This window comes from Rhinoderma darwinii, chromosome 1, assembly GCF_050947455.1.
Source record: "Rhinoderma darwinii isolate aRhiDar2 chromosome 1, aRhiDar2.hap1, whole genome shotgun sequence".
NCBI classification, from domain to species: domain Eukaryota; kingdom Metazoa; phylum Chordata; class Amphibia; order Anura; family Rhinodermatidae; genus Rhinoderma; species Rhinoderma darwinii.
In genome coordinates, this window is record NC_134687.1 from 108,425,560 (window position 1) to 108,569,738 (window position 144,179).

Genomic DNA, 144,179 nt, shown 5'->3' on the forward strand with positions numbered 1-144,179 from the left:
CTATCATAGTTACTCTCCGTGGGCGAAAACTTCCTAGAGAAGTAAGCACAGGGGCGGAGATGGGTGAGGGAGCTGGTACCCTGGGACAAGACGGCCCCCACTCCCACCTCGGATGCGTCAACCTCCACAATAAATGGCTCTCTTTGGTTGGGCTGAACCAGCACGGGGGCCGAGATAAAGCACTTCTTGAGGGTCTCAAAAGCCTGGACGGCCTCAGGGGGCCAATGGAGGGCATCAGCACCCTTGCGAGTGAGGTCCGTAAGAGGCTTAGCGACGACCGAGAAGTTGGCAATAAATCTCCTGTAATAGTTAGCGAACCCCAAAAAACACTGTAGCGCCTTCAGGGAGGCAGGTTGGACCCATTCCGCCACAGCCTGAACCTTGGCAGGGTCCATGCGGAATTCATGAGGAGTGAGGATTTGACCTCAAAATGGTATCTCCTGTACCCCAAACACACATTTTTCGGTCTTCGCAAACAGATTATTTTCCCGGAGGACCTGGAGGACCTTCCTGACATGCTCCACGTGGGAGGACCAGTCCTTGGAAAACACCAGTATGTCATCAAGGTACACTACAAAAAAATTACCCAGGTAATATCTCAGAATTTCATTAATAAAATTCTGGAAGACGGCAGGGGCATTACACAACCCAAAGGGCATGACCAGGTATTCGAAATGACCTTCGGGTGTGTTGAACGCAGTTTTCCACTCATCCCCCTCTTTGATGCGGATAAGGTTATATGCCCCCCGTAGATCGAACTTAGAAAACCATTGGGCCCCCTGAACCTGATTAAAAAGATCCGGAATTAAAGGAAGGGGATACTGGTTCCTTACGGTGACCTTATTCAGGTTCCGATAATCAATGCACGGCCTAAGACCATCATCCTTCTTCCCCACGAAGAAGAAGCCAGCACCTATAGGAGAAGTCGAGGGGCGAATGAAACCCTTGTCCAGGCATTCTTGGATATACTCCCTCATAGCTTCACGTTCAGGACATGAAAGATTAAATATCCTACCCTTAGGAAGCTTGGCACCAGGCACCAAATCGATGGCGCAATTGTATTCAATATGAGGGGGCAACACCTCGGAGGCCTCCTTAGAAAACACATCAGCGAAGTCCTGAACAAACTCAGGAAGCGTGTTTACCTCCTCCCGGGGAGAAATAGAGTTAACCGAAAGACATGACATCAGGCATTCACTACCCCATTTGGTGAGATCCCCAGTATTGCAATCAAACGTGGGATTATGCAGCTGCAACCAGGGAAGACCTAATACCAGATCGGATGATAATCCCTGCATCACCAGTACAGAGCACTGCTCCAAATGCATGGAGCCAACAAGGAGTTCAAAAACAGGAGTATGCTGAGTAAAATAACCATTAGCAAGAGGAGTGGAGTCGATACCCACTACCGGGATAGGATAAGGCAAATCAATAAAAGGCATTTTTAGAGACATAGCAAATTCCACAGACATGATATTAGCAGATGAGCCAGAATCCACGAAGGCACTGCCAGTGGCAGACCGGCCAGCAAACAAGACCTGAAAGGGAAGCAAAATTTTATTGCGTTTCATATTAACGGGAAATACCTGTGCGCCCAAGTGACCTCCCCGATGATCACTTAGGCGCGGAAGTTTTCCGGCTGTTTATTCTTGCGCCTGGGACAGGTGTTCAGTAGATGCTTGTCGTCCCCACAATAGAAGCAGAGACCATTCTTCCTGCGAAACTCTCTACGTTGTCGAGGGGACATGGAGGCCCCCGAGTTGCATAGGTACCTCCGAGTCCTCCGTGGAAGAGCGAGGAGACGGGACCTCGGGGGGAATCGCAGGGAAGTCAGAGGGGAACACATTGAAACGTTCAAGCTGACGTTCCCTGAGACGTCGGTCAAGTCGTACTGCTAGGGCCATAACCTGGTCTAGGGAGTCAGAAGAGGGGTAGCTAACCAGCAGATCCTTCAGCACGTCAGATAATCCTAACCTAAACTGGCACCTTAGGGCCGGGTCGTTCCACCGAGAAGCTACGCACCACTTTCTAAAATCAGAACAGTATTCCTCAACAGGTCTCCTACCCTGACGTAAGGTCACCAGCTGACTCTCGGCTAAGGCAGTCCTGTCAGTCTCGTCGTAAATGAGTCCGAGGGCAGAGAAAAAACGATCAACGGAGGAAAGTTCAGGGGCGTCAGGAGCCAAGGAGAAGGCCCACTCTTGGGGCCCTTCCTGGAGTCGGGATATAATGATACCCACCCGCTGGTTCTCGGAACCTGAGGAGTGAGGTTTTAGGCGGAAATAAAGTCTGCAACTCTCCCGGAAGGAGAGAAAAGTCTTACGGTCCCCTGAGAACCGGTCAGGTAACTTGAGGTCGGGTTCTAGAGGTGAGGTGAGTGGTACTACTAAGGCAGCGTCACCCTGGTTGACCCTCTGAGCCAGGGCCTGGACCTGTAGGGAGAGGCCCTGCATCTGCTGGGTCAGGGTCTCAAGGGGGTCCATGATAGCGTCAGCGTAGGAGAAATGGTAGACTAGGTATGGGCTTGTTATTATGTAATGGCAGGAAGGAGGTGAAGGGAACAAGTGAGCCCAAATCTACCCACCGCCCTGTCCCTGCCTAATTGCAACGACCCGCCCTAGGCGACGGGGTACAACTTGGCGGCGGTCCCTACGCTGTCTAAGTGCAAGGGAGAACAAACAGGGAACACGCAAGGGAAGGGGCAGTAGCCCACGGAACGCCGCGAGGAAACGGAGCGGTGAATGAGTCAGTCAGGATCAGGATGTAGTGGAGTATACCAACGAGAGCACGGAGCAGAAAGCAAGCCAGGGGCAAAGCGAAGCCGGATAAGCGGGACTGAAGCAAGGCAGAAGCACGGCAGAAGCAGGCTGGAGCAAGGCAGCAGTGGGGCCAGGAATCCAAGAAGAATAACAAGCACTGAGGAAGAGAACACGGCAGGTATAAATGGACAGGGGGCGGAGCTAACTCCGACTGACCAGGCCGCGATAGGCTCTCCCACTCCTGAGCCTGCCACCCTGGTTGGTGGGAGCCGGTGTCAGTCTAAGAGGTCTGGCCTCAGGTGTCGACTGATTAATCCCGGGAGTATACACAGACGTAATACCTGGCAGATCCTTTACAGACATGCTTCTTCTTCTGTAGTTTGCTCTGTACTGTGCATAAATTGATTCTCCTCAGCTTCATGTCCACAATTGGGAAAGCCCCTGGAGTCGCTAGGAAACCTATCGGCAATTGTGGATACACACGGATGGCAACCTTCAATATGCTGTCCGCAATTTCCATGGTCCCATAGACTTCAATTGGCGAGTCTGTGCCGCAATTGTCGACCATATAATGACGTGTCCTGAGTTTTTGCGGTCCGTACTCGCGGGCCAGCCCGAGTCAGTAAAAAGCATGGCCGTGTGGATGGGGCCATTGAAATGAATGGTATCCGCAAAAATTAAAATAAATTGCGGCCACAAAAACACGGTTGTGTGCATAGGGCCTGAGGTAGACACTTGTATATAGAGAGGAAAGAAAAATGGCTGGTAATACTGTTTTACATGCTACAAGTAATAACATAAAGCACACCATCAAGTCAATCCTAGTGGGTGAACTTATTAGGACCAAAATAGCATGTAATGAGGAGTTCATTGTTCAAACGAATGGGGTAAAACAGGGATTGAGAAATAGAGGATATCTTAATTGGAAATCGTAACGTGCCCAAAAAATCGTTTTTAACAAACCCAGAGAATCATTACTCATTGATCACAAGAAAAAGACCCTGTTCAAAACCGCACAAGTCCCAGCTGAAGTCCACAATGATGTTTTCAACAGATTACAGTAATGAATATAAAAAAAAATAGATTTTTTTTTTACTAAAATAATGATCTTGCTGATATCTTGGATCATGGTTTCCTTTGTGGCTCTAGGAAAGGCCATTCCTCTAGGTTTTTTTCATGACCAAAAATGATCTCCTGGCTGAAATATAAGTGTTTCTGCTGGTGCGGCCAGCCTTGATGTCAGGTCTTTCGCTCTGTAAAAATAATTCACATATTTACATATTCATGCCCTCTGATAAGACTTAATTTTATAAAAAAATATATAAGCTATAGTAATTGTGAAAACAGCATGTGGACTACATCATAGAATGCACTTCTTGCTATATAAAATACGTGGGATGCACAATCAGAAAACTTAAGGTTCAGAATATTGGAACACTAGATGACTGTACAAATCCCACATGCCATAATCCCTAAGGTGCAGCCAAGCATTCCACCAAGAAACATCAAGGCAACTTAAACATGTTTATTTTCTATGGCATTGAGAGGGATACAAGCTGAAAAGGGATTGAGATTTGCAGGCGATATTCATTACGAAGAGATGCTTTCTGGATTTTTTCATTAAATACTAAATATCCAGCTGGTTTAAATTATAAAAACTGATATATTATCCCACTACTAGGTGTTATAACATATATTGGTATAAATAGGATCCTCTAAATATGATCACACGTCTGTGTACCTTTGTACCTAATTATGCACATAGGTGTCATGTGACCCATATTGATACATTATTAAGTTATTTTCTGTCTTTAAATCATTATGTAACTTTCACTGCTATCACTAAGAGCCAGAGCGGCTCAAAATGTGTAAGTGTTACTAGTGTGTTTGATGCTATTTTAATATGAACAAATAAAATAATAAGTTTTATCTCAAAGGAAGTGTTGGATCTCACCTTGTGTCATTTGAATAGCCCAGTACATGTAGGTAGACACAGGTAAACAGCAGTACAGTACAGTACAGTACAGTACATTACAGTACATAGCGTACAAGTAGTAAGCAGTACAGTACAATACATGTAAGACAGGTATAAAATAGTTCAGTACATTTAATACAGGTAGAGAGCAGTACAGTATATGTAGCACAGGTAGAGAGCAGTACAGTACATGTAGTACAGGTAGGGAGCAGTACAGAACATGTAGTACAGGTAGAGAGCAGTCCAGTACATGTAGCACAGGTAGAGAGCAGTAGAGTACATGTAGTACAGGTAGAGAGCAGTGCAGTATATGTATTAGAGGTAGAGAGCAATAAAGTACATATAACACAAGTAGATAGTAGTACAGTACAGTAAATATAGTGCAGGTAGAAAGCAGTACAGATCATATAGTACAGGTAGACAGTAGTACAGTACAAGTATTACAGGTAGAGAGCAGTACAGTACATGTAGTAGAGGTAGAAAACAGTTCAGTACATGTAGTACAGGTAGAGAGCAATACCTGTATTACAGGTAGAGAGAAGTAGAGTACATGTAGTACAGTTAGAGAGCAGTACAGTACATGTAGTACAGGTAGGGAGCAGTAAAGAACATGTAGTACAGGTAGAGAGCAGTCCAGTACATGCAGCACAGGTAGAGAGCAGTAGAGTACATGTAGTACAGGTAGAGAGCAATACAGTATGTGTATTAGAGGTAGAGAGCAATACAGTACATATAACATAAGTAGATAGTAGTACAGTACAGTAAATATAGTACAGGTAGAAAGCAGTACAGAACATATAGTACAGGTAGACAGCAGTACAGTACAAGTAGTACAGGTAGAGAAAGAAGTACAGTACACGTAGTACAGGTAGAAAACAGTTCAGTACATGTAGTACAGGTAGAGAGCAACACATGTATTACAGGTAGAGAGAAGTATAGTACTTGTAGTACAGGTAGAGAGAAGTAGAGTACTTGTAGTACAGGTAAAGAGCAGTACAATACATGTAGTACAGGTAGAGAGCAGCACATGTAGTACAGGTAGAGGACAATACATGAAATACAGGTAAAGAGAAGTACAGTACATGTAGTTCAGCTAAAGAGCAGTACATGTAGTATAGGTAATACAGGTAGAGAGCAATACATGTAGTACAGGTAGAGAGAAGTAGAGTATTTGTAGTACAGGTAGAGAGCAGTAGAGTACATGTAGCACAGGTAAAGAGCAATATAGTACATGTAGTACAGGTAGAGAGCAGTAAATGTAGTACAGGTAAAAAGCAATACATGTAGTACAGGTAGAGAACAGTACAGTACAGGTAGTACAGGTAGAGAGCAGTATAGTACACGTAGTACAGGTAGAATACAGTTCAGTACAGGTAGAAAGAAATACATGTATTACAAGTAGAGAGCAGTAGAGTACTTGTAGTACTGGTAGAGAGCAGTACAGTACATGTAGTACAGGTAGAGAGCAGTACAGTACATGTAGAACAGGTAGAGAGCAGTACAGTATATGTATTAGAGGTAGACAGCAATACACTACATATAACACAAGTAGATAGTAATACAATACAGTAAATACAGTAGAGGTAGAAAGCAGTACAGAACATATAGTACAGGTACACAGCAGTACAGTACAAGTAGTACAGGTAGAGAGCATTAGAGTACATGTTATACAGGTAGAGAGCAGTACAGTATATGTATTAGAGGTAGAAAGTAATACAGTACATATAACACAAGTAGATAGTAGTACAGTACAGTAAATATAGTACAGGTAGAAAGCAGTACAGAACATATAGTACAGGTGGACAGTAGTACAGTACATGTAGTACAGATAGAGAGCAGTACAGTACATGTAGTACAGGTAGAATACAGTTCAGTACATGTAGTACATGTAGAAACAAATACATGTATTACAAGTAGAGAGCAGTAGAGTACTTTTAGTACTGATAGAGAGCAGTACAGTACATGTAGTACAGGTAGAAAACTGTTCAATACATATAGTACGGGTAGAGAGCAAAACGTGTAGTACAGGTAAAGAGCAATACATAGAGTACAGGTAAAGAGAATTACAGTACATGTAGTTCAGCTAGAGAGCAGTAAATGTAGTACAGGTAGAGAGCAATACATGTAGTACAGGTAGAGAGCAGTAAAGTATTTGTAGTACAGGTAGAAAGCAGTAGAGTACATGTAGTACAGGTACTGTAGAAGGTAGTACAGTACATGAAGTACAAGTAAAGAGCAATATAGTACATGTAGTACAAGTAGAGAGCTGTACATGTAGAACTGGTACAAAGCAATACATGTAGTACAGGTAGAGAGCAGTACAGTATATGTGGAACAGGTAGAGAGCAGTATAGTACATGTAGAACAGGCAGGGAGCAGTACAGTATATGTATTAGAGGTAGAGAGCAATACAGTACATATAACACAAGTAGATAGTAATACAGTACAGTAAATATAGTACATGTAGAAAGCAGTACAGAACATATAGTACAGGCCGGACCCGGCAGAATACCCTAGGGGGAGGCCACCATGATCAGGGATGTAGGCAGGGAAGGAGTTAGGAGGGGTGGTTAGGTGGTAGTGGGGGGGGGGGCGGAGGTTAGTGGGGCGAGGCTAGGATACTTAAAGAGGCTCTGTCACCAGATTATAAGTGCTCTATCTCCTACATAATCTGATCTGCGCTGTAATGTAGATAACAGCAGTGGTTTTTATTTTGAAAAACGATAATTTTTGAGCAAGTTATGAGCTAGTTTAGATTTATGCTAATGAGTTTCTCAATGGACAACTGGGCGTGTTTTTACTTTTTACCAACTGGGTGTTGTACAGAGGAGTGTATGATGCTGACCAATCAGTGACTAATCAGTGTCCTACACTTCTCATTGTTCCAGCCCAGCATGATCCACAGCACAGTGTGATTGTGCAGTGAAAGAAGTAAACACGCCCAGTTGCTAAAAACACAATACACTGGGCGTGTAAAATAAGATCGTTTTTTTAAAAAAAACAAAAAACGTTACTGTTATCTACATTGCAGCGCCGATCACATGCAATAGGAGATAGGGATTTGATAATCTGGTGACAGAGCCTCTATAAGGGAGGCAGAGAGGAAGGACAAGGCCATTACACCTAGCAGCACAGGAAAGCTTGTCCTGTACTGCTTTACAACATGGATGCACTACTCACTCAGCTCCGGGCGGCAGTGGCAGAACGAGGCATGGCTTGGCTTGCGGAGGGGCTGGGGCTTTCCGGCCCGCTGTCGGCGGCTTCGAGCTCGGCGGTGGGCGGACGAGGCAAGGAGCGTGTGGAGCCCTCTGCTCCGGCGGCAGGAGCAGAGGAATTGTCGGTGCTTGCAAGAGGCCTCCGGAGAGGTTGAGCCCGGACGTCATGCCGCGAGCCAGGCGCAGGGTAAGGAGCCCCACGAGGAACCCTCCAGGCTGGGCCCCTCACTCGGCTGCCGGGACCAAGACGGCCCGGTCTGAGAGGAATCCTGGCGGAGGTGGGGGAGGCAGGCGCCCTTGCAGCTGGGACCGCCCTCTGCCTCCAGACGACGCGATCCAGGATTTGCGGCAGGCCGTGCTGGCGATGATCCAGTCGGGCGGCCCGCCTGTCCCCAAGATGATGTCACGGGTTCCAGGCATGTACCACAGTCGGTGGTGACACGGCGGGCAGGTGGGCGGCTTCCTGCGGGCCGCGGGGTGGACGAGGCCCCTCACAGACGGGCGGAGAGGCCCAGTTCATCTGTGCTAGTCCGGAGCGCTTCCTTTTAGAGTCGTGGATGTCAGTTGTGTGGCGCTAGTCCTGGGCCGGCTGGTCAGGATGAAGTTGACGACTGGGAGTTCGGTGAACAAGAAGGACGTCTGGATGTCTCCTTCGCCTCGGCTGGTGGACACACAGCACCTGCGCAGCCCGGTGAGTTGATGTCTCCTACTTTTTCATCGCCTGCTATATTTCGGTCCCCGGGGATGGGGGTTCACTACAGGGTTGCCGGGGTGTAGCGGGGGTAGTCCTGGGAGTGCGGTTGGTAAGGGGGGGATTCGTGAATTGTTGGGTTGTGTGCGTGAGCTTTTGGCGCGATGCGGGGGGGGGGGCCATTGGGTTCACCGTCCCCGGTTTAAGCGTGGGTGGGGCCGTCGGTGGGGCCTGCAGTGATGGATAGTACGCCATGTGGGGTTGGGGAGGTGTCTAAGGTTAGTTGTTTTGTGGTAGCCCTGGATTTTGGTTTTAAGCTCCGAGGCTACAGGGATGTTACAAAATGTTTTTTGGTCAGCCAGATCTTGAAGGGTTATAGGAAGGGGAGAATGTTGCCGCATCGTCGGTGCCCAGTGTCTTTTATGTTGTTGGAACAGTTGTGGGGGGTGTTGGGTGAAATTTGTTTTTCTAGTTTCGAGGTGACTCTATATAGATTAGCGTTCTCGTGGGCATTTTTTGGGGCCCTGACGGTCGGGGAGCTGGTGGCGCCCAGTGCTAGGAGGCCGGGGGAGTTGAGGATGGAAGATCAGGAGTGTGGAATTCTGGATTCGGCGTTCTAAGAAGGATCAGGGGGGTCGGGGTAAGAGTGTGGTGTTGGGGGTGGCCAGGGGGGCCAGGATGCGCCCGGTCGCATGCTCTGCGGGGTACAGAGAGGTTTGGCCGGTCGTGAGGGGACAGTTGTTGTGTCACGAGGACGGGTACTTTCTGTCCCAGTACCAGTTTACGTGGGTTTTTCGTAGGTACCTGTGGCAATTGGGATTAGAGATGTCTTTGTTTTCCCCTCATTCATTTCGTATTGGGGCGGCGATGGAGGCGGTGTCATGGGGGTTGGGGGCAGAGGTGGTGAACCGGATAGGCCAATGGGATTCCCGCCGTTTCCAGTTGTACGTGCGCCCTCAGTTTTTGTGATAATTTTGTGTGACGTCTTAATTCCTCCTCCCTCTCTCCCTCTCTTTTTCTCTCCTCCTTATTTTTCGCTCACATCTGTGCATAGCTTTGGTTTTAATCTGTTTGGTTTTATTTTTCCAGGTCCCTCTGCCCGATTGGTGTGGATCGTCGGGCATTCGTACGTTCATTGGGGGTCGGAGCGGGCTGATGTTCGTCCGGATGGGCGGCAGTTGGGTTTTTGGCGGGAGGATGTAGTTGTGCGGTGGCTGGGGAGTAGAGGGATAGTGTGGAGTCGGGTGTTGCCTGATGTGCACAGGTTTGCGCAAATGGATAGAGCTCCTGATGTCCTGGTTTTGCACGTCGGGGGTAATGATTTGGGAAGTCGTCCTTTCCGCGAATTGATTAGGGATATTAAATACGATTTACCCAGGTTGTGGTCCAGTTTCCCGGGGGTTAAGGTGGTATGGTCAGAGATTGTCCCGCGTAAGATTTGGCGGCATGCCAGGTCAGTGGCGCATTTAAATAAAGCCCGGGTGAAGGTTAATCGGGCAGTTTCGGGTTTCGTGGTAAGGGGGTCTTTGTGAGTCGAGGATGGCCTGGGTAATTATTGGCTAGGTGATGGTGTGCACCTGACGGCCGTGGGGATTGACCTATGGACTCTGCGCTTGCAGGAAGGGATCGAAAGGGCCCTCTTGTTGGGTGGGGGCTCGCGTACTTAAAGGTGTCTAAGTATGTTCGTGTGGCGGATTGGGGGTCCTTGGACTTGGTGGTAAATTACTGTGTGGGGGGGGGGATTCATCGGGGGTATGGTCCCTCCCTAATTTATTATGTCTGGCAGTCTGGTCAATTTGGGCTCCTGCTGGGTGGTGTCCCGGGGAGTGGTTGCGGTTTAGGTCAGCCAACTGCAGGTATGACGGTGCCCCTGAGCCAGTAGGGTGATGGCTGGGAGTAAATTACGATGCAGGTGGGTTGTTTGGTGACAGACTTTTGTAGCTCCAAGGTCTCCCCTTCCATTGTTATTATTATTTGTAAATTGTTGTTCATTATGTTTGTTTGTAAATAAAATGGCTGCTGTGGCCGAATTTATCCAACCCAAGTGTCCGAGTTTTATTATAGGGACGGGGGTTTGGTAAGGGGTATGGCCACTAATGGGGGTAGGGGAGTGGGTGAAGTAACATGACACCGATAGGAGTGTATGCACTCTACAGTCCCCTGATCAAGTACAGGTAGACTGCAGTACAGTACAAGTAGTACAAGTGAAATACATATATACAAGGTAGAGAGCAGCACATGTCGAACAGGTAGAAAACTGTTCAATACATGTAGTACAGGTAGAGAGCAACACATGTAGTACAGGTAGAGAGCCATACATGAAGTACAGGTAAAGAGCAATACAGTACATGTAGTACAGGTAGTACAGGTAGACAGCAATACATGTATTACAGGTATTGAGCAGTAGAGTATTTGTAGTACAGGTAGAGAGCAGTAGAGTACATGTAGTACAGGTAGAGAACAGTAGAGTACATGTAGTACAGGTAGAGAGCAGAACAGTACCTGTAGTACAGGTACTGTAGAAGGCAGTACAGTACATGTAGTACAGGTAAAGAGCAATATAGTACATGTAGTACAGGTAGAGAGCAGTACATGTAGTACAGGTAAAAAGCAATACATTTAGTACAGATAGAGAGGAGTACAGTACATGTTGTACAGGTAGAGGGCAGTATAGTACACATAGTACAGGTATAGGGCAATACACTACATGTAGTACAGGTAGAGAGCAGTACAGTACATGTATAACAAGTAGAGAGCAGTACAGTATATGTATTACAGTTATAGAGCAATACAGTCAGGGGCGGATTATAATGAGGGCAATCTGGGCAAGTGCCCGGGGCCCGAGGCTGGAAGGGGGCCCAGTTCTCCCTTACCGGCTGTTAAAATTACAGCCGGTTCAGAGAACCGGAGTGAAGCGGGACCGCTCACCCAACCAGTAGCGTAGCTATAGGGGCCGCACTACATCAATAAAAAGTTACTATAGTAACGGGAGCCGCGGACCCGTTACTATAGTAACAACAGTACTTACCTTCCTGTTTCCGGTGCGCAGCGCATGACGTCACTACCATCCTGTAGTTCAGAGTCAGGACATCCGCCGCGGCTGAAGTGGAGGGTAAGTTTAATATCCCTGTCTGCTTGAGGCTGATTGGCGGGGTCCGACTCCCAGGACTCCCGCCAATCACCTGTTTTGAAGAGGCCGCAGCGCTCGTACGAGAGCTGGTGCTTCCCCTTCATTCCGGTCACTTCATTCCGGTCACTTGCTCACATTGTGAATCCGTGTCGGCGATTCACAGTGTGAGCGAGTAAGTGAAATGAAGGGGAAGCAGCTGTCGTACCAGCGCTGCGGCCCCTTCGAAACAGGTGATTGGCGGGTCCCGAGAGATGGACCCTCACCCATCAGCTATTGATGGCCTATCCTGAGGATAGGCCATCAATGTTTATGGACTGGACAATCCCTATAGGCCTACGATGTTGCAGGCTTAGAGGGCCCATGAGACAGGATCACAGATTGTGTGATGCTGTCTGCTGGGCCCTGTATCTAAGCCAATCACATAGTTGGCTTAGATACAAGGACCATGTGTGATCCTGTCTGCTGGGCCCTGTATCTAAGCATCTTACATAAGCACATGGTAGGCTTAGATACATGGCCCATGTGTGATCCTGTTTGCTGGGCCCTGTATCAAAGCATCTTACATAAGCACATGGTAGGCTTAGATACATGGTCCATGTGTGATCCTGTCTGCTGGGCCCTGTATCTAAGCATCTTACATAAGCACATGGTAGGCTTAGATACATGGCCCATGTGTGATCCCGTCTGCTGGGCCCTGTATCAAAGCATCTTACATAAGCACATGGTAGGCTTAGATACATGGCCCATGTGTGATCCTGTCTGATGGGCCCTGTATATAAGCCTACCACATGCACTGTATAAGATTACTGTCTGTTGGACCCTGTATCTAAGCCTGCCTTGACAGACAGTATCACACATGGGCCCTGCAACTAAGCATACCACATGTGTTACTAATCGTTTTTGTTGTGTTTGTGCTTTTTTACAAGTTCGGTCGTTGGACTATATCAGATTCGAGGACTACTTCGATGACGGCATTTTTATCATCAATAAAATGGTTAATGAGGGTTGTCTCGGTGGTTTTTATTTCAATAAAATATTTTTTCTATGTCTTTGTTTGTTTTTTAAACTTTATTACTACCGCCTTAGTAATGGCCGCCGGCTGATTGACAGCATCCATTACTAAGGCGAGGCTTAGTGTTAGCCGGTACAGAGGTTATCACTAACCCCCATTATTACCCTGGTACTCACCGCCACCAGGGGTGTCGGGAAAAGCCGGGTACGATCCAGTACCTGACCATCTGTAGTGATTGTGGGGCAATGGGGAGGCCGCAGGCTGGTATTATTATGCTGGGAAAGGCCAAAAACTGTGGCCCTTCCCCCCTGGTTATGTTAACCTGCTGCTGCTTTCTTGTATCTGGCTGGTTAGGAAAAATGGGGGGGACCCCACCAGATACAACAGCAGCAGCCTAGCATTACCTGGGGGGGGGGGAGGGTCACTGTTTTTGGCCTTTCCCAGGCTGATATTACCAGCTTGTGGCTGACCCAGTACCCGACCATCACTACAGATGGTCGGGTACTGGTTCGTAGCCGGCTCTTCCCAGTACCACTGGTGGCGGTGGGTACCGGGGTAATGGGGGTTAGTGTTAGCCTCAGAAATGGATGTTGTCAATCAGCCAGCAGCTATTAATAAGGCGGTAATAATAAAGTTTAAAAAAATACAAGGACATAGAAAAAATATTTTATTGAAATAAAAAAACCAACACAACCCTCATTAACCATTTTATTGAGAATAAAAAAAAACGCTGTCATTGAAGTAGTCCTTGAATCCGACGTAGTCCAACAACCGAACCTGTAAAATAACACAAACACACAAAAATAATTAGAAACATAAAAAAACAAAACAATTCTTATACTTACCTTTTCTGGGTCCAGGGCTGGAACCGCAATGTCAGCGAGCTGGTCCCTATATCTAATCCTATCATGTGTGATACTGTCTGCTGAGCCACTGTATCTAATCCTATCATGTGTGATACTGTCTGTTGAGCTACTGTATCTAATCCTATAATGTGTGATACTGTCTGTTGAGCTACTGTATCTAATCCTATCATGTGTGATACTGTGCTGAGCCACTGTATCTAATCCTATCCATAGTTTATAGGGTCTTAGTGCTATAGATATGCTGTCTCCTATACACACATACACACACACACACACACACACACACACATACACACACACACACACACACACACACATATTCAGGGGCACAGTGTATAGTACTATTATATTCAGGAGTACAGTGTTTAGTACTATTATATTCAAGAGCGCAGTGTATAGTACTATTATATTCAGGAGTACAGTGTTTAGTACTATTATATTCAAGAGCGCAGTGTATAGTACTATTATATTCAGGAGTACATTGTATAGTACTATTATATTCAGGAGTACAGTGTATAGTACTATTATATTCAGGAGCACAGTGTATAGTAATATTATATTCAGGAGTACAGTGTATAGTATTATTATATTCAGGAGTGCAGTGTATAGTACTATTATATTCAGGGGCGCAGTGTATAATACTATTATATTCAGGAGCACAGTGTATAGTAATATTATATTCAGGAGTACAGTGTATAATATTATTATATTCAGGAGTGCAGTGTATAGTACTATTATATTCAGGGGCGCAGTGTATAATACTATTATATTCAGGAGTACAGTGTATAGTACTACGGTATTATATTCATTGTATGATACTATTATATTTAGAAGCAGAGAGTGTGGCATCATGAGAATTTTATCTTCGTTTACAGGTGCGGAAATGTTGGAAAAGTGAGGAGCCGAAGACATCTGAGCTGAGAACTGCATAAATGGGCCATGCCCGAGAGAAGTCATCATAGAGGTCTGGACCGGATGGAGAAGAAAAGAGAAAAAGAACGAAAAAGAATCTGAGACATCACCTGTGAGTCACTCAATGTAAATGTTTATTCTCCCTGTGACTGATCAGTACTGTAGTCACTGTATGATCTGCAGCGAGATGACGGATGGTAGCATTCTTTTCTTGTTAAACAGCCACTCCCAGCATATTCTAACCATTGTTCAGGCTATACTGGGAGTTGTCGTTTTATGTAGTACAAATTTATACAGCAGGGGTTAAACTGAATTTGCAAATTATCTCTGTACTGAACTGTATTTGTTCTGGTGCTGTATATATGTACTGAGCTTCGTTCTGGTGCTGTATGTATATACTGAGCTTGGTTCTGGAGTTGTATATATGTACTGAGCTTGGTTCTGGCGTTGTATATATGTACTGAGCTTGGTTCTGGGGATGTATATACAGTATGTACTGAGCTTCGTTCTGGAGTTGTATATATGTACTGAGCTTAGTTATGGCGTTGTATATATGTACTGAGCTTGGTTCTGGCGTTGTATATATGTACTGAGCTTGGTTCTGGGGATGCATATGTGTACTGAGCTTGGTTCTGGGGATGTATATATGTACTGAGCTTGGTCCTGGGGATGTATATATGTACGGAGCTTTGTTCTGGTGCTGTATTTATGTACCGAGCTTTTTTCTGGGGCTGTATTTATGTACTGAGCTTTGTTCTAGTGCTGTATATATGTACTGAGCTTGGTTCTGGTGTATATATGTACAGAGCTTGGTTCTGGGGCTGTATATATGTGCTGAGCTTGGTTCTGGGTCTGTATATATTTACCTTGTCTTAAGGTAAAAGTATATGTCAAATCTACTTTTACCTTAAGAGAAGGTAAATATATACAGTAAAAACTAAACCCAAAAAACCATGCAGGAATCTCACGTTTTTCCAATTCACCCATTATATGGTACTTTACATGGTGCCAATAAAAACGATAACTCCTCCCGCAAAAAAAGAATCCTTCACACACCACTCCATTGACGTAAAAATAAAAAAGTTATAAATCTCCTAACCACTTCAGTGTCTCAAAGTATTCTGCTTTCTCTCTTCCGTATGGCTCATTCTGCTTTTACAGCTAAATTAAAACCGTGCCAGATCTGTGGCCGCCTAAACAGCAATCTTCAAGTATATACGGTACAGCGTCTTCGGAGTTCGTGGGGGGGGGCAAAGACCTGAAAAAGTGCCCGGGGCCCATGGTACCCTTAATCCGTCCCTGAATACAGTACATATAACACAGGTAGATAGTAGTACGGTACAGTAAATATATTACAGATAGAAAGCAGTACAGAACATGTATTGCACTTATCTATTTGCATTGCTGCTAAGTGTGTGTGCGCGGTGATTCACGACGCAAGTGCATAGTAAAGATAGGTTTTCTTTTTTTTTTACACACTTTAAAATAACTAATAATTCAATTAGTTCAGCAAATACACAAATGTTCTCAGTAAAGCTGGGTTTAGAAGTTAGAGAGCATGCAGTATATATACAAAAATCAACCTTATACGTCAGCCATGCAATACCTGCTCAATTTGTAAGCTTTGCTATTCTTTTTTTTCTCTAACATTGGGAATCTTCCCCCATTTGTCAGTTCTTACTCATTTGCACCAGTCTGCTCCTCAGAATACTCTTCGACACATACACTGCACACATGTCACGCCACCTTCAAAATCCACATTACTTACTGCAATGTACCTAGTTGTATTAGTCTTCATCATCACTGGCACAGTCACTCTTTCTGTCAAAATATATGCTTGTATACATATACCACTCATACCAACTTACTTGCCCCATAATTTATCACTTACTCTGCCGGTTTAAGCCATGTACTTTTATTTTCCTGTCAACTCATGATCATTCACCATCCCTTGTTCATTTTTATGAAATCTTTTCACTTTTCCTCATCCAAACAACCATCTTTCAACATGCCTGCCTTTTTAAACATTTTTTCACAGTTGGTCATAGAGTCCTTGCCCGCCCTGTTTGTCACAATTTCTTTGGCTGTATACCATAGGTTCCCCCTGTCACTCGGATTTCTGAGTTCCCCATTATCAGGACTTAACTGCAGAACTCCTTGTGGTACTACTGGTACTATTGCCTACGGATATCCAACCTTTCTGTCACCTATGGACAGTCTGTCACCTACGGACAGTTGTGTCACCTACGGACACCTGTATCAACCAACCGCCACTTGTAGTACCGCTGCTAGGTCAGTGGCCTGTGACTCTCAGCGCTGCTCGGTCAGTGGTCTGTGACTCTCAGCTCTATCACCTAGGGACAGTTGTGTCACCCACGAATACCTGTGTCACCTACGGACACTTGTAGTAACTCTGAGTCAGTGGTCTGCGACACTTGCAGAGTCAGGCGTTTCTGACACTCAGCCGCTGAGTCGGACTTGACATACCTGGCACTCAGCTCTTACTCAACTCAAACATTCCTTTGATCCTTAACAATTTGACACAACAAACAAATAATAAACAAATAATAAATGAAATTACCAACAACAGACCTATGTCAATACAACACAAATCCAGCAGCCACCATTTCATTGCAGGTTTATTTTACAAAGCCTTGATCTTCATTACCCTCCCACATAGCATAAGGCACCACACTCAATGGACACACTACCGGACCTTTGAAATTAGGTTTCTTCATCAGTACAAGTTTTTTTCAACTGCCTAAGTTGTAATCCCTGAATAACATCAAAAACATTTACAAGTAAATTACAACTCCTCTCAACCCTCCGCTCAGTCACTGCAACCTAGTCATACTTCTTACTACTCCTACCATTTACACTTTTGACAATATCTTTTCATGCCTTCATACCATGAACTAATTTACACTACATCTTCAATAATCCATCACAAAAATAGTTTTCAACATACATCTAGACAAGTGACTGCATTCGGGAGATTGTTTCATCACAACAGCTAATTCAAGGTCTCAACAATACATGAGTGAAATGGTTTTGTAAGAATAAATTTCTTACTTGCCAGCCGGTTTTATTGTTCCACTGATGCATCGATGCCTGACAGCTATCAGACGATTAATCTCCCGGGTTTCAGCACCAAAAACTGTTGATGCAAACATATATTAGACTGAAGGTTTGATGGGAGTGTCAATGGACACCCGTCAGTACACTTGCCCAGATCCAAATCCATTAGTTGTATTGCTATAACAAAGAGAAGTAAGACACAAAGAAACACGCTTTGTATACCCAAAAATCCTTCTCTGGTTTATTGATAGAATGCAATTACAATAGTATCAAAGGGGAGTAGGCTTGAGCGCAGCCAATCACTTTCAAATGGGACGTTGGCTCTAGCTCAGTCAACCACGTACAAATGGGACGTTGGCTCTAGCTCAGCCTATCACGTACAAATGGGACGTTGGCTCTGTCTCAGCCAATGATGGGCAAGTAAGGCATCTTATGGAACTTACTTGCAAATCGAGAGCTTCTCACAAAAATAATGAGAAAGATAAGATTTCCACATAACAACCTTCAGCAGCAAGGCCAACACGTACATTCTCCTAGAAGACCCAGATAAAAAAGATAAACATAGCTTAGAATGTTTAACCTTATGAGTGTCCAGACAATCCCAGGATAAATTTAATTTTACAAAGAAGCAGATGATTCTTCAAAACATAAAATGGATTCTTCATACAAGATGGAGCCATATAACCACACTTACAAAATGGAGTCACATAAGCATATTTTTCTCACTTTCACACACAGATCCAGAGTAGTACAGTACATATAGCAAAGGTAAATATCCACACTGTACATGTAGTACAGGTAGATAGCAATACAGTACATGTAATACAGTTAGAGAACAGTGCAGTACATGTAGTACAGGTAGATAGCAGTACAGTACATGTAACACAGACACAGAGTAGTACACCACATGTAGCACAGTACATAGCAGTACAGTACATGTAGTACAGGTAGATAGTAATACAGTGCATGTAGTACATGTAGAGAGCAGTACAGTATATGTAGTACAGGTACAAAGCAATGCACTACATATAACACAGGAAGAAAGCAGTACAGAACATAGTACAGGTAGACAGCAGTACAGAACAAGAAGTACAGTTAGGGGGAAGTACAATACATGTAGTACAGGGAGAAAACGCTTCAGTAAATGTAGTACAGGTAGTGAGCAATACATTTAGTACAGGTAAAGAGCAGTACAATACATGTAGTGCAGGTAGAGAGCAGTGCATATAGCACAGGTAGAGAGCAATACATGTTACACAGGTAGAGAGCAGAACAGTACCTGTAGTACAGGTACTGTAGAAGGCAGTACAGTACATGTAGTACAGGTAAAAATCCATATAGTACATGTAGTACAGGTAGACAGCAGTACATTTAGTACATGTAGAAAGCAATACACGTAGTACAGGTAGGGAGCAGTACAGTACATGTAGTACAGGTAAAAAGCAGTTTAGTACAATAATACTGGTATAGGGCAATACACTACATGTAGTACAAGTATAGAGCAGTATAGTACATGTAGTAACGGCAAAGAACAGCACATGTACTACAAGTAGAAAGCAGTACAGTACATGGAGTACAGATACAGAGTAGTATAGTACATATAGTACCGGTAGAGAATTTCTACAGTACATGTTATGCAGGTATAAGTAGCAGTACAGTACATGTAGTACAGGTAGAGAGCAGTACATTACATGTAGTACAGACAGAGAGCAGAACAGTACATGTAGCATAGCACAGGTAGATAGCAGTACAGTACATGTAGTAGAGGTAGAGAGCAGTCCAGTCTATGTATCACAAATAGATAGCAGTATACTAAATGTAGCATAGGTAGATAGCAGTACATTACATGTAGTATAGTAAGATAGCAATACAGAACATGTAGTACTGTTAGAGAGCAGTACAGTACATGTAGTACAGCTAAATAGCGGTACAGTACATGCAGCACAGATACAGAGTAGTACAGTACATGTAGCACAGGTACATAGCAGTACAGTACATGTATTACAGGTAGATAACAAAACTGTATATGTAGTAAAGGTAGAGAGCAGTACAGAATATGTAGCACAGGTAGTTAGCAGTGCAATACACGTAGCACAGGTATATAGCAATACAGTACATGTAGTACAAATAGAGAGCAGTACAATACATGTAGTACAGGTAGATAGCAGTACAGTACATGTAATACAGGTAGATAGCAGTACAATACATGTAATACAGATAGATAGCAGTACAGTACATGTAGTACAGGCAGATATAAGTACAGTATATGTAGTACAGGTTGATAGCAGTGCAGTACATGTAGTACAGATAGAGAGCAGTACAATACATGTAATACAGGTAGAGAGCAGTACAGTACATGTAGTACAGGCAGAGAGCAGTACAGTACATGTAATGCAGGTAGATAGCAGTACAGTACATATTGCACAAATAGAGAGCAGTATAGTACATGTAGTACAGGTAGATAGAAGTACAGTACATGTAGTACAGGTAGATAGCAGTACAGTACATGTAGTACAGGTAGAGTGCAGTACAGTACATGTAGTACAGGTAGATAGCAGTACAATACATGTAATACAGGTAGGGTGCAGTACAGTACATATAGTACAGATAGAGAGCAGTACAATATATGTAATACAGGTAGATAGCAGTACAGTATGTGTAGCACAAATAGAGTGCAGTACAGTACATGTAGTACAGGTAGGGAGCAGTACAATACATGTAGTACAGGTAGATAGCCGTACAATACATGTAATACAGGTAGAGTGCAGTACTGTACATAAATTCCCTCTTTTAATGGCTTCCTACGAATCACATGCCCTGCAGATCAACACTGTCTGTGGCCCAGGTAAGTTTAAAATATTCTAACTAAAGTTATTGTAACCTGAGGGACTACTTCAGTTTAAATGATAGAGTAGTACGGAGTAATTGTCAGAAAGTGAAAATAGCATGCAGCATTTTAACCCCTTCCCGCTCCAGGACGTACTATTAGGTGATGCTGAGCGCATCGTTCGCGCTCAGTTATCTAATAGTACACCCTGGGAATAACCGCTATTCCGCTCACCCCTCCGGTCACATTTATGAGCTGTGACAACTGCTGTCACGTACAGCAGTTGTCACAGCTCCTACCCCAGGGACCGTTCGCAGTGGTGCCCGCCGATTAACCCCTTAGAAGCCGCGATTAATAGCGATTAATACAAATTTTAACATTATAAAAGTAAAAATACACCTTTTTCCCTTATCAGTCCTTTATTATGAAAAAAATAATTTGTTGGTCAGGCCGCATCCGTAACGGTCTTACCAACAAAAGTACTTTTATTATCCCGCGTGGTGAACGCCGTAAAAGAAAATAATAATAAACTGTACCAAAATCACAATATTCTGGTCACTTCACCTCTCATAAAAAGGAATTGAAAGAGATCAAAAAGTCGCATGTTCCCAATGGTACTGATCAAAACTACAGTTCGTTGCGCAAAAAAACAAGCCCTCACATGGCTTTCTTGATGGAAAAATAAAAACGTTATGACACTAAGAATAAGGCTACACAATAAGTAAATGATTTTTACAAAAAAGTATTTTATTGTGCAAACAGACATAAAAAACCTATAAACATATGGTATCGCCGTAATCATTTTGCCACGCAGAATAAAGTAAATATGTCATTTATAGTGCATGGTGAACGCTGTAAAAAAATTGAATAAAAAACAATAGTACAATTGCTGTTTTTTAGTCACCACGCCTCTTAAAAAATAGAATAAAAACTGATCAAAAAGTCGCATGCCCCCCATGAAAACTACAATGAATTCCTCAAGGGGTGTAGTTTCCAAAATGGGGTCACTTTTAAGGGGTTTCCCCTGTACTGGTACCTCAGAAGCTTTGCAAAGGTGACATGGCGCCCAGAAACCAATCCAACAAATACATGCTACATGCTAATAGCGCTCCTGCCTTCCGGCCGTTTGTCCAACCAGCAGTTTATGACCACATATGGGGTATTGCCGTAATCGGGAAAAATTGCTTTTCAAATGTTGGGGCACTTTTTCTCCTTTATTCCTTGTAAAAAATAAAAATGTGCACGTTTTATCATAAAAATATGTGATGCTCAATTTCACAACCTAATTCCACAAAATGCAGCAATAATACCTCTGGGGCCTAAATGCTCACTATACCCCTCGATAATTTCCTTGAAGGGTGTAGTTTACTAAATGGAGTAACTTTTGAGGGGTTTCCACTGTTTTGGCACCAAAAGATAAAATATATTCTAATAAAAAGGAGTCCCCAAAATCCACTAGATGCTCCTTTGCTTCTGTATCCTGTGCTTCAGTCCATTACCACACTAGGGCTACATGTAGGATACCACCCCCGCCGTTCCCTTCAGTCTCTCGCGTCTGCACACTTCTCCATTTTCTCCTCTCTCTTCTATAGCATGAGTGCGCATTACCGATGCGTGCGCACTTTCTTGAGGGCACCATAGCAGCCGGTATGGCTGATACAGTGCTAGTTACACCGCTGGGTAAGGGGTAATGACGGCAACAAAACTTACCATCATTGAAGCGCTCGGTGGGGATTCTGCAAGAGAGTGATGCTGCTAAGAATGCTGTATAATAGCAGTCTCGGGAGCACGCACATATACCAAGCAGCATTGTAATTTTATTACAACGCCGCTTGCTGGTGAAGAGTGATAGAAACACACATATTTAGTTTTAAAAAAAAGAACATTTTAGATTGAAATTGATGAAATCAAAAATTATATTTGACTGACCAAAATTTTTTTTAGGGGAAAATTATTATTTATTAACCCTTTTAGGACACAGCCTGTTTTGGCCTTGTAGACACAGACGATTTTTTTCAAATCTGACATGTGTCACTTTATGTGGTAATAACTTGGGAATACTTTTACATATCCAAGCGATTCTGAGATCATTTTCTTGTGACCTATTGTACTTTAATTTTTTTTATCAAATTTGGTCGATAAATTCAATATATATTTGTGAAAAACATCACAATTTAGAGAAATGTTTTAAAAATTAGCATTTTTCTAAATTTTTATGTATCTACTAGTAAAACAGATAGTAATACCACACAAAATAGTTACCAGTTAACAGTTCCCATATGTCTACTTTATGTTTGCATAGTTTTTTGAACATCCTTTTATTTTTCCAGGACGTTACAAGGCTTAGAACTTTAGCAGTAATTTCTCACATTTTCAAGAAAATGTCAAAAGGCTATTTTTTCAGTGACCAGTTTAGTTCTGAAGTGGTTTTGAGGGCCTTATATATTAGAAAGTGCCCATAATCACCCCATTTTGAAACCTGCACCCCTCAAAGTATTCTAAACAGCATTCAGAAAGTATCTTAACCCTTTAAGCGTTTCACAGGAATTAAAGCAATGTGGAGGGGAAATTTACAAATTTCATTTTTTTTGCCAAAATTAATATTTGTAATCCATTTTTTTCTGTAACACAGAAGGTTTTACCAGAGAAACGGAACTCAATATTTATTGCCCAGATTCTTCTGTTTTTAGAAATATCCCACATGTGGTCCTAGTGTGCTAATGGACTGAAGCACAGGCCTCAGAAGCAAAGGAGCACCTAGAGGATTTCAGGGCCTCCTTTTTTTTAGATTATATTTTATTCACCATGTCAGGTTTGAAGAGGTCTTGTGGTGCCTAAACAGGGGAAACCCCCAAAAAGTGACACCATTTTGGAAACTACACCCCTCAAGGAATTGTTCTAGGGTTATAGTTAGCATTTTGTCCCCACAGTTTTTTTTGCAGAATTTAGTGGAATTAGTCTGTGAAGATGAAAATCAACTTTTTTTTTCCCGGAAAAACACACAGATTGTTTTCATTTCTACAAGCAACAAAGGAGAAAAAGCACCTCAACATTTGTAAAGCAATTTCTCCCGATTACGACAATACCTCATATGTGGTCATAAACTGATGTGTGGACCCACAGCAGGGCTCAGAAGCAAAGGAGCGCCTTTTGGATTTTGAAGCGCACATTTTGCTGGAATAGTTTTTGGTGCCATGTTTGCAATGCACTGAAGGGACCAAAACAGTGAAAACCCCCCAAAAGTGACCCCATTTTGGAAACTACACTCCTCGAGGAATTTTTTAAGGGGTATTGTTAGCATTTTGTCCCCAGAGGTTTTTTTTTGCAGAATTTAGTGGAATTAGTCTGTGAAGATGAAAATCTACCTTGTTTTGAAAAAAACATAGAATTTTTTCATTTTTACAAGGAATAAAGGAGAAAAAGCACCGCAACATTTGTAAAGCAATTTCTCCTGATTATGGCAAAACTCCATCTGTGGCAATAAACTGCTGTTTGGACCCACGGCAGGGCTCAGAAGGGAAGAAGTACCATTTGGAGCACAGATTTTGCTGGGAAGGCTTTCGGATGTCATGTCGCGTTTGCAGAGCTCCTAAGGTACCAGTATAGTGGAAACCCCTGAAAAGTTACCCCATTTTGGAAATTACATCACTCAAGGAATTTTTCTAGGGGTATAGTTAGCATTTTGACTCCCACAGGTTTTTTTTCTGAATTTATTGGAATTAGTCTGAAAATGAACATCTACATTTTCTCAGCAACAAACGTAGAAATTTTACTTTTTACAAGGAACAAAGGAGAAAAAACACCCAAACATTTGTAAAGCAATTTCTCCCGATAACGGAAATACCCTATATGTGTCAATAAACTGCTGTTTGAACCCATTGCAGGGCTCAGAAGGGAAGGAGAACCATTTAAAGCACAGATTTTGCTGGGAAGGTTTTCGGGTGCCATGTTGCGCTTTCAGAGCTCCTTAGGTACCAGTACAGTGGAAATACCCAAGATGTGACCCCATTTTGGAAACTGCACCCCTCAAAGAATTTATCTAGGGGTGTGATCACTTTTATGACCCCATATTTTTGGTATTGAATTTAGTAGAAAACTGGCATGAAAAATAAAATGTTACATTTTTCACAAATGCTCCATTTATAGGACAGATTTTTTCAGACACAGCATGTAAGTGAAGGAAGGCACCTCAATATTTATTGAGATTTTTCTTCTGAGTTTAGAAATACCCACAAAGTGGTCTAAATATGTTGTCTGGACACCTAGCAGTGCCTGGAAATGAGGGATCACCACATGGATTTTGAGGCCTTATTTTTATTTGGATGATTTTCAGCCACAAGCATAGGCCTAAAAAAATTGTGCAGATCATACACATTTGTTAGAGTATTAGGTATTCATCTCAGGGTATAATGATTTTTTTTAGAGTGTCCAATTTTAAAAATGGCTAAAAGACCAGAATGATAAAGGGAAGGGTGGGCGTTTTAAAAGTATAACATTTTTAATACAGGGAGGTGTGGTAGATGCGGAAGCAGTCCTTCATTCACAGTCCGGGTTTAGATGGGCAAGTATCACACTGATATGTGGATACCCCTTTTTGTGCAGACACGTCACCTTTTTTGTGTCCTGCTGCCCAGGAACAATTCGGCAAACATTACTTGGAGCAGTAGACGTTTCCCCCACCTCGTCTCCAAGTAAAATAAATGTTCATTTTCACTGGGTACTCCAAGTATGTACTCGGATGTCCAGCTTTCCTGGGTGCAGGAGGTCCCACACTGTCTTCCCTGTTGTGGACAGGATGGGGGGGGGGCAATTTGGGAGCTGTATTATCCTGCCCTTCCCCTCATAAATCCGGAAAGCGTGTGTGTATCCGGTCTCCGATTCACACAGCTTGTACATTTTTATCCCATACCTGGCGCGCTTATTTGGTAAATATTGGCAAAACTTCAGCCTGCCCTTGGAGTGCACTAGGGATTCATCTATGGAAATGTATTTTTGAGAGGTGTAGACTGATGAAAATTTTTGGGATAAAATGTTAATGAGGGGCCTAATTCTAAAACATCTATTGAAATTGAGATCATCCTGGGGGGGCATTGGGAGTTGTCACTAAAGTGCTGAAATTTATGGAGGGCCTCAAAGCGGGGTCTGGTCATAGTATTGCGGTATAGCGGACATTGATAGTGAATGTCCGTGGACCAGTAGGATGTCACTTCGTGCTTTAAAGTGAGACCCATGTTGAGGACTAACCCTCAATAATTGTGCATTTCTTCACAATTAGTCAGTTACCGCCGATTGGGCTGGGCATGAAAGGCGTTGGGGTGTTCCGAAATAAACTGCTGGGCTTAAATGTTGGTTCGATCAACCATGAGCTAGATCAAATTAACGGTCAAGAATAATTTGACAAATCCAATAATAAGCCACCCTTCTGTCTGTACGTGAATTCCTGCCGCAGCAGTAAATTCTGGGATTTGGTGGTTGTAATTGGTTGGGGTTGAACAATCACTGCTGGCTGTACCAGGGTCAGGCAGAATGGAAGTTTCAGGGTCAGGCAGAACCTGGGCACTAATCCTCCTGCGACTACGAGGTGGTTCCTCACTGTCACTGGAGGAGGAGGATGAGAGAAAGAACTGTGGTTCCTCACCGCTTGCTGAGTCTGTATCGGACGCGATCATGGCATACGCCTCTTCAGCGGTGTAAAGTCTCTGCCATTTTATGTGTGTGTGTGTATATATATATATATATATATATATATATATATATTCGTAGTATTTTAGTATTTACACACACGTACCTCAGAGAATGGTAACCAAGTATAACAAAGATTTTTTGTATTTTTTTTTTCGTTTTATCACATAAAACACTAACTAACGCTAACACTGAAACACTACGTTTTTGTTTTTTTTTTACATTTTTGTCAGGTAAAACACTAAATACTAACACTGACAAACAATTTTTTTGTGTTTTTTTTAATTTTTTATAACACTTAGTAAAACTTACTACACTTACTAACTGACACTGAGGCTGACTGACACGCTATTGACGCTGACTGACACGGACGCTACAGATTGACACTGACAACGGATTGATGCTGACTAACTGACGCTGACTGACACGACTGACTGACACGTGATGCGACTGACAGTAACAGATTTACGCTGACTGACACGGACGCTATGGAGTGACACTGACAACGAATTGACGCTGACTGACAACTGACGCTGACTGACTGACGCGACAAATTGACGTAGACGAGCTAGACATCTACCTAAAAATTAAATCAAATTATTATTTTTAGTGATCAAAAAAAAAAAAAACAGGAAAAAAAATCTCCCTTATACACAGTCCGGGTTTAGATGGGCAAGTATCACACTGATATGTGGATACCCCTTTTTGTGCAGACACGTCACCTTTTTTGTGTCCTGCTGCCCAGGAACAATTCGGCAAACATTACTTGGAGCAGTAGACGTTTCCCCCACCTCGTCTCCAAGTAAAATAAATGTTCATTTTCACTGGGTACTCCAAGTATGTACTCGGATGGCCAGCTTTCCTGGGTGCAGGAGGTCCCACACTGTCTTCCCTGTTGTGGACAGGATGGGGGGGGGCAATTTGGGAGCTGTATTATCCTGTCCTTCCCCTCATAAATACGGAAAGCGTGTGTGTATCCGGTCTCCGATTCACACAGCTTGTACATTTTTATCCCGTACCTGGCGCGCTTATTTGGTAAATATTTGCAAAACTTCAGCCTGCCCTTGGAGTGCACTAGAGTTTCACCTATGGAAATTTATTTTTGAGAGGTGTAGACTGATGAAAATTTTTTGGATAAAATGTTAATGAGGGGCCTAATTCTAAAACGTCTATTGAAATTGAGATCATCCTGGGGGGGTATTGGGAGTTGTCACTAAAGTGCTGAAATTTATGGAGGGCCTCAAAGCGGGGTCTGGTCATAGTATTGCGGTATAGCGGACATTGATAGTGAATGTCCGTGGACCAGTAGGATGTCACTTCGGACTTTAAAGTGAGACCCATGTTGAGGACTAACCCCCAATAATTGTGCATTTCTTCACAATTAGTCAGTTGCCACCGATTGGGCTGGGCATGAATGGAAGTTTCAGGGTCAGGCAGAACCTGGGCACTAATCCTCCTGCGACTACGAGGTGGTTCCTCACTGTCACTGGAGGAGGAGGATGAGAGAAAGAACTGTGGTTCCTCACCGCTTACTGAGTCTGTATCGGACGCGATCATGGCATACGCCATGATCAGGGGGACTTTTGTAACCATTCCCGGACTTAGCTACAAGTCCCGGGAATGGTTTTTAAAACTTTTACAGTAAAAACCATGTGATCGGTAGATCTGTACAGATCCACCGATCATATCGATCACCGGCATCGTAACCCATAAATCGGGGTCCATTGCCCGTGTTAGGGACAGCTTCTTTCCCGGTTCCCGGTAAACACAGTCACCGGCTGTGTACACCGGGAACAACTCAGTAACTATACGTCCTCGTGCGGGTAGGGTTTAATATGTAAAATATGAAATAATAAAAAAAATTTGGGTCAACTTGGGAATAACCCTTTAAGGCCCAAACTTAAAGAGGCTCTGTCACCACATTATAAGTGCCCTATCTCCTATATAAGGAGATGGGCGCTATAATGTAGGTGACAGTAATGCTTTTTATTTAAAAAAAACGATCTATTTTTACCACTTTATTAGCGATTTTAGATTTATGCTAATGAGTTGCTTAATGCCCAAGTGGGCGTATTTTTACTTTAGACCAAGTGGCCATTGTACAGAGGAGTGTATGACGCTGACCAATCAGCCTTATGCACTCCTTTCAATTTATTTTCACAGCAGAATCGCGTTCTTACTAGAACACGATGTGCTGCCACATACACAGACACTAACGTTAATCAAGTGTCCTGATAATGAATATACATGACCTCCAGCCTGGACGTCATGTGTATACAGAATGCTGACCCTTCTGAATCTTTTCTGTGAGATTTCCAGCAAGGGAAACAAAATCTCGTTTAGATCGTACTCTCGCGAGATTACGCGTGGCTTGCTGGAATCTCACAGAAAAGATTCAGAAGTGTCAGGTTTCTGAATACACATCACGTCCAGGCTGGAGGTCATGTATATTTATTATCAGGACACTTAAATAACGTTAATGTCTGTGTATGTGGCAGCACATCGTGTTCTATCTAGTAAGAACGCGATGCTGCTGTGTAAATGAATGGAGAGGAGTGTATGACGCTGACTAGTCACTGATTGGTCAGCATCATACACTCCTCTGTACAACGCCCACTTGGTCGTAAGTAAAAACACGCCCACTTGGGCATTAAGAAACTCATTAGCATAAAGCTAAAAATCGCTAATAAAGTGGTTTAAAATAGATTGTTTTTCTAAATAAAAAGCATTACTGTCACCTACATTATAGCGCCAATCTCCTTATGTAGGAGATAGAGCACTTATAATGTGGTGACAGAGCCTCTTTAAGGGGTTAATATCCAAAACTATGTGGCTGAAACTTTTTTTCTAGTATTATAGCCTCTGTCAGTGGCGTAGCAATAGGGGTCGCAGCGCTTCGCACCTGCGACCGGGCCCCCGTTGCCACACACCGCGCTAATACTAATTCTTTATGTGCTATGATGCCGGCACTTCCTGGTTACGGGCATGGCTCCTTTAGACGTCACAGTCACATGGTACACTCAGTTCCAGTCATTGTGGAAGAGCCGGTGCGGAAGAGCATTGAAGACTCCAGTTGAGCTACAGGGGGGGGGGGGTGCCTGTAATGTATGTCTGTGTATTGTACTGTCTGTGTTTGCAGTGGAGAGAGGAGAGGGGGGGCTTTAAATTACAGGTCCCCCTCTCCTCTCTCTACTGCAGACACAAACTGCACTATACAATACATTACAAACTGTGGGTCACGACCCCCTGGGGTGGTCGTGTGAAGAACTCCGGGGGTAGCGAACCACTCACCGTGGTCCCGGTTCCAACTGTATTTGCGTCCCCACGACGCAGATCCAGTTAAATTTAATGCTGGAGCAAGGAGCTGATGGCTCCTTCCTCCAGGATTCACTGTGCCGTGAGCCATTGGCGGCTCGGTGCAGACAGGCGCGATTAAGTGACGTCAGCGCGCCTGTCTGCGCTGAGTCACTCATAACACAGGGCAAAGGAGGAGAAGAATCTCCTCATCCACCCGTCGTGGGAACGGGGATAGGTAAGTAATTGTATTATTTTTCTATTATTATTATTCATATGGGGCATTATACTGTATAGGGGGTGCTGATATGGTGGAAACTATGAGGGGCATTATACTGTATGGGGTCTGCTATGGGGGCATTATACTGTATGGGGGGCTGATATGGCGGTCACTATGGGGGCATTACACTGTGGGGTGACAGGTATGGGGGCATTATACTGTATGGGGCTGATATGGGGGCAGCTATGGGGGCATTACACTGTGGGAAGACAGCTATGGGGCATTATACTGTGTGGGGCAGCTATGGTGGGCATTATACTGTGTGGGGGCAGCTATGAGGGACATTATACTGTATGGAGTTGTAATGGGAGCATTATATTGTATGTGGGCATGTATGGGGGCATTATACTGTTTTGGGCAGCTATGAGGAGCATTATACTGTATGGGGTCTGCTATGTGGGCATTATACTGTGTGAGGCAGCTATGGGGGCATTGTACTGTGTGTGGGGCAGCTATGGGGGGCATTATACTGTATGGGGAAGCTATGGGGGGGCATTATACTGTGTGGGGGCATTATGCAGTATGGGGAGCATTATACTGTGTGGGGGCAGCCATGGGAGCATTATACTGTATGGGGGCAGCTACGGGGAGCATAATACTGTGTAGGGGCGGCTATGGGGGCATTATATTATGTGGGCATCCATAGGGGCGGTTAAGCAAGGCGGCTGGGCATAGGCGCGGCAGGGGTCTTGTGGTGTTGGGGAGGGGTAGGGGGGCCCATGCTGAATTCTTGCACCAGGGCCCATGAGCTTTTAGCTACACCCCTGGCCTCTGTTAACAAGCCAAAAGATTAGGAAATTAATATAAGTATCATTTTGCCCTATTTATTAGTCAGGGAACATGACTGCTATGGAGCCAGTGATAGAAGTGTAATGCTGTCATAATGGCTACCTGCAGCTGCCACTTGGGGGAGTTCACTTCATGTTTATACAACTCTCATTGAGTTCAATACTAGCTATATAAATGAATATGCAATTTTTTTTGGCCTTAATGGTAAATTCAGGGAGCCAGAATGATGAAAACCAGAGCGTCTGTATACAGCTATATAATGAAAATAATTGCCACTGAATTTTGATTCTACAAAAAAAAGGGGGTCTCTTCAATAAAGTTGGATTATATTTGATTTCCTATGGAACTCTATGGTTACTTCGTACACCCGTTTGCATGGGACTGAAAGATGTACACAAGAAAACATTGCATATTAGGTACATTTAAAACAATATACACCACCAAGGAAAAACTGACTGCTGAAGATCTTTAAGAATAACGAGCACCTTTTACCTCTCATTTATTTTCTACTTTTCTAAAGGAAATTACTTTATAAAATGCGGTTTGTATTTTTTGCTGAAAACTTTAATTACAAAGGATCATTAAACTTTAATTTGACATAACTATTAACATTGACGTAGGAACAAAAAACTGTTATTCTGCACGCTATTAAATTGTCCTGAAGATTTATCACAATTTGTAAAATTACTGTACTATACTGCAGACTGGAATTGTTTCCACACAAATGTGGTTTAATGACATGAAAAAAAAACAACCATAATTTGGCACAGAAAACAAATTTTTATTACTATTAATTTAACTAACAGTGTAAAGTAAAGATAACAGACCAGGCAGTAAAAGAAGAACTAGCTCCAAGCTAGAAGCAATTTCCAATCTTGATGTACAGGGTGGGCCATTTATTTGGATACACCTAAATAAAATGGGAATGGTTGGTGATATTAACTTCCTGTTTATGGCACATTAATATATGGGAGGGGGGAAACTTTTCAAGCTGGGTGTTGACCATGGCGGCCATTTTGAAGTCGGCCATTTTGTATCCAACTTTAGTTTTTTCAATGGGAAGAGGGTCATGTGACACGTCAAACTTATCAAGAATTTCACAGGAAAAACAATGGTGTGCTTGGTTTTAACGTTACTTTATTTTTTCATGAGTTATTTACAAGTTTCTGACCACTTATAAAATGTGTTCAAAGTGCTGCCCATTGTGTTGGATTGTCAATGGAACCCTCTTCTCCCACTCTTCACACACTGATAGCAACACCGCAGAAGAAATGCCTCCAGATCTGACCCCCTTAGATTTTTATCTTTGGGGTCATCTGAAGGCAATTGTCTATGCTGTGAAGATACGAGATGTGCAGCAACAGAAACTACGGATACTGGAAGCCTGTGCTAGCATTTCTTCTGCGGTGTTGCTATCAGTGTGTGAAGAGTGGGAGAATAGGGTTGCATTGACAATCCAACACAATGGGCAGCACTTTGAACACATTTTATAAGTGGTCAGAAACTTGTAAATAACTCATGAAAGAATAAAGTAACGTTAAAACCAAGCACACATTGTTTTTCTTGTGAAATTCTCGATCAGTTTGATGTGTCACATGACCCTCTTCCCATTGAAAAAACTAAAGTTGGATACAAAATGGCCAACTTCAAAATGGCCACCATGGTCAACACCCAGCTTGAAAAGTTTCCCCCCTCCTATATACTAATGTGCCACAAACAGGAAGTTAATATCACCAACCATTCCCATTTTATTTAGGTGTATCCATATAAATGGCCCACCCTGTACTTAATCAGTCAAAAATAAAACAGGAAAACATCTTTTAGAGTACTTAATTTTTAGATGTATTAATAGAAATTGTAAATTGCAGAATTTGATCAATTCATATTTATTGAGAAATTGTTTAAAAAAATATATAAGCAGTATTTTATCAAAAGGTTAGATTGCTATGAAGTTGCAGGGCAGCAAAGCCTGGCAGAGTGCCTCAGGATTTTATATGATTTTATATGTCAAAACTCAAGCATGTATATAATAGTGGTGTTATTTTGTGAAATAGGCCATTGTCAATGGTAGCGAGGGTACCTGACTAAACTCCATGTTGTATATTAATGACCCAATAAAGAGAAGAAAAGGACTCATAGATAGCGGATTCTTATATAGGTATGGGTTTTAAAAAAATATATATATATACTCATCCTGGAAATGTCTAGGGCCACACCCTATTGGCAAGAGGAATTGTAACACCCAGTCAACAATGAATAGCGGCATCTGAGATCTTGAAAACCGTGAGGAATTTATATAGAAAGTATATTGGAAAATTGTATAACTTTACATTATACAAAAATTAAGGGAATAACCCTTTAAGGTGCATAAAACTGCATAAAAAAGTAAAAACCAATGTTAGGCTATGTTCACACGGGGTCTTTTGCCGAGTTTTTTGACGCGGAAACCGTGTCGCAAAACTCGGCAGAAACGGCCCGAGAACGCCTCCCATTGATTTCAATGGGAGGCGTCGGCGTCTTTTTCCCGCGAGCAGTAAAACTGCCTCGCGGGGAAAAGAAGCGACATGCCCTATCTTCGGGCGCTTCCGCCTCCGACCTCCCATTGACTTCAATGGGAGGCAGGAGAAAGCGTGTTTTCTGCCCGCGGCGCTCAATGGCCGCGGGCGAAAAACGGCGCGATAATTGCTATTCACACGGAGTATTTTGGGGGAGGAATATCTGCCTCAAAATTCCGTTTGGAGCTTTGAGGCAGATATTCCTCCCCCAAAATACTCCGTGTGAACATAGCCTAAAAATAGTTATTTTTTGCAAGTTTCTGCTATTGAGAGCAAGCAAAATGTTTGTATCTCAAAATGCTTCCTAAAAAGTAAAAGCTATTCTGAAAAATAAGGTATTTGAAAAGTACATAAGCTGGAGGGCTCAGAAAGACCAAAATTAGCTTGGAAAATAATAGGTTTATATATTAGAGTGGATTTACATACTGAAGATATTGTTGCAGAAATCTCTGCGTCTGAAATGACTTCCTTTCATCTGAATGGGGTTGATTCGGCAGCAGGTGCATGGATTTCTGCAAGTCCCAATCCGATAAATAGAACTGATATTCAGAAGCAGAAATGTCTGCAACAAATCTGCCGCATGTGAATTCACCCTTAGGGTATGTTCACACGGCAGCGTCCGTAACGGCTGAAATTACGGTACTGTTTTCAGGAGAAAACAGCCCCGTAATTTCAGCCGTAATGGCATGTTGAGGCGCTATTTCGCTGCGTCCATTACGGACGTAAATGGAGCTTTTTTTCCATGGAGTCAATGGAAAACGGCTCCATTTATGTCTGAAGAATTGACAGGCACTTCTTTGACGCGGGCGTCTTTTTTACGCCCCGCCTTTTGACAGCGGGGCGTAAAAAAAATTACCGTGTGCACAGAACATCGTAAGACCCATTCTAATGAATGGGCAGATGTTTGCCAACGCTATCGAGGTGCATTTTTGCACGTAAATCGAGGCGTAAAACGCCCGAATTACGTCCGTAAATAAGCCGTGTGAACATATCCTTACAATGTTTTGTTTAATTAAACCATAAAATGTGAGAACCAATATATGTTTAGCCTTTTGTCTATGGACCTGCTATTTTTGCGTTTTTTCCTATTTACAGTTCTACAAAAGCTAACAATATATTTTTTTGCAACTTTTTCTTTTTTTGCTTTTAATAAAGAGATACGGAAAAAATGCGGCTGTCATATAGTTTTTTTCATGAACCCAACTTTGTTTAATATCATTTTCCCAAGCTACCGTATAAAACTGGAGGCATTTGTGCACATTTTGGACATACTTTTTCTATATGAGGCTACAGTGAGGAAAGAAAACACTAAAATATTTACTTGAATAGCTCTACATTTCATGTTCCATTATACATAGAAGTCGCCCTTCTCTGTGAATGGCTATTTAAGAATAGAGATGAGCGAACCGGGACAACCGAACCCGGTTTCGGTCCGAACTTCCGGAAAAGTTCGGTTCGCAGCGAATCCGAACTTCACCGGGTTCGGCCGAACCCGTTTTGACCGAACCCGGTCAAAAACATTATACAAATCGGCAGCCACTTATCTCTATCAATCACTGATAGAGAAAAGAGGCTGCTGATTAAAAATAAAATAAAAAGCATTTCATACGTACCCGGTCGTTGTCTGTGTGACGAGTCCCTCTTCTTCCTCCAGTCCGACCTTTTCTGACGCGGCAGCCTGTGATTGGCTGCAGAGGCCTCTGCAGCCTGTGATTGGCTGCAGAGGCAGCGGCAGCCTGTGATTGGCTGCAGCGCTCACATGGGCTGCATCGTCATCAAGGAATGTCGGGCCGGATGTCGAGAGGGACGCGTCACCATGGCAACGGCCAGGAGACCGGACTGGAGGAAGCAGGGAGTTCCCGGTAAGTATGAACGTCTTTTTTTTTACAGGTACTGTGATCGGTAGTCACTGTCCAGGGTACTGAAACAGTTACTGCCGATCAGTTAACTCTTTCAGCACCCTGGACAGTGACTATTTAGGGTATGTGCACACACACTAATTACGTCCGTAATTGACGGACGTATTTCGGCCGCAAGTACCGGACCGAACACAGTGCAGGGAGCCGGGCTCCTAGCATCATAGTTATGTACGATGCTAGGAGTCCCTGCCTCTCTGCAGGACAACTGTCCCGTACTGTAATCATGTTTTCAGTACGGGACAGTAGTTCCACGGAGAGGCAGGGACTCCTAGCATCGTACATAAATATGATGCTAGGAGCCCGGCTCCCTGCACTGTGTTCGGTCCGGTACTTGCGGCCGAAATACGTCCGTCAATTACGGACGTAATTAGTGTGTGTGCACATACACTTACTGACGTCGCCTAGCAACACTGCCGTAATGACGGGTGCACACATGTAGCCACCCGTCATTACGGGGCCTCATGCACACGACCATTAAAACACCCGTTATCACGGGTCGTAATTACGACCCGAAATAGTGGGCCCATAGACTTCTGTTAGCCACGGGTACCTTCCCGTTTTCTCACGGGAAGGTGCCCGTGCCGTTAAAAAGATAGAACATGTTCTATTTTTTTATTTTACGGGCCGTGCTCGTAATTACGAGCACGGCCGGCCGGCCACGGGCAGCAGGCCGCTTTTGCGAACCGTGCTGTCATTATAATTATAGCAGCACGGCCCGTAAAATAGAAAAATAGAACATGTTCTATTTTTTTAACGGCACGGGCACCTTCCCGTGAGAAAACGGAAAGGTACCCGTGGGTAACAGAAGTCTATGAGCCCGTTATTGCGGGTCGTAATTACGACCCGCAATAACGGGTGTTTTTACGGTCGTGTGCATAATGGGAGCACGGCTCGGAAAAACGAACGGCTGCCCGTGCTCATCTCCTGAAATACTCTGTGCTGCCTTAAACTCTGGACAGGTCAGGATCCTGTTTCTTTTAAATGCTGCTAGGGAACCCGCTCGATCCACTATATAAGGCTATGCTACAGTGCAGCATTTAAAAGAAACAGGATCCTGACCTGTCCACAGAGTTTAAGGCAGCACAGAGTATTTCAGGAGATGAGCGTGCAGATTCAGTGCTGCTGTGAACTCTGCTCTTACCATTACGTAGCTCTCAGTCTGTTACCTCTCCTCCACTCCTGTCCTCAAGAACACCTTCACATGATTGGCAAGTCACCACGTAATGGTAAGAGCAGAGTTCACAGCAGCACAGAGTATTTCAGGAGATGAGCGTGCGGATCTTGTGCGTGGTGGTGACTTGCCAATCATGTGAACGTGTTATAGAGGACAGAAGGGGAGGAGATGTAACAGACTGAGCTACGTAATGGTAAGAACAGAGTTCACAGCAGCACAGAGTATTTCAGGAGAGGAGCGTGCAGATTCAGTGCTGCTGTGAACTCTGCTCTTACCATTACGTAGCTCAGTCTGTTACCTCTCCTCCACTCCTGTCCTCAATAACACCTTCACATGATTGGCAAGTCACCACCCCGCACAAGATCCGCACGCTCATCTCCTGAAATACTCTGTGCTGCTGCGAACTCTGCTCTTACCATTACGTGGTGACTTGCCATCATGTGAAGGTGTTCTGGAGGACAGGAGTGGAGGAGAGGTAACAGACTGAGAGCTACGTAATGGTAAGAGCAGAGTTCACAGCAGCACTGAATCTGCACGCTCATCTCCTGAAATACTCTGTGCTGCCTTAAACTCTATGGACAGGTCAGGATCCTGTTTCTTTTAAATGCTGCACTGTAGCGCAGCCTTATATAGTGGATCGAGCGGGTTCCCCAGCAGCATTTAAAAGAAACCGTGTTTGTGTATGTGTGTGTTTGTGTATATATGTGTGTTTGGGTATGTGACTTTGTCTGTTTTTGTTTTTATATGTGTGTTTGTGTATATGTGTGTGTGTGTATATATGGGTGTGTTTGTGTATATGTGTTTGTGTATATGTTTGTGTATATATGGGTGTATTTGTGTATATGTTTGTGTGTAGATGTTTGTGTGTGTTTTTGTATATGTGTGTGTTTGTGTATATGGGTGTGTGTTTGTGTGTGTATGTGTGTTTTTGTTTGTATATGTGTTTGTGTATATGTGTTCGTGTATGTGTGTGTATAACTGTGTGTGTGTGTGTGTGTGTTTGGATATGTGTGTTTTTGTTTGTATATGTGTGAGTTCGTGTATATGTGTGTGTGTGTGTGTTTGTCTGTTTGTGTGTGTGTGTGTATATCTTGTTGTGTTTGTGTATATGTGTGTGTTTGTGTATGGTTGTTTGTTTGTGTGTGCGTGTATATATGTGTGTAGGCGAGTAGAAGTATTGGTATTGTTCACATTGATAACTGTTTTTTTTATGTTGTTGCAGATTTTGATGTACCGATTGGACTACATCTTCGATTCGTTGGACTACTGCGTAGATCTACGTTTTTTCAAATTTTAATAAAATGGTTAACGAGGGTTTTGTTGGGGATTTCTTATTTCAATAAAAAAGAATTGTCTTTGTGTTTTTTTTTTAAACTTTATTAGTGCCTAGATAATGGCAGTTGGCTGATTGACAGCATCCATTATTAAGGCGGTACTTAGTGTTAGCCGGTGCAGAGGCTAGCACTAACCACCCATTATTACCCCGGTACCCACCACCACCAGGGGTGCCGTGAAGAGCTTGGTACGATCCAGTACTCGACCATCTGTTGTGATGGTCGGGTACTGGGGCGGCCGTAGGCTGGTATTATGAGGCTGGGAAGGGCCAAAATCAGTGGACCTTCCCACCCTTGTAATGCTAGGCTGCTGCTGCTGTGTTGTATCGGGCTGGTTATAAAAATGGGGGGGACCCCCACGTCGTTTTTTTTTTGAATTTAACAAATTTAGCAATAGACGGGTCCCCCACATTTTTAATAACCAGCCATATACAAGGCCGCAGCAGTCTGGCATTACATGGGTGGGAAGGGCCACTGGTTTTGTCCATTCCCAGGCTAATAAAACTGTGTTGTATGTGGCTGGTTATGATAAATTGGGTGGAACCCCATGTCTTTTTTAAAAAAAAAATGTAAATAAATAAATAATTAAAAAAAAATGACGTGGGGTCCCCCCCACTTTTATAACCAGCCAGATACAACACAGCAGCAGCAGCCTAGCATTACAAGGGTGGGAAGGTCCACTGTTTTTGGCCCTTCCCAGCCTCATAATACCAGCCTGCGGCCGCCCCAGAGCCCGACCATCACAACAGATGGTCGGGTACTGGATCGTACCTGGCTCTTCCCGGCACCCCTGGTGGTGGTGGGTACCGGGGTAATAATGGTGGTTAGTGTTAGCCTCTGCACCGGCTAACACTAAGCCTCGCCTTAGTAATGGATGTTGTCACTCAGACAGCGGCCATTACTAAAGTGGTAGTAATAAAATTTGAAAAGAAAAAGACAAAGATATAGATAAAATATTTTATTGAAATAAAGCACCCCCAACACAACCCTCATTAACCATTTTATTGTAGAAAAAAAAAACGTCATCTAAGTAGTCCTCGAAACCGACGTAGTCCAAACACCAAACCTGTAAAAAAAAAAAAAAAATGAAATAAAACATGTCGTAGGCTTAGATTCAGTTTAATGTGTGATACTGACTGTTATACCATATATAGAAGCCTGCCGTGAAGTTGACTTAGATACAGGGCGCCAGCAGACAGTATCATACATGGCCATACATACATATATACAAACATACATACAAGCATGCACATATATACATGCAAATATACATACATGCAAACATACACACATATATACATGCAAACTATCATACATACGTACATACATGCATACACACACACATGAAAACATACATACATACAAACAAACATGCAAAGATACATACATACATATATACAAGCATGCACAAATATACATGCAAACATAAATACATGCAAACATAATTACATACATGCACATATATATAAACATACATGCAAACATACATGCAAAAATAAAAACATGCAAACATACATACATACATGCACATATATACATACATACATGACAACATACATACATACATACATACAAACATACATGACAACATACATACATGCAAACATACATACATACATGCAAACATACATACACACATGCAAACATATATACATGCAAATATACATACAAACATGCACATGTATACATACATGCCAACATACATGCAAACATACATGCACATATATACATACATACATACATGACAACATACATTCTTGCAAATATATACATGCAAATATACATACATACACACATGCACATATATACATACATGCCAACATACATGCACATATATACATACATGACAACATACATACATACATATATATATATATACACACACATGCAAATATACATACAAACATGCATACATACATACAAACATACATTCATGCAAACACACATTCATGCAAACATACATACATACAAATATACATACACACATGCACATATATACATACATACATGACAACATACATACATACATACATGACAACATACATGCAAAAATACATACATGCAAACATACACACATGCAAACATACATACATACATGCAAATATATACATGCAAATATACATACAAACATGCACATATATACATACATGCCAACATACATGCACAGATATACATACATACATACATGACAACATACATACATGCCAACATACATACATGCCAAAAAAAAATAATAATACGTTCATACTTACTTTCCTCCTGTCCGGCCTCCAGCGATGACGTTTCATCCATGTCGCCGCTGCAGCCTGTGATTGGCTGCAGAGGCGGTCACGTGGGATGAAGCGTCATCCTGACGTGCGTGACCGCCACTACAGCCTGTGATTGGCTGCAGCGGCGAAAGGGATGAAACGTCATCGCTGGAGGCCGGACAGGAGGAAAGTAAGTACGAACGTATAATTTTTATTTTTTTATTACATTTAAATTGTATTTTCCGCGCGCCGAGCATGTACTGTGAAGGTTGCTGAAAGAGTTAGTGCAGCCCATTAACTCTATCAGCACCCCGGACAGTAGCATGCTCGGCGCACGGAAGTGACAGGTTCGGTCCGAACTAGTTCGGTCCGAACCGAACTTTTTTGTGAAATTCGGCGAACTAGCCGAACCGAACTTTTGATAAGTTCGCTCATCTCTATTTAAGAACATGCTAATATAAGTGAACTCAATAATTTATACTACAGATCTGCAATTATGATAACGTTGTTTTTTCTCTTAAGAATAATTTCAAATGTAAAAAGCACCAATTATATCATGCATGAGCAAATTTATAAAATAAAGACACAATATCATCTTCAGTACTTTAAAATAGTAATAAGAGCAAAGAAGGCTTAAAGAGGCTCTGTCACCAGATTTTGCAACCCCTATCTGCTATTGCAGCAGATCGGCGCTGCAATGTAGATTACAGTAACGTTTTTATTTTTAAAAAACTAGCATTTTTGGCCAAGTTATGACCATTTTCGTATTTATGCAAATGAGGCTTGCAAAAGTACAACTGGGCGTGTTGAAAAGTAAAAGTACAACTGGGCGTGTATTATGTGCGTACATCGGGGCGTGTTTACTACTTTTACTAGCTGGGCGTTGTGTATAGAAGTATCATCCACTTCTCTTCAGAACGCCCAGCTTCTGGCAGTGCAGACACAGCCGTGTTCTCCAGAGATCACGCTGTGACGTCACTCACAGGTCCTGCATCGTGTCAGACGAGCGAGGACACATCGGCACCAGAGGCTTCAATGATTCTGCAGCAGCATCGGCGTTTGCAGGTAAGTCGATGTAGCTACTTACCTGCAAATGTTGATGCTGCTGCAGAATCAACTGTAGCCTCTGGTGCCGATGTGGCCGACACGATGCAGGACCTGTGAGTGACGTCACAGATCTGCACTGCCAGAAGCTGGGCGTTCTGAAGAGAAGTGGATGATACTTCTCATCAGAACTCCCAGCTAGTAAAAGTAGTAAACACGCCCCGATGTACACACATAATACACGCCCAGTTGTAATTTTACTTTTCAACACGCCCAGTTGTACTTTTGCAAGCCTCATTTGCATAAATACGAAAATGGTCATAACTTGGCCAAAAATGCTAGTTTTTTAAAAATAAAAACGTTACTGTAATCTACATTGCAGCGCCGATCTGCTGCAATAGCAGATAGGGGTTGCAAAATCTGGTGACAGAGCCTCTTTAATTTACTGCTTTTTACAGACTGTCCATACTATGCTTTATTCCATAGAGTTAAAGTACATAATTTTATAACAGTTCAAATTAATAATTTCTGCCTGTAAATAACTTTCTCTCCGGGGATGAACCAGAACCTTCGCCTGCAAATCAAAAATATAACAAAATATTGTATCATGAATAATTGATAATAAACTAATTTAAATGAGATTAAACTTTTGTTCACCAATCTGTGAAATAGAATAAAACTGACTAGTGTAAAATAATGTTTTTAATTAATATTGTATATTGAGTTCATCTAACCAAACATTATTTATGGTGAGCAAATGTGTTCTCTGCATGCATTTTTAGAAAATTTGAAAAATATATCTCCTAGTGTCTATAAAAATGCCTTAGGCATTGTTAAAATAACAATTCAGTTATTTTATTCAGGGTGCTATCCGTTTTTTTAACGGATAGCACACTGACATTCATTTCTATGGGGCCATGCACACTACCGTTGTTTTAACAGAACCGTGTGGCCGTTCCGACAAAATAAAACAGGTCCTACTCCTGTCCGTTTTTGACGGATCAGTCTCGGCCATTACTTTCATTTAGTCCGTTGAAACAACGGATTGCACATGGAAACCATCCGTGTGCGGTCTGTGTTTCACGCATCCGTTAATAGCGGCCGTACGACGGGCAACGGATGTGTTCATGAGGCCTTAATAATATGTTATTAATAATATGGCATAAATTAATTATAAAAAGGAACTGAAAAAACACAAGCACAATTCTCACAGGAGGACAATTTAAGCAAAAAAGTCTTAATATATATAAAAAATATTTTTCACTTTAAAAGGTGACAGGAGTAATGTACGCAAATCCAGTTTCATGGGTGCCTTGACTATAATAAGACTCTTGTCCTACTTCCTGGGAACCTCGGTGTACAGTACACCAGTCATCAGTAAAGACTTTAATTGTCTCAAAGGTGCCTATGCTTCCACTGGTGACACAACTTTCACACTTGCAATAAAGACTGAATTTCCTTTCTATGCAAATGTAGTACAGTTGAGTTTGTAATTTGGCACAGCTCACAATATGACAAAATAATCTTCGTTTCCATAAGACTGTAGTTAATTTAATTTTTAATTTGCTCTATATAGACTAGAAAGGTCCTCCTAGCAAAATGGACCCCTATTTTGCTGCTGGTTTTCAACACACAGGACACACAGGACAGAAGGCTATGATTTTTTTTTTTAATATATATATATAAGCTCAGTTATTGCAAATCAAATTCGATATATCCATTCCTCCCCCCTCACGTTCCCAGGTCCCTTTTCCTCCGCCAAATAGGTGTATGTTGGTGCACATAACATCCAAACGCTGGCTAGCATCAGGACTTAGTGCTGCAGTCGCGTCTGGAGGAGGAAGAACCCGGGAGCAGTTAGTAAATGCGTTGGTCTTGTCTGAGTGTAAACATTTTTTGCTCTGGTTTGATTTATTTAAGCGTTTGGTGTAGGGTCTGGTCTAGGGTCTTATTTATGTAAGGGCTCTAGTCTGGGGTTTGATTTATTTAAAATGTCTGGTCTGGGGTCTCGGGTCTGTATTTAGGGGGTCTGGTCTGGGGTCTGAAAGTCTGGTCCGAGGTCTGATTTTTTGGGGGGTCTGGTCTGGGATCTGATTTATTTAGGGCTCTCGTCTGGGGACTGATTTGGTTAAGGGGTCTGGTCTGGGCTCTGTATTTAGGCTTCTTGTCTATGGTCTTATTTATTTAGGGGCCTGGGGTCTAATTTGTTTAGTGGTCTGGTCTGTGGTTTAATTTATTTAGGGGTCTGGCCTAGCGTCTGATTTATTTAGGGGTTTTGTCTTGGGTCTGAATTAGTTAGGGGGTCTGGTCTGGGGTCTGATTTAGTTAGGGGGTCTGGTCTAAGTTATAATTTATTTAGGGGGTGTAGTCTGGGAACTGATTTATTTAGGGGTCTGGTATGGGGACTGATTTGTTTAGGGGGTCTGGGTTCTGTATTTAGGGTTCTTGTAGGGGGTTCTTATTTGGGTACTGGTCTGGGGACTAATTTGTTTAGCCTGGGGTTTAATTTATTTGGTGGTCTGACCTGGCGTCTGATTTATTTAAGTAATCTGGTCTGGGGTCTGAAAAAAAATTTGGGGTGTAGTCTGGGGGGTCTGTATTAATTTTGGGGTCTGATAAGAAGTCTGAATTAATTTTGAGGCTTGGGGTCTGTATTAGTTTATGGGTCTGGTCTGAGGTTTGAATTTATTTAGGGGTCTGGTCAGAGGTCTGAATTCATATTGGGGGTCTGATCTGGGGTTTGATGCCTCCCCTGACCCATCCTACATATTCTACTTATGCTGCTGTTAGTGTGTAGGTGGTACCAGTGTTTGTGTTTTTTTTCACCCCCCCCAGACTATATTCCACAGAGCAGACAGTCACAGCAGGGAGGCAGCCAGTTAGCAGAATCTGAGGAGGAGAATAGCCAGCCAGTGTGGACTGCAGTACAGAAAGAGAAAGAGCCTGACAAGAGAATACGGGGATATATATATATATATATATATATATATATAGGAATTTTTGCCCATTCGTCCAGTAGAATATTTATGAGGTCAGACACTGATGTTGGACAAGAGGGCCTGGATTGCAATCTCCGTTCTAGTTCATCCCAAATGTGTTCAATGGGGTTGAGGTCAGAGCTCTCTGTGTGCCTGTCACGATCCAGGGGTATGGGGAACCACTAGGCCGCTCCGCCGTAGCGGAGAGGCAGCTGACCAACTCACAGTCTATGTACAAGGTCTAGGGTAGGAGTGTAGCACATGGGTACCTGGGATTGTCCGGATAGCAGCAAGGGCTCTGGCACAGATGCGGCTGAAGGTGGTGGGTTGCGCCAGACGTGGCGGATGGTATCCAGAAGGACAGGCGACAGCCAACGTGGAGAATTCCAGCAGGCACGGCAAGGTATAACTCAGGTACTACACAGGCTTGGAACAAGGAACACCACGGGATACAGGATACAGGTAGCATGAACGGGAACACTGGGAACTGGAAAACACTAAGGGACCGTTTTCAATACAGACATGAAAAAACTACAACAACGCACAGGCAGGGAATGAAAGGGCAGAGCCTTTTTTATAGTCCAGGATGGGCAGGGGTTGATTAGGAAACTTTAAACATGTGTGTGCGCTGGCCCTTTAAGGCCGGGACTGCGCGCACACCTTATCAGTGGAAGCAGGGCCAGCCGTCCGAGAGTGCTGGCGTCTCCTAGGAGGGAGGCCCTGGCGAGAGGACAACGGACGACCCATTTTATCACAAATGTTTGTAAAGGCAGACTGCATGGCTAGATACTTGATTTTATACACCAGTGGCAATGGGACTGAATAAAACACTTGAATTCAATGATTAAGAGATGTGTCTACTACTTTTGTTCACATAGTGTACCTTACTTTTTTACTGTGTAGAAAAGAGTAATCTGCTACGCTTTCCTTTTTTTAACATGTTGCATATGGATGACGAATGCCACTGAATGGCATACAGTGGCATACATTGGGGCTTTTTGTTCGGTGCACATGTCAGGACATAAAAGAAAAATGCAAAGTAAACAGAACCCTAGTCATTTATTGGCATTGATAGCAGAAAGAAAAACATTAATGCCGAAGTGAAAACACATTTCTACAATGTGTTCTACATTCATTATATAATTGTTAAAAACATATACTTCATCATCACATTATATGTGCCCTATCTCCTACATAAGGAGATGGGCGCTGTAATGTAGGTGACAGCAGTGCTTTTTTATTTAGAAAGACAATCTATTTATACCACGTTAGGAGCGATTTTAGCTTTATGCTAATTAGTTTCTTAATGCCCAAGTGGGCGTGTTTTTACTTTAGACCAAGCGGGCATTGTACAGAGGAGTGTATGACGCTGACCAATCAGAGTCATACACTTCTCTCCATTCATTTAGTCAGCGCATAGTGACACATTAACATTACTGAAGTGTTTAGACAGTGACTAGACATTCCTTCCAGCCAGGATGTCTATTCAAAATCCCTGCACTTCGATAACGTTTGTTTGGCACTTACAGCAGAGCAAATGTAATCTCGGTGTAACCTGTCATTTACAGCGAGATCTCGCAAGATTACGCTTGCTCTGCTGTAAGTACCACAGAAACGTTAACGAAGTGCAGGGATTATGAATAGACATCCCGTCCTGCCTGGAAGGAATGTCTATTCACTGTCTAAACACTTCAGTAACGTTAATATGTCAGTATAAGACAGCACATGGCGAACAACGCAGTGTCACTATGCGCTGACTAAATGAATGGGGAGAAGTGCATGACACTGATTGGTCAGCGTCATACACTCCTCTGTACAACGTCCACTTGGTCTAAAGTAAAAACACGCCCACTTGGGCATTAAGAAAACAATTAGCATAAATCTAAAATCGCTCCTAACGTGGTAAAAATAGATTGTTTTTCTAAATAAAAAGCACTGCTGTCACCTACATTATAGCGCCCATCTCCTTATGTAGAAGATAGGCCACTTATAATGTGGTGACAGAGGTTCTTTACATGCTCGTTTGCCCAATAATTTGCCTGTGTAAAAGGAACTTTACATGGTTACTGTGAGTGAATATATGTATTATGTGAAATTGCAATGATGCTGAGCATCTGTACAATGTAGTGAACAAGAAGCTTTGTTTAATGTCCGATTCCTCCTCATTCCAGGGGATAAATTTCTTCCGGTATCATTGATCCTTGTATCTATAACATGTAATAGTTACACAATATCTGTGGTCACTGGAAGTCGGAGTCAGAGTATTTCCTACACAAAAACACAAAAAAAACACAGATAACTGTACACTTCCCTGGCTATACAATGTCAAGAAAATCTCATTGTGGTTCTCTGCGCCCAAATAGAAACAAATATACAAAGCCACAGAAAAGTATTTTGGGCAATAAAGCTAAGCACTCAAGCAAAATAGATAAACACAAAGCAACTGCAGGAAGATCTACCCCAAAGTGATTCCTACACTATAATAGAAAGTGTGTCTCATGCCAGTCAAATAGTAGGAGCAAAACAAATGTTCATGGGAACAACAAGACATTAAAAGACTTCAAGCAAAGGTCAAGTAGAATAGAATTTCATATTCAGTTCCTACTGGTATACATATATGAGAATGTTTTAACCTCATTTCTCCAAATTAATGTATATGTGGATTAAAATGTTTGGCAACTCTTATTAATGTATGCCGAACATGTGTTCCAATTAAGGCATGGCCAGACGTGGCGTATTTCTGCAGACACTGTCCGCATCAATGCCGCACATAATCTGCGTCGCAGATTCCGTTGCGCCTTCGCCTAAAATGTGAAGGAAACTGCTGCGGAATTGCTGTGGATTAGCCATTGCGTATTCAGATGAAGAGTACTTCCTGCTGTCTTTTAAAACATTCCATCTCAGTCTGGCTATAGATCTCGAAACACATAGGTCCAGCCAGAATGAAGAAATATCCTGTTCGTAAAACCAATCCGCAACGCAACACACATAACATCTGCGGATTTCATTGCAGAATTTTGAAACTCCATTGAAGTCAATGGAGAAATTCCGCAACAAGTCCACAACAGCCAGTGTATGCTGCGGACACCAAATTCCGCACCGCAGCCTATGCTCTGCGGCGGAACCTAATTAAAAAGGTGTGGAAACCAATGGAGAAAGTGTCCGCTGCGGTTTCATACGCCAATCTTAACTTTCTGCTCCGCTACAGTAAGATGCAGCATATTTTGTAAGAGGATCCCCTCACGATGCTGCGGCTCATACAACGTCCTGATGCCGAGCAACGACGCAGTACTCAATGTCCTGAGTGCTACTTTACAAACAATGTAAGAACATCAGGCCCATGTATAAGCCGCAGCATGGCAAGATGACCAGGAGGGGAGAAGCGAAGAGGAGCAGTACGGTGAGCATACATATATTTTGTTTATCATTATTATATTTTATTTTTTTGTGTATGATTGGGAGTAGGTATAGTCTGATCGCAGGGGCCAGGTACAGGACCTGGCATGGGCCTCTCCCTTGCTACATCCCAAAGAGTGAAATCTTAGACTATTTACATAAATTATAATAAATGTGTTGGGTGTTGCAGAGGCCATGCCCCCTTCTGGTAAGCCACGCCCATTTCACAAATTGCAACTTTTGGGCCCTTTCACAAATTTTCTACCCCAGAAAACTGGCATAAAAAGGTTGATAAATTTCCCCCACAGTGTCTACATCCACAATATGAAAGTATTTCCTACACAAAAATCTACTCCAGGGTAGCTCATGACGGTGCTCCTCAGTTGTTATGTTGTCAGATCCAGCACATACTTCATGCTGATTTCTGGAATGGCACTGTTCAGGTAAGGAAAATAGTATGAAGTTTGATTTACCTCAAATGTTACATTAGTATAGCAGTATAATCTGAGGCAAGGAGGATACTCTTAGGTCATGGTTCCCAAAGTAAACTCTGATCAGTGGTAGGTTGCATGACAATAGCAGATGGACTGATGAGACAGGGTACAGCTAGGAGAAGTCAACAGATACTGGAAACATTGTGGAACATAGTTGAGATCTTAAAGGAACAGTGTCACCACAAAAAATTTTTTTATATCAGTTTGATGTTAGTGTTTTATTAAAAACGTTTGTATTTATTTGTGTGTTTGTGTGTTACTTTTTTTTATTTTTACACTTTTTCTTCCCTATGGGGGCTGCCATTTTTTTTTCCATTTCTGTATGTGTCGATTAACGACACATACAGACATGGAATACGGCAGCCCCAGTCCCATAGGGACTGCGAATGGGGCCCGTTCCATCCACTATGGTGTACGCCGTCTGCGTGGGAACGGCGCATGCGCCGCTCCCACACAGTCCAATTTGAAATGCGCGCCGTCCGGCGCCATTTTCCTGTGGACCGGAAGTCGTGGCCGGACAGTAAGATTACTACTTCCGGTCGCGGCTTCCGGACTTGTGCACATCGAGCAGCGGCAGCAGACGGAGCGGACGGTCCGGAGGGAGCGGCGGTGACTGGAGCAGGTAAGTGATTTCTATGTATGTTCGTGTTTTACTGTGTGTTTACTAGTGTATGTTAACCTACTACACTGTGTGTTAGCTCAAAAAATGGTGACACACAGTGTAGGAGGTTAGACCGTTCAATCCCCTCGTTTCTCCCGGCACTAGCCAGGATAAAGGAGGGGGGGGGATTCTGAGAGCTCACTAGAGCGAGGGATTTTTTCCCAATTTTGCAGCATAAAGCAATGTGGTTGCTTTACCACATGCAATGCTGCAATTTTGGGAATTGCTCCATCTAGTGACCAGCAATGGGAAATATTATAAATTAGAATCCAATTGAATCCAATTTATAATATTTCCTGACTCGTGAAAAAAATAAAAAAAATTAGAACAATGTTTAATCACCCACATACTAATTGTTTAACTAAAAAAAAAAAAAACATTTTTTGCTAACAACACATTCCCTTTAAGCATGGGCAGCTGTAGAGGTGACAAAAGATGACTTAGCGGCATAGCCAAGGATGCAGTCAAGGGCTAGAAAAGACCATCAGACTGAAGCAACAAGACGGAGGATAAACACGAAAGATAAAGCAAGAAATGTATTAGTTATGACTAACAGCAAATTAGCGGTATAACTGGTTTCATAGATAGTCTCATAAACTCCTGATTATAATTAAACAGCTGAAATGTATAAATGTAAGAAAATAAATTATGTATCTTTAGTGATTGGTAGTTCTATTAGGATACAGTATGCATAACTAGTAGATCATTTTTATTAATTTTGTAACAACAATTTACTAAAATATTTATGGGAATTTGCACAATGTAATATTTTACATTCCAGTAGAATCTGAAAACCATTTCAAATGATCTGCATTACAAGTATTATTATAGAAGCCGCAATGATACATTCTACATGCATGAGCAAAGTGCATCTGATTAGACCATATGTTACTTGAATAATGCAGAAGAAACGCCAAGTGTTTCATATATTTCTAAAATGATAAAATCTGCACTTTCAAACCTCAGTTACATTTTCACTCTGTAGTCATGTTATATCCATAACATGTACAGTGTTTGGATTGGTTCCCATATCTAAATTACCATTACCTTGGCTTTAAACCAGATTCTTGAACAGAATGAAAAAAATATGCATCCTGAATATGAAAGTAATAGAGAAACATGACAGTTTTATTTTAAAGTGTTCAATTGTAAAGGTGATCAACTTATTCTTTTTACTACATATTCTACTTTTACTACATATTCTTTGGAACCATTTGGATTTCACCCCTCATACAAGACCGTTCTCAAGCCAGGGAAATGTTACACACATATGGGTGAATAAAGTACAACTGCTTTTCCAAGGAATTGCCTGTTGTTTGCTATATGTACATAGATAGATGATAGATACGTTTTTCTTGACGGAACTAATAGCGCAGTCGACTGCGCTATTGCTTCAGTCAAAACAACGAAACCCTGTCACAACGGTGACAAACGGAAACCTTTAGCAACGTTTCCATCACCATTGAGATCAATGGTAAGGCAAACGGAAGCTGAGGTTTCAGTTTGCCTTTGCTTTGAGGGGTTACCTGACAGAAACCTCCGATGGAACCCCTCATCAGAGGGGCAGCGGTGATGTGTACAGGCCCTTACTAATGTTTTTTTTGTGTATGTGTCTTTTTACAAGTTCAGTCGTTGGACCACGTGGGATTCGAGGACTACTTCGATGACGGCTATTTTTTATTATCAATATAATAATTAACTAGGGTTGTGTGTTTTTTTTTTTCAGGAGAAAATAGCTCCTGAATTTCAGACGTATTGGCATGTTGCCGGCGTTTTTCGCTGCGTCCATTACGGACGTAATTAGAGCTGTTTTTCTATGGAGTCAATGGAAAAAGGCTCCAATTATGTCCCAAGAAGTGACAGGCACTTCTTTGACGCGGGCGTCTTTTTTACGCGCCGTCTTTTGACAGCGGCGCGTAAAAAAAATGACCGTCGGCACAGAACATCGCTAAACCCATTCAAATGAATGGGCAGATGTTTGCCGGCGCATTGGAGCCATATTTTCGGACGTAATTCGAGGTTAAAACGCAATTACATCCATAAATAGGGTGTGTGAACCCAGCCTTAAGGTGCTATAAAAAGTAATATCAAATGAATGTAGAAAGAACCACTACTACCTGTCAGAATTAAAAGTGTGTGTAATTTAGGATACTGCTGAGACTGCATCTTGTCTCTTTTTTTTATATTGGGATGTTCATGATTATTTATCTTAAATTATAAATATTATACACTATGACCAAAGATGATGAATGGATAAATAAAAGGACACCGTGAAATATCTTTTCCAGGGCTTGTTTCTTAGCCTGGAGACTATCGCTTGCTTTGGAATTATTTTATCGCTTTAGCGCTTATAGATTTCTTTAGTTTACATTTTTTATATAAAGTCAGATAAATATTTGTTTTTATCAAATTCCATATCATCACAATTTTATACTTTGTAACATATTAAACCAGCATAAAATAATATTGCTAGATGACATGTGGCTTAATAGCTATTACTGTTACAGCTTATGGCCCGAATCATCTGAGCTACAGTACACGGGATATTGACATGAGGAATACTCAGAGGGATAGATTAATATAGAAAATGATTTATTATTCCACTTAAAAATTCAAGTGGCTTTTGCTATCACATTTCCCAATATTACTTTATATGATTTAGAGCTATGTTATGAATATGCACATTGGGACCCTAGTTAAAACAAGAATTAATTGCATACTGAGAAAGTGTTCGCAGAATTGTGCCTTGGTTTATGGTCTATTGCATATTTGTTTCTCTATACATATGTTAGAAACAGTTCTTAAGAAATAAACAAAACGTATATTCATGTGTTGTATATGACATTGACGATGGGGGAGTGATAAGATCACAAGTGGGGAAGTTGATGTATTTGCAATACTCCAATAACAGTAGGAAGTACTGTATCTCAAATTGTTGAAGCAGATATTACATTATATTGGAAGATGCAAAATACATAAAATAATTTAACACTGGATATTTTCGTTATATTTTCTGTGTTCCTACACATGTAAGGGTCATTTAAAACAATGTCTGAAATGTCATCTAATGTGCCCATTAAGTATCATATCCAAACTTATGAGTGTCCCTTATAGTATGCGTTTGGCCACTACAACATTGGTATACATTTGTCACAACTAGACTGAAAAGCATAGTCAACTACGCTTTGTAATACAACTATATGCAAAATTAATGTATACCATTCAATTAACTTTTTTTTTACTGCCAGTAAATGGCAGGTGTAAGCAACATACAGTTGCATACATCTGGGGCATACGTTCAGAGAAGCATTTAAATGGTCTTGCAGAATGTAATGTCCAATCGTAATGTAAACCTAGACTAATCTGTGTATTGTCAGAATACATTTTCTCCCCATTTTCTTGCAAAGCCAAAATTAACTTGGTCCTGACAGGGATAAACCCACTAGATATATAAAGAAAAACTCATAAGGCTGGGTTCCCACAGTGCAGATTTGCTGCAGATTTTACCTGCACTTTGTAAGCGAAAACCAGAATTGGATCCAGGAGAGGAGACCTAGAAGACCTTTCTTTATATATTTCTTCTGTTTAGGTTCCGTTCCTGGTTTTGGCTTAAAAACACATACAAAATCTGCATCAAATCTGCACTGTGGGAACCCAGCCTAAAAATAAAGCAATGGACGCACCTTGCAAATTGCCATGTCACACCCCAAGAATGGGAAGGGGTGCAATTTCATAATTTGGGTGTTTGTTCTTGAGCATAGCACACAATATATGAATATTATCAGATGGGTATCTGTTATTTAGCAGTATGAAGGAAATTTAGTGGCAGAACTGTGATGTGTGCTTTTAGTTGCTTTTTTTTACTTATAGGTGACATTGGAATGTCATCAATTATGTATATATTTGTTTTTGGTTGTATCATGAGTTATTCCAGAATTCATTCATTTTGTGACATTTAAGTTTAGTTGCTGCAGTTCCCTCTCAATGCATAATGACTCAATCCATCTAGTTCAATTTACCAAAGGAGGATGAAAGTGATTTGTTCTGATCTATTGACTCTATATGGACTGTGCCCTGCTACCAATTGCAGTAATTGCATTCACATAAATGGTAGCAATGGGCAGTTGGGATGCACTGCTTTTTGTATAGGCAAAAAAGACAGAACAACTGATGGAACACCTCATCAATGCTGCAGGTTTAGCTAATGTTGTTAAATGAATGCAAAGAAAAAAATTAAAATAAAATAATAATAATAATAATGACCCTACTAAAACATTAGCATTGCCGGTATTTGCTTTTCTATCAGCATTGCAAATCACCAAAATGAGAGATTTAACCTAAGAATTTATTATGGGTGGAGTCACGCAAGCTATCCAGAAATGCTGATGTATAGCATAGATACGGCCATAAACACTGCCAATATTATAGAACGAGATACCTAGTGATAGATAATTTAATAAATAAGAATAAAAAGGTATATGTAGCTGTAATATATGAAGAATGATAACACAATAATAAGGACAAATCCTAGAATACCGTTGCTATTGTGATTGTACATAAACAATATCAAATGAGCATAGGAGATTTGATTACAAGGCCGGATTCACGCGAGCATGTTCGGTCCGTAATGGACGGAACGTATTTCGGCCGCAAGACCCGGACCGAACACACTGCAGGTAGCCAGGTTCCTAGCGTCATAGTTATGTACGACGCTTGGAGTCCCTGCCTCGCTGCGGGACAACTGTCCGGTACTGTAATCATGTTTTCAGTATGGGACAGTAGTTCCACGGAGAGGCAGGGACTCCTAACGTCGTACATAACTATGATGATAGGAGCCCGGCTCCCTGCAGTGTGTTCGGTCCGGGACTTGCGGCCGAAATACGTTCCGTCCTTTACGGACCGAAGATGCTCGTGTGAATCCAGCCGTAGACATAACGTTGAGCTGATCTAAGTTTGCAGTCAGTTGAAAATGATAAAAAATGATAAGAAAATGATCATTACTTAATCACTAATAACTGATGTTCTTTTCAATATTAGGCATCATTTACACGAGCGTAATACGCGTGTCGTACGCACCTATATTAGTCTATGGGGGCATGCAGACAGTCCGTGAGTTTTGCGCAGCGTGAGTCCGCTGCGTAAAACTCACGACATGTTCTATATTTCCCCGTTTTTCGCGCATCACGCACCCATTGAAGTCAATGGGTGCATGAAAACCACGCAGGTCGCACGGAAGCACTTCCGTGCAAACTGCGTGATTCGCGCAACAGCTGTCAAACTCTGAATGTAAACAGAAAAGCACCATGTGCTTTTCTGTTTACAAACATCCAAACGGAGTGACATAATGATGGCAGCTGCGCGAAAATCACGCAGCCGTGCATCATACACTGATGACACACGCAGCTGTTAAGTGCATTTTGCGCACGAGATGTAGCAGTCGTGGGCGGATGACAGGAAACACTACAATTGGTTACTTGTACTTCTCATCCCATTTACAGATCCTTAACTCCTTAATGACACAGCCTATTTTGGCCTTAAGGACACAGCCAATTTTTTCAAATCTGACGTGTCAATTTATGTGGTAATAACTTCGGAATGCTTTTACCTATCCAAGCGATTCTGAGAATGTTTTCTCATGACACCTTGAACTTTAAGTTAGTGGTAAAATTTGGTCGATACATTCAGTATTTAATTGTGAAAAACAGCAAAATTTTTTGAAAAATTGCAAACATTTTCATTTTTCTCAATTTAAATGTATCTGCTTGTAAGACAGATAGTAATACCACACTAAATAGTTGCTAATTAACATATCCCATATGTCTACTTTAGATTGCCATCGTTTTATGAACATCCTTTTATTTTTCTAGGATGTTACAAGGCTTAGAACTTTAGCAGCAATTTCTCACATTTTCAAGAAAATTTCGAAAGGCTATTTTTACAAGGACCAGTTCAGTTCTGAAGTGGCTTTGAGAGGCCCATACAATAATAACCCCGATAAGTCACCCAATTTTAAAAACTGTACCCCTCAAAGTATTCAAAACAGCATTTAGAACGTTTTTTAACCCTTTAGGCGTTTCACAAGAATTAAAGCAAAGTAGGGCTGAAATTTACAAATTAACCCCTTCAGGACACAGCCTGTTTTGGCCTTCAGGACGCAGGCGATTTTTTTCAAATCTGACATGTGTCACTTTATGTGGTAATAACTCCGGAATGCTTTTACTTATCCAAGCGATTCTGAGATTGTTTTCTCATGACATATTGTACTTTACGTCTGTAAAAAAATTTGGTAGATAAATTCAATATTTATTTGTGAAAAACACCAAAATTTATAGAAAATTTGCAAAAAATTGAATTTTTCTAAATTGTAATGTATCTGCTTGCAAAACAGATATTAATACCACACACAATATTTACGAGTTAACATTTCCCATATGTCTAATTTATGTTTGCATCGTTTTTTGAACATCCTTTTATTTTTCTAGGACGTTACACGACTTAGAACTTTAGCAGCAATTTCTCACATTTTCAAGAAATTTCCAAAACCTATTTTTTTAGGGACCAGTTCACTTCTGAAGTGACTTTGAGGGCCTTATACAGTAGAAACTCCCCATAATTCACCCCATTTTAAAAACTTCACCCCTCAAAGTATTCAAAACAGCATTCAGGAAGTTTCTTAACCCTTTAGACATTACACAGGAACTAAAGCAAAGTAGAGGTGACATTTACAAATGTAATTTTTTTTGCAGAAATTAATTTGTAATAGAAAAAATTCTGGAACACAGAAGGTTTTACCAGAGAAACGCAACTTAATACTTATTGCCCAGATTCTGCAGTTTTTAGAAATATCCCACATGTGGCCCTAGTGTCATAATGGACTGAAACACCGGCCTCAGAAACAAAGGAGTATCTAGTGGATTTTGAGGCCTCCTTTTTATTACAATATATTTTAGGCTCCATGTCTGGTTTGAAGAGGTCTTGTGGTGCCTAAACAGTGGAAACCCACAAAAAGTGACCCCATTTTGGAAACTATACCCCTCAAGGAATTTATCTAGTTGTATAGTGAGCATTTTAACCCCACAGGTTTTTTGCTGAATTTATTGGCGTTAGTCTGTGAAAATTAAAATCTACATTTCTTCTGAAGAAACATAGAAATTTTTTAATTTTTGCAAGGAATAAAGGAGAAAAAGCACCCCAACATTTGTAAAAAAATTTATCCTGATTACGGCAATACCCCATATGTGGTCATAAACTTATATTTGAACATATTACAGCCCTCAGAAGGGAAGGAGCGCCATTTGGGTTTTGGAGCTCAAATTTTACTATAATGGTTTTCGGTGCCATGTCCCATTTGCAACGCCCTGGAGGGACGAAAACAGCAGAAACCCCCCAAAAGTGACCCCATTCACTATCAGGATCCAAGAGAGCAAATGCCTCTTAAGTGGTATATAACTTGCGTGCCATTTTTTACGTATTTTTTTTTTTACTTATTTTTTGTAACCGTTTTAATAAAAGTAACAAAGAAAAAGTCCACTAATCCATTGATCAATAAATTTATGAACAACCCTAAGGCCCTGTTCACACAGAGGTTTTTTTACAAGTTTTTCGGCGCGGAAACCGCTCCGCAAAACTCGTCAAAAACCGCCCGAAAATGTCTCCCATTGATTTCAATGGGAGTTGGATGAGCTTTTTTACAGTGAGCAAAAAAAACGCATCGCGGTAAAAATAAGCGACATGACCTATCTTGAGGCGGTTTCCGCCTCCAAAACCCTATTTCAATCAGTCAGAAGGGTAAAAAAAACACCTCGACGAGTGTTTTGACGAGTTTTTGGCAAACCACTGTGCAAAAAACGTCCGGAGCAGTTTTTGCAGGAGGAATTTTCCTCCTGCAAAAAATTCCGTGTGAATACAGCCTAACAATGAATCAATGTATTTAGAATTTACAGACGTGTAAAATATATGAAGAGATTTATATAAGTATATGTGTGTATACGTATATATTACATGTACGTATATATCTATATGATGATATAGATATATAACATCCCTAATTATTAAATTTTAGTGTTAACAAATTTAAAATATATGTCTATATATAATATATATTACGTGTGTGTGTGTATATATATATATATATATATATATATATATATATAATATAGACGTGTATGTGTATATATATATATATATATATATATATATATACACACACACATACACAGTATATAAATATATATCTATATAATTTTATAGATGTAAATATATAGACAGAGATATATATATATTTATATAATGTGTGTGTGTATATATATATATATATATATATATATATATATATATATATATATATATATATATACACACACACACACACACACATATTATAAGCCCTAATTGATTATTGATTAACTAATTAATTAATTGTCCTAGTCTGAGTACTATCTACCTAAACTATAGCTAGCTGCCTACACTAAACTATGTGGAGGTGTTATTTGTGTGTGTTTTTCACAGTCATTGTGTCTTTATAGGAGACACACAGCAGCTGCTCGGCACAGCTTCTTCTCCCCCACTGTCTCAGAACGATCTGACAGGGAGGGAGGAGAAACAGTGTAACAAACAGCACGAAAGTTTGTTGCTGCAACAAACTTTGCTGCTGCAACAAACTTTGCTGTGAACACCATGATAGCTTTATCATGGTGATCACGTCATCAGGACCGACACCAATCCGGTCCTGATGTCTTCTCTCAGCACTTAGGCTGCTAGTAGCAGCGTGTGCTGAGAGATTCAGAGCACAGGGAGAGCGCTGTGCACTCTGTTCTGGCACCACGTGAATTAACGGGCTGCAGGAGAAAAGCCCAGCACGGCAGCCCGTTAATCTACGTGGGCTGGTCGTGAAGGGGTTAAATTTGTTTTGCAGAAATTCATTTTTAATCCTTTTTTTCTGTAACACAGAAGGTTTTACCAGAGAAACGCATCTCAATATTTATTGCACAGATTCTGCATTTTTTAGAAATATCCCACATGTGGCTCTAGTGTTGTAATGTACTGAAGCACAGGCCTCAGAAGCAAAGGAGCACCTAGTGGATTTTGGGGACTCCCTTTTATTAGATTATATTTTAGTCACTATGTCAGGTTTGAAGCGGTCTTGTGATACCAAAACAAATGAAACATCCCAAAAAAGACCCTATTTTGGAAACGACACCCCATGAGGAATAAATCTAGGGGTGTAGTGTGCATTTTATTAGAATTTGCACGTGAAAAGGAAAAATTTACATTTTCTCCAATAAGATGTACTTTCCTCAAAAATATCAATTAACACAAGGAATAAAATAAAAAATTGCTCTCCAACATTTGTAAAGCAACTTCTCCAGAGTACGGAAATACTCCATATGTGTTCCTAAAACAAAGAAGGGAAGGAGCACCATTTGGCTTTTGAGCACAGATTTTGCTGGAATATGTGGCAAGCGCCATGTTGTGTTTGGAGAGCTCCTGAGGTACCAGTACAGTGGAAACCCCCAAGAAGTGACCCCATTTTGGAAACTACACCCCTCAAGGAATTTATCTAGGGCTGTAGTGAGCATTTTGACCGCAAAAGAGTTTTCCAGAATTTGATGCAAAGAATGAAAAAGTACAAATTTTTCACAATTATGCCATTTCAGTGCCCAATATGTTGTGCCCAGCTTGTATTATTGGAGATTCTCTCACCATAAATTGTTACGCAGGTTCTCCCGATTACAGCAATACCCCACATGTGGCGATTATCTGCTGCCTGGGCACATGGCAGGGCTCAGAAGAGAAGGAGGACCATTTGGCTTTTGGAGCTTAGATTTTGCTGGAATGGATTTTAGTATAAAAATGTAAAGGATCTGCCAGGCACAACTTCTGTGTATACGCCCATAGGTAATCAGTCTGCACCTGAGTCTATGTCTCTGAGACTGACTCCATCTTCCACCACTCAGTATGGCAGGCTTAGGAGTGGGAGAGCCTATCGTAGCCTGGCCAGACGGAGCTAGCTCCCGCCCTCTGTCTATTTATACCTGCCTTTCCTGTTCCTCCTTTGCTCGTGATTCTTCTCGTGTGGTTTCCTGGCCCAGCTACAGCTTCTAACTATTTGATCCTGCTCCATACTGACCCTGGCTTACTGACTACTCTCCTGCTCTGCGTTTGGTACCTCGTGCACTCCTGGTTTGACTCGGCTCGTTCACCACTCTTGTTGCTCATGGTGTTGCCGTGGGCAACTGCCCCATTTCCCTTAGCTTTGTGTACCCTTGTCTGTTTGTCTCGTGCACTTACTGAGCGTAGGGACCGCCGCCCAGTTGTACCCCGTCGCCTAGGGCGGGTCGTTGCAAGCAGGCAGGGACAGAGTGGCGGGTAGATTAGGGCTCACTTGTCCGTTTCCCTACCCCTACCATTACATAATCACAAGCCCATATACCTAGTCTACCCTGTTCCCTGACACTACTATGGACCCCCTTGAGACCCTGGCCCAGCAAATGCAGGGTCTCTCCCTACAGGTCCAGGCCCTGGCTCAGAGGGTCAACCAGCCTGATGCTACCATGGTAGTGCCCCTCACCTCACCTCTTGAACCCCACCTCAAGTTGCCTGACCGGTTCTCAGGGTACCGGAGGACTTTTCTCTCCTTTCGGGAGAGTTGTAGGCTCTACTTTCGCTTAAAGCCTCACTCCTCTGAGAGCCAGCGGGTGGGTATAATTATGTCCTTGGCTCCTGACGCCCCTGAACTTTCCTCCGTTGATCGTTTCTTTTCTGCTCTCGGACTCATTTATGACGAGACTGACAGGACTGCCTTTGCCGAGAGTCAGCTGGTGACCTTACGTCAGGGTAAGAGACCTGTTGAGGAGTATTGTTCTGACTTTAGGAAGTGGTGCGTAGCTTCTCGGTGGAATGACCCTGCCTTAAGGTGCCAGTTTAGGTTGGGTCTGTCGAACGCCCTGAAAGACCTGCTAGTTAGCTATCCCTCTTCTGACTCCCTCGACCAGGTTATGGCTTTAGCGGTACGACTTGACCGACGTCTCAGGGAACGACAACTTGAATGTTTTTGTGTTTTCCCCTCTGACTCCCCCATGATGCCTCCCGAGGTCCCGTTGCTTCGCTCTTCCACGGAAGACTCGGAGGTACCTATGCAACTTGGGGCCTCCGTATCCCCCCGACAACGTAGAGAGTTCCGCAGGAAGAATGGTCTCTGCTTCTATTGTGGGGATGACAAGCATCAAGTGAACACCTGTCCTAGGCGTAAGAATAAGCAGCCGCAAAACTTCCGCGCCTAAGTGATCATCGGGGAGGTCACTTGGGTGCACAGGTATTTCACGTAAATATCAAACGTAATAAAATCTTGCTTCCCTTTCAGGTCTCTTTTGGTGGTAGGTCTGCTACCGGCAGTGCCTTAGTGGATTCAGGGTCTTCTGATAATATCATGTCTGTGGAATTTGCTATGTCTCTAGCTATGCCTTTGATTGATTTGCCTAAACCTGTCCCGGTAGTGGGTATCGACTCCACTCCTCCTGCTAATGGTTATTTTACATAGCATACCCCTGTTTTTGAACTCCTTGTTTGCTCCATGCATTTGGAGCAGTGCCCTGTACTGTTGATGCAGGGATTATCGTCCGATTTGGTTTTAGGCCTTCCCTGGTTGCAGTTGCATAATCCCACATTTGACTGGAATACTGGGGAGCTTACCAAATGGGGTAATGAATGCTTGACGTCATGTTTTTCTGTTAATTCTATTTCTCCCCCTGAGGAAGTGAACACGCTACCTGAGTTTGTTCAGGACTTCGCTGATGTTTTGTCTAAGGAGGCCTCCGAAGTGTTACCTCCTCATAGAGAATACGATTGCGCTATCGAATTGGTACCAGGAGCTAAGCTCCCTAAGGGTAGGATATTTAATCTTTCTTGTCCCGAACGTGAAGCCATGAGAGAGTATATCCAGGAATGCCTGGCCAAGGGTTTCATTCGTCCCTCTACTTCTCCGGTAGGTGCTGGCTTCTTCTTCGTAGGGAAGAAGGATGGTGGTCTTAGGCCATGCATTGACTACCGTAACTTGAATAAGGTCACTGTAAGGAACCAGTATCCCCTTCCTTTGATTCCTGATCTCTTTAATCAGGTTCAGGGGGCCCAATGGTTCCCTAAGTTTGATCTACGGGGGGCGTATAACCTTATCCGCATCAAAAAGGGGGATGAGTGGAAGACTGCATTTAACACGCCCGAAGGTCATTTCGAATACCTCGTCATGCCCTTTGGGTTGTGTAATGCTCCTGCGGTCTTCCAAAATTTCATAAATGAGATTTTAAGAGATTACCTGGGGGTATTTCTTGTAGTGTACCTTGATGACATACTGGTGTTTTCCAAGGACGTGTCCTCCCACATTGAGCATGTCAGGAAGGTGCTCCAGGTCCTTCGGGAAAACAAACTGTTTGGGGTACAGGAGATACCATTTTTGGGTCAAATCCTCACTCCTCATGAATTCCGCATGGACCCCGCCAAGGTCCAGGCTGTGGCGGAATGGGTCCAACCTGCCTCCCTGAAGGCGTTACAGTGCTTCTTGGGGTTCGCTAATTATTACAGGAGATTTATTGCTAACTTCTCGGTCATCGCTAAGCCTCTTATGGACCTCACTCGCAAAGGTGCTGATCTCCTCCGCTGGCCTCCTGAGGCTGTCCAGGCTTTTGAGGTCCTTAAGAAGTGCTTTATCTTGGCCCCGGTGCTGGTTCAGCCCAACCAAATGGAGCCATTTATCATGGAAGTTGACGCATCCGAGGTGGGAGTGGGGGCTGTCTTGTCCCAGGGTACCAGGTCCCTCACCCATCTCCGTCCCTGTGCCTACTTCTCCAGGAAGTTTTCGCCCACTGAGAGTAACTATGATATTGGCAACCGCAAACTGTTAGCCATTAAATGGGCATTTGAAGAGTGGTGCCACTTCCTGGAGGGGGCTAGGCACCAGGTAACGGTCCTTACCGACCACAAGAATCTGGTTTTCCTAGAATCCGCCCGGAGGCTAAACCCGAGACAAGCTCGATGGGCGCTATTTTTTACCAGATTCAACTTTTTGGTTACCTATAGGGCTGGGTCTAAAAATATTAAGGCCGATGCACTGTCGCGTAGCTTCATGGCCAGCCCTCCTTCGGAGCAAGATCCTGCTTGTATTTTGCCTCCTGGTATAATCATTTCTTCTATTGATTCTGATTTAGTCTCTGAAATTGCGGCTGATCAAGGTTCAGCTCCCGGGAACCTTCCTGAGGACAAGCTGTTTGTTCCCCTGCAATTCCGGCTAAGGGTACTTAGGGAAAATCATGTCTCCGCACTATCTGGTCATAAAGGCGTCCTGGGTACCAAACACCTCATTGCCAGAAACTATTGGTGGCCTGGGTTGCCTAAAGACGTTAAGGCCTACGTCGCCGCTTGTGAGGTTTGTGCTAGGTCCGAGACTCCCAGGTCCCGACCAGCGGGCTTACTATGTTCTTTGCCCATTCCCCAGAGACCTTGGACCCATATCTCCATGGATTTTAGCACCGATTTGCCTCCATCTCAAGGCAAGTCGGTGGTGTGGGTTGTAGTAGACCGCTTCAGTAAGATGTGTCACTTTGTGCCCCTCAAGAAACTACCCAATGCCAAGACGTTAGCTACCTTGTTTGTCAAACACATCCTGCGTCTCCATGGGCTCCATGTCAATATTGTTTCGGACAGAGGGGTACAATTTGTTTCATTGTTTTGGAGAGCCTTCTGTAAAAAGTTGAAGATTGATCTGTCCTTCTCCTCTGCCTTCCATCCTGAAACTAATGGCCAAACTGAAAGGACTAATCAGTCTCTAGAACAATATTTAAGGTGTTTTATCTCTGACTGTCAATATGATTGGGTCTCATTCATTCCCCTCGCCGAATTTTCCCTTAATAACCGGGTCAGTAACTCGTCAGGGGTCTCCCCCTTTTTCTGTAATTTTGGGTTTAATCCACGGTTCTCCTCCGTTTCACTTGGTAGTTCCAACAATCCCGAGGTAGAGGTCGTTCATCGGGAACTGTGCACAGTCTGGGCCCAGGTTCAGAAGAACCTAGAGGCGTCCCAGAGCGTACAAAAAACTCAGGCTGATAGAAGACGTTCTGCTAACCCCTTGTTTATGGTCGGGGATCTGGTGTGGTTATCGTCTAGGAACTTGCGCCTTAAGGACCCGTGCAAGAAGTTTGCTCCCCGGTTTATTGGGCCGTATAAGGTCATTGAAGTCCTCAATCCTGTCTCCTTCCGACTGGAGTTGCCCCCATCTTTTCGAATACACAACGTGTTTCATGCCTCCCTTCTTAAACGCTGCTCCCCGTCCTTGGCTCCCTCGAGGAAACCTCCTGTTCCCGTTCTCACCCCTGAGGGGGTGGAATTCGAGGTGGCCAAGATTGTGGACAGCAAGATGGTCCAAGGCTCCCTCCAGTACCTGGTCCATTGGAGAGGATACGGGCCTGAGGAGAGAACTTGGGTACCCGCCCGGGATGTTCACGCTGGGGTATTGGTCAGGAAGTTCCACCTTCATTTCCCCAATAAACCAGGTCCACTTAGAAAGGGTCCGGTGGCCCCTCATAAAAGGGGGGTACTGTAAAGGATCTGCCAGGCACAACTTCTGTGTATACGCCCATAGGTAATCAGTCTGCACCTGAGTTTATGTCTGTGAGACTGACTCCATCTTCCACCACTCAGGATGGCAGGCTTAGGAGTGGGAGTGCCTATCGCAGCCTGGCCAGACGGAGCTAGCTCCCGCCCTCTGTCTATTTATACCTGCCTTTCCTGTTCCTCCTTTGCTTGTGATTCTTCTCGTGTGGTTTCCTGGCCCAGCTACAGCTTCTAACTATTTGATCCTGCTCCATACTGACCCTGGCTTACTGACTACTCTCCTGCTCTGCGTTTGGTACCTCGTGCACTCCTGGTTTGACTCGGCTCGTTCACCACTCTTGTTGCTCACGGTGTCAACTTCCCCATTTCCCTTAGCTTTGTGTACCCTTGTCTGTTTGTCTCGTGCACTTACTGAGCGTAGGGACCGCCGCCCAGTTGTACCCCGTCGCCTAGGGCGGATCGCTCCAAGTAGGCAGGGACAGAGTGGCGGGTAGATTAGGGCTCACTTGTCCGTTTCCCTACCCCTACCATTACAAAAAATTTGTATAAATTTTATACTGAAAAGTTTATATAACTTTGTATAAAATTGCACAAAATTTGGACAAAGTTGGAAATCTGGATAGTTTGGTTGAAAGTCACTGATCAGCCACAGGAATACAGGACTAAAATATGTGCAGCTGTGTTCAGCTTGTCTTTCTGGATATGGCCTAGGCACACACCAGGGCTAAGAAGAAATTTTATTAGAAAGTTTGGATAAAATTTTGGGGAGAAAGTCCTGGATTAAAAATTAGTCATGGCAATGTCTGCAGGATTGATATATGTGCAGCTGTGTTCAACTAGTCTTGCCGGGCACACGGCAGTCCTGAGAAGGGAAAGAGTGGCATGCGGCATAATATTACTGTGGCTGTGCGAAGTTAATCAGGGTAAATATAAAAGGCGGTTCAACAACAAGATCAGAATTTCAGAGACGTATGGTATATTTTAAAACACTCCTTCATGCACAGTCCTGGCTTCTCAGGGCACGTGTTGCACTGATAGATGGTATCTTTTCTTATGCCGTTTTTAAAGCATACCTTGCACCGTTTTTGGCTCTTTCCCTTCTTGTCAGTTTGGGGAACTTCAATGAGGAAATGTTGCCCTGGTACAATGCGTGTGGCCTCGCTTCCAGAAGTACTGGGTCCCTCCCCTTCCTGATCTCCAAATATAAGGGACTTTATTACCACCTCTTGAAATTCCAGGAAAGTTCCCCGCTGGACTGACAATCTGAATAGCACGTAAGCATTGTACAATGCTATTTGCATGATGTGCACGGCCAGCTTCTTGTACCCCACCCTTGATTTCTGCATGGCATGGTATGGCTGCAGCACCTGATGTGAGAGATCAACCCCTCCCATGTATTTATTGTAGTCAAAAATGCAATTGGGTTTGAGGGTCTCTGTACCTCGTACAGGGATGGGGTGCTGCCATGGCCATGTATTGTTGTCAGTATATGGACATCCCTCTTGTCCTTATACTTGACACACAATAGATTGTCGCTGAATTGTGCCCTACTCTCATCTCTTCTGAGTTTTTTCCCCAGCAGCGACTTAGGGAGGCTTCTCTGGTTCTTGGGAACTGTGCCACATGCCACTGTACTTCTGGAAGCGAGGCTCTTGAAAAGTAGTACGCTAGTATAGTAATTATTCAGGTAGAGGCGGTAGCCCTTGTCCATCAGTGGATGCACCAGATCCCACACTATCTTGCCGTTAACTCCCATGAAGGGGGGGCATTCTGGGGGATGAATAGTGGTGTCCTTCCCTTCATATAGTTTAAATTTGTAGGTGTACACTGATGTACTTTCGCACAGCTTGTACATCTTCACGCCATACCTTGCCCTCTTATTCGGCAGGTACTGGCGGAATCGAAGCCTCCCTTTAAAACTAACTAGGGACTCGTCAACATGCAATGCACTTCTCGGGGGTGTATACCTGGGAAAATTTGTCACTGAAATGGTCTAATAGGGGTCTAATTTTAAATAGGCGGTCAAAGCTGGGGTTACCTTGGGGTGGGCACTGTGCATTATCGCAGTAATGCAAAAATCTGAGAATTATCCCAAAAAGAGTCCTGGCCATCGCCATGCGGTACATGGGGGTGTGGTACAGAATTTCTGTGCTCCAGTATGTTCTTATGGATGGCTTTTTCAGAAGCCCCATACTGAGCATAATACCCCAGAACTTACTCATTTCCATGGTATCTACAGGGGTCCACCTGTTGGGCTTGGCGTAACAAGATGAGGCATTCTGCGCGATAAACTGTTGGGCATACAGGTTAGTTTGGGTCACCATTAGGTCAATACATTCGTCAGTGAAATAAACTTGAAAAAAGTCTATTTCCTGTAACCCTGCCATTTCAAATTGAATCCCTGGGGCGCCCGTAAACTCAGGGACCTGGGACTCGTAGTTCTCGGGGATTGCGGTCCACATGGGGTCAATACTCTCAGGGGCTGGTGTGGTAGACGACCGGGGGCGCCTTCTTGGCGGTTCCTCATCCTCACTTGATGAGAAAGAGGAAGAGGAGGAGCGCTAGAAGAGGGTTTCTGGGTCACTCCCGGACTCGCTGTCCGAAGCAATAATCGCATATGCCTCCTCAGCCGTAAATACTCTACGGGCCATTATGCTCTTTACCAGATAGGTATCTAAATAAACTCCTATATTTTATTTTTTTTGAGCTTTATATTTTTTACATTTTTTTGGGAGTTTTTTTTATAACAAAAGAAAAAAACATAGTGCTCGGAAAAAACCTAGCGCAAGGCTTGTATTAGGCAATCAGTTATGGCAATGTCACTGATCCGCCAGGGGACGCAAGAAGGCGAGTTTGCGTCACTAGCAAAACCTACCTAACAAACCTCTATATATTTTTATATAGAAAAAAAGTGCTAGAGCAAGGCTTGTACTAGGCGATCGGTGACAACTAAGTCACTGATCAGAACACAGGACAGCAATACTCGTCCCAGGGGTTTACAAGTAAAGTAAAAGAAAAAAAAAACCTGTAGCAAGGGTTTTGAACAGTGATCAGCAACTTATTCAATTACTGATCAACAGCAGCAACAAAAATCACAGCAAAGTGAAAGTAATCACTAGGGTGGGTGATCAGGGGGTAAAGGGTGGAGGATGTGAGGTAGTAGTATGTGATAAATATATATATGCACACAGCCCTCTACTACACAACCGCTCTGCTCCCTCTCAACAACAGCAATGAGGGATACAGGGTGGGATCATAATGAAAATGGACTCCAGTGTAATATGATTGGTCTGTCACGACAGACAGACCAATCATAGCAATCACCGACGAGGGACTAGTTTGATTGGTCCCTCGGTGATGTATAGTGATTGGTTGCTGTCCATGACGGCAGCAAATCACTGGTCTCCACTACCCCGCAGGCACGATCGCCGCCTCCAAAATGGCGACGATCAGTCAGTAATGACTGAACTGTCGCGATGATCGCCGATGAGGGAACGCTGCAATGGGTCCCTCAACATTGAGCAGTGATAGTCTGCTGTCCAGGACAGCAGCTATCACTGCTCTAAAACATTTACTTACTCCGCCGGTGCCCGATCTTCCACCTCCAACATGGCGACGGTCAGTCATGAATGACTGACTTGTCGCGATAATCGCTGCTGAGGGACCGCTGCGATGGGTCCCTCAGCGTTCAGCAGTGATAGTCTGCTGTCCAGGACAGCACCTATCACTGCTCTAAACCTGTGTCTGGAGACACAGGTGCCTGTTAACCACATGACGTAATAGTCCGTCAATTTGCGTTAACAGGACATCGCTTGTGACAGACTATTATGTCACAAAGCGGGAAGGGGTTAAATTTGTCTAATTAGTCCAATTGGTCGATTGTGTTAGACACTGTTCGTACTGCATTTGCAGTCGACGTCAGTGGTATACCTTGCCCATAGACTCCTATTCTAAAAAAAAGTATACTGCTCGGTAATATTTTTTTTTTGCGGGATTCCTCTGTATAGGAAAGGGCAGCAGACTATGCTTTTCTATACAGCTTAAAAAAAAGGTATACTGTATCTCTCTATCGGATGCTAAAAGGACACTCTTTTGGTATCTGTCAGGTGACTTTCTTTCAATGAATACAGCTCTTTCTATACATGCGACAAATACTTCTTAATTCACAATTAGGGCATGACCACACGTGGCGGATTTCCTCCGCAACTGTCCGCATCAATGCCGCACAGAATCTGCGTTGCAGATTCTGCTGCGGATCTGCACAAAATGTGCAGAAAATTGATGCGGACTAGCTGCTGCGGACTGCGGGAAAAGTGCTTCCCTTCTCCCTATCAGTGCAGGATAGAGAGAAGGGACAGCACTTTCCCTAGTGAAAGTAAACGATTTTCATACTTACCGGCCGTTGTCTTGGTGACGCGTCCCTCTTTCGGCATCCAGCCCGACCTCCCTGGATGACGCGCCAGTCCATGTGACCGCTGCAGCCTGTGCTTGGCCTGTGATTGGCTGCAGCCGTCACTTAGACTGAAACGTCATCCTGGGAGGCCGGACTGGAGACACAAGCAGGGAGTTCTCGGTAAGTATGAACTTATATTTTTTTGACAGGTTGCTCTATATTGTGATCGGTAGTCACTGTCCCGGGTGCAGAAACAGTTACTGCCGATCGCTTAACTCTTTCAGCACCCTGGACAGTGACTATTTACAGACGTCTCCTAGCAACGCTCCCGTCAAATACGGGAGCCCCATTGACTTCCTCAGTCTGGCTGTAGACCTAGAAATACATAGGTCCAGCCAGAATGAAGAAATGTCAAGTTAAAAAAGCAAGACGCATCCGCAGCACACATAACATGTGCATGACAGCTGCGGACTTCATTGCGGAAATTAGAATCTCCATTGAAGTCAATGGAGAAATTCCGCCATGAGTCCGCCACTGCTCCGCAACAGACAGAGCATGCTGCGGACACCAAATTCCGCTCCGCAGCCTATGCTCCGCAGCGGAATTGTACGCATCGTCTAAACGAACACTGCTAAATTAAAGTGAAAGTCAATGGACAAACGGCTCCGCTGCGGATTAACGCTGCAGAGTGTCCGCAGCGGAATTTAAGTGAAATTCCGCCACGTGTGAACCCAGCCTTAGAGAGTATTTGTCTGTACTTACATGAAGGCGGTATCTGCAGTCAAGGTGCACAAAGAATCAAATAATCGCATGGTTAAGTTACCTAGTGGGACTATACAAAAAATAAAAAATAAATGATCCCCCTTACAAAATGCTTTATTTTGGAAAAAAAAAGAAGTAAAACAATGACACATTTTTGGTAGCGCTTCAATCACAACGACCCATACTAGAAAACTAACGCACAATTTATCCGATACAGTAAGCACTGTAAAAAAAACGATGGCAGAATTGCACTTTTTTCTTCATCCCCCTGAAAAGTTAATCTATAAGTACCCTAAAATAGTACCAATTAAAACCTAAATCCGTCCCTTGAAAATCATCCGACAATAAAAAAAAACGAAACAGTTACAGCTCTCAGAATGAAAGAAATTATTTTTTAGAAGAGTGATTTTATTGTGTAAAAGTAGTATAACCTTAACAAACTATTAAAATTTGATAGTGCTGTAATTGTAACAACCCGCAGAATAAAGTTAGCATGTAATTTATACCTCATGATGAACGCCATAAAAACAATGTAGGAATTGCTGTTTTTTTTGCATTCCCCAGCTAAAAAACACAAATAAAATACATTTTTTATATATCTCATGGAACGCAGTGATAAAAAACAAAATGTCAGTGTTCTAAAGGCACAAAGGCTGAAGTGCCTATGGAGAAGTATACCGAAGGTCTGAGTTGGAGTTGGAGGGATTTTGAACAGTATACACTTGTACATGGTTCCTACGCAGGTCAAAAGGTATGTCCTAGTTTAGACCTCTAGTGATAGCAGAAAGCTACAGAGCAGAAGTCTGGAGGAACGGTGCTTAATATTAAGGCTGGGTTCAGACGAGCACATTAACGTCCGTAATGGACGGACGTATTTCGGGCGGAAGTCCCGGACCGAACCCAGTGCAGGGAGCCGGGCTCCTAGCATCATAGTTATGTACGATGCTAGGAGTCCCTGCCTCTCCGTGGAACTACTGTCCTGTACTGAAAACATGATTACAGTACGGGACAGTTGTCCTGCAGAGAGGCAGGGACTCCTAGCATCGTACATAACTATGATGCTAGGAGCCCGGCTCCCTGCACTGAGTTTGGTCCGGGACTTCCGCCCGAAATACGTCCGTCCATTACGGACGTTAATGTGCTCGTGTGAACCCAGCCTTAAGAAACAGAACACTGATGAAGTTATTTTGAGAAGAAGTTCAAGATCCAATGTCCTACTTCTTTCTTTACATTTTAATGTAACTGGAAGTACACTTTAGGTTTAATTTTAAGGAGTTCTGAAAAATTCCAAAGGATATTATTGTCTTCAAATCTTTCACTTCAAATGGAAATATCTAATTGCAATAACTCTACAGTACAGTGCAGTTTGATTAATGTCAAGTACGTAAAGTCTTGACCTAATCCTTTCTCTTACACAGTGGCCTGTAATTCAGCTCCAAATATCAAAGTTGTAAATTTAAATTTCCTTGCTAAGTTTAAATTGAAAATCATTGCAGCAATAACAGAGAATATTGGACGACTTTTGAAGTTATGGAATGACAATTGAGTGGCAGAGGTTATGAATGTACTAGCTGAATACAGGTTATAAACAGGCATCAGACCTGCATGACTACATCAGTAGAAAGTACAAAATCATTTGGGGATCAGCATATTCCTAGAGTCAGGGTCGGACATACCACCTATGCAGCTGCGCAGGGGCCCGCTCTGTCACAATGGGGCTTAGGGGGGATTTACACAAAAAATACGACGTTTTGAGTGCGCACAAGGCACTTAACAGCTCCGTGTGGCATCACATAGGATGTGCGGCCGCCATCATTATCACACTGCGTTTGGATGTTTGCAAACAGAAAAGCACGTGGTGCTTTTCTGTTTGCAAAGATACTTTTGACTGCTGTTGCGCGAATTACGCACGTCCCACGGAAGTGCTTCCATGTGGTGCGCGTGATTTTCACGCACCCATTGACTTCAATGGGTGCGTGATGCGCGAAAAACGCAGAAATATAGGACCTGTCGTGAGTTTTACGCAGTGCACTCAAGCTGTGCAAAAATCACTGACAGTCTGCACTGCCCCATAGACTAGCATAGGTCAGTGCGACGCGCGTGAAAAACACGCGCGTTGCTCGGACGTATTACATGTTCGTGTAAATCCGCCCTAAGAGTAAGTGGTCCATATTAGTGGTCTTGTCTTTGTCTCAGAGGAAGATGTCTCTCTTACCTGCAAGGATTCTACCAGGACAGGGCAAAAGTCTGGTAAGTGTGATTGTTGTATAAAGGGACAGCATGTGAGATGTGCGTGTGCATCATGGGTCCTACATGTGAGGGAGTGCAGTATATGCCTTATGTGTGAGTGTCTCATGTGCATCACGATTTCAGTAGTAGCTCATGTGTGGAACCTGTCCTATGTGTGAGTGCCAAGTATGTGGCACGTATCCTATGGGTGACTAGGCATGTACAGCATGTGTCCAGCGTGTAAGACATGTGCGTCATGTGTCTAGCATGTGCATGGTGGGTGGCACATATGTAGCATGTGAATGGTGTGTGGCACATTTCCAGCTTGTGAGTGGCACTTGTCCATCGTGTTAGCTGCATGTGTGCGGTGCATGAATGGAGCATGTGTGGCACATGTCCAGTTAGTGAGTGTCGAGTGTTTGACAAGTGTCATATTTGTTTTATACAGGGTCACCGTGCTGTCAGAGTCCACTTCTGCCTAGAGATGTCAATATATTTCTCCCAATGAAGGGCTTATGCCCATGCCTGCTGTGGGCCAATTCTTTGTAGGCCTATGATTTTGTACAGAGTTGGCCTCCCCTACTTACCCTTAGGAGCAGATGTGGGATGTGACAGAAGCTTAAAATTCTTCATATTTTAATAGAAAATACACTGGGCTGTTTCTAGTAATTTTTTAACCCAAATACTTTTGTTGAGAACGACCCTTTACAATAGGTTTTACATATTAAGTTTAAAATAATACATTTAGGCGCAGACATCTATAAAAAAAAAATTTGTCTGAATACAAAGCATTGGTAAATGCTTCCTTCACACAATCAAAAGTGTCTGAGGGAATTTATCAATGTTTGGTTGCAAACAGGCCCAAAAGTCGCAATTTGCATTAAAAATTTCCACTTTTGGGTCTATTACATCTTAATCGACACATTAAAGGGGCGTGGCTTACAAAAAGGGCAATACCACTGCAACCTACAAATTTATTATAGTTTACACCAGAAAACTGGTGTAAATTTTTGCGGAAATCCGCACCAGCTACTAGATGCTTGGCATCAGGACCTTGAATGAGTAGCATGCTGAGGGGACCCGCAGTAGAGGACCCACTGTGTCAATTTGTTAAATGTCGTTTTCTGAGTCTGCGGTACATTATGTTGAAAGTCAATAAACAGTAGGTGGGGGCAATTGGCTAACCTAATACCAGGTGTTAAAGAGGCTCTGTCACCAGATTTTGCAACCCCTATCTCCTATTGCAGCAGATCGGCGCTGCAATGTAGATAAGAGTAAAGTTTTTTTTGTTTTTTTTTAAACTAGCATTTTTGGCCAAGTTATGACCATTTTTATATTTATGCAAATGAGGCTTTCTAAAGTACAACTGGGCGTGTTTAAAGTAAAAGTACAACTGGGCGTGTATTATGTGCGTACATCTGGGCGTTTATACTTCTTTTACTAGCTGGGCGTTGTGAATGGGAGTGTATGATGCTGACGAATCAGCATCATCCACTTCTCTTCGTTAACACCCAGCTTCTGGCAGTGCACAGACACAGCGTGTTCTCGAGAGATCACGCTGTGACGTCACTCACTTCCTGCCCCAGGTCCTGCATCGTGTCGGACGAGCGAGGACACATCGGCACCAGAGGCTACAGTTGCTTCTGCAGCAGTATGGCGTTCCCTAGAGGGGGGGGGGGCGCTGTATGGCGTTCCCTACAAGGGGGGCTGTATAGCGTTCCCTACAGGGGGGCTGTATGGCGTTCCCTACAGGGGGGCTGTATGGCGTTCCCTACAGGGGGGGCTGTATGGCGTTCCCTGCAGGGGGCGCTGTATGGCGTTCCCTGCAGAGGGGGCTGTATGGCGTTCCCTGCCGGGGGGGCTGTATGGCGTTCCCGGCAGGGGGGGCGCTGTATGGCGTTCCCTACAGGGGGGGGGCGCTGTATGGCGTTCCCTACAGGGGGGGCACTGTATGGTGTTCCCTGCAGGGGGGGCTGTATGGCATTCCCTGCAGGAGGGGGGCTGTATGGCGTTCCCTGCAGGGGGGGCGCTGTATGGCGTTCCCTGCAGGGGGGTCGCTGTATGGCGTTCCCTGCCGGAGGGGGCGCTGTATGGCATTCCCTACAGGGGGGCTGTGTGGCGTTCCCTACAAGGGGGGGCTGTATAGCGTTCCCTACAGGGGGGGCTGTATGGCGTTCCCTACAGGGGGGCTGTATGGCGTTCCCTACAGGGGGGCTGTATGGCGTTCCCTGCAGGGGGGCACTGTATGGTGTTCCCTGCAGGGGGGGCTGTATGGCGTTCCCTGCCGGGGGGGCTGTATGGCGTTCCCGGCAGGGGGGGCGCTGTATGGCGTTCCTTACAGGGGGGGTGCTGTATGGCGTTCCCTACAGGGGGGGCGCTGTATGGTGTTCCCTGCAGGGGGGGCTATATGGCATTCCCTGCAGTGGGGGGGGCTGTATGGCGTTCCCTGCAGGGGGGGGGCTGTATGGCGTTCCCTGCAGGGGGGGCGCTGTATGGCGTTCCCTGCAGGGGGGTCGCTGTATGGCGTTCCCTGCCGGAGGGGGCGCTGTATGGCATTCCCTACAGGGGGGCTGTGTGGCGTTCCCTACAAGGGGGGGCTGTATAGCGTTCCCTACAGGGGGGGCTGTATGGCGTTCCCTACAAGGGGGGCTGTATGGCGTTCCCTACAGGGGGGCTGTATGGCGTTCCCTACAGGGAGAGCGTGCCAGGTGCCGAAGGTTGTTGAACCCTGGAGTAGAGCATGCGTGTTGGACACTGAGTGTATCAACCACACATGCTCTGAATAGGAGTAAGAGAACATGGTACAACCCATTAACACAGTGTACAGTTACGTCATTTATGACATGACCGTACACTCAGACTGCCGGAAAACGGAAGTTAGAGCTTATGGATGGGGCAGAGGCGGAAGTTAGAATTTCGGGTTAGCGAGGCATCACATGATAGAAGATGAGATACACGGCTAGGAACATCTTTTCAAACGCAAGTACATTGCAAAAAGATTAGGTTTGACATGTTTAGTTTAACAGGATTGGATTAATTGGTTCCGGAAAATCCCTTTAATAGTGTCTTGAGGATACAAGTCTATGAAAATGACACAAGTTGCAGGAAATTTAGCAAAGTGTGTAATATGAGACACGTTTCCTTACTTCATCTTATGCCTGGGATACATACAGACCAATGTTTTGGTGCAAAAAATATGATATATTTGCACATATTATTCATCCTAGCTATACCTTTTTTCTAAACAGTTTTGAGGTGGGTATAAAAAGTGTCTAAAACACATAAAAAAATTGTGGCATGCCATGTTCTACATTTTTAGGGCTTGTCCACAAGTAATGGAATTGCTGCAGAAAATTTCTGCAACAATTCCACGGAAACTATCAGGATTTCCGCTGCGGAAAAACCACACCGTTTTTACTGCAGAAAATGGTGCGGATTTTGCTGCGTTTTTCTCAATGTTGGGAGATGGTGACATCTCCTCTGAAAAACACATCAATTCAGTCCACTTTCTGCAGCAGGAATTGACATGCTGCGGTATGAAAAATACGCACCACAGGTCAGTTTCTGGTCGGAAATTTTACGCAGCGTGTGGATGAGATTTGTTAAATCTCACCCACTTAGCTGCTACTGTATTATGCTGCATATATTCCGTCCACAATTCCGAATGGAAAATACGCAGCAATTCCGCTATGTGTGGACAAACCATTATGGTGTAATTTGTGACAGAATTCTGGCATATTTTGCTTAGAAAAAAGGAGGGCATAGATAGATTGTTCAGTCAGCTAGCTCCAATATATTATAGCAAGGCAAATTATCTTTGCTTTTTGGGTCTATTCTATCTGATATCTTTTCTTTATCCAGAGTATCAGGGAAAGTAACAAAATAACCTGAGTTAAGGCCCTTTTATACAGGCCAATGATTGGGCAAACAAGAGTTCATATGAACACTTGTTCCCGATAAAAAAAAACAAAAAAAAATACACTTTTTCACATTAAAAAATGTAAACAATATAAAAAAAACATAATTGGTATTGTTTTGTCCGTAAAAAGTCCAAACTACAGTATTAAAATATAACGTTATTTAACCCGCAGGTTGAGCGCTGTTTGGTGAAAAAATTCGAAGTCATATGTACCCCAAAATAGTACCAATAAAAACTACAGCTTGCCCCGCAAAAAACAAGCCCATACACAGAGCCATCAATGAAAAAATAAAAAGTTACGGTTCTCAGAATATGGCGACACAAAACAAAATATTTTTTTTATAACAAATTGTTTTTATTTTGTAAAAGTAGTAAAACATAAAAACCTGTATCAATTTGATATCACCATAATTGTACTGGCCTGCAAAATAAAGTTAACATGTCATTTTAACTGTAGAGTCAATGCCGTATAAACAAAATCCAAAGAACAATGGACAAATTGCTTTTTTTTCATGTCATCTTACAAAATTATTTTTTAAAGTTTCTCAATACATTATATGGTACATTAGGTGATGGTATTAAAAATGACAACACATCCTGCAAAAAACTAGCCCTCATACTGCTATATTGATGGAAAAAGAAAAAAAAACATGTCTCGTGGGAGGCGGGTAGGAAAAAATTACAATGAAAACTAAAAATGGCTGTGGCACCAAAAAGTTTAACCATACAAACCATACACTACACATAAAAAAATTGAATATGTCATGTTTTCCACTATAATCAATGCATTACAATTTGCAGAAATGTGTCATATTTAAAGAGGCTCTGTCACCAGATTCTCAAATCCCTATCTCCTATTGCATGTGATCGGCGCTGCAATGTAGATAACAGTAACGTGTTTTTTTTTTTTTTTAAAACGTTCATTTTTGGCCAAGTTATGAGCTATTTTATATATATGCAAATGAGCTTTGAAATGGACAATTGGGCGTTTTTTTTTTCGTTATGTCCAACTGGGCGTGTATTGTGTTTTTAACTGGGCGTGTTTACGTGTATGACTCTGACCAATCAATGACCAGTCAGCGTCATACACTCATCTCCAATGATTTACACAGCAGCGATCTGCAGCCGCATACACAGAGATTAACCTTAATCGAGTGTCCTGATAATGAATACACATGAAATCCAGCCTGGACGTAATGTGTATTCAGAATCCTGACACTTCTGACTCTTTTCTTTGAGATTTCCAGCAAGGGAAACGAAATCTCGTTAACCTCCGTAATCTCGCGAGATTACGCGTGGCTTGCGGGAATCTCACAGAAAAGATTCAGAAGTGTCAGGATTCTGAATACACATGACGTCCAGGCTGGATTTCATGTGTATTCATTATCAGGACACTTGATTAACGTTAATCTCTGTGTTTGCGGCTGCAGATCGCTGCTGTGTAAATCAATGGAGATGAGTGTATGACGCTGACTGGTTATTGATTGGTCAGCGTCATACACGTAAACACTCCCAATTAAAAACACAATACATGCCCAGTTGGACATAACGAAAAAAAAAACGCCCAATTGTCCATTTCAAAGCTCATTTGATTATATATATAAAATAGCTCATAACTTGGCCAAAAATGAACGTTTTAAAAAAAAAAACTTTACTGTTATCTACATTGCAGCGCCGATCACATGCAATAGGACATAGGGATTTGAGAATCTGGTGACAGAGCCTCTTTAAGTTTGTTCCCTGCAGAAGTTGTGTTAACTTCTTTTCATCAACAGTACATGTAATTTACCAAGGGGTACTGTATACACCTATACATTAAAAGAGAAAGAAATTTTTTTTAATGTGCAGCATGTACTCCTGGGAAGGCATAAAATAAATTAATTTTCAAATAACTGGACTTTTTGTTGCTTGACGAAAGACTGAAATATGAACCATTGTTATACTGAGAAAATAATAAGAGCATTATGTTTAAAGAAAACATGAAATATAAGCAGAAAGGTATCCTGGAGTTCTTCCATAAACACGTCAAAAGAATCAGCGGCATTCAGTGATCAGAGAATTCCATACTCGATGGAGTATGACTGGGCCAAGCAGGAATTCAGAATGAGCCTTCTCCGTGAATTTTCTGCTGATTGAGATGGGACTCCAGGCAGAAGTAAAAGCCCCAGGAGATCAAATTTACAGTTACAAAAAAAGAAGAGATATTCTTGTAGGATACAGTATAAAATGGCTTTACAATACACTTTATTATGAATAAATACAATGTGACATATAGAGCTTTTTAGTAGCAATACAAAGCTGTCTTACATAAACAATGTTTTCAAAATCTTTCATTTTCACAAGGACTAAAGCAAAAAAATCAGCGCAACATTTATAAAACAATTCCAAAAATGTGGTCAAAAACAAATATTTGGGCATAAGGCAGGGGTCAGAAGGGAAGGAGCGCCGTTTGGCTTTTCTAATGCAGATTTTGCAGGATTGGTTTCTAGGTGACATGTCACATTTGCAGAGCCCGAAAGGTACCAGTATGATAGAAACCCCCGAGAAGTGACTGCATTTGGGAAACTACACCCCTTGAGGATTCATCCAGGGGTATAGTGAGCATTTTGATCCAACAGGTGTGAATTGATTAGCATTGGGCAGTGAAAATACCAGTACAGTGGAAATCCCCCAAAGTGACTCCTTTTGGGAAACTGCACCCTTGAGGAATTCATCTAGGCCTAATTTGGAAATTTGCACTACATTGGTTTACAATTGTAGAGGCTCTGGGGTCAAATAATTAATTAAAACCCTGACGTGACCCCATTTTTTTTTTTTTTTTGAAACTACACCCCTAAATGGCATTTATCAAGGGGTGTAGTGAGCATTTAGACCCCACTGGTGTTTTTCTAAAATTATTAAGCAGCAGATGATAGAGTGAAAAATATATATTTTCCACTGATATGCCATTTCAATCCAGAATATGTTGTGCCCATACTGTGCCACTGGAAAATCTTATCCCATCTCCTGGGTCTGGCAATGCAATACATGTGGACGTAAACAGCTGTTTGAGCAGACTGTAGGGCTTAGAGTGCCATTTTGCCTTTCAAAGCGCAGATTTTGCTTAGTAGTAGTTTTATTTGGAGTTTTACTGATATTTCAGTTTATAATGTGGGGCATATGTAATTTGGGCAGAGTATATCAGGGCATAAGAAGGTGGTCTAATGCTGGGAAAATGTTTTGTTTTCCTGATACAATACGGGCGCCCTCACTTCCAGCAGATGTGCTGTGGCCCTCCCCTACCTGGTTCCCAACTAGGGTCTTGATAACCACTTCTTGAAACTGAAGGAATGTTTCCCTCTGGCCTGCACATCAGGATGGTTTTTCATCCCCGTTTTTCTAGAGCCATAACTTTTTTTTGTTTTTCTATCCATGTAGCTTGACTTTTTTTGCAGGACAGGCTGTAGTCTTTATTGGTACCATTTTTGGGGGCATACGACTTTTTGATCAGTTTTTATTCCATTTTTTGGAAGGCAAGGTGACCAAAAGACAGTGATTCTGGCATTGTTTTTAATTTTATTTTATTTTTACGGCAATACCAAAATTATACTTTTCTTTCTTATGTATTGCTGTTTTTGCACAATAAAATCCCTTTTTTTTTTTTAATTATTTGTTTTCTATATTGCTATATTCCAAAAGTCATACGGTTTTTATTTTTGCGCTAACAAAACTGTGTAAGGAATGTTTTTTTGCTGGACGGGTTGTAGATTTTTTTCTATTATTTTGGGGTCAATGTGATTTTTTGGTTACTTTTTATTAAATTTTTTGGGAGGAAATGTGAACTAAAGACAATAATTCTGGCATTCACCGTGCAGGTTAAATTACCTGATACCAAATATGTATAGTTTTTTTATTCTTTCATTTTCTCCAATGATAAAAGACTAATCATGGGAGAAAGGTGATTGTATACAGGAGGTCTGCACGTCAATTTATTCTAATATTCGCCAATTTGGATTCCTTCCTACAGGACTTTCCTTTGGAGGCGTTAAACTTTGTGCTGACACATAAAGTTTTTTATTTTTAAAGAGTCCTTCTAACTACAACTCCAGGTAACAGATATGGGGGCAGCATGCGAGCCCGCATATGCTAATATGTTCCTGGGGCTGTAGAAGATGGATATATTCTTCAAATGCTGTGTTACATGCCTCATCCACACACTCTAGACATCTTGTTAATAATATATTTAAAAAAAAAAATTCTTGCACTAGGAGACTTCAAGGCCTGCACACTTGATCGCCATAATACTACATTGCACTACCTACATAGTGCAATGTATTAGAGCTGCCAGTTAACACTGACAAGAAGCCTATAAGGACTCACATCCGGTGCGGCCTAATAGGCTTCCATACTTGGAAGACCAGGAGGCCAATGTTAGGCCTCCGGTTTCCATAGCAACCAGAGGGACTCCCACAATCTTGTTGCGGGGGTGCTAAACGGCTACAAACCCCTTAGATGTCACGGTTGGCATCTAAGGGGTTGATCGGGCGGATCAGAGGCTAACTCCGGTCCTGGCCATTACAGCAGGGTGTCAGCTGGAATATACAGCTGACACCCAACGGTGACAACGCAGGCTGAGTTTCTGAGCCCGCACCATCACCGCGGCGTAACTGTACTGCAGTTTGTGTGAAGGGGTTAAAGAAAATGTCAAATAAATATGCTGCCCTTGGTAAGAGCAGCATATTACAGAGACAGGTCTGTCCTACTCTTAGCCAAAATGGAAAAAAATATATATTGCTGTTTGGATGAAAGGAGAGATCAAAGCATAAATAGCTAGGAGTCCGATGTATTTATGAGTCTGGTCTGGGGTCTGCATATATGGGGTCTGTGGTCTGAATTTATTTAGGGGGTCTGGTCTGGGGTCTGTATTTGTTTATGTGGTCTGTCTTATAAAATGGGTGGTGCATAAGATAAAAAATGTTGTTGCGTCATACGACCCTTTTTTTTCATCTCTCTGATGTCCTTACTCAAAAGTTGGCAAGTATGCCTACAGTGAAGGAAATAAGTATTTGATCCCTTGCTGATTTTGTAAGTTTGCCCACTGTCAAAGACATGAACAGTCTAGAATTTTTAGGCTAGGTTAATTTTACCAGTGAGAGATAGATTATATTAAAAAAAAAACTGAAAATCACATTGTCACAATTATATATATTTATTTGCATTGTGCACAGAGAAAAAAGTACTTGATCCCCTACCAACCATTAAGAGTTCAGCCTCCTCCAGACCAGTTACACGCTCCAAATCAACTTGGTGCCTGCATTAAAGACAGCTGTCTTAAATGGTCACCTGTATAAAAGACTCCAGTCCACAGACTCAATTAATCAGTCTGACTCTAACCTCTACAACATGGGCAAGACCAAAGAGCTTTCTAAGGATGTCAGGGACAAGATCATAGACCTGCACAAGGCTGGAATGGGCTACAAAACCATAAGTAAGACGCTGGGTGAGAAGGAGACAACTGTTGGTGCAATAGTAAGAAAATGGAAGACATACAAAATGACTGTCAATCGACATCGATCTGGGGCTCCATGCAAAATCTCACCTCGTGGGGTATCCTTGATCCTGAGGAAGGTGAGAGCTCAGCTGAAAACTACATGGGGGGAACTTGTTAATGATCTCAAGGCAGCTGGGAGCACAGTCACCAAGAAAACCATTGGTAACACATTATGCCGTAATGGATTAAAATCCTGCAGTGCCCGCAAGGTCCCCCTGCTCAAGAAGGCACATGTACAGGCCCGTCTGAAGTTTGCAAATGAACATCTGGATGATTCTGAGAGTGATTGGGAGAAGGTGCTGTGGTCAGATGAGACTAAAATTGAGCTCTTTGGCATTAACTCAACTCGCCGTGTTTGGAGGAAGAGAAATGCTGCCTATGACCCAAAGAACACCGTCCCCACTGTCAAGCATGGAAGTGGAAACATTATGTTTTGGGGGTGTTTCTCTGCTAAGGGCACAGGACTACTTCACCGCATCAATGGGAGAATGGATGGAGCCATGTACCGTCAAATCCTGAGTGACAACCTCCTTCCCTCCACCAGGACATTAAAAATGGCTCGTGGCTGGGTCTTCCAGCACGACAATGACCCGAAACATACAGCCAAGGCAACAAAGGAGTGGCTCAAAAAGAAGCACATTAAGGTCATGGAGTGGCCTAGCCAGTCTCCAGACCTTAATCCCATCGAAAACTTATGGAGGGAGCTGAAGATCCGAGTTGCCAAGCGACAGCCTCGAAATCTTAATGATTTACAGATGATCTGCAAAGAGGAGTGGGCCAAAATTCCATCTAACATGTGTGCAAACCTCATCATCAACTACAAAAAATGTCTGACTGCTGTGCTTGCCAACAAGGGTTTTGCCACCAAGTATTAAGTCTTGTTTGCCAAAGGGATCAAATACTTATTTCTCTGTGCACAATGCAAATAAATATATATAATTGTGACAATGTGATTTTCTGTTTGTTTTTTTATATAATCTATCTCTCACTGGTAAAATTAACCTAGCCTAAAAATTCTAGACTGTTCATGTCCTTGACAGTAGGCAAACTTACAAAATCAGCAAGGGATCAAATACTTATTTCCTTCACTGTATGCCTGCCCTAGCTACATATGAATATAAATAGACAGTGCATTAGACGGTTTTCCATTAGACTATTAGTAGAAAATACAATTGAGTTAATTTACAGGGTTCCAGAAATACACATTAAGACATTTTGCATTCATAGGGGCCCTGAGAGTCAGACCCCATAGATCCAATTTTGATATGTTATACTAAGAATAGGCCATCAATATGTATTCCTAGAGAACCCACTGAACATAGTAAGCTACCTCAGTGTACAATGCAGAATAACATGCAAAAAGAGGAATAGTTTTAAAAAAAAAATCGGAGCTGAGTAAGGAAATATAATCATTTGTTCTGTACAGAAACAAGTAATTCAGAGGTTAATTCTTTTTATCTTACACAACCCAAGCAGTGCAGCAAATATCCTGCTGGGAGATGACATCAGCTAAATATTTCCTCCCTCAGTGGTATACCTAGGAATTGATTTCTTGTTCATTTCATACTGCAACCAGACATTTAATAACTGTATCAGCAAATAATATTTGGAAATAATTTAGAATTATATAGACTCTGAAAGTCAGTTTACAAAGAAGCGAAAACTCATATACTGTAGTGTATGTGGCAATGCCAAACTTTTGATAAACCCTTGCATCAGAACTCCATCCTTTACTCTTCCCATTAACTCATACATCAAGGGGGCAGTGAAAAATCTCAGCACAGGGATTGGGTTCTGGGGGGTATCCGGCTTAGCACTGCATATGTGGATCTATGGCTGGCACTCATTTTTAAGGGAACTTTGGGTCTAAAAACAAAACAAAAGGTAATTAATTACTCGCTGCTGTAAACTTTGCTGTGGCGCACAGTTTGCTTTCTCTGGAGGGGGAGTGGGACCTCTTTTAGGGGAGATTCACACGAACGTTGCGTTTTTGCGCGCGCAAACAACGCAGCGTTTGGCGAGCGTGTCAGCAGCGTGGGCAATGCGTTTTTGAACGATGTATGCGTGTAATACGCGCGTAAGACATGCGTTTTTCCCGCGCGTGGAAAAAACGCACTCAGCTGTTCTGTTTACGCAAGGCTTCAAAAGGGCCATTAATGCAATACCCCTGCTTCATGTGTGCACCTGTGTTAATTCATTTGTGTGCTTTGGATGCAACCCACTGTTTCTACCAGTATTTTAGTGAAGTTTGTCTGGCAGACTGCATTGATGCCACCTAGCTCTCTGGCCCGTGTGCTATTAGCATGGATGATATCCCGGAGGTTTGGGCAACGAGGTAGCCCTCTACGGCCACACCGGCGGAGATCAGGTAGGATGTGGGTTCACCCAATAGTGGCCCAACGCACCTCTAAAGGGCATTTTCATATCCTCTTTGCTGACCTCCGTCGTCACCCTGAGAAATTTCGGGCCTTTTGCCGCCTGTCTGTGCATGCCTTTGATATGCTGCTGGAGCTGGTTCGGCCTGGAATAACCTATCAGAACACAAACATGCGACGCTGTATTTCCCCCGAGGAGCGTCTCCTTCTGACGTTACGGTATGTGCAGTTTTGTGAGCCAGGTTACACCTTATTTTATGTCCTTAATGTCCTAAACTAACATGTTTTCTTTGTGCTTTGCTTGTATGAATTTCTGTAGTTTTTTGGCGACCGGCATTAGCTACCATGCCCTTCATTTTGAATTCCTAATTGGAGTCTCCACTATTTGCGGCATTGTCCCAGCAACCTGTGTGGTCCTGTGGCAGAGATTGAAGAGCAGCGTGATCCCTCAGCCTACGGCCCAACACTGGCTTCGCATAGCGCAGCAGTTTGAACGCGACACCCAATTTCCTAACTGTATTGGTGCACTCGATGGGAAGCACATCCGTGTGCAGAAACCGCCCCACTCTGGCTCTCGCTACTTCAATTACAAGCAGTATTTTTCAATAGTTTTGCTTGCGTTGTCGGACTGTAATTTCTGCTTTACCATCGTGGACATCGGGTCCTATGGCAGCTCGGCGGATGCACGCATTTTTCGCTCATCTAGAATGGCACAGCGTCTAATGTCCAACCAACTTGATGTCCCCGAGCCTAGCATCCTCCCTGGCACCAGCGGGCCACCCCTTCCTTATGTTATGGTTGCAGATGAAGGTTTTGCCCTCAGCAAACACGTAATGCGGCCATTTGCGCGGAGGGGCATGGATAACCGTAGGCGCATTTTCAATCAGCGACTATGCAGAGCACGGAAAGTCGTGGAATGTGCCTTTGGCATCATGACCAGCAAGTGGAGGGTCCTGATGACATCAATGCAATTGTCGCCGTCAAATGTCACATGCGTGATCAAAGCCTGTGTTGTGCTGCACAACTTTACCCGCATCAATGATGCCGCTCATGATGTGGAATATATGGGAACATCTGCACCCACCACCAGCCTGAGCCAGGCTGCTCGGCCTGGCCGGCCACCGACATGTGGGCAGCGAGTGCGCCACCAATTTGCCGAGTATTTTGCCAGGCAGGCTTGAGAAGTGACCTGCCAGAACGCTGCCATTTGAGTTGTGGTGAAGTTAATCTTATTTGAGAGAACGTCTGTTTATCCCTCAAGGCCTTTTTTGGTGGGGGGGGGGGTGTGGGGGAGGGTTAGGGACTCGCAAAACTTGAGGCCCCTTGACGTGGGTTGCGAGCTTAAAGCTCGGTAGGCGCTTGGAATACCCTTTTTAGACGGCAGGAATGCATGGACATCACATCCTCTTGTGGAAACTATGTATTTCCTGGCCTATATGTATGTGAGCGTTTCGGGGGGAGTAAAGTTAGTTCTGGCCAAACACTAACTATACTAATTACAGCTGAGTTCCTGGTATTCCAAACCCCTTCCGAACAACGAAGACCTCAAAGATGTGGTGGAGAAATCTAATACCGTCACAACCTCTAAGGCAACAGCACCTCCTAGCGGTAGAGGCAGTAGAAAAGGTGTGCAAGGTAACAAAAGGATTGTCCACACAGAACTTCAAAAAATCGAACTTTAGTAGCAGTCATGTTTGTGGCACATACTCGCCATATCATACAAATAAATACAGAGGCGGGAAAACATACCCGAACAAAAAAGTGCACCAACATGATGCATATACAACAAATTCCTAGCATGTCATCGATTTCTAACATGTGTCGGTAGAAAAAAAGAGCCCCTAAAGATTCTGATAGGCATGGGTCGGCGAGCTGTAACCCGACCGTTCCGCACCACTCTGCTGTCCCCGGCCCTGAGGAGCCTGTTCCTGCACAGCATATTGGGGTTGATACTGCGGGTGGTAACCCTGAGGCTGCATGTGAGCCTGTAAACTTGGCCCAGGTATGGAGTATTGAGGGAAGTGATGGACCGGCCCAGGCATTGGGGCAGGGGAGAGGTATCTTGGGGCAGGAGGGTATTGCGGCATCTGCGAGAAGACGGGGGCAGGTTGGGAGGGCCTTGGCACATGGGCACGCGCTGAGGGCATATATACACTACGCCAGTGCTCCAGAGAAGTAAAGCACCGGCCTGGACTTAGCGGGGGTGTCGCACAGTCGATTAAAGACAGCATATTTATTTGCAGCCGCACCAACCTATCCTCTGGTACCCGCCGCATCAAAGGTGCCATGCTCCGGCAAAAAAAATCGTGCTGGTCCTCATCGGCTGCACGGCGCAGGTACTCCAGAACACGGGCGTCCACCTGTGCAGCTGCGGGTGGGTTACCAGGACGTCTGCGGCGGGGTGCTGCTTGTCTAGGTTCCACTTGGTCCGGTTGTCCTGCTTCAGGCGCTGAGGCGACTGGACCAGGATCCTCTCTAGTGGCCTCCGGGGTGAGGGCGACCAGGGGAGCAGCGGATTCGGACGCCTGGCTACACTGGGGCCGTGCCTCCTCTTCTGAAGCATCCAGAGTGTCGCTAGTTCTATAATATAGGGGACACGTCAGTTGAGGAAACAAATGTCATGTGCAAACACCAAGGCGTTTTGGGGTATGTAACATGTTTGGAGGGTGACGTGGCCACAAAGGGACAACAACGAGTACTTACGGTCGCATGTCCATTATTTCCCGCAGGAACAACAGCTGGTCGTAGTACATGTAGCGCCGTTTTTGGGGACCACCATCTCCGCTACGGGCGCCGGATCCATGTTCTCGACGGAACTGGTCCCTCGAGCTGCGCCACCGTCTCTTTACATCGTCCACTGTATGATGAATAAGAACACATCATTGATTAAACTCAGCAGATGTGAGTGCGCACACAGACAGTGCATGTATAAACTGGTGTTATTAAACACACGTCTACACAAGAACAAGCCTAAGTTGATGATACTATATATAAAGATGGCACTGAACCGAAACGTTGGCAATGACAGGCAATTATTCAGCAGGGACGCAATATCCAATATGGATGTCATTATACACATCAATGGCGACACACAGATATCCACTCACCAATTTGTAGCCGGTCACGGGTGCGGCTGTCGGCCCACTCCTGCTCAAATAGCGCCTCTGCTATCTGCTCCCATGCTGCCTCCTTCAATGTGCGGTCATGGTACGACTCCGCATGGGTGTTCCAGACCTCCGGCCGCTCCTGAACTAACCGAATGAGCTTCCCAACATCCATCTGCCGAGGCATGCCTGCAAAGTGCTTGTGGTGCTTTTCCAAACGGTGTGGCCTCTTTTGCAAAACCTGCTGTCTAACCAACTTCCTGCTTTTCTGCTGGTTTCAACTAGTTAGTTCAAACTCATTTGCATTGAGACAACGTGTCCTGCGTGAAAAACGCGCGTTCGCAGCTGCTGCCAGCGTATGACATGCGTGATTTTCACGCACCCATTGACTTCAATGGGTGCGTGATGCGTGAAATACGCAGAGTTTTTGAACCTGTCGCGTATAGTACGCAGCGAACAAACGCTGCGCAAGAATCACGCACTGTTTGAACTGCCTCATTGACTTCTATAGTGCTGTGCGTGATGCGCAGAAAATACGCGGCCTGCACGCGCGCAAATCGCGCTCGTCTGAATCCCCCCTTACAGTGTAGGTATTGTAAACAGTCATTAAATACTCGCACTGATCCCATCCATGTATGAAAATGGCACTGACTAAAATCACTGTTGTGATATATTCTGGCCTGACCTTTTAAATCATATATATAAAATTAAAGGTTATTTCCATCAAATACAATTCTGATTCTATTTCTGATGACCCAGTGTCATGTCATAATTCTTATACGTAGTGTACGCAGTGTTTATAGATAGGAGAGCAGCTACGGGAGTCTCTGCATGTCATTCCTATGAGTTATAAGCACTTAATTGGCTGAGTATGTCCTAATGTCTTTGTATATAAAGATGTACGGGTGTATATATAATAAATAATAATTATTCATTAATAATTAATTATTTTAAAAAAATGCAATTATGGAGTTATGCTGAATATTTACATTTGTAATTGAAAGAACAAATAAGAAAAGACAATCCTGCAAAGAACAATTCAGTTTGTAATCGCACACACTATAAATAGATGCCTTATGAAAATATATTTCGAGCGATTGCGTGTAGCATAAAGGATATTGTAATGTATCAGTCTGAAGATATGCTACGACAATTGAAATTGCATTGCAATGCTTGAATGCTGCTAGAAGTAGTAATTTTCTCATACATTGCTTTGCTTCTTACTGTGCAAAAATACATAATACACTGTGAAAAGACATGTTAATGTATAGTTGTGCTATGCTTTCATGAACTATAGAGAAGGGGAAAATCTATATGGACTGCATTTTACCAGAAAATAGACGTGTGTATATATATATATATATATATATATATATATATTTGTATGTATACATATATATATATATATATATTCGTATATTGTGTATGTATGTATGTATGTATGTATGTATGTATGTATGTATATATATATATATATATATGTATATATATTATATATATATATATATATATATATAGAGAAAAGCATAGAACACAGAGACGGCACCAGGACTTCGGGGAGATTCACACGAACGTTGCGTTTTTGCGCGCGCAAACAACGCAGCGTTTTGCGAGCGCAAAAACCATTTGACAGCTGCGTGTGTCATGCGTGTCTGATGCGCGGCTGCGTGATTTTCGCGCAGCCGGCATCATAGAGATGAGGCTTGTCAACGCCCGTCACTGTCCAAGGTGCTGAAAGAGCTAAATCTTTCAGCACCCTCGACAGTGAATGCCGAACACAACAGCGAAAAACCTGTAAAAAAAAAAGATAAAGTTCCTACTTACCGAGAACTTCCCGGCCGTTGCCTTGGTGACGCGTCCTTGGTGACGCGTCCTTGGTGACGCGCCTCTCTTGACATCGGGCCCCACCTCCCTGGATGACGCAGCAGTCCAAGTGACCGCTGCAGCCTGTGATTGGCTGCAGCCTGTGCTTGGCCTGTGATTGGCTGGAGCTGTCACTTGAACTGAAGTGTCATCCCGGGAGGTCGGACTGCAGGAAGGAGACAGGAGTAATCGGTAAGTTAGAACTTCGTTTTTTTTTTACAGGTTAATGTATTTTGGGATCGCAAGTCACTGTCCATGGTGCTGAAACAGTTTAACTCTTTCAGCACCATGGACAGTGACTATCTCCTGACGTCGCGTACCGATAATTTTTTTGCCGGGATCGGCCAAAACGAGTTTGGCCGAACCCGGTGAAGTTCGGTACGCTTGTCCGGCTTCGCTCATCGCAAAGACACTCCGTTTGGATGTTCGGAAACAGAAAAGCACGTGGTGCTTTTCGGTTTTCATTCATCCTTTTCACTGCTGTTGCGCGAATCACGCTCGTCCCACGGAAGTGCTTCCGTGTGGTGCGCGTGATTTTCACGCACCCATTGACTTCAATGGGTGCGTGATGCGCGAAATACGCAGAGTTATTGAACCTGTCGCGCATTTTGCGCAGCAGACAAACGCTGCGCAAAAAGCACGGACTGTCTGTACTGCCCCATAGACTTGTATTGGTCCATGCGTGCCGCGTGAAAACCACGCGGCCCGCACGGACCGAATACACGCTCGTGTGAATCCCCCCTTCAAGTCAGATGGAAAGCAAAGTGGATTTATTCACCTCAGAAAAAACAGCAACGTTTCGGTTCAACAGGAACCTTTCTCAAGCCTGTTGAACCGAAACGTTGCTGTTTTTTCTGAGGTGAATAAATCCACTTTGCTTTCCATCTGACTTGAAGTCCTGGTGCCGTCTCTGTGTTCTATGCTTTTCTCTATTCCAAAATAAGGGGGAATTGATTCATCCCCAGGTGACGAGCACATGGCCTGATTTTTCTGTTATTGTGGAGTGCTGTGTTCATCTATTTGCAGGACTGTATATATATATATATATATATATATATATATATATATATATATATATATATATATATATATATATATATATATATGTATATTGTTTTTGACTGAGTAAAGTAGAGGGTTCATTACTCGAGGATAAGAAGACAAAATATTTTTCACTCAGCGGTCGCGGTTAATACTTCAGTAAGAAAATAGAAAAATGTATATATCTAGAGCAAACAATTATGCATCTCATAGAACAGAGAGCAGGGAAACAGCACTCAAAAATAAAGTTTATTCACCAAACATCCACCAATGCAATCTTTCACCTGCTCAATGGAGGCATTTTCAAGCTTGTTTGGTGAATAAACTTCTTTATTTTTGAGTACTGCGTCCCTGCTCTCTGTTCTTTGATAGCATAGCACCTGCCGTATTGGTTTGCATTGCCACAGTGCTGCTCCTATCTCTGCCTATTTTTTGTATATATATATAGATAGATAGATAGATAGATATACTGTGTATATATATAATATACACATACACACACACACACACACACACACACACACACACACATACACACACACACACACACACACACACACACACACACACAGTGGTTCTTGAAAGTTTGTGAATCCTTCAGAATTTTTTTATATTTCTGAGTAGAGATGAGCGAACCGGGACAACCGAACCCGGTTTCGGTCCGAGCTTCCAGAAAAGTTCGGTTCGCAGCAAATCCGAACTTCACCGGGTTCGGCCGAACCCGTTTTGACCGAACCCGGTCAAAAACATTATACAAATCGGCAGCCACTTATCTCTATCAATCACTGATAGAGAAAAGAGGCTGCTGATTAAAAAATAAAATAAAAAGCATTTCATACGTACCCGGTCGTTGTCTTGGTGACGAGTCCCTCTTCTTCTTCCAGTCCGACCTTTTCTGACGCGGCAGCCTGTGATTGGCTGCAGAGGCCTCTGCAGCCTGTGATTGGCTGCAGAGGCCGCGGCAGCCTGTGATTGGCTGCAGCGCTCACATGGGCTGCATCGTCATCAAGGAATGTCGGGCCGGATGTCGAGAGGGACGCGTCACCAAGGCAACGGCCAGGAGACCGGACTGGAGGAAGCAGGGAGTTCCCGGTAAGTATGAACGTCTTTTTTTTTACAGGTACTGTGATCGGTAGTCACTGTCCAGGGTACTGAAACAGTTACTGCCGATCAGTTAACTCTTTCAGCACCCTGGAAAGTGACTATTTAGGGTATGTGCACACACACTAATTACGTCCGTAATTGACGGACGTATTTCGGCCGCAAGTATCGGACCGAACACAGTGCAGGGAGCCGGGCTCCTAGCATCATAGTTATGTACGATGCTAGGAGTCCCTGCCTCTCTGCAGGACAACTGTCCCGTACTGTAATCATGTTTTCAGTACGGGACAGCAGTTCCACGGAGAGGCAGGGACTCCTAGCATCGTACATAAATATGATGCTAGGAGCCCGGCTCCCTGCACTGTGTTCGGTCCGGTACTTGCGGCCGGAATACGTCCGTCAATTACGGACGTAATTAGTGTGTGTGCACATACCCTTACTGACGTCGCCTAGCAACGCTGCCGTAATGACGGGTGCACACATGTAGCCACCCGTCATTACGGGGCCTCATGCACACGAGTCGACCATAAAAACACCCGTTATCACGGGTCGTAATTACGACCCGAAATAGCGGGCCCATAGACTTCTGTTAGCCACGGGTACCTTCCCGTTTTCTCACGGGAAGGTGCCCGTGCCGTTAAAAAGATAGAACATGTTCTATTTTTTTATTTTACGGGCCGTGCTCGTAATTACGACTCGTAATTACGAGCACGGCCGGCCACGGGCAGCGGGCCGCTTTTGCGAACCGTGCTGTCATTATAATTATAGCAGCACGGCCCGTAAAATAGAAAAATAGAACATGTTCTATTTTTTTAACGGCACGGGCACCTTCCCGTGAGAAAACGGAAAGGTACCCGTGGGTAACAGAAGTCTATGAGCCCGTTATTGCGGGTCGTAATTACGACCCGCAATAACGGGTGTTTTTACGGTCGTGTGTATAATGGGAGCACGGCTCGGAAAAACAAACGGCTGCCCGTGCTCATCTCCTGAAATACTCTGTGCTGCCTTAAACTCTGTGGACAGGTCAGGATCCTGTTTCTTTTAAATGCTGCACTGTAGCGCAGCCTTATATAGTGGATCGAGCGGGTTCCCCAGCAGCATTTAAAAGAAACCGTGTTTGTGTATGTGTGTGTTTGTGTATATATGTGTGTTTGGGTATGTGTCTTTGTCTGTTTTTGTTTTTATATGTGTGTTTGTGTATATGTGTGTGTGTGTTTGTGTATATATGGGTGTGTTTGTGTATATGTGTTTGTGTATATATGGGTGTATTTGTGTATATGTTTGTGTGTAGATGTTTGTGTGTGTTTTTGTATATGTGTGTGTTTGTGTATATGTGTGTATATGGGTGTGTTTGTGTGTATATATGGGTGTGTTTGTGTATATGTGTTTGTGTATATGTGTGTGTTTGGGTATGTGTGTTTTTGTTTGTATATGTGTGAGTTTGTGTATATGTGCGTGTGTTTGTCTGTTTATGTGTGTGTGTATATCTTGTTGTGTTTGTGTATATATGTGTGTTTGTGTATGGTTGTTTGTGTGTGCGTGTATATATGTGTGTAGGTGAGTAGAAGTATTGGTATTGTTCACATTGATAACTGTTTTTTTTTATGTTGTTGCAGATTTTGATGTACCGATTGGACTACATCTTCGATTCGTTGGACTACTGCGTAGATCTACGTTTTTTCAAATTTTAATAAAATGGTTAACGAGGGTTTTGTTGGGGATTTCTTATTTCAATAAAAAAGAATTGTCTTTGTGTTTTTTTTTTAACTTTATTAGTGCCTAGATAATGGCAGTTGGCTGATTGACAGCATCCATTATTAAGGCGGTACTTAGTGTTAGCCGGTGCAGAGGCTAGCACTAACCACCCATTATTACCCCGGTACCCACCACCACCAGGGGTGCCGGGAAGAGCTTGGTACGATCCAGTACCCGACCATCTGTTGTGATGGTCGGGTACTGGGGCGGCCGTAGGCTGGTATTATGAGGCTGGGAAGGGCCAAAATCAGTGGACCTTCCCACCCTTGTAATGCTAGGCTGCTGCTGTGTTGTATCGGGCTGGTTATAAAAATGGGGGGGACCCCCACGTCGTTTTTTTTTTTGAATTTAACAAATTTAGCAATAGACGGGTCCCCCACATTTTTAGTAACCAGCCATATACAAGGCCGCAGCAGTCTGGCATTACATGGGTGGGAAGGGCCACTGGTTTTGTCCATTCCCAGGCTAATAACACTGTGTTGTATGTGGCTGGTTATGATAAATTGGGTGGAACCCCATGTCTTTTTAAAAAAAAAATTAAAATAAATAAATAATAAAAAAAAATGACGTGGGGTCCCCCCCACTTTTATAACCAGCCAGATACAACACAGCAGCAGCAGCCTAGCATTACAAGGGTGGGAAGGTCCACTGTTTTTGGCCTTTCCCAGCCTCATAATACCAGCCTGCGGCCGCCCCAGAGCCCGACCATCACAACAGATGGTCGGGTACTGGATCGTACCTGGCTCTTCCCGGCACCCCTGGTGGTGGTGGGTACCGGGGTAATAATGGTGGTTAGTGTTAGCCTCTGCACCGGCTAACACTAAGCCTCGCCTTAGTAATGGATGTTGTCACTCAGACAGCGGCCATTACTAAAGTGGTAGTAATAAAATTTGAAAAGAAAAAGACAAAGATATAGATAAAATATTTTATTGAAATAAAGCACCCCCAACACAACCCTCATTAACCATTTTATTGTAGAAAAAAAATGTCATCTAAGTAGTCCTCGAAACCGACGTAGTCCAAACACCAAACCTGTAAAAAAAAAAAAAAAATGAAATAAAACGTCGTAGGCTTAGATTCAGTTTAATGTGTGATACTGACTGTTATACCATGTATAGAAGCCTGCCGTGAAGTTGACTTAGATACAGGGCGCCAGCAGACAGTATCATACATGGCCATACAGACATATATACAAACAAACATACATGCAAACATACATACATACATATATACAAACAAACATACATACAAGCAAATATACATACATGCAAACATACACACATATATACATGCAAACTATCATACATACATACATACATACATACATACATGCATACACACACACATGAAAACATACATACATACAAACAAACATGCAAAGATACATACATATATACAAGCATGCACATATATATATAAACATACATGCAAACATACATGCAAAAATAAAAACATGCAAACATACATACATGCACATATATACATACATACATGACAACATACATACAAACATACATGACAACATACATACATACATGCAAACATACATACATACATGCAAACATACATACACATGCAAACATACACACATGCAAACATACACACATGCAAACATATATACATGCAAATATACATACAAACATGCACATGTATACATACATGCCAACATACGTGCAAACATACATGCACATATATACATACATGCATGACAACATACATACATGCAAATATATACATGCAAATATACATACACACATGCACATATATACATACATGACAACATACATACATCACAACATACATACATGCCAACATACATACATACATACATACATACATAAATGCAAACATACATACATACATATATATACACACATGCAAATATACATACAAACATGCATACATACATACATACATACATACATGCAAACATACATTCATGCAAATATACATACAAACGTGCACATATATACATACATGCCAACATACATGCAAACATACATGCGCATATATACATACATACATGCCAACATACATACATGCCAAAAAAAAATAATAATACGTTCATACTTACTTTCCTCCTGTCCGGCCTCCAGCGATGACGTTTCATCCATGTCGCCGCTGCAGCCTGTGATTGGCTGCAGAGGCGGTCACGTGGGATGAAGCGTCATCCTGACGTGCGTGACCGCCACTACAGCCTGTGATTGGCTGCAGCGGCGAAAGGGATGAAACGTCATCGCTGGAGGCCGGACAGGAGGAAAGTAAGTACGAACGTATAATTTTTATTTTTTTATTACATTTAAATTGTATTTTCCGCCCGCCGAGCATGTACTGTCAAGGTTGCTGAAAGAGTTAGTGCAGCCCATTAACTCTATCAGCACCCGAGACAGTAGCATTCTCGGCGCACGTAAGTGACAGGTTCGGTCCGAACCGAACTTTTTTGTGAAATTCGGCGAACTAGCCGAACCAAACTTTTGATAAGTTCGCTCATCTCTATTTCTGAGTAAATTTGATCTAAACCTACATCAGATTTTCACACAAATCCTAAAAGTAGATAAAGGGAACCAAATCAAACAAATGAGTAAAAAATATTAGACTTGGTAATTTATTTATTGAGTAAAATATTGCAATATCACATCTCTGTGAGTGGTAAAAGTATGTGAACCTTTAGGGTATGTACACATGGCTTACTTTTAGCCGTTTTTCGGGGGGGGGTAAACGCCTAAAAAAACGGCTCATATATCAGAAGCTGAACACCACCAAACATCTGCACACAGATGTCAATGCGAAAAACTGCGTTTTGTTCCGGTGGGGCAGTTTTTTACGTGGCCGTTTGAAAAAACGGTGTGTAAAAATACACCCCGTAAAAAGTTGTGCATGTCACTTCTTAAGTCGTTTTTGGAGCCGCTTTTCATTGTGTCAATAACAAAACAGCTCCAAAAACGGACGAAAAAAAACGCCTCGAAAAACGTGGTTTCAAAAACGGCTAAAAATCAGAGGCTGTTTTCCATTAAAAACAGCTTCATATTTTACATCCGTTTTTCATTTAGCGCGTGAACATACCCTTAGAATTAGCAGATAATTTGAAGGGGAAATTAGATTAAGGTGTTTTCAATCAATGGAAGGACAATCAGGTGTGAGTGGGCGACCTGTTATATGTAAAGAACATGGATCTATCAATGTCTGATCTTCACAACACATGTACCTTGTGGAAGTGTATCATGGCACGAACAAAGGAGATTTCTGAGGACCTCAGAAGAAAAGTTGTTGATGCTCACTAGACTGTAAAAGGTTACAAAACCATCTCTAAAGAGTTTGGACTCCACCAATTTACAGTCATACAGATTGTGTACAAATGGAGGAAATTCAAGACCATTATTACCCTCCCAGGAGTGTTTGACCAACAAAGATCACACCAAGAGCAAGGCATATAATAAACCGTGAGGTCACAAAGGAACCCAAGGTAACCTCTAAGCAACTTAGCTAATGTTAATGTTCATGAGTCCCCCCATTAGGAGGACAATGAACAACAGGACGCAGATACGACTGAGTCCTATAGTATGTAAAGGCCTCCCGGCGCTAGTCACAGGGGTGTTTCCTGGCACATGGTAACCCCGTCTCTATGCCCCCATACCAAAGTAGTTTTGTTGTGGTTTGTGCTGCGATTTGTGGCAAAAAAAATGACAAAACTGTGATATGGTTTTATTCTTTGGCGGTCATGGGCCCTCAGGGAGCCTTGGGTCCCGAACGGCCACCGTAAACGGCCATATGGTAATAGCTGATTTTGCTGTGGAAAGGGCAACCATTTATACATTTCCCCTTATAATTCATAGCTGGCCAGTGTCGACCAGTGACAGACCTGCATGTTCTTAGCTGCTCTCCTCTTCTTAGCTGCTCTCTACTTAGCTGCTCTCTTGTTTATAGCTGCTCTCCTCTTCTTAGCTGCTCTCTTCTTAGCTGCTCTCTTGTTCTTAGTTGCTCTCTTGTTCTTAGTTGCTCACCTCTCCTTAGCTGCTCTCTTGTTCTTAGCTGCTCTTCTCTTCTTAGCTGCCCTCTTCTCCTTAGCTGCTCTCCTCTTTTTAGCTGTTCTCTTCTTTTTAGCTGCTCTCTTCTTAGCTGCTCTCTTCTTCTAAGCTGTTCTTCTCTTCTTAGCTGCTCCCTTCTTTTCAGCTGCTCTCCTTTTCTTAGCTGCTCTCTTCTTCTTAGCTGCTCTTATCTTCTTAGCTGCTCTCTACTTCTCAGCTGCTCTCCTCTTCTTAGCTGCTCTTTTCTTCTTAGCTGCTCTCCTCGTCTTAGCTGCTCTCTTCTTCTTAGCTGCTCCCCTCTTCTTAGCTGCGTATTTCAAAATGAAAGGAGAAGACATCTCCTCTGAAAAACGCAGCAATTAAATCCACTTTCCGCAGCAGGAATTGACATGCTGCGGTATGAAAAATACGCACCACAGGTCAATTTCTGGTCGAAATTCTTACGCAGCGTGTGGATGAGATTTGTTAAATGTCACCCACTACGCGGCTACTGTATTCTGCTGCAATTTTTACATCCGCAATTCGGACGGAAAAAACGCAGCAGATCCGCACCGTGAGGATGAGCCCTTATATTGCAGGTGTGTATTCAGTTTAGAACCACATATTTTCTCTTTCTATTGTGTTACATTTCATCTTTATAGGTTTTCATCAGATATGCTTTCAGCAGTGACTTCTCAGAAACCAATGTGTATTCTTGGGCCCTTTAGATGTGTAAGGGTCAATAACAAGTTATAAGCTTACTGCTGGTGAATTGTTGTAGCCGCCAAGTATACCACAATAATAGTTGGTAAATGTTAAAGAAGATCCTCTAAGGCCCAGAACGAAGCCAAAATGTTAACTTGAAATTGAATGAAAATAACTTGAATTGTACAATATAGTCATGTCCTCAACTGAACAGCAGAACCATGTAAAAAGGTTACTTTACTCCAGGCACAAAATAACCATAGCATTAGAAAAGATTTACTGTACTATAGAATTACCCAAAATGAACGCCTTTGATAAAAACGGTCTTTCTAAATGCTCAGAAATACCTCAATGCTAATATGTATACCATAGAATATCTCTATTTCAATGGCAAATCTCTACATTTTTATTCATGGCTTCATCCTTCTGTCCCGGCGGAAGTGATCTATCACATTGTTCAACCCAGACAGACCTTCTCTTGTGCAGATCGTAAAGAAACAAGTGTTGACTTTGATTTTGTGTGCTGTTGTGAAAGACCTACCTATCACCAGTAGCGGAGATATTTTCCTGTACACCGCATACACCCACCCCAAAATAATCTTTGTTGCACTATTCCTTTGATTAGACAAATTGTAATGCTTCTAGAACAGCATTTTTGGCTCCATTTAATACTTTTTATTGTACATTTGAGATACAACCAAAGTGAAGTCATCACAGCTTGCTGTAATTTGCTAGTCATCTTTAGACTACCCTCCCACTGTGTAATTGTGACAGTGCTCAGGATCAGGTTCCTTTATCTTTATAATTATGTGTCTGCAAATGGTGTTTCAACAAAGAATTTGGAACCTGGTGACACTTTTTGAGCATGAGATTGTATGAAGCCATCTTTATTGGTCAATTGTGCCCTTCCTACATAATTATTATTAATATAATATAGTTCCAAACAGTGGGTGCCACCAAATTCTCTACATTTTTAGCCTTAAATAAACATTAGAAAACCGACTGCTGCTCTGTGCCATCACCTGAATACAAGCACATGTATTTTGTCAGTGAATAGAGTAGATGGTTTGATGTGATCAGCCCACTATGTCACACATTTTCTTCTGTCCATTAAGAGATTGAAGGCACTACAACTGCTGCCATAAAAAGCAAGTTCCATTTTACACTGCCTGCTTGATCCTACTACTTGCATTGCTACTAGTGTTAACACATGGAATTGAAGAGATTCATATAAGGCTGGGTTCACACGACCTATTTTCAGACGTAAACGAGGCGTATTATGCCTCGTTTTACGTCTGAAAATAGGGCTACAATTAGTCGGCAAACATCTGCCCATTCATTTGAATGGGTTTGCCGACGTACTGTGCAGACGACCTGGTATTTACGCGTCGTCGTTTGACAGCTGTCAAACGACGGCGCGTAAAAATACAGCCTCATCAAAAGAAGTGCAGGACACTTCTTTGGACGTTTTTGGAGCTGTTTTCTCATAGACTCCAATGAAAACAGCTCCAAAAACGGACGTAAAAAACGGCGCGAAAACGGCGCGAAAAACGCCGCGAAAAATGCGAGTTGGTCAAAAAACGTCTGAAAAGCAGGGTCTGTTTTCCCTTGAAAACAGCTCTGGATTTTCAGACGTTTTTGGTCACTACGTGTGCACATACCCTTATAGTTAACTTTGCTGTAGGTGTGGCACATGCATTGCTATATATGAGAAATGTAAGGCCGAGTACATGCACAAGAACCACAGGGTTATTGGTAATGATATCAGTAGGCCCAGTTGATAAAAAATAACTAACTTTACTGACCAGTGTTATACACAAATGGCCAAAAGAGATGGAAACAATTCTCCAGAAATGAGAGGTGCAGTTTATTTAATGTTCAGCCAATACAAAATGGCAGCAATGCGGGAAAATATGGCTTCTTGAACAGAGCTTTCACTCCTTGCCTGATTCAGGGGTACAACCCCTTTAGTCTCCAGGCCCTCTTTCTCTCTCTGGCCTTTTGCAAGTCACTATCATGGGGAGGCCCTGGCCATTTCCCCCCACCAAACAGCAACCTTTCTCACGGGGAAGCTCCATGGCAACTCAACCTGGCTATCTCAAAAGTCTCTGCTTGCCGGGAGGCTCATTGGTATCTCCAACCGTCATCAATGGCCCCGCTCTAGCTTGAGTGTCTCTCGCTCTTTCTTGTGCTCACCAGCACTAGCAGCACTCTGCTTCTTCCAAGGTAGTAAATCACGCACTGAAAAATCCTACTGAAAATCCACTGAAAAGCACCCTTATTATTGACTATACTGTAAATGTTTTATGGGTTTTGATAGCTGTAAACATTTGTATTTGTAAAGTAATGTTTTTATTTACTGAAGAATCATACAGAATATTATGAAATTCCTCAAACTATTCAAGCACTTGATAAGTCTGATTTTTACTCTGTTGGGATACCCTACAAAGTCACAAAACAAAAACAAAATTATATTGTTATTAAATGCAGTATTGCTACATATTTTAAGCTGACTGCTGTTTTGGAAAAAAAAAATATATATATTTTTTCCACTAGAAATACAGTAAGACTTTTTGGTGCCAGGGGCATAAATGGATTTAACATTATTTAAGCTTGTCTCGTGAACCCAAATCTTTGAATTTTTAATGATGACAACTAAATAAGAAAGACTCCCTAAAGGCAACATTATTATTACTAATATTATCTCCTGTGTTTCATTAAAAGCAAATATTTTCAATTATATTGTTTTCTGAAACAAAAGATGGGTTATAAGCCAAATGCATAACAAACAATAATAAAAATGATAAAATTCTAATTGAATAAAGACACTAAATTGAATTGTGAGCAAAAATCATAATTATAAAAAAACATAGGGTGTATGTTACAGATTGTGTAATAAAAGAAAGCTATATGTGTTTTTAAAATACTTAGTCTGTATAATAGGAAATATCTAGGTACAGTATTGCACTACCAGGATATTCCTTCGCCATACAGTATTAGTTCCCAGCATTCCTTGGTAGCTGAATGGGGTTCGTCATTTTTGCACATTGTGGGATCTTGTGTAATCTATTTCTCATTCTGTATATGTCTAAATTCACTGTATTTCAAAGATATATTCAATTGTGCTCCCACAACATAACAATTTTAAAGGATTCACTGGTGTAATATATGTATCGATATTTAAGAGTTTGGGTAAGTGTTGCGGATCAGCTCAAAACCCGCAGCTGGACTGCCATTGATAAAACAACTACACTGATAATACATATTGTGTAGATAAATGAATGTCTACCCCACTACAAGGTGTCATTGGAACACCTACTGAATAAGGAACCATAGCCAGACTGCCCACATGATGATCATTGATAATTAAGAGACCACCTGTCATGACGACCATGTGGGTCTCTTGCTATCCTGAAGGGAAAACTGGCCATGGAAATGCATGTTTAAATGAATGTTCAAATAAAACATGCATAATTTGTCGGCTCATTTAAACCCCCTGGTTGTGTGCACGCCAATCTATAGATCCACTGGGCTTCCTTTCGTAGTATGAGGTTATCCCAGTCACCTCCCCGTTTGGGAGGCCTAATGAGTTCAATTGCTTGAAATTTAAGACATTCTGCACGACCCTGATGTGTAGCGTGTACATGTTTGGATATAGGAGTATCTCTAGAATTCGCAATATCGCCAACATGTTCTCTGATCCGGCGCCAAAACTGCCGCACCGTTTTTCCCACATAATTCAGTGGACATGGACATGTTATCAGATATACCACCCCTGCTGTTTTACAATTGACAAAATCACGAATGTCATATTCCAATTGCGTAACGACACTCCTAAACTTGTCACCTTTTTGAATAAAATCACAAGCCTTGCACCTGCCACATCTGTGTGTGCCTGGTATTTGTCTGTCCAGCCATGTTCCTTTAGGTGCAATGGGGTCAAAACAACTATGCATAACTCTGTCCCTGATGTTTTTCCCTCTCCGGAATGTGACTGAAGGCCATTGCGTAATCTGATCTATCAAATCTGCATCAGTACTAAGAATACGCCAATATCTCTTCAGGATCTGCATAATTTCACATTGTTTAGAATCAAAAGTGCCTATAAGTCTCGTAACTCTCTCTTCCCTTCGTTGTCTAGGAACAAGAAGACTCTGCCTGTCCGCATCTCTCGCTCCCACATAGGCCTTTCTGATTACTCCCTTAGGGAAACCTCTATCCTTCAATCTGGTTGTAAGTTCCTGTGCCTGTCTCTCGAAGTCGTCCATGGAGCTGCAATTCCGGCGTACTCTCATGAACTGACCCTTGGGAATACCGCGTTTAAGGGGATAAGGATGACAACTGTTCCATTGCAGGAAACTATTGGTTGCTGTTTCCTTACGATGTACTTGAGTACGGATTGTACCCTCTGATGATTTTATAATTTTCAGGTCTAAGAAAGTCAGTTCCTGATTGTTGATTTCACATGTGAACCTTAGCCCTAGATCGTTCTGGTTAAGGGCAGCCACAAAACTATTGAATTCTTCCACTGTTGAATTCCAGAACAGCAGCACGTCATCAATATATCTGATCCAGATCCCTATTGACGAAGTCCACTTGGACAAACTCTCCCCAAAAACAATTGTCTCCTCCCACCAGCCAAGAAATAAATTTGCATAGGTGGGAGCAGTTGGACTTCCCATTGCAGTACCACATTGCTGGTGAAAAATCCTGTCTTCAAAGATAAATAAATTTTTCTCCAGCACAAAATGTAATAACTGCAGAACTAGCTGGTTATGAGCCACAAATTGAGTACCTCTAGATCTCAAGAAGTACTCTACCGCTTCACAGCCAAGTTTGTGTGGAATGGAGGAATACAATGCCTCTACATCCAGGCTAGCCAGAAAAGTACTGCGTTCCAAAGTGATACCTTCAATTTGTTTCAAAACATTCATGGTATCACGTACATATGATGTTAAACCCAGTACAAACGGACGCAGCACCTGATCAATATAAGTGCTTACATTTTGAGTTAGATTGTTTATGCCTGAAACAATGGGTCTGCCACGTAAGGGGGGGTACCCTTTATGGATTTTGGGCAGACTATAAAAACATGCCATGATGGGAAATTGTGGAAATAGGAAATTAAATTCACTAGCACTGATCAAGGACCTGCTTTTTGCATCACCCAGAATGCCCAAAAGCTCCTTTTTGAACAGTGCTGTGGGATTATCCTTTAAGATGGTATAACACTTAGGATTCAGCAAAATGTCCTCACACATTTTTTTATAGTCTTCCCTGCTCATAACCACGATGTTCCCACCCTTATCGGATGCTTTCAGAACAATATTTTTTTTTTCTCCAATGTGGTTAGGGCTAGCTGTTCAGACCTAGACAAATTGTTGTCAATACCCCTCATATCCTGAGTCAATAGTTTAATCTTCTCTCCCACCATGTCAACAAATAAGTCTACATTAGTGAAATCTCCTATTGGTGGCAGCTTCCTACTCTTAGTCTTTAAATTAGTAAACGGGCCTTGTCCAGGGGCTCTACTTGACTCCTCCAATAGCCCCTCCAAGGCCTCAAGGCCTTCCAGGTCGGATATCTCTAAACCCATCTCCATACATTTTTTTCTATTATGATGTTTAAAAAATTTAATCCATTTGAGTTTACGAGCAAACAAATTTAAGTCCTTTATCCAGGTGAATGAATCAAACCTCACTGTGGGGACAAATGAAAGCCCCTTCTCTAATAACATAGTCTCGGATGCGCTAAGATTATACTCAGATAAATTTATGATTTGTAACTTATCTGTATCTGTATCTATTCCCTTCACTAATCCTTTTGTCCCCTTAGCATGTAGCGGGAAATGGGGGGATTGTTGGCTAAAAAATTATTGCCACTATTGGAAGAGGCTCTGGCCCTACCTCTACTCCTGCCTCTAGCACCGCCCCTAAATCTCTGTCTACCACCACCCGTCCCAAAGAAAGGACCCACTCTTTCAGAGTCTGTTGTCTCACTCTCAGATGTAGATGGGTCAGAGTCTCTTGGTCCCCTATTGGGTTGTTGGTACAATCAGAGGGTACAATCAGAGGGTACAATCCGTACTCAAGTACATCGTAAGGAAACAGCAACCAATAGTTTCCTGCAATGGAACAGTTGTCATCCTTATCCCCTTAAATGCGGTATTCCCAAGAGTCAGTTCATGAGAGTACGCCGGAATTGCAGCTCCATGGACGACTTCGAGAGACAGGCACAGGAACTTACAACCAGATTGAAGGATAGAGGTTTCCCTAAGGGAGTAATCAGAAAGGCCTATGTGGGAGCGAGAGATGCGGACAGGCAGAGTCTTCTTGTTCCTAGACAACGAAGGGAAGAGAGAGTTACGAGACTTATAGGCACTTTTGATTCTAAACAATGTGAAATTGTGCAGATCCTGAAGAGATATTGGCGTATTCTTAGTACTGATGCAGATTTGATAGATCAGATTACGCAATGGCCTTCAGTCACATTCCGGAGAGGGAAAACATCAGGGACAGAGTTATGCATAGTTGTTTTGACCCCATTGCACCTAAAGGAACATGGCTGGACAGACAAATACCAGGCACACACAGATGTGGCAGGTGCAAGGCTTGTGATTTTATTCAAAAAGGTGACAAGTTTAGGAGTGTCGTTACGCAATTGGAATATGACATTCGTGATTTTGTCAATTGTAAAACAGCAGGGGTGGTATATCTGATAACATGTCCATGTCCACTGAATTATGTGTGAAAAACGGTGCCATGGATTCCACTCCTACAGGAAGCCCCGGATGTCTCTGTCCATATATGGACTGTGACGTCAGGGGTTAACTCTAAAAGCGAGTAGCCCCTGATGTCATTGTCCATATATGGATAGTGACACCAGGGGCTTCTCCAGTAGCGGAATCCCCGGCACAGAGCGATCTGAGACCGGGGATTCCGCTCCTATAGACAGCCACTGACGTCATTGTTCATATATGGATAGTGACTCCAGGGGCTTCTCCAGTAGCAGAATCCATGGCCAGAGTGTTGCCCGGGGATTCCTCTCCTAGAGGAAGCCACTAACGCCACTGTCCAAATGGACAGGGACGTCAGGGGCTCTCTCTAGAAGCGGAATCCCCAGCCAGTGCGATCTGACACCTTGCATTCTGCTCCTAGAGTCAGTTCAGGTTGCGCTATCTACAGTTGGGGGTGGAGAGACGGCGGGGGCTCCCTCTAGGAGGGGGATCCTCGGCCAGGGCGCTGGCCGGGGATTCCGATGCTTGAGGGAGCATAGGTGGCACTATCTACAGAGTGTTTTGCACTGCCTCCAGGGGGTTGTGGGTTTCACTATCACACTGAAGCAGCACTGCACTCATTAAAACCATTCCAAGCTGTCAATATTTATACACGTGCTAACTGCACGGGGCATCGGCAGTTAGAATGTATATAGCCCTATGGCAGTAGTGAAGGGGTTAATAAGGTTGAAAAAAAGACATAGGTCCATCAAGTCCAAACTATAATCCTACCACGTTGAACTAAAAAAAGAGAAGAACACCCATGAGGTGGATGCTGATTGCCTAATTAGGGGAAAAATATGGCAGAAAATATCCCTATCAACGTCCCATCTCCAGAATCCAGTACCCATAACCTGAAAATTATATTTTTTAATAAAGGTGTCCAGGCCCTCCTTGAACTTGCTTAATGAACCAACCATCACAACATCCCGTGACTGAGAACTTCATTGTCACTGCCCTTAAAGTAAAGAATCCCTGTCTATGATTATTGGGAAACCTTCTTTCCCCTATATGCAGAGAATGCCTGCATTATGGTTACAGGCCTAGGTGTAAAAATATAATTAGAAAGACCTCTGTACTATCCATATAATTGTACATTGTAATTAGATCGTCCCTGAGCCATATTTTTTCTAAACTGAATAACCCATGTTTGATAACCTTTCTTGGTACTGCAATCCAACCATTCCCTTAATTACCTAGTTCAGCTTTGTCCTTCTTCTACACAGGTGCCCAAAATTGTACACAATCTTACATGTGCGGTCTGACTAGTGATTTGTAAAGAGGCAATGATGCATTCCATGATCTTAGTTGCCTTAACAGCAGCTGCCTGGCACTGGTTGCTAAAGTTAAGTTTACTCTTCACCAATTTTAACAAGACTTTTTCAAGGCAGTTTTACCCAATGTTTTACTATTTCATGCATAATTTTTTCATTGTTTTCCTGGGCCCAAGTGCATAACTTTACATTTATTCACATTTAAATATATTCAAACTTCAATATATTTATCAATGACCTTGTACAGGGATTGCACAGTAAAATATATTTTTTTTCAGAACTATGGAACGTAATTGACACGAAGGATGACAGTGTTCTATTACAAATGTATCTGGATAAGTTGGAGGCTTTGGCAGAGACGGCAAATGAGGTTGAATACTATTAAATGCAAGCTTATGCAAATGTGATGGGAAAAAACATGCTAAGATTACTTACTAAATGGGAAAACACTGGCTAAAACTGACATGAAAAAGGACTTGTAGTAAACTTAGCAAACTGTAGCAACCAGTGTCAGGAAGCTGCTGCCAAGGCAAACAAGATCATGGAGTACATCAAAGGCAGCTAATAACTATGTATAAATATATCAAAAGTCAAAACAGATATCTCTTTCATCATCTATTTATACCCAGGTCTACAGGTCCCAGGTCTACATCTAGAGGAAAGAATTGTTCTACACCAATGTAGAAGAGGGTTATTTTGTGTAAGAGCAATAAGGCTATAGCACTCGTTGCCAGAGAAAGTTGTCATGGTGCACTAACTAAAATTTTAAAAGGGACATAGATGTCTTTCTTGCGTGTAACAATAATACCAGGTATGGTTACTAGACTACTAGAAATGGAGCATTGATACAGGGATTTATTCTGATTACCAGATTTGGAGTCTGGAAGGAATTTATTACCAAAGTTTAGAAAAATTGGCTTCTGCCTCATGGGGATTTAGGCCTTTCTCTGGATTAACATTGCAGAATAATAGGCCAAACTGTATGAACTTGTCTTTATTTGAGCCTTACATACTACAGTATGTTGCTAGGTTACTATATTACTTTATCTTTAATGTAGTTTCATACGGTCATTAAATTCTGTAATACAATATATCTGGTTACTATGAAGTTAATTAATTATGGAGTTAATTCAACACTAACTTTGTTTATTAAACTCTTTGTCCACCTTTAAATCCAATTTTACAGTTAAATGTAGGAGTTAGCCACGAGAAAATAAGTTGAGTTAATTTGAAAATATATTGCATTACTGATTTTGTACTGATCCTGGGTTATAGACGGTATTATAGTCCAGAGCTGCATTCACTACAAATCACTACAAACTTCACAGCGGAAATCTCCCAATATTACCTGCTGAAACAATGTCTGTACATAGCTTTCTTTGGTACACCAAGCATGGTACAGTAATGTGATATATCAAAAACAAACTCCCCAGTTGCATAAGGCTACATTCACACGGTGCGAATTTGCGGCAAAAAAAAAATCCAGAGCAAACCAGCAATTAAATCTGCAATGAAAAATGCACCATATTCAAGGGAATTTTAAATTAGATTTGACCCTAGATTTCCCCCTTTGTGATGTCGGTCTCACAAACAGCATTTTGACATGAGTTCAATGGAAAAAAAATTATGGTGTTTTTTGGTCAAAAACGCTGCAGTCAGATGTGAGTTTAAAGTCTATAGTGAAATATGAGAAAGCCTACATACATCCAGTTTTGTTTTTTGGCATTTTTGTAGCATTTTTGGGTTTAGTCCCTTTTTTTAAATTAAAACTCAGCATGCTCCAGGTTTTTCCTGGTATGTTTCCACACAGGTTTTTCTATTGAATTTCAAAAATGCTAGGAAAAATGCATGTAGAAAATTACACAACAAAAACATACCTCCCAACTTTTGAATTCGGAAAAGAGGGACATTTTAAGCCATGCCCCCTAACCACGCCCAATATCCGGCATCAACACATCAAATCGCGGCCAGATCCTTCTGCAAATAACGTGCACATTCTCACTGCTGATCTCTAGACTGTCTGGATATCACAGATATTATGGATCCGGTTATGTCGTCTTTATGTTACTTTTCCTGACTTGGGTATAACATCTGCTCATCACGGCGGCAGCAGCTGCAGGACAAACCAAAAGGCTGAGAACAATGAAAGTCAAGAGGGAGACCCTGTGGTGGATGACTTTCCAATTGACAGGTATCAGAGTTACATGATGGGGATTTTTTTCCAGTTGTGTAACTCTGCTACCGGTCAATGGAAAAATCATCCACCAGAGCCCCCCTGTAGATTGCTCCCCACACAGCCCCCTGTACATAGCGCCAGATACAGCCCCCCTGTAGATAGCTCCACACACAGCCCCCCATGTAGATAGCTCCACACACAGCTCCCTGTACATAGCTCCACACACAGCCCCCCTGTACATAGCTGCACACAGCCCCCCTGTAGATAGTGCCACACACAGCCCCCTGTAGATAGTGCCACACACAGCCCCCCTGTAGATAGCTCCAGATACAGCCCCCCTGTACATAGCGCCACACACAGCCCCCTGTACATAGCTCCACACACAGCCCCCCTGTACATAGCTCCACACACAGCCCCCCTGTAGATAGCGCCACACACAGCCCCTGTAGATAGTGCCACACACAGCCCCCCTGTAGATAGCGCCAGATACAGCCCCCCTGTACATAGCACCACACACAGCCCCCTGTATATTGCTCCACACACAGCCCCCCTGTACATAGCACCAGACACAGCCGCCCTGTAGATAGTTCCAGATACAGCCCACCTGTAGATAGCTCCAGATACAGCCCCCCTGTAGATAGCTCCACACACAGCCCCCCTGTAGATAGTTCCAGATACAGCCCCTCTGTAGATAGCTCCAGATACAGCCCCCCTGTAGATAGCTCCAGATACAGTCCCCCTGTACATAGCGCAGATACAGCCCCCCTGTAGATAGCTCCACACACAGCCCCCCTGTAGATAGCTCCAGACACAGCCCCCCTGTAGATAGCGCCAGATACAGCCCCCTGTAGATAGCTCCACACAAAGCCCCCCTGTAGATAGCTCCAGACAGCCCTCCAGTAGATAGCTCCAGACACAGCCCCCCTGTAGGTAGCGCAACACACAGCCCCTTGGCCTCATTCACACAACAGGGTTTCCCGTCCGGGTGCCGGCCGTTCATAAATCGGCCGGCACCCGGCTGCATTAGGAATAATAGACCCCTAATGGGGCTATTCACACGACCGATTTTTTGATGGCCGGCAAAACCGGCCGTCAAAAAATAGGACATGCTCTATTTTCGGCCGGGTACCCGGCCGCCCGGCTCCCATAGATGTCTATGGGGCCGGGTAATACACGGCCATCACCGGAATGTGTCCCGAGTGATGGCCGGGTTTTCCGTGGCTTGCGCTCTATCTCCTCCTCCTCACAGCGCAGAGTGCACGTGAGGAGGAGGAGTTGATGCCATTCGGACGAATGGCTGTGCGCTGTACACTGTGTGGCAGGGCCGGGGTGTACAGCAGGCGGAAGGGAGCGCTGCGCTGGCTCCCTTCCCCTGCTTGTTAAAAGCGCCCTGGCCCGGCGACACATTCCATGGCGCCGCTAGCAGCTGCTGCTGCTGCGGCTGCTGTAGCGACGCCACTATAGCAGAGCAGGGAGGTATCTCCCCGCTCTGCTATGTGCTAGCTCCATTTTAGCTCCCTGAAGGAGCGGAATCCCCGTGTGTTCGGGGATTCCGCTCCTGGACAGAGCGCTTGATGTCTCTGTCCATATCTGGGCAGTGACATCAGGGGAAACTCCTGAAGCGGAATCCCCGAACACATGGGGATTCCCCTTCAGGAGTTGCCGCTGATGTCACTGTCCAAATCTGCCCGGCCCGGAACGGATGCAAAACTTTATGCAAACCGGCTGGGCAAAATGGCAGATTTTACCGGCCGACACTCGGGCTCGGGCGGGACCCGGTCGTGTGAATCCCGCCTTAGGCCTTATTCACACGACAGGGTCCGAGTGCCGGCTGATAAAAACGGCTGTTTTGCAGCCGTTCCGATTCCGTTCCGGGCTGTGTTGACGTTTTTAACGGCCGATTTTGACCCGTTTTGCATCCGTTTTTTTCCCTGTCCGTTTTAAAATCGGATGAATTTCATTCAAATTTGTTGCCACACACTTTTCTGTAGATAATGCCACAGCCCCCCTGGTAGGTAATGCTACCCAGCCCCCTGCAGGTATTGCCACCCAGCCCCCTGCAGGTAATGCCACCCAGCCCCCTGTATGTAATGCCACCCAGCCCCCTGTATGTAATGCCACCCAGCCCCCTGCATGTAATGCCACTTAGCCCCCTGTAGGTAATGCCACCCAGCTCCCTGTATGTAATGCCACCAAGTCTCCTGTAGGTAATGCCACACAGCCCCCTGTAAGTTGCACCCATCTCCCCCTTCCAGGAGAAGTCACTGACTTCAATGTCCATATATGACTTCTCCTGGAGAGGAATTCCCGGCCACAGGGTCGGGGATTCCGCTTCAGAAGTGAGTGACGTCACTGTGTCCATATATGGACAGTTTGGTCACTCACTTCTTCTGTAGCGGAATCCCTGGCCATAGGGTCGGGGATTCCGCTTCAGAAGTGAGTGACGTCGCTGTGTCCATATATGGACAGTGTAGTCACTCACTTCTCCTGTAGCGGAATCCCCGGTCATAGGGTCGGGGATTCCGCTTCAGAAGTGAGTGACGTCGCTGTGTCCATATATGGACAGTGTAGTCACTCACTTCTCCTGTAGCGGAATCCCCAGGATTCCGACTCCTAAAGGGAACAAAAAAAGACCCTCCTCCCTCCTCACATGCACTCTGCTTTCACTCACCGTCAGAAGAAGGCAGGAGTCTTGCAGTGGCGTTCTCACTGGTGTCGATGCCAGCCCGGGAGTGGACCAGTCCAGTCACCTGACCGGTGAGGTCAGTTGACAGGTCAGGTGACAGGTCAGGTGACTGGACTGGTCCACTCCCGGGCCGGCATCGATCCCAGTGAGAACACCGCCGCAAGACTCCTGCCTTCTTCTGATCACTGCTGCAGTCAGCAGCGATCAGCTGTTTTGATGCAGCGCCCAGCGGGACATTTTGAAGACCGGGCGGGACGGCGGGATAGCGGTTAGAAACCAGGACTGTCCCGCCGGAATCGGGACGGTTGGGAGGTATGACAAAAACGCCATTAAAACACCAGAAAAACATGAAATGGGGGGAAAAAAAGTGTGTGTGAAGGAAGCTTTTTGGCAAAGATGAAATCTGTAACCAAATCCACCACCATTCTGCAGTAGAATAGAGCATGCTGTGAATTTGAAAACCTAATTTGCTTGCATTGCACTGTAGTTTGCTGTAGATTTCTGCTGTAGGTGTGTGTCTGACTACAAGCTACTGTTTCCAATAGATAATAGAAGCGTTGTGACTGAAGGTTGTAATACAGGCTATAACTCAGGATCAGTACAAAACAAGTAATGGAATGTCTACAAAGTTTGTCAATGGTTTATGTAGATTAAGATGAAGCTTCAGTACATTTATTTAACCCTTTAATGGCCGGACGACCAAACCATTTTTCCTTTTTTCCATTTTTGTATTTCCCTCTTCGCACTCCAATAACCATAACTTTTTTTTTCCATTGAGATAGCAATATGAAGGCTTTTTTTTCCGCTGGCCGAGTATTAGTTTTTAATGGCACCATTTAATATATCATACAATGTACTAGGAAACTTTGCAAAATTATTTTGTTGAGTGGAATGAAAAAAATAGGAATTTCCCAATTTGTGGGGGGTTTTGTTTTTATGACGTTCACACTACGGTAAAAATAACATGTTAACTTTTATTGTGCGGGTCAATATGATATGATGATACCGAATATATATAGTTATTTTTATATTCTACTACTTTTACAAAATAGAAAAAAAATTGTTTTGTGTTGCTATATTTGGAGACCCAGAACTTTATTATTTTTCCGTTGATTAAGTGGTGTGAGGGTTTATTGTTTTGCAAGGCAAGCTGTAGTTTTCATTGATACCATTTTGGGGTACATTTGAATTATTGATAAATTTGTATTCCATTTTTTGTGGGAGACAAAGTGACCAAAAAACAACAATTCGAATTAATTTTTAATTTATTTATTTTATGGTATTTACCGTGCGGTTTAAATAATGTTATATTGTAAAAGCTCAGACTTTTACGGATGTGGCGATGCTAATTATGTTTTTGTTTTTTAAATAACATTTGGGGAAAAATAGGAAAACATTTGTTTTTGTTTCTAAAAAAACTTTATTTAATTGTTACTTACTTCTTTTATTAGTCCATCAGGGGACTTGAACAAGTGATCGATGGATCGCTTAGTCAATAAACTGCAATACCTATCAATATATCGTGTTTTCTACTGGCTCCTATAAAGCCCTGCCTCTAGCAGACCTGGGGGCCCCCAAACTGCCATGACAATCATCGGCACCCGGCGATTGCGTCGCGGGGGGGGGGTGATGGACTGTTGGAGCAGGCGACCCACCTTTTTCAACAGCATAGATGCCACTATTGACCACGCCATCTAAGTGGTTAAGCAGCTGATATCTGAGTTATCTCCGATCCAAGCAGTTAGAGCAAGTTGTCAGCTGTAATATACAGCTGACACCCGCAGCGTATGAAACAGGTTCAACCCGTGAGCTTGCTCTATACAATCCCCCTTCCCCTATGATGTACAAACACTATTTGAGGTCGTAAAGCGGTTAAACGTACCTACAATATCATTTAAAAAAAAGTCACAATCCCTCCAGGTAGCTCTAGATGTATATTCGATAGTGCAGCCATACAATTTGTGTCCAGCCTGCATATGGCAGTTTTTTTTTCTATTACTTTGCATGGCTTCTGTAAATGTATTATGTTACAGTACATGCTTTCTGAATAGGCAAACTTTTCCTTGTTTGATGTTTGCCCTTACTGTGCTTTGCACAGCATTCGTAGGCAATCAACTCTCCTCACTTCTGCAACTCCTTTATACAAACAGCATGCAAATAGCATGAAAAAATCCTCAGCTTTAAGGGATTACATCATCATAAAATAATGTATTATTTAAATCAGGTTTCTATTATAAATATAATTGTATCCATATAAAAAATTAATTTTGAAATAGTCAAGTTTTTATGCAAGCCACTAGAGCACACACAGTAAGGCCCTGTTCACATTACATGTTTAGTTTACGGTTAGCGTGTACGTCTGGAAAGCTCCCAACGTACACATTAAACATAACCATATGGGTCCATTGTCAGGCAGGGTACAAAAGAGTGTCCTTATGGCCTCTGTCTGGCCAGTATATGTCAGTGTACCGCAATTTTTTTTTTATGGATAAGCAAAGTAGACTACGCCATTACATCTTGCGGAGCTCTGTAAATAAACTTATACGTTAAACGTATATCATTATATCCTACGTTGCCTGTTTAACCATTTCCAGACCCATGACAAAAATACACATCTTGGACTGGGGAGGTGATGTTTGGAGCGGGCTCACGCGCTTATCTCCATAGACCGCAGCTGTCACCTGTGTTTTACAGCTGACACTCTGCTCTAATGGCCAGGAACAGTGATCGCTCTGTTCCTAGCTGTTTAACTAGTTAAAGGTATTTAAACCGTTAGAAGGAGGGGGTCAAAGACCCCCCCCCCCACAGTGCGATCGGGGGGCTCTGATGGTTTTCAAGGCAGCCCGGGAGCCTAATGAAGGCCTTTAGGTCTGCCTTCTGTCTGCCTCTGCTAAGCCATGCCTGTTGCAGGGCTTAACAGAAGCTTGTAAATATGACAATATACTGCAATACATAAGTATTGCAGTGTATTATACCAGCGATCTGACGATCACTGGTTAGGGGACTAAAAAAAAGTTAAATAGATTTTTCAGGAGTGTAAAAAAATAAAAAAAATATTAAAGATTAAAAAAAAAAAAAGCTTTTGCCATTTTCCCCAAGCACAATGTAAAAAAAATAAATAAAAAAAATAAATTGGTATCGCCGCGTCCGTAAAAATTCAAATTATTACAATATACCATTATTTAACTCGCACGGTGAACGGCGTATAAAATAAAAATTTGAAAACACCAGAAAGGTTGTTTTAGCACTTACAAAAAAATGTCATAAAAAGTGAAAAATTTACCAAAAAAATGGTACCATTAAAAACTACAGCTCGTCCCACAATAAATAAGCCCTCACACCTCTTAATCGACCAAAAAATAAAAAAAGTTCTGGCTCTCAGAATGTAGTGAAACAGAACAATTATTTTTTTAACAAATAGTTTTTTCTTTGTAAAAGTCTAAAAAAAAACTATATAAATTTGGTATCACCTTAATCATATTAAGCCGCAGAATAAAGTTACATTGTCGTTTTTACCACACAGTGAAAGCCGTAAAACAAAACCCAAAAAACAGTGGAGGAATTTAGGTTTTTTTCCAATTTCAACCCACACAGATTTTTTTATTTATTTTCCAGTACATTATATGGTATTTTAAATGGTGCCAATATAAACTACAACTCCCCCCGCAAGAAATAAGCCCTCACACCACTCTATTGAAGGAAAAATAAAACCATTATGGCTCTTGGAAGGCGGGGAGTAAAAAACTAAAACGTAAAAACGAAAAATGTCCGGGTCTTTAAAGGGTTAACTCTCTTAAAAATCCATCACAGCCCACGTTTAACATACTTTTCCTGTCGTATACGTCAAACAGGTGAAAAAACGTTATTTGAACAACCTATATGCTTGTCAGTACACACTTTTTGGCTTTGCTGTGTAGACTGGGATAAGGTCAACAAGCAAGGGATTTTATAACAGATGACTGCTCTATTGTACTGCTGGAAGCCTATATAAGGCAGGATAGTAACACTATACACATAGATAAGGCTCTATATGTGTCTCACCTGTCACTCACACTAAAGCACACACACACACACACACACACACACACACACACACACAAACACACACAGATACCCTGCAGTACTCTATTTACTGACAATGCAGAAATTAAGTGTGGGCCTATAACACCTTAACGGCCGCCCACCGTCTATTGACGACAGGCGGTGTCGGTGCTTAGTCTACAGCGACGTCTTTTGGCGTCGCTGCAGAAGAGGCTGATGAGCGCTCATCCTCTAAGCAGGAACTGTAACTAACAGCTCCTTATATTAGAGAAGTCTGCTGAATACAGCTGTGGTCGGAAAACAAAGGTATAACCCTTTGATCGCCTCAAGATCGAAGATAACTCCCCGCTTTGATCTCGTCATCGGAAACCCGGTGACGTGATCAAACACCAGGGAATCCCTCTGTAGTCAGCCCTGGGGACCTACAAAAAACCCCAGGGCTGTCTGTTCAGTAAGCCTGCTATTCGGGCTTACAGCAGCCTGTGTCTTAGTGACACAGTATGATGTATTAGCATACAGGAGTATGCTAATACATTACAAGTAAAAACTAAAGTTATAAATGAAGTGATCCCTTAATGGGATTTTAAAAAAAAGTAACAAAAAAAATAAACAAATAAGAAGAGTCATTATTTTGCATAAAATAAATTTTATTGCCCCCTATACTAAATAAAAACAAAAAACCTACACATATTAGGTATCTAAACGACCGTAATAACCTGAAGAATTAATCTAATGGATTATTTAGCGTGAAATGTGAACGGAATAAAAAATAAACAAGAAAAACGATCCAGAGAATCGCTTTTTCTTATATTCACGCCATATACTTACGCCGTAAAAATAATTTTTTTCTACCTCGAAACTATGAAAAAAAATAATAAATCTTCTCCCGCATAAGACAAGGCCTCATATGGCCATGTCAATGAAAAAGTTATGGCTGCTGAAATGCAGAGAGATAAAAACTGAAAAATGTAGCTGGTCATTAAGACCTTTTCAGGCTCGGTCATTAAGGGGTTAATATGGCTGCTCACAGGAACATTATTCCAAATAAAAAATAAATAGCTACAACATTTAAAAAAAACCATACTATTTCTATTCTACATGAAATAGAAGCATTAAATGTTCCCTTTAATGTCATACAAAACTATAAATCTCCACAGAATTGTATGTTAAAACATAAAACACGTGAAATGAAGCAGAAATGTTATGTGTTATAGATTAAAACTGCCAGAAATATAGAGCTCCATGTATTCTAAGCAGAAAATTAGAGGTTTATAATTTATGTGACATCACCTTAAATCAGGTCATGCTAAATAAGCAGTAATGGTGTGACAGGCCTAATTGAGGCAAGTCTAAGCTTAACTATAGACAAGAGTATTATAAAAGATGACATAGATCCTATCATGGATTGATTACAGGCTGATTTCCTACTGATTCCTTTTTAATCTAAAGATGGTAAAAAGAAATCTGATTAAGGACAGGACAAAAGCAATTATCGTCACCGATTCTAACAAAGGCCATCAAATAGAGTTCACAGACAACAGAATATCCTTGTTGGAAATATAATATAATTGCTGAAAAAACGATTTCAAAGCTCAACAAGAAAATTAAATGTGTTTTTAAAAAAGAGTGCACTCCATTTCTTTGCAGCAGTCATCTTGGTTATATTCCCCTTTTGAGATATGTATTGATATTTAAAAGACATTGTAGAAGAATGTTCCCGACAAATTGATAGCATTAGTAAATTAATTATGGGACCTCAAAAATGAGATTTCCAAATGGTGAAAGGATGTAGAAATTCTAGACTTTCTGTAGCTCTCTGCGTTAAAGTAACACTCTTTAGTGTAGGGAATGAGGCGGTGGTGCATTACAGAAGGATTCAAACAATGCCAAAGAAAGAATTCTTGAATCATGCACTGGCTTCCTTAACCCCTTAATGACGCAGCCTAGTTAGGACCTTAAGGCCCATTTTTCAAATCTGACATGTGTCACTTTATGTGGTAACAACTCTAAAATGCTTATACATATGAAAGCTATTCCGGGATTGTTTTCTCATGACAATGGACAAAATGGACTTTATGTTAGTGGTAAAATTTGGTCGATATATTTAGTGTTTATTTGTGAAAAATAGTAAAATTTCGATAAAATTTGGAAAAATTATAATTTTCTGAATTTAAATCTATCTGCTTGTAAGATACATAGTAATACCACACAAAATAGTTACTAGTTCACATTTCCCATATGTTTACTTTATGTTGGCATCATTTGTTGAACATTATTTTATTTTTCTAGGACGTTACAAGGCTTAGAACATAAGCAGCAATTTCTCATATTTTGAAGAAAATTCCAAAAGCCTTTTATTTAGGTCCCAGTTCAGTTCTGAAGTTGCTTTGAGGGGCCTATATATTAGAAACCCCCATTAATCACCCCATTTTAAAAACTAGACCCCTTAAAGTATTCAAAACAGCATTTATAATGTTTCTTAACCCTTTAGGTATTTCACAGGAATTTAAAGCAAAGTGGAGGTGAAATTTACAAATTGTATTTTTTACGCAGAAAATTCTTTTTATTCCATTTTTTTTCTGTAAAACAGAAGGTTTTACCAGAGAAACACAACTCAATATTTATTGCCCAGATTCTGCAGTTTTTAGAAATATCCCACATGTGGCCCTAGTGTGCTAAGGGACTGAAACACCGGCCTCAGAAGCAAAGGAGTACTTAATGGATTTTGGAGCCTCCTTTTTATTAGATTATATGTTAGGCTCCATGTCAGGTTTGAAGAGGTCTTGTGGTGCCAAAACAGTGGAAACCCCCCAAAAGTGACCCCATTTGGAAAACTACACCCTCAAGGAATTTATTGAGGGGTATAGTGAGAATTTAGACCCCCATAGTTTTTTTGCTGCATTTCGTGGAATTAGGCTGTGAAATTCAAAATCACATATTTTTCTGATAAAACATGCAAATTTTTAATTTGTATAAGGAATAAAGGAGAAAAAAGCACAACATTTGAAAAGCAATTTCTCTCGATTACGGCAATACCCCATGCAGCTTTTTGATAAGTTCTTATTCTATTTTTTAAGAGGCTTGGTGACTAAAAAACAGTAATTCTACTATTGTTTTTTATTCCTTTTTTTTTACAGCGTTCAACGTGCGCTATAAATGACATATTCACTTTATTCTGCGGGGAGATACGATTACGGCGATACCATATGTTTATTGTTTTTTTTATGTCTTATAGCAATTGCACAATAAAATACTTTTTATAAAAAATAATTTACTTTTTGTGTTGCCTGATTCTAAGAGCCATAACTTTTTTTATTGCTCCATTAAGAAAGCCATGGGAGGGCTTGTTTTTTGCGTAACGAACTGTTAGTTTCGATCAGTACCATTTTTGGGTACATGTGACTTTTTGATCTCGTTTTATTTAATTTTTTGAGAGGCTAAGTGACCAAAAAATAGTGATTCTGGTATGGTTTATCATTATTTTCTTTTACGGCGTTCACCGTGTGGGATAAATAAATAAATACTTTTGTAGTTTAGGCCATTCTGGACGCGGCGATACCAATTATGTATAGTTTATTTGTTTTATTTATTTATTTTTAATAATAAAGGACTCATAAGGGAAAAAGGGGGATTTTTACTTTTATTACTTTTAAACTTTTACATTTTTATTTTTATACAACTTTATTTAACTTTATTTTTTTGTCCCCCTAAGGGATTTGAAGGCAGGAGGCCCTGATCACAATTCTAATACACTGTACTACATGCGTAGTGCAGTGTATTAGAGCTGTCAGCTACTCACTGACAGCAATCATAGTGGGTCCTAGCCGTAGTAACCATTGGCGCCTGCGATCATGTTGCGGGACGTCGATGGTGTTTTAACCCCTTAGAAGCCGCAATCGCTATAGAACACGGCTTCTAAGGGGTTAATCAGAGGGGACATCGCTATCGGTCCCTGCTGAAGGAGCTACGGCAACTGCTGTACGAGACAGCAGTTGTCACAGCTTCTGTATGTGACGGGAGGGGGGCCATTCCTCCCGTGACGTACTATTAGGTCACGGAGCGCGTACGATGCACTCATCATGACCTAATAGTACGTCCAGGAGTGGGAAGGGGTTAAAGTTCTGCAATATGCATAACAAAGAGTATCAGTTATGCCAAGAGTGTTCCTTTAAAAAAAAAAAAAAATAATGCATTAGGGTTACTTGGAACTCCCACATAAAACCACAGATATTACACATTGTTGAGTAAGTTGCATTTTGCAAACTCTGCGTTCCAAGCTTCCATCTACAGTTCTGCTGATACCTACAGAAATATATTAACTTATTGAAAGGGCTGCCAAAATAATCAAAGTTGGAAAGAAATCCTAAAATGTTACCTGAAGGGACGCTAGAGCCCCCTCATATTTATAAAATTTAGAAGTATTGCCCAACAGAGATGCCACTTATTTATTTAGTACAACCTTGCCTGCCTCATAAGGGCACTGATTTACTACTTTTTTGGACTAATAGGCACTGTATTTCACTGTACCGGTCATTCTGTGACCATTCATGCCCTATAGCAGTGCCATATAATTCATGCGTAACTTACACTGAACATGAAAATTAGGTAAGTGTATCTGGCAGTTGCTTATCCCTGCTCTCTATGGAAATAAACATGCATGCTCAACTACCTGATTTCCTCTAGTTAGCAGGACAGGCAGGAAAATAGAGCTTCCACCCCTATTAATAAATATTAGTAAGAGCTGAATTATCACCACTTGTGCTTTAAAGCTTTTCAAGCTCATATGATCAGTAGCTGGAAAAGACTAAAAGGAAATGGGTGGTGGAGGCCGCTAAGTGGTTGCCCATTTTGCACTCCCTAATCTAGACCTGGATGACTGATGAGTAAAAAGGGAGACAGACAGATACCTAAAAACCAAAAATCATGACAAGCAAACTTACAAAAACAACAATATATCCAAACAATATATATTAAAAGCAAACTAATAACCACATTAGTTTGTAAGGCGTATAGAAAATGATACCTGTAAATGAAGAATAACGATCAGACTAGTAAGGAAATAAATGATTCTGCCAAAGATAATATAAGTTTTACATCTCTTGTGATCATCAAGTAGATCTTATAGTGTTCGGTAAAGATTCTCTTCGATTATCGTGCCAGTTCCTTCCTGCTTATGAATATGCTGGACTCTCCCTGTTTCTGAAAAGTCTAGCAGACACATTTCAGATTGTGGCCCCTTGTGTTAAAGAAGTTGGAGATAAGTGTAACTACCTAAGTGTTGGAGTGCCTTCCCATTGTATAACTTTACAAGTAGGCACAAAAGAAATAGGAGCATCAATATGAAAATAACATATACAAGATTAGAAATAATAGAAAGGAAGGACAAAGGAGAGGGAAGGGAAATGTTATTTAACGTCAATGTCACACATTTACATTCACTTTTATTTGAATGCAACACAAGAAAAGAAGTCATGTGTTATGAACAGCATGAACGTTTAATAGTGTGATTTGAGAGGCATGACCTTCCCACAATGATTAACATGTGGCAAAAGTCTTAAGGCCCATTTCACTGGCCAAATCTCATCACCATTAGGTTGTTTTCAAGCTATCATAACGATAATTGGGCAATGCCAATGAAGGTGATCAACAATACATGATCAATCGTTTATCATTGATCCTCATCGATCGTACCTTAGTAATAATTACCATTATGAACAGTAGGATCATTAAATGTAAATGCTGCTCGCAGTGACATTGACTTCTACACAAGGGATTGCTGTCTACTGCATGGCTCTTGCGAGAGATTTTGCTCGGAAAAAATGATGTTTCTCATGTAATAGGGAGATCATTCCTCTCTGCAGGCTGCAAGGTTTGTACTGGAAATATCCATTGGATCCCAATTTGTGGTGTAAAGTGGCCTTGCCTTTACAGCGAAAGATAAATATCAGCAAATAAATGTAAAAATCTCTGTAATACATAAATAGTTCTGTCCTTCTATTTATAAAATAGAAGTAAAAGTGCAACATAACTTAATATAATTTACATATCTTGCCGTGTCTTTAATAATGTAAATAATTTCTTCCACAATTTTTGTGTTATTCAATTAAAGTCTCAGGAGTAATAAAATCGAGAAGACTGTGTCAGCAAAGTGTCTATGAACAAAACAAACTGTGCATTCTAAATTCATTATTTTAAAAGATTCTATCATTAACTGTTGGGAACATTGTAGCAGATCCAAGAGACCCCATTAACAGATCACAAGGAAAACTCATTTTCATTAAAAATCCGGCATCTGTGCTACTCTCTGCTGGGCATTGCCTCAATACTACAAACAATCAAATCCAGGCACATTATACATCTGCCATCTTTTATAATCTAAACTGCCTCGAGTAGGAACAATACATTTATTTTTTATAATGAATAGAAGCATCTGAATATCAACCAGTCAACATAAGATTATTTTTTGATTTGCTGGAGTTGAGTTGTAAGACATAAAATTTTTAGCAGCCACTACCGGTGAATTATTGATACTCTCATCATTTAGAAAATGGATCACAGCACTGGGGTAATTAGCACCCTGCCAGTAGTGCCCCTGCCAGTAGTGCCAGTTAATGTGTCATGAGAGGAAACTGTGTAGAGCTATTTTTCTCCGAGACGGTTGGCTTTGTTTACAGCCAATTTAATATGTTTAAATTACACCCTAGTACCAAGAGACAGTATTCGACAGGTGGAAGGTCATAAATGCATTTGTGCAACTGTTTTCCAAAAAATGTTTACAAAAATAATCTGCTCCCGAGTGGAAAACCCTGTGTTAATGTGGATCTGTTTTTTAATTACAGCTATTGTTTGAAATTGTTGTTAGCATATAACACAGAATAGATGGTATTTGAGGAAAGTCAGCAATAGCTTCAGTGCTCTATCTTTCCAGGATTATTAGCTATAAAAACTGGAAAGAAAATTAAAGCAATTGAATGTTTCATTTAACCATTTTTTTTGCAATATAATAGGATGACAAGCTGATAAATGTGAACTGTTTCTGCATCTCACAATCAGACTAACATTGGAATGACGCCACTTATTGGGACCGAGAAGTACAGATATAGCTATTGATTTTCTGTTCAGGTCTAGGCAGTAGTAATTTTTCTTCATTCTTATCGCATTTTAAATACTACAGTGACTGAATACTGCTGCTTGGATTTGTAGTTGTCTAATAGCTCTGTTCACCCAACTTTCACTCTTTGATGTCACATGAAAAAATCATAATAGAAATTAATAATAAAAAAGGAATTCTTTACAATGATTCATCTCCTTTACACTTCCAGCTGTACTCATATATGTTGTATGCATTTCTAATTAATACAGAATCCAACCTCATAACCTCACTCTCTAGAGCAAGTTGACTGAAAACGGAGAGAATGTCAATGTACACTATATGGACAAAAGTAATGGGACACCTACACATTACACCAACAAGAGTTTTTATGAAATCCCATTCTAAATCTATAGGTATTAATATGGAGTTGATCCCCCCTTAGCACCTAAAAGAGCTTCTGGGTAGGCTTTGGATTGTGTCTGTGGGAAATTTTGCCCATTCATCCAGAACAGCATTTGTGAGGTCAGACACTGATGTTGGATGAAAGGGCCTGGCTCACAATCTTCATTCTAGTTAATTCCAAAGATGTTCGATGGGGCTGAGGTCAGGGCTCTGTGTGGGCTAGTCAAGTTCTTCCACACCAAACGCACCCCACCGTGCGTTTATGGACCTTGCTTCGTGCACTGGGGCACAGACATGTTGGAACAGAAAAGGGCCTTCCCCAAACTGTCCCCACAAAGTCAGAAGCATAAAATTCTCCAAAATGTCTTGGTATGCTGAAACATTAAGATAATGTAATGCTTGCATGCTGCTTCTCGGTCAAGGAAACCCATGCCCTGAAGCTCCTGGTGCACAGTTTTTGTGCTGATGTTAATGCCAGAGGAGGTTTGGTACGCTGCAGTTATTGAGTCAGCAGAGTATTGGCGACATTTATGCAGTATGCTCCTCAGCACTCAGTGACCCCGCTCTGTAGCATTAAAGGATAACTAAACATTCAACAAACTTCTGACATGTCATAGTGACATTTCAGAAGTCTGATTGGTGGGGGTCCGAGCACTGAGACCCTCACCAATCGCTAAAACAAAGTGGCAGAAGCTCTCATGTGAGCGTCCAGCCGCTTCGTTTCTGTTAGGCTTTTTTCGGAAAGTAAGGGGCTCATATACTTTCTATTGAGCCCGTACTCCGATACATTGATTTTCGGAAAAGGCCAAACAGAAACAAAGCAGCTGAGCGCTCACACGAGCACTTCTGCCGCTTTGTTTTAGCGATTGGTGGGGGTCTCAGTGCTCAGACCCCCAACAATCAAAACTTCTGACATGTCATTATGACATGTCAGAAGTTTATCGAACGTTTAGTTACACTTAAGTAGTCTAAGTTGGTGTGGTTCCGAAATGCTTCAACTTTTCAATAATACCGCTCACAGTTCATTGTGGAATATCTATGAGGGAAAAAAAATTGCAAGCTGACTTTTTGCAACGGTGCCATCCGATTACATTACGAAGGTCTAATTCAGTGAACTCTTTAGAATGACCTATTCTTTCACAAGTGTTTGTAAAGGCAGACTGCATGGCTAGGTGCTTGATTTTATACACCTGTGGCAATCGGACTGATTAAAACACCTGTAATCAATGATTAGGAGATGTGTCCCAATATATTTGTCCATATAGTATGTATATATATATATTATTATTATATTATTTATTTATACCGTTCAGTCATATCATTGAAACAGCTAATATTGTGTAGGTCCCACATCGTGCCACCAATACAGCTCTGGCCTATGTAGGCATGGACTCCACAAGACTTCTGAAGGCATCCTGTGGTATCTGGCACCCAGACGTTAGCAGCAAGCAAGTCCTTAAAGTTGTGAGGTGGGGCTTCCATGTATTGGAATTGTTTTTACTGCACATTCCACAGATGGTCGATTGGATTGAGATCTGGGGAATGCTGTGGACGGGGATTCCGCTTCAGGAGTTGCCCCTGATGTCACTGTCCATAATGGATAGAGATGTCAGGGATTTCTCCTGGAGTGGAATCCCCGGTCACAGCGTCGGCAACCCTGTGACCAGGGATTCCACTCCAGGAGAAGCCCATGACGTATATGGACAGAGACATCAAGTGCTCCGTCCAGGTGGCCGGGGATTCCGCTCCTTCAGGGAGCTACAGTGGTGCTAGTATATAGCAGAGCAGGGAGATACCTTCCTGCTCTGCTATAGTGTTCAATAGTATCTGTATCCTAAGGACGCAGATACTATTGTATGTGGCATTGCTACCACTGTAGTAGCCGTGGCGGCTAGTAGCGGTGCCGACGGGCGGCACGGGCACCCCCATGCCCGGTGTCGCCACTACCAGCCGCTATGGCTGCTACAGCGGTAGCGACACTGCTTGGAGAAGAAGCATCCAGGCGGAAAGGCAGCTGCTGAGTCGCCGAGCTCGGGTGCTTCTAAAACAAGCAGGCGAAGGGAGCCAGCGCAGAGCCCCCTTCCACCTGCTGGAGTGATACGCCCTGTTCAATGGCATACGTTGCACACCCATTAGGTCGACCCTGATTGTGTATGCCTCAGGGACTGAGAGGTAGGGGAGTTTTTGGGGGTGGTAACTGGGATAGAGGGATATGCCATAAAAGTCTGATAGATGCAGGTCTCACAAAGCAGGGCCCAGGTAGGTGGTCCCCAGATCTCGAGATAGGTGCAGGTCCCAGAGCTGGGACCCACATCTATCACCCATCTATGGTATATCCTGTGGACAAGCCATAAATGTCTGAGTTGGGAATACCCCTTTAAGCTGTGGTAGATTTAGTCTAAGATAGGCATTCATAGTCTTAGTTTTGTATGTATTTGACTTTTTTACAGCTGTCCCAAATTTAAAAAAAACAAAAAACTATTTATAATGGTGGCACTTCCTGCTATTTTTTGTCATTATAAAGGAAGTAAGTCTATGTAAATAAAATGTAATTATCTTGCAAATTACTTTTCAAGTGTTTTACCTTGCAGGGCTCCAAAAAAAATACATTACATAACCATAAGTGTTATGTTTATGGACAGATTTTCTTTTACTTATTACTTATTGTAGCTTGGGGTAGGTCTGGATATTGTTGGTTTATTGAGAAGTAATTTAAGCATTTAAATGTATTCTTTGCAAATTGCTCAAGTTCAGCTCAAGCGGTTGACAAAATATTATACACTTAATTTAAACATGGAAGCTCAATGTGTTAGTGATATTGTATTTATGAATACACCCCATTAGAATATGTTCACACAAGCATGCTACAAGACCCCCGGCATGAGGGAGCCCATGCCGCCCACAATCACAGGCTCCCTAATGCCCGGTGGTGCCGCTAGAAGCTGCTGTGGCTGCTACAGCTGTAGCGATGCCACATTCAATAGTATCTGCGTCCTTGGAACGCAGATGCTGTTGAACGCTATGGCAAAGCAGGGAGGTATCTCCCTACTACTGTAGCCTGCCATTTACTAGGCTACAGACTCCCAGGCAGAGAGCTAGTAGCGCTCTACCTGGGACTTTGGCTCTGGGGTTGCCACTGACATCACTATCCATATCTGGACAGAGATTCCAAGAGAAGAGAAGGAGTCCCAGGCAGGGCGCTAGATGCAGCTCTGCTCCGGGATTCCTGCTCTGGGGAAGCCCATGACATCAATGTCAATATATGGACAGTGATGTCAGGAGCAGAGCTGGAGTCCCAGGCAGGACTCCAGCTCTGGGGTTGCCCCTGATATCACTGTTCATATATGAACAGGGATTTTAGAGGCTTCCACAGAGCAGGGGTGAACCTAGCCCGTCTGCCGCCTGAGACGAACTATAAAAAGGCGCCCCCCCCCAAAATCTATCGGAGTTTTCTCATTCCTAGCTTTACACATCAAACACGCAATATATAAAATTTGTAAATAGGAAAACATTTGATGTTTATTTGTTAGGCCCTGTTCACATGGAGTATTTTGACGAGTTTTTGGGCGCAGAAACCGCTCCGCAAAACTCATCAAAAACCGCCCGAAAATGTCTCCCGAGAAAGAAGGGACATGCCCTATCTTCGCACGTTTACGCCTCTGACCTCCTATTGACATCAATGGGAGGCAGAGAAAGGGTATTTCGCTGAGATTTTTGCCCGTAGCACTCAATGGCCATGAGCGAAAAACGCGGTGAAAATCGCAGCAAACGACGTGCAGGAAGGACAAAATCTGCCTCAAAATCCCAAACAGAATTTTGAGGCAGAATTTTCCTCCTGCAAAAAACTCAGTGTGTTTGAAGTATGGAAAATATTTAAAGAATTATTCTTACTGCCAATCAGTGCAGTGTAAATAGTACAGTCTGCACTGCCCCATATCTCTCCGCGGCAGCCAGTCTCATTTGTGGCGTCACTCTCTGCAATTACATTCAGGCCAGTCCAGGACGGATCACGCTTAGCGTTGTTTTGAAGCGGCACGTCCTGGGCTGGTTTCTTTGCTCTACCTGCTGTATTGTTGTGGTCTGCCTGTGCTGGCTCGATGCCAGTGGTGGATTAATATGATCTTTGGCCCTGGGCTGTACATAAGTTATGGGCCCACATCCCACACGTCAGTATCACCTACATGTCAAAGTACATCACATGCCACTCTGCAGACTGTCTCTTAGCCTCCATACTGTTACTGAATAATACCGCCATACTGTTACTGAATAATACCTCCATACTGTTACTGAATAATACCCCCATACTGTTACTGAATAATACCCCCATACTGTTACTGAATAATACCTCCATACTGTTACTGAATAATACCCCCATACTGTTACTGAATAATATCCCCATACAGTTACTGAATAATACCCCCATGCTGTTACTGAATAATATCCCCATACAGTTACTGAATAATACATTTATACTGTTACTGAATAATACCCCCATACTGTTACTGAATAATACATTTATACTGTTACTGAATAATACCCCCATACTGTTACTGAATAATACCTCCATACTGTTACTGAATAATACCCCATACTGTTCCTGAATAATATCCGCATACAGTTACTGAATAATACCCCCATACTGTTACTGAATAATATCCCCATACAGTTACTGAATAATACCTCCATACTGTTACTGAATAATACATTTATACTGTTACTGAATAATACCTCCATATTGTTACTGAATAATACCCCCATATTGTTACTGAATAATACCTCCATACTGTTACTGAATAATACCCCCATATTGTTACTGAATAATACCTCCATACTGTTACTGAATAATACCCCCATACTGTTACTGAATAATACCCCCATACTGTTACTGAATAATACCCCCATACTGTTACTGAATAATACCCCATACTGTTACTGAATAATACCCCATACTGTTACTGAATAATACCTCCATACTGTTACTGAATAATACCGCCATACTGTTACTGAATAATACCTCCATACTGTTACTGAATAATACCCCCATATTGTTACTGAATAATACCCCCATACTGTTACTGAATAATACCCCCATACTGTTACTGAATAATACCTCCATACTGTTACTGAATAATACCCCCATACTGTTACTGAATAATACCTCCATAGTGTTACTGAATAATACCCCCATACAGTTACTGAATAATACCCCCATACTGTTACTGAATAATACATTTATACTGTTACTGAATCATACCTCCATACTGTTACTGAATAAAACTACCAAACCATGATCACATATTACAACAACATTGTGACAGAAAAAAAACACCATACTGTTAGTGAATAAATCACACTATATATAGACCAATATTACCACCATATAGTGACCTTATAGAGGTAGATGCCAGTTATACACAAGATATCTGCAGACCATATAAGTGATTACAGTATAGTTATATCGAGTGACTATTGTGGCAAATTTAAGATTTTTAAATTTTTATACTGCTTTTTTTTGGTAGGTTCCGCTGGAGCGTTTGGACTACGTCGTAGATTCATTGGACTACTCCGATGATCTACTTTTTAAAAAAAAAAAAAAAATGGTGAAAGAGGGTTGCATGGGGGAGTTTAGATTTCAATAAAAGTTTTTCTTGTCTGTTTTTTTTAATACTTTATTATGGCCTTAGTAATGGCTGCTGTCTGATTGAGAGCATCCATTACTAAGAAGGGGCTTAGTGTTAGCCAGTAAAAAGACTATCACTAACCCCTATTATTACCCCAGTTCTTTCTGCCTCGAGGGGAGTACGATCCAGTACCCGACCATCTGAAGCGACGGTAAAGCAGCAGGGCCGTCACAGACTGGTTTTACCAGGCTGGGAAGGGATAAAAAACGTGGCCCTTCCCAACCTGGGGATGCTAGGCTGCAGCTGGTTTATTGTATCTGGCTGGTTGTGAAAAAAAGGGGGGAACCCCACGTCTTTTTAAAAAAATAAATAGAAAAAAAATTACGTGAGATCCCCTCCATTTTTCATAACCAGCCAGATACAATAAAGCAGCAGCAGCCTAGCATTACCAGGGTGGGAAGGGCCATGGTTTTTGGCCATTCCAAGCCTGATAGTACCAGCCTGCAGCCACCCCAGTACCCGCCCTTCTCTTCAGCCGGTCGGGTACTGGATCGTACCCAGCTCTTCTCGGTACTCCTGGTGGCGGTGGGTACCGGGGTAATAATAGGGGTTAGTGCTAGCCTTATTACTGGCTAACACTAAGCCCCTTCTTAGTAATGGACGCTCTCAATCAGACAGCAGCCATTACTAAGGCGGTAATGAAGTATTAAAAAACAGAGACATAAAGAAATGTATTTTATTGAAATTACAACTCTTCCACACAATCCACTTTAACCATTTTATTAAAAAAAATAAAAAATAAAGCTTAAATCAGCGAAGTAGTCCAACGAATCTACGACGTAGTCCAAATGGTCCAGCGGAACCTGAAAAACAAAAATTAGCAGTATGAAAAATAAAAATAAAGTTGGCTGCCCCCACAGACGTACAAACATATGAATAAATAGCTACCTTCGGGAACATATTAAAATATTTAGAAAAATTAGGCCCATAAAATAAAACACACCTTTCTTTTGAAGAGAACCTTTCACCTCCCCATACATGTACAGCTGAGTGCAGCATGTAATGGGGAGGGCCGCACAAACTCTGGGGCACTTTACATTTTTTCCTTAGCCTCCTTCGTTATTTAGATATCAGTGCTGTAATATTTGGCGGCTGATATTTAAATAACCCCATGAACTGTCAATGGGGAGGTAATTGGCAAGGAGGCATGTAACATCGCTGTGACACTGTCCAATCAGCTACGGTCAGCGTTACAGCAAGAGCTGGAGAGAGAGCGCGTGCACGCGCAGCTCCGCCACCACTAAGGAACACAAGAGGAGAAGAAGAGTGTGAATTCTTCTTCTTCTGTTCCATGGCATCGGAGCTGTGCGCGCACGTACTCTCTCACTCCTTAGCTCTCGGCAGACAAGGACGACAAGACTGATCTCTCACCTGAGATCACAGTCTTGTACTTGCCTGCCAAGAGCTGAAGAGTGAGAGCGTGCGCACATGATCTCCTCTCTCCAGCTCATTCTGTTGACATTGTCCGTAGCGGATTGGGCAGTGTCACAGCGATGTTACACGTCCCCTTGCCAATTACCGCCCCATTGGCAGTTCATGGGGTTATTTAAATATCGGGCGCCAAGTATTACAGCACCGATATCTAAAGAGGGTAGGAAAAAAAATTTAAAGTGCCCCAGAGTTTGTGCAGCCCTGACCATTATATGATGCACTCAAATGCAAATCTGTGGGCAGGTGAAAGATTCTCTTTAAAGTGTAACAACTTTTTTAAAAACTTTTGACATGTCAGAAGTTTTGATCAGTGGGGTCCGAAAACTGAGACCCCCTACTAGTCGCTAAAACGAAGCAGCAGAAGTGCTCGGGTGAGCGGTGTGCCGCTTCAATTCTGTTTGGCTTTCCTTGGAGCAGTGTACGGGCTCAATAGAAAGTCTAGGAGTCCGTACACCGCTCACTCGGCTGAAAGTCGATCATAAATGAAGCGGCACAGCGCTCACCCGAGCACTTTTGCTACTTCGTTTTAGCGATCTGTGGGGGCCTCAGTGCTCGGTCCCCCACCGATGAAAACTTCGGACATGTCACTATGATATATAAAGATATCTATTAATGCGATTGGTGCAAGTTTTAATTACTTTTTATTGAAAATGATTTGTACTTTTTGAGATACAGCTGCTTTGTATCCTGTATACAGAGCAGCTGTATATAGCACTGAGACCTGAATGCATTAGGTCGCCTATTACTGATCACATCTAAGTTATGAACTTAGATGTGATCGGTAACAGCTCGATCCTGCAGGACTCGCTGACACTGAATCAGTCAGTCCCGCTGACCTGACAGATACAGCGCTATATACATTATATAATATATTTATTTTAATTAGCGGGGGCAGGTTTATGGGGAAGGATTAGGGCCTGTTCACATCAGCATTGGCTTTCCGTTCCGGGGTTCCGTGGGAGGTTTCCGTCGGGTGAACCCCCTGCAACGGAAAGTCAAACTGAAACCACAGCTTCCGTTTCAGTCACCATTGAAATCAATGGTGACGGAAACATTGCTAATGTTTCCGTTCATCACCGTTCCGGCAGGTTTCCGTTTTTGTGACGGAATTAATAGCGCAGTCGACTGCGCTAATGGTGACAGAAACGGAAGCTGTGGTTTCAGTTTGACTTTCTGTTGCGGGGTTACCTCCGACGGAACCCCAGAACGGAAAGCCAACGCTGATGTGAATAGGCCCTACGGCTTCTTTCACACTAGCATTAATATACGTTTACCTCTCTTCCGTCAGAGGAAGAGAGGATCGATACGTTAAACGGAAAGCAACGGTTCCATTAGAATTACCATTGTTTTCAATGGTAATTCTTTTGTATCAGTTGCTTTCCGTTTGTCTCCATTCGCTTAGTTTCCGCTTTTTTTGAAGGAAACAAAAGTGCAGTCTGCAGAACTTTTATTTCCGTTCAAAAGAACGGAAACCTAGCGAACGGAGACAAACAGAAAGCAACTGAAACAAAAGAATTACCATTGAAAGCAACGGTAATTCTAATGGAGCCGTTGCTTTCCGTTTAACGTATCGATCCTCTCTTCCTCTGACGGAAGAGAGGTAAACGTATATTAATGCTAGTGTGAACAAAGCCCAATACAAGATATTAATAATATAAACATTTTTAAAAAAACCCAGCTGGGATTTGAACCAGCAACCTTCCATGTGTAAGGCAGACAAGCTAACCACTACACTATAGAACAGGGGTCTAAAGCATGCGGCCCACGGGCCGCATGCGGCCCCTGGGGCTGTCATCTGCGGCCCGCGGGACACAGAGCCGCTAGTATCGGCTCTGCTCCGAGACTCTGGAATTCCCTGACATCGCTGCCCATATATGGACAATGGGTCAGGGTCTTGCCCAGAGCGGAGCAGAGCGCTGGTGTCGGCTCTGCCCCTGGACTCTGTGGAATTCCCTGACATCGTTGTCCACATATGAACAGCGATGTCTGGGGCTTCCCCAGAGCCGGAGTCCCGGGCAGAGCGCTAGTACAGGCTCTGCTCCGGGACTCTGTGGAATTCCAGGACATCGCTGCCGATATGTGGACAGTGTATCAGGGTCTTCCCCAGAGCGGAGTCCCGGGCAGAGCGCTAGTATAGGCTCTGCTCCGGGACGCTGTGGAATTCCTTGACATATCTGCCCATATATGGACAGTGTGTCAGGTTCTTCCCCAAAGCGCAGTCCCGGGCAGAGCGCTAGTATCGGCTCTGCTCCGGGACTCTGTGGAATTCCCTGACATCACTGTCCATATATGAACAGCGATGTCTGGGGCTTCCCCAGAGCCGGAGTCCCGGGCAGAGCGCTAGTACAGGCTCTGCTCCGGGACTCTGTGGAATTCCCTGACATCGCTGCCCATATATGGACAGTGTGTCAGGGTCTTGCCCAGAGCGGAGCAGAGCGCTGGTGTCGGCTCTGCTCCTGGACTCTGTGGAATTCCCTGACATCGCTGTCCACCAATGAACAGCGATGTCTGGGGCTTCCCCAGAGCTGGAGTCCCGGGCAGAGCGCTAGTACAGGCTCTGCTCCGGGACTCTGTGGAATTCCCTGACATCGCTGCCCATATGTGTACAGTGTGTCAGGGTCTTCCCCAGAGCAGAGTCCCGGGCAGAGCGCTAGTATAGGCGTTGCTCCGGGACGCTGTGGAATTCCCTGACATATCTGCCCATATATGGACAGTGTGGTCTGGGGCTTCCCCAGAGCCGGAGTCCCGGGCAGAGCGCTAGTACAGGCTCTGCTCCAGGACTCTGTGGAATTCCCTGACATCGCTTCCCATATATGGACAGTGTGTCAGGGTCTTCCCCAGAGCGGAGTCCCGGGCAGAGCGCTAGTATAGGCTCTGCTCCGGGACGCTGCAGAATTCCCTGACATATCTGTCCATATATGGACAGTGTGTCAGGGTCTTCCCCAGAGCAGAGTCCCGGGCAGAGGGCTAGTATCGGCTCTGCTCCGGGACTCTGTGGAATTCCCTGACATCGCTGCCCATATATGGACAGTGTGTCAGGGTATTCCCCAGAGCGGAGTCCTGGGCAGAGCGCTATTATCGGCTCTGCTCCGGGACTCTGTGGAATTTCCTGACATCGCTGCCCATATATGGACAGTGTGTCAGGGTCTTCCCCAGAGCGGAGTCCCGGGCAGAGCGCTATTATCGGCTCTGCTCCGGGACTCTGAGGAAGCCTCTGACATCGCTGTCCATACATCGACAATGATGTCAGGGGCTTCCCCAGAGCAGGAGTCCCAGTGATGTCAGGAGCACAGCTGGAGTCACAGGAAGAGCCTACTAGCGCTCTGCCCGGGACTCCAGCTCTGGGGTTGCCCCTGACATCTCTGTCCATATATGGACAGTAATGTCAGGAGCAGAGCTGGAATCCCAGGCAGAGTGCCAGAAGCGGCTCTGCTCCGGGACTCCAGCTCTGGGCAAGCCCCTGACATCACTGTGGCAGCATCTACAGAGGGCACTGTGGCAGAATGTACAGAGGGCACTGTGGCAGCATCTACAGAGGGCACTGTGGCAGAATGTACAGAGGGCACTGTGGCAGCCTCTACAGAGGGCACTGTGGCAGTCTCTACAGAGGGCACTGTGGCAGCCTCTACAGAGGGCACTGTGGCAACCTCTACAGAGGGCACTGTGGCAGCCTCTACAGAGGGCACTGTGGCATTATCTACAAGTGTGTGTGTTGCAGTATCTGAAGAGGACACTGGCATTATCTAGGGGTGTGTTGCATTATCTACAGAGGGCACTGTGGCCTTATCTACAGAGGGCACTGTGGCCTTATCTAGGGGTGTGTTGCATTATCCACAGTGGGCACTGCGGCAGCATCCACAGAGGGCACTGCGGCAGCATACACAGAGGGCACTGCGGCACTATCTAAAAACTGGCTGCCCAATCTTGACATGTGTGCTAACTGAGCCGCCGGACTGCATTTAGCGACACTTAAACTGGAAAGCTGGATTGTTGAAATAAGCACGTGGAGAAATATCCCAAATTTTAAACCTAGCGCTATTATTATAGTAATGTAGTATTATTATAGTAATATAGTGTTATAGTAATTCAAATAACTAATTGATTAACAATAATTTTGTATTGCATCAAATTTGAAAGTAATGCGGCCCATCAACTTCCCATTTTTTCTATATGCGGCCCACTTACCCGACCGAGTTTGAGACCCCTGCTATAGAAGCTGTCATAGTCAATGCCTGTGAAACTGTAGTAGTTGAGGGTTTATTCAACGACAGGCACTATCAGTCTATCCTGTCTCTCTGCTGCGTGTGGGTGGTGACTGGCCAGAGGACTCACAGTCAGACTGGCTGCCGCATGCAGTGTGCACTGGGAGTGACTGTGAGACTCACTAGTCACAGCCCGCTTGTAGCTTTCCCACGATAATTAAGCACAGGAAAGCTACAAAGCCAGGAGTATACTGCAAGGGGGGGGGGTCTGGGCGTTTTACTGACAGCAGAGAGCTCTATAGGGGGGAATTATCCCCCCACTATAGAGCCCTGACTAGTTACTATACTGAAAAGTTAGCGGGGTCTGAGCATCTGACTAACTGCTCTAAAGGGGGGGGGCAGAATCCCCCCCTATAGAGCTCTCTGCAGTAAGTCAGACAGTCAGACGCTCCCCCACCCACACTAATCCTTCCATTATAGTGATGTGAGGGTGGATTATTCCAGCCCCATAGAGCCCTCTGCTGTCGGTAAAATGTCCAGACCCCCCCTTGCAGTATACTCACGTCACGGGTCCCGGTCCCAGCAAGGCAGGAACTTACCTCGTGCTGCTCATCGCTCCTCCTGCAGACTTGCTCCTCTCTGGCTGCATGTGCTGTGTAAAGCGTCAGAGAGGAGGAGGAGCGTTACAGACGTTCGGCATGTCTGCTATGTGCGTCTGCATGGCCCCTCCCCCTGGTCCAGTCCGTCCCGGGCTGAAAATGCTGCCCCCCCCCCCGTTTGGGTAGGTGGTGCCGCCTGAGGCCGTCGGCTCACCTGGCCTCATGGCAGCTGCGGCACTGCCACAGAGCCGGGGTACTGGAGCAAAGTTGGGGGCTATGTGGCACTTCCTGAGAGGGGGGCTGTGTGGCACTACCTGGGAGGGAGCTGTATGGCACTAAATGGGAGGGGGGCTGTGTGGCACTACTACTAAAAAAGGGTTGTAAAATGAATGAAATTCCTTAAAGATGTGCACCATTTCCGTGAATATTTACATTATCATAAAGGGTAGCATAAGTAAGAGTCTGAGGGTATGTTCACATGTAGAAAAAGAAGTGGCAGAAAATTATGAAGCTGTTTTTAAGGGTAAACAGCCTCTGATTTCAAGGTGTTTTTTGAAGCTGAAAATAAAGCTTTTTTTTATTTGAAGCTCATTTTGAGGCTTTTTTTAGGCATTTTTTGAGGTAGTGTCAATGAAAAATTAGCTCCAAAAATGCTCAAGAAGTGACAGGCTACTTCTTTTTATGAGGCTACTTTTTACCAGGCTTTTTCTTTTTTTTTAATTCAGCAGTGTAAAAATACAACTCATGTGAATAGCACAGTGTATTTCCCATTGAATTCAATGGGTAGCTGTATATAGGCGTTTTGCTAGGGTTTTCCAGTCGTATTTCAAGACATTTACACTCAGAAATACGCCTGAAAAAACTATTTGTGAACATACTGTACACTTACATGGCTAGGGAAAACCAAAGAATTTATTACATCATGCATGCGATTTTGAGAAATTTGGTACAACGTGGACCATTTTAATTCATTCATAAATTCATGCATCTCACGACACTATTTCTAAATCTCCCCCAGGGTATGCACTTTGTCTTCTAGACGCCTCTTTTCAATATGGGAACCATTGTTGTAATTTTACTACATTGCGATGACAGTTTACAGTATAGCTTGAAAAAGGTTCATTTAGAGCCGAAACTTTGCTGGTGTCTGTACTATGGGACAATAAAAAGATTAGCTTTTTTGGAATGCTGATGTCATTCTTTCTTCTTCCTGTGAATCCTTGAGTGGGCTGGAGATGGCCCATAAAGACAGTCTGTTGCATTCTAACATCCCCATTAAGAGTGATGATAGTGCGGTTCCCATCCCTATTTCAAAAATTTACAGTATATTGTCATGTATTCCGGGAGGTTCTCTTACCTTGTAATTAAATTAAAAGTAGAAATGAGCAAAACTTTGAGATGGAATTGCTTTAATATAGATTCCTATTTCATTCTCCATTGTCTTATATGAGGTAAATACGACTTCATAATATGTCAAATCATCCATCGACGAAATGGCGACAAAGCAGATTTCCACAGATTCAGTTATATCGAATTAAATTTGTATTTTCTATGACTATGCAAGGATTCATAATAACTGATGTCTCTGTTTTTAAGGAATTTTACTGTACTTTGATTTCATAGACTACCATTAGTTTATATAGATGTGATATTTGTTGAAAAACACTAAATGCAACATTCCCATCATTGGGAATTGCCAAATAGACACTCGCCATAAAACATCTAGATATAATGTTTAACCTTAGTGCATTTTGTATTATTACAGTTAGTATGTAATCACAATAGTCAAAGCTGTCTAATTTTCTGTAAATACTGTCATTTTTACGAGGGACCGGCTTGTAACATGGTGTAAGTCTGCTACTTCCACATATTGTTTTAAATCTTTTTAAATGGAGATAGAGAAAAAAGGGTTACAAAATGTTGTAGGAATCTTAATAAGAGTACTGACAGGAACAAGATGAAAGAGAAGTAGTATTTACTCGACTAGCCATGTTGTCTGTGTAATTAACTTGGAGATACATCAAAGCATGATTATGTTCTGTAGCCTCTTTTTGTGAGCTAAGTCAAAGGAACAAAACATTATCCTCGCCAAACAAAGTATGTCAAACAGAATAAGATTAATTAACTACACAAGTGTGAAAATCTGTCATAGATGTACACAATAATCTAGGTGTGTGATATTAACAAAATGTAGGTCAGATGAATTTCTGCAAAAAACATGTAAATAATAAATAGCAATATCTGTGTAATAACTAATAGAAACTCTGTGTGTGTGTGTGTGTGTGTGTGTGTGTGTGTGTGTGTGTGTGTGTGTGTGTGTGTGTGTGTGTGTGTGTGTGTGTGTGTGTGTGTGTGTGTGTGTGCGTGCATGTGTATTTTTTCTTAACACACAAATTTGACCTTACAAAGTTTTATATAAATAAGTATGTTATAAAGTAACAATCATGGGATGGTAGGTGACCAAGAATTATACAGCGAATTAACTGCACAGAAAATGTATAGTATGTGAGATTGACTTTAGATTTGGTGTGTTTTTAAAGTACTTCATACTCAAATAATACATAACAGGCTGTCTGGGAGAATGTTCATTAAAATCAATAGGTGTCTGTCCATCACTTGGACCCCTTCATTCAGGGCATGGGTGGAGGTCTCAGCTCCTGAAAGCCACCAATGTAAGTAGCAGACATGTCTTAATTACATAAGAACTAGAACTGAATATCTACTTTAGGCCGGGTGACTTCACTGCTGTGTATTTAAGGAGGTAGAAACACACACTACTTATAGAAATATTCCTTTTTTAGGAAATTTGAAATGTTGTTAACCCCTTAAGGACCGAGCCAATTTTGGCCTTGAAGGGATTGGCCATTTTCTACGAAAATTTTTAAAATGCCCTAAACTGTTGTGTTGAGACACAGGCAACCTAACTACCCCAAACAGTGGACAGCGGCCGTTATCACGAACATAGCTCTCCGGATGGCGGCGTTCATGTGATCTACCCACACGACCGCCTCCTTGGCTGCCTGCTCTATGCAGCATATTATCCTGTATATGTGCATGGGCTGAACTATGGCTGAATGCATCCAGAACAGCAGTTCAGGGTATTTTAGACATTTTTGTAGAAAGTGGCCAACCTATTTAAAGGCGTTGTCCAACATTTAGCATTTGTCCCCTATCCACAGGTTTAGTGATTAATATCTAGTCGTTGGGGGCCCCATGGCAGGGACCGACACTGAGCACTAGACGGGGGTCCCAAACAGCACTTGGCTTTTTCTTTCCATAGACATTAAATAGAGCGCTGGAACGCATGCTCGTCCACCACTCTATTCAAGCTCCTCGATCGTGCAGTGAGGAGGAACAGGGGGTTCAGGAACCCTGTTCTAGTGGGAGTCCCAACATTGGGGCCGCCAGCAATAAGACATTTATCACCTTTGCTGTGGGTAGGTGATAGATGTTTCACTTAGGACAACCCCTTTAAGTTCCAAAGAAAATTTTCCATTTTTGTCTCCTCGCATTCTGTCAGCTTTCACTTTATATTCAGCCTACCTAGCTTTTTAAAGCGCTTATTTTTGGTGAGAGAAGTCATACCTTTTATCGTAGAATTTATACTATATGAATTTTTTATTATAGTGAAATACATACAAAAAAAATTTATTACGCCATTATTATTTTAAACTTTTCTTGACAGGGTTCAACTTTTACAGTATTATTATAACTTTATGGTGTTCACCTTTCACACTTATCACCATAACTTTATTATTCAGGTCATGGGGATCCCTAATATGTTATGTTTATAACTGTTTATTGACTTTTAGTAAATAAAAATTATCTATTAAACATTGTGTTTATTTCATTTTTTTGTTGTTCCATTATTTTTATAATCATTCAATTTATTGAATTTTGTAAAAAAAAATTAGTCCCAACTCAAAAGAATAGTGTCCTTAAAGAGGTTATCCCACAAATAAATTTATATTTAGGAATGCAGAACATTGTGGTTAGTCTCAGAGCTACATGCAATAATGAGCGAATATTAAAAACAAAAAATTAAACTATGCCGTAATCAGCACTGTTCGTTTATAGTTACTTTTCAGTAGCCATACGAATTCTGCAATAGGGTACTCTCCAGTACAATTCAATCTCCTTGTTTAGCTGCTTACTTTTAGCTTCGGCGTCTCCTCTAGTAGCGCAGGCTCTCCTTCATCCATTTCTGCAGATAGTGCTGTAGTTCAAACTTTCTCCTAATTAGGAGAACGAAGGACAAAGACCCGATCCTTGTATCCTCTGGGAAGCTGCCAGATGGTAATCTTTGCTCCATAGGCATTTGCAGTGAGAGAAAAGCAAGAAGACACTGGGTGGAAACCGAGAAACTAGTTAGATGCCCTGCATTTATTTTAAAACGTACAAATTGATTTATTGGTTAAAAACGTAACGGCCTGACTTGCAGTCTACATTAGTTCATCCTCAGCGTATACGTCCGATTAGTTTGGGCTATTTCCGCTTCATCGGGGACATCTGCACATGCTCACATTAATATTTTAGCAATTTGCACCCTATTTCCAAGATGCTTCTGTGCCAAGATTAACCACTTTCTTTGTTGTGATAGCGCCTCCTAGAGTTTTATTCATCCCTTGGTAGTACCTCCATATCTTATGCTCGGCATTAGTGGACACGCACGCATTGTCCCCTTTAATGCATACTCCACAGCAGTGGAGAGAAATCGAGAGCAGCCAAGCAAGCGCAGTGGCTAGGCATAGATAGGGAACCTGCACTATTTCAGCTGCAGCATAGTGGGAGGAGGCAGGAAGCAGCGGCTTCAGGGGCAGGGTGAAGATAGGATATAAACAAAGGATCACAGTGAAATGTAGCATTTGATGTGAAACGTTGTAGGATTTGGGTGGTTAGAGTGGAGATCACGCGACCCAACAATGGCCCGGAACAGAGTGGCTTCCATTGAAGCAAAGAACCAAAGTCAATACACATCACTACCTTGCAATTCCCGGAGAATTGAAAGTAAGTTTGAAGTTGTCAAATATCTATTAAATGAACATAAGAGAAATATGTTCTATCTATATCTGTTTTAAATTGCATATTTAGAGATGTTCAGGAGAAAGCTTTTCAAAGCCATGCATAATAGCTTACATCTACAACCATACGTTTGAGTCTGATCTAATTATGATATATTATTTTATTATTTTGTATAACCTATGTCAAAAGTATAACGTCCAATCTGCAATTTTACTTTTTCTAACTAATAGGACAATATAATTTAGAGTATATTTTGGTGCAAAAACCTCTTTCAATTCATGTTCTTAAGAACAATACATTATTTCTAGAACCAAACAAGCTATACTATCATATATTGTTGGGTCGGGAAGTATTTGGACAGTGACACTAGTTTAATAATTTTGCCTCTATACACCATCACAATGAAGTTAAAACAAGGCAATAAAGATGTGACTGAAATGTAGACAGAATTATAAATATATGGATTATTTTTATCACTTGTATGCAAATGAAACCTGAAGTCTGGAACCCATGGACAAAACCAAATGCTGAGTTTCCATCCTTGAGAGGATTTGCTAGGCCTATATTGCACTCACCTTCAGTTACTGCGTGTTTGTGTGTCTTTCTACCTTCAGCTTTGTCTTCAGTATGTGAAAAGGTTAGTTGACTGACTTTCTTTGCCCTAAAGGGAATGTGTCGCTAGAAAAATATATCTATTTTTTTTTTGTTGAACTGTTAGTATATAAATGATTACACATTGTTCTAATTTTTTTAATTTTTTCACAAGTCAGGAAATATTATAAATTAGATTCTAATTTATAACATTTCCATGTGCTGGTCACTAGAGGGAGCAATTCCCAAAATTGCAGCATTGGCATGTGGTAGAGCAAGCTCATTGCTTTATGCTGCAAAATTAGAGAAGACACACACTCTAGTGTCCTCAAACAATCCCCACTCCTTTATCCTGGCTAGTGCCAGGAGAAATAAGGGGGTTGATTGTTCAAACCTCCTACACTGTGTGCTGCCATTTTTTGAGCGAATGCAGTGTAGGAGGATTAGATACACTGGTAATCACACAGTATAACACGAACATACACACACACAAAAAAACTTACCTGCTCCTGCCGCTGTCGCTGCCACTGCCACTGCCTCCGATCACTCCGCTCCCTCCGCTCCCTCCGCTCCCTCCGCTCCTAGTCCTTGCTTCTGAACATATGAACAGAAGCCGCGACCGGAAGTAGTCATCTTACTGTCCGGCCGCGGCTTCCGGTCCACATGATAATGGCGCCGGATGTCGCTCTGCCGAAGACCTTCCTTTTGGACTGTGTGGGAGCGGCGCATGCACTGTTCCCACACAGACGGTGTACGCTATAGTGAATAGAACAGCTCCCATTCGCATTCTCTATGGGGATGTATGTGCCATATTCCATCTCTGTATGTGTCGTTAATCGACACATACAGAGATGAAAAAAAATGGCAGCCCCCATAGAGAAGTAAAAGAAAGAAAAAAAGAAAAAAGTACAACAAAAAAACATAAATAAATAAAATTATTTTAATGACATACTAAAAGCAAAAACATATAAAAAAAAAATTTCGTGACACCTTCCCTTTAACCCCTTGGCAAAATATAGACAGCTGCCATGGAGAAGTACAGAGCACGCTCAAGGGCTGAGCATGCTCCATACTGAGCGGGTGTCGGCTGTATGCTACAGCCGACATCCCACTGCAATGAACAAAATCGAAGATCACTTCGATTCCACCCATTTAACCACTTAGATGCTGCGGTCAATAGCAACCACAGCATCTAAGCCACTAGAATGTGGGGCTAACCCACTCCGACTGCCCATCCCCCCCACCCCCAGGTCTGCCAGCGTTGTACTCCTATTATACTCCTATTATACTTTGTACTCCTATTATACTCCTATATAAGCCTGTAAATTAGTATTGCAGTATATCGTGCAGTCAAGTCCACAAGGTTTAACTAGAAACTGAAATACTTTTCCCTTTTTTCCCCTAAAATAATGTTAAAAAAATAAAAATGTTTGTCCGTAAAAGTCCAAACTATCCTAATATAACATTAATTAACCCACACAGTGAATATCGTAAAAAAAAAAATGAAAACATCTGAAATCTATTTTTGGTCACCTTAGTTCTCGAAAAAAAAAATATTCAAAAAAGATGCCAATAAAAACTACAGCTCCCCCCACAAAAAATAAGCCATCATACTGTTCAATCGATGCAAATACAAAAAAATTATGACACAGAAATTGGAGACTCAAAACATTTTAATTTTAACAAATACTTTTTTCTTTGCAAAAGTAGTAGAACATAAAAAAACTGTATAAGTTTGGCATCTCTGTAATCATATTGACCCATAGAATAGAGTTAACTTTGTTTCACCACACGATGAATGCCGTAAATATGAAACCTAAAGAAAAAAGGTGGAATCGCTATTTTTGCCTATTTCACCCCACAAATAATTTTTTCTCAGTCTCCCGGTACATTATACGGAAGATTAAAAAATGCCATGAAAAACTACAAATTGGCCCACAAAAAGCAAGCCCTCAGATGGTTATGTTTATAGAAAAATTCTAACGTTATGGTTTTTAGAAAGTAGGGAGTAAAAAATGTAAGAAAAAAAATCTGAAAATTGGCTGCTTCTCCAAGGGGTTAAAGTAATTGTCCCAGAATCAACAATTATTACCTATCCACAGGAATTAAAACTGAAAGTCTACACTTCAATCACATCTTCATTGCTTTGTTTCCAATCTATTTTGGTGGTGTGCAGAGGCTGAATGTTGGAAATTGTGTCACTGTCCAAATACCAACTGTATATGATAGTACAGCTTGTTTAGCATAAAAAATATAGAATTATTTTTTTTTTTTTAAGAATTTGAGTTGAAAGAGTTTTTCTGGACCAAAATGTATTTCAAAGTATTTTGTCCGTGATAGTTAGAAAATTTAACATTTCAGGAATATATACATTTCACATAATTTATACAACATAATAAATTCATATAATATCATGTAAATATTATACTGTATAATATATGAGGTCTAATAATAACAAACACAATCATGTGATTATGGATGTAAGCCATTATGAATTACTTTGGAGATATGCACCATTCATATTTCTCTTATGTGCATTTAATAGATATTGGACAACTTCCAACTTATTTCCCAATTTCCGAATGTGTAATTATTACACATTTACACAATTTTCTTAACAAATTGTTAAACACCCGTCTCTAAATCATTGTTTTTCCTAGCATGGTGGCAGATACTTTCAATCAGCAGGAAATCCTAAGATCTGAAAGCTTTGCATATAATTGTCATTTCGTGCTGCTATCTCGCTTTGCCTAAATGGTGTAATTTTTCTTCTTTTTATTTTTCAGTTATGCTAAACTAAATTGCCTACAAAGGAAAAATGAGATCCCCCATGATTTATTTCATCCAGAGGAATATTTATTTTTACAGACAAATTTAGATTTTGTGTTGTCTGTTTTCTTTGACAAGTACAATTAGAACTGACATGCGACCATATTTTATTATGTCTTCCTTATCAAACAAATAATACATAATTTTATGAAGTTCAAATCTAAAGAGACAATAGAACTTAAGATGTGGACATATTTATTAATTTACATTAAGTTAATTTTTTCTGACACAAAATAAATAAAGCCAATAGAGAAATCAGTATTCAACCACTGTTTCGAATAGAACTTCTTGTTCTAACGGTTGTAAAAACATGGGAATCATTTTTTTCTTCAAGTTCAATATTTGTTCCCTTTAGTATATAATTAAAAATGACTCTAAAGATGCTGATTGATATTGTTTGCAAGATGTTGGTTATTACATAATTTTTTTTTATGGTATAGAAATAAGTCGCGGTGGCATATTTAAAGAAATATGTGGAATACTTTTTTGTAGAAAGATACCCAGGAGTTTAGCACAACCTCGAATCTATGACCAAGTGATTCTCAATAAAAACAAGAAAAAACCCAGCTGCCAGATAGCAACACATTCGGCTTTCCTGGCGCTGATTCTCCCGCACACCTGGTAATAAGTTCGAGGTTGCGTTAAACTCCTGGGTATCTTTCTAGCATGTATAAACAAGCCTGTCAGGCACAATACGTAATAACATAAGAACCAAGTTAGACAAACTAATGAGGGTATGTTCACACGATGAGAGGCATTTACGTGTGAAAAGACAGACTGTTAACAGCTGCCTCGTTTCACACGTAAATGCTCCTCCTCGTAATTTACGAGGCGTCTGAGACGCTCTGAGACGCTCGTAAATCTTGAGCTGTGCTTCATTGAGTTCAATGAAGAACAGCTCAAATTACGTGGCAAAGAGGTGCCCTGCACTTCTTTGCCGAGGCAGTCCATTTACGCGTCGTCATTTGACAGCTGTCAAACGACGACGTGTAAATTATAGGTTGTCTGCACAGTACGTCGGCAAACCCATTCAAATGAATGGGCAGATGTTTGCCGACGTATTGCAGCCCTATTTTCAGACGTAAAACGAGGCATAATAAGCCTCGTTTACGTCTGAAAATAGGTCGTGTGAACCCAGCCTGACTGGCATAGAAGCCAGAACTCAGGAGAATAAAATAGAGCACATAGCGCTCTGATTAGCTAGACAGCCAAATTCCCTGTTTAGTCAAACGGCCATGTAACTAAAACTATCCGAGTCGACATCCCCGCCAGCACTGACAAAATTTAGAGAGCAGCTGGCAAGGGAGGACGGCACTGAAGTGTAGGCAGGTGAATATTTTACAGGTAGCACCAACAATAACTCATCCAATACATCACAATGGATCCCAGAAGAAAATCCAAAAACCCAATGGAGCTACAAAAATGTAAAGTCCATTACCTCTGCTTTACTAGACTAATATAGCAACTTCTTTCATTAAAAAAAATAATAATACACTAAACATTGTTTAAACTTGCAGCTTCTTGCAAAGCAGGTCCACCCAACTATCATGAATCTGTCCGCAGATTGTGTGTGGTATTGAAACTCAGCCCTATACACTTCAAAAGAGGCAAGCTGCAATACCAGAAACAACTTGGCAAAGACGCTTCGCGTTTTCGGAATGCTTTGTGTAAAAAGGTTCCAAATTATGAAGGAAAAAATTTACATAGCTGCAGGGTTCATTTTAAGTCAGTGTTCTCATACAAATTAATGTGTCATGCACCAGTGTCAGTTGGATATTATTAGAATGGACTTTTAGCTTCTGAACGTGAAAGATGTAGAAAGGGGTTCCCCTCCCTTTGCCATAGTGTGGAGCAGCCCCTCTACCGAAGTGGGTTGGGAAAGTGGACTTCTTCATGGAAAAGTGAAGGACTGTGCCTGGAATAAGTTCATTGTAGAGATATTTATTGATAAAGCTAGAGTTGCCCTTAGTCACTGGTGAAGGACTATAGAAGGATTCACACAGAAGTTAATTATCCTAACATTTTTATTTGGGGTTGCTGTCTCTTTATATGTATATGGTTGCTGTTAATAACTTTTTTTCTCCACAGGTGTGGGACCATAAAGATAGAGATGTCGCCCAGTGAAATATTGTATGATTATGTATTTTGTGCAATATACCTTAATTTCAAGGCAGCAAATTGTGGTTCACTATGAATTTAAACAAAACAGACGCCATTTTCGGGTGGTATTTGCTGCGCCATAACAGTGATGTTGACGCAACCGGCGTGGAAATGCTGTCTACCTCATACAGGGAGCAGGGTTTAGTTAATAAAAGGCGACTAATGGTGTTCAGTGTGCAGGCTACAGTCCATAGAGCATTGGAAGTCAGAGAAGGGCCTATGGATGTAATAGGTGTAGTGCAAAACCCTCCCCACAAATAATGACAATGGGTGGAAGTTGCCTGGGGCATCATGACAATTGCAACATAGATTGCTGTAGGGTAAGAGAGAGGAAGGGCCTGTATTTAAAGAGGACATATCCCTGCATCATTTAGAAGCCCAAGCTCTGTCCAAAGAAACTGAATGTGTGAGCCACGATTGTCGCATTTCCTGAAATTGCCACCATTTGTGTAATGTTTACAGTGACTGTGGCTCTCTGTTGAGAAGACTTCAGTGTATTCCATATAACGGCTTTGTGAAGATTCCCAGCTTAGTGAAATAAATTGTTTTGGCTGCATAAATCCTGGGTGTTTTGTCATCATTTCCGCAACTAAAACCTTTAATTCCTTCCCTTTTTGGACACTTTTGACCTTCAGGACAGAGCCTCATTTTTCAAATGTGACATGTTTCACTTTATGTGGTAATAACTTCAGAATGCTTTTACCTATCCAAGCGATTCTGAGATTGTTTTCTCGTGACACATTGGACTTTATGTTACTGGCAAAACTTGCTCGATACATTCAGTATTTACACTACCGTTCAAAAGTTTAGGGTCACTTAGAAATTTTCTTATTTTTGAAAGAAAAGCACAGTTTTTTTCAATGAAGATAACATTCAATTAATCAGAAATACACTCTATACATTGTTAATGTGGTAAATAACTATTCTAGCTGCAAACGTCTGTTTTTTAATGCAATATCTACATAGGTGTATAGAGGCCCATTTCCAGCAACCATCACTCCAGTGTTCTAATGATACATTGTGTTTGCTAACTGTGTTAGAAGGCTTATGGATGATTAGAAAACACTTGAAAACCCTTGTTCAATTATGTTAGCACCGCTGTAAACAGTTTTGCTGTTTAGAGGAGCTATAAAACTGACCTTCTGTAAAGGATCTGCCAGGCACAGCTTCGGGGTTAACGCCCATAGATAATCAGTCTTCACCTGAGTCTATGTCTCTGAGACTGACTCCAGCTTCCACCACTCAGGCTGGCAGGCTTAGGAGTGGGAGAGCCTATCGCAGCCTGGCCAGACTCAGCTAGCTCCCGCCCTCTGTCAATTTATACCTGCCTTTCCTGTTCCTCCTTGCTTGTGATTCTTTCCGTGTGGTTTCCTGGCCCAGCTACAGCTCCTACTATTTGATCCTGCTCCATACTGACCCTGGCTTACTGACTACTTTCCTGCTCTGCGTTTGGTACCTCGTGCTCTCCTGGTTTGACTTGGCTCGTTCACCACTCTGGTTACTCACGGTGTTGCCGTGGGC

At 42.4% G+C, this 144,179-nt stretch overlaps 1 protein-coding gene across 1 annotated transcript; it reads right to left on the reverse strand.

The window, feature by feature from the left end:
• Positions 1-17,775: 17,775 nt before the first annotated feature.
• On the reverse strand, positions 17,776-85,427 carry LOC142674893 (uncharacterized). Its single transcript, XM_075847227.1, has 5 exons — positions 85,231-85,427; positions 84,827-84,980; positions 84,377-84,703; positions 18,082-18,171; positions 17,776-17,815 (listed from the first exon to the last, which is right to left on the reverse strand). The coding sequence occupies exons 1-5, from the start codon at positions 85,412-85,414 to the stop codon at positions 17,776-17,778; spliced, it is 795 nt and encodes a 264-aa protein (XP_075703342.1). The 5' UTR covers positions 85,415-85,427.
• Between the last annotated feature and the right edge of the window lie 58,752 nt (positions 85,428-144,179).

Bases quoted from the DNA above. Each gene is read 5' to 3' on its own strand.
- LOC142674893 (XM_075847227.1), bottom strand. From the start codon at position 85,414: ATGCCTCGGCAGATGGATGTTGGGAAGCTCATTCGGTTAGTTCAGGAG. The intron at 18,172-84,376 runs GTTGGTGCGGCT...TGGGTCTTCTAG, and splicing joins CGGCGGGTACCAGAGGATAG to GAGAATGTACGTGTTGGCCT. The intron at 17,816-18,081 runs GTAAGTTCCATA...TCTTTGTTATAG, and splicing joins GAGAAGCTCTCGATTTGCAA to CAATACAACTAATGGATTTG.